The following is a 139,345-nucleotide window of genomic DNA, read 5'->3' as shown; positions in this document are numbered from 1 at the left end:
AACCTCCTCAGCAGTAGAAGGCAATAATTGTCATTATGCTGCCATGACCTTTTTTCGTGTTTGTAATTTGAACTCAATATTTGGTGATTAAACACTTACTCTTCAACTATTGTTGTAAGTCTTGCACTGGGCTTCAGCATAGCTGTATTTTTTAGTTGCCTGAACGTGATACAAGCTTATGGGACTGATGTTTGTTGATTGACTATCTATATTGCTGTATTACCATGAAAATGATCATTTGGATGCTTTGATTTGGTTGGAGGGAGCCTCAACAGGTTTAGTGCTGGTTTTTGGCCTCTTCTATTGAGAATTTAATATTAGCCAGGACGCTGTCTTTTTTGTATATTAGGGTTTATTGTTGAAACGGATTAAAAAAGAGTCTGGGGGAGGAAAATAAGGAAAAGAAAACTTACAAGGAAAAGCAGCAAAAGATGAATAAAAAAAATGATAAAACTAAAATTTGGTTGATTGCCATTGCGGTGAAAATACCAAACATAATTTTCAGAAAAAGGAATTCTCATAAATCTATTACCATTGAGGGGGTCATTGCCATTGTCATTTCTTGGTCTATGCTAAATGTCTGCTAGGCCTGCTAACATCTTCTGTTAATCTTTTGTCAAAAGGTTTCAGAATTGGATTTTAGAGTTTATATATGTCAAATCCTTGTTGTGGGAGTATATCATCATGAGTTTTCCCTAAAACCTCTAACTCTTCTCTTGAAATCCAGAATTTTGTTTAGCTTTGACTATCATTTTTCCATCAGTTAGAAAATATTCAAGAAACGTAAACGAAGCATAATATAGATCAAAGACACAGTTGAAGGGTAATCCATATTACCCTTTTCTTGGGATCTTAATCTGCTAGTTCTTTACATAAAAGGACAAGGATGGCTGGTGTCTCCATTTGTGGAAAGTAAAAGTGATAAATGTTATGCAATGACACCAGTGAAAATTTACATTTCAAAACTGCTTGCAGCAGGATGGTATTGAAATTTTGGTTAAATTAAATTTAAAGAGATCAAAAACTTTCAAAGGCTGAGACGAGGCAACCGTATAGTAGTGGACAGCATAAAGCTATCTAGCATCAGGATACCCATTGAGAATGCAACACCAGACAAAGGTAGAATAAGAATTGAAAACTAACACAATTGCTGTAAATAAATTGTATACAGCAGAGGTTGTGATACCAATTGATTTAAGGAAGATGTTTAAAAAGGAATAGGGGAGAAGAGATAAAGAGGACAAAAGTACCAAATAATAGAAGAAAATCAACTGAATACTGCAGTGTCCAAGAAAGTAAACACTGAAATTTTAATAGGTCATTGCTAACCTTAACTCTACAACGAGACAGCTCAATAAACATTTCTAACAACTAATCATTTTAACTATGTTGCTATATGCATAGATAAATTAATAGCACAGCAGGTACACTTCAAAACAGGTCTGCCTGTTCTGATTACAGTTTCCAAACGATTTGTGCCTTCTCAAAATAGTCAAAGTGCATGGGTCACTATGTCATCTATCTGTTCTTTTCTTTGTTATATTGCAGCTTTCAAAGGATGATACGCCTACTGATTTATGTTCCGAGGATGATAGCCACTACCATGTTTTATCAATTATTTGAAATGGGTTTAGAGGTTGTGTCACCAACATGACCGCACAGCAATCTCTTGCAAATTGCAATAGATTGTCTGGCAATATTTAAATTTGAAGAGAGGAGGGGTGGGGAAGTGAAGCCAAAGCTATGATCATTGGTCATTATTCGAAGATGGCTCTGAATCCTTAGGTGTTTTGTAATGGGATGCCCGTAACTTTTGTGAAGGAGATGTTCATATTGGCTATGGACGGCGTGCATTTCGATGTTCACATGAACCCTGGGTAAGCATTTACCATCATTTATCCTCATTTTTTCGTTATAAATTTGTGAAGACCAATTGCATTATAAACTTCAGGTGGTCTTCCTTTAGATTTAATGCATTATGATACAGAATTGGCCTACTTTATGAGCAAATAAATCCACACAATAATCTGGGAACTTACTCTGGGCCAAATCAGGGAATTCCTTCCAAGTTTTTAGACCTTGTTTCCTATCATTTGTCCATAGCTACAGTACACTTGTTTGACATAGACTTCTTTGACTGTAATCCTACAATTAGGGAAGATTATATGGTTACACACTAATTCCGTTCCTGATTTTCCTTTTACATTAATTAAGATTATTTTTCTGGTAGAAGATTAATTCTTTTTTCCTGATTACACGTATGGTTCTTGTTACAAATGAACTTGTTATAGACTTTGCTGCTTGTCATATACCCTTGGTAAAAAAAAAAAAAATTTCACTTTCTGTACTATTGGGGGATAGCCTTTATCAGGTATTTGGGAAGGAGGCCCATGTGGTTTACCAGAAATGAGTGGATATAAAAAGTTGAAGACAGGTCTATGGATTGTAGCCCAATTCTGGAGAATCATTTCTTCTCCCTTTTGTCAAAAATGCTGTTAATGGTGAACTACAGAACATGCATTTTACAGTACTCTAGGTTAATTTGCTGGGAGATTTCCTGAATTTTCTTTCAAGACGATGCATAGGTTAAGACGCTGGATAATCTGGTGGCTGCTTTCCAAATGTGGGTGGTCTACATTTCTAAATGGTGCATTTGTTTGTGTACTTTGCATGGTGCTGGTGCACTAGGCCTTGAAAGCAAAAAGTGTTTTTTCTAAGATGATGGAAACAATTTTTTTTTTTGTATGAAACACTTCAACTGAAAAGGAATGATGCTACATAGTGTAAAGGCATTTACACAGCACTTATTCAGTTAGTTTTCTGCCCAGTGTAATTAAATTAAGCTCATTTTTTTCCTTTTATATTTAAGAGTTTGGTTTAAATTTATAATATATGCATTTTTACAGAGTTATGTCATAATGTTTTAAAATTAAATTGACCTTTTTCTGTTATCAGTTGAACCTCAGCTGCTGACCGGACAGCAATCTCGCACAATAGATCTGTCTGCGATGAGGTATTAAAAAAAAAACACGCATAGCGGAGGTCGGTGATCATTACTTGAAGATGGTTCTGAATCCTCAGGTGCTTCCTAGCGGGATGCTGGGACCTTTCGTGAACGAGATATTCGTATTGGCGAGGGATGGCAGGAAATTCAAGGTTGAGAAGATCTCGAGGTAAGTAATTGTAGACACTAAATTTTTCTTAATTTCAACTCAATTATTTTTTATTTTTATTTTTATTTTTTATTCTTCACTTACAAAAGTGCCTAAGTAGTTACTTTAATTTTTACTTTTTGTAGGTTTGTGTAAAAAGGTGAAAAGGAAAGAAGAAAAATGGGATTTCAAAATTGGAAAAATAGTAGAGGTTTTTTGTTTTTAACCCAATCAAATTTCAACCAAAAAAAACTCAATCTTAAATCTACCCAAAATCCAACCTTAAATTTACCCAAAATCCAACCCAAAGTCTATCCAAAATCCAAAATAAAACCCAAACAAAATCCATGCAAAACCCAAGCAAAAGCCTAGAAGCAAGGAGGTCCATTGGCCCAGTTCTTTTCTCAAAAAAAAAAAATTTTCTCTATTCACGCATGCGTTCCTTCTTCATGCAAAGTACGAAACCCGAAGCAAAAATTCAGAATAGTTGGAAATTTTGGGCAGATTTTTTTTATGGATTTTTCTCCTTTTTTTCTCTCCAAGTTTTGGATAGTACATGCATAGTTCATCACTCGAATTCCTTTTCTTTCTCTCCAAGTTTTGGATAGTACTGGAATAGTTCTTCACTCGAATTTCTATCCAAAAATCAACTCAACAAGCAGATCAAAAGGGTCAAAACAAGTCACATTACCCCTTTTCAATCCAAACCCTTACTCTTAGGTTTTGGGAATTCTATTCCATTTAAATAGTGAGCAAAGAGAGATTTTAGGGTTTCTAAGAGAGGGAAACAAGTGATGGGGCGATTGCACAAGATCTATGAGTGTGGGGAGAGAGAAAAAGCAAGAAAACAAAAGCAGCTTTTTCTATAGAATTTGAAAACAAGCTGGTGGACCAGCTCTCTTTCAATTCAATTTTCTCTTTCTTTATTGATCCAGTGATTATTTTTTGGATTAATCTTTCCTACACTACACTTTCAGCGTAGAATGAAAACTATTCAGAATTTGAATTTAAAATTCAATTTTTGTACACATGTCATGAATCAAACAGTAATAGTGCATACACTGTCAGTGTATATAAGATTTACCCTTGTTTGTATGCACCTTCTAAGGATATAGAGGAATAAATTGTGTGTTGAAATATTTTGCCGATAACCATTACAAACCCCTCAAATCGAAGCCCGAAACTGCCCTCCTAAAAAAGTTTTCTGCAAAAACAGAGAACAGACTGGTCGACCAGTCGTTGATCATCATTTTCTTGCTTTTATTGAGATCTTTGTGGCGATTTCTATGTTTCTGCGTCTTCTAGGACCGTATTAGAGAAACTTTTGTGAAACAGCTTCAAGACCCTCAAATCAGAGCTTGAAGTTGCTTGCTTGGCAATTGTTGGCACCAACAGCAGCCACTGGATCTTGCTTCGTTTCGACATCTACTGGGACTTTGCAACGCTCAATAAGCATCAGAGATAACCTTTATTCATACTTTCCTTTGGATACAAGCTTAGATCTGCATTTAAATCCATTCAATGTGAGATCCCCAAAGTCTTGTCTTTGCTGTGCATGTTTCATTTTTCTCTTCTGCATGTTACATAATCTTGAACAATCTTGCCTTTGGACGTTTGAATCTTGTGTTGGTGTTTGGGATTGCATGATCTTGTACTTGTGTTTGGCCAAAAAAAATAATTTTTTTTGGTTTTTCCCTTTCATGCAAGATTGAATAGTTATTTTTGTTGTTTCATTTCAATGTTTTCTTGGCTGGTTGCACGCTTAAGTTCTTCCTTAGTTTGCTGATTCCGCATGAGTTTGGAGGATGATAATGAATATTTGTATTTTGCCCCCTCCCCGATTTTGGTTTAATTGCACTAAGGCCCAAAAGATTGTGAAAATGAATTAAATTTCTTCCCTTCAAAGTCTTGAATTCTTTTCATATGTTTATGCATGTTTTAAGTAAATTAATTTTGGTTTTTAGAGTATAGTTGGGGCTTTGAATAAAATTTATTGATTTTAGATAACTTAATTAGACAATTTTATGAATTTATGCAAATGATTTTATTTTGCCACTTAAACTTTATTTTTATTAAATTTTGACCTTTCATTTTTTGAAAATTTAAATTTTGACCCCAAAAATTTTTAAATTTTTGTAATTTAGCTCCTGACTTTTTTTATTATTTTGTTATTTCTCAATTACAATTATTTCTCTTCTTTAATTGCTAATTTTGCTATATTTAAATGCATTTAATTTGTAAATTTTTGGTTGCTTTATGTTATTTACATTTTTCACAATAAAAAAGGGAGTTTAGTATATGTTTACATTCCTTTGTAAATTTGTTAATTAAATTGGTGCATTGACCCGTTTGTTGATTTTGAAAAAATAGACAACTCAGGCTTTCCCTCATTTAGTGTCTATTTCAAAAGGGAGGTATACTTATTATCCTTTAAATTCTTTTATATGTTTTTATGTGCTCTTATGTGTTTATATTTTGTGTTTTTTTTTTCTTTCATTTATTTATTTCAAGCTTTATTTCATTTTATGCTTCTTTAATTTAAATCTTGTGATTATTTGAAGGCGTTTTAATGCCCAAATTGTAATAGATAGATAATATCATCTTATGCAAGAAATGTAATTAGATAGGCAATGTAATAGTTAGGTTTATTTTTTTGCAAGAAATGTAATTAATTAGATAAATGTAATAGGTAGGTTACATAGGTTCATTATTTTATATTTCCCCTTTTAGATTGTAATTTAGTTCCCCAATATAATAGTTAGGTCTTGTGTGCTTGTGTGTTTATGTGTTTTATTCAATTTTTATAGGGTTTTGCATCTAAATATTATGTCTAAGTGTTATGTGTTCTCCATGCTTTATGTGTTTTATGTGTTTATTTGTTTTAATTATGCTCTATATGCTTTATTTACTTATAATTCGTGCATGACATCATCACGCTAGTCCAACGCTAATTGTGATTTTTCTCCTCGATTTCTCACTAGTCCAATGCTAATGAGAATTTGTAGAGATTGATTAATCTAATATTAGACTTTCTAGGCTATTTTCGCGTTAGATTCATATTTTATGTGACATTGATTGCATTTCAAGTATTTTTTTTATGTTATTTTCATTTATATGATATATCTTTTTATTCTCTTATTCCTGTGTGCGCAAATTATATCATTTAAACTTGCATTTCATTTAGATAATTAGAGAAATAGGTTAGTCTATTTGGTTGTCTAGGTTAGAAGAACTGTTCTTCAAATATGGGAAATAGACGAGTATGGGTTTTTTTTTTTAATCTTAGCACGCTATTACCCCCCTTCATAAGAAGGAATATTGTATTACGAATTTTAATTTTCCATACTAGTAATTTTGTATTTCTTTCTTCTAGATCATGTATATATCATAATTTTCTTTTTGAGTCTTATCTTTTGCATATTTGTGATCTCTCTAAGAAATTATTTTTGAGTTTTACAATTAATGTGATTTGCACCAATTAAATTTTGAAGAAAAATTTTGTTCCTCTCAATACCCTTTTAGGTCTAATTTTTTATTCATATAAAAACATCCAAATGTGATAAGTTTTATAAGTTAAATTAAAAAAAAATTTGACTAAATTTCACAATTACCCTTGACTAGATTGAAAGAATGTTTCAAATCAAATTTTTGTCTTTTCTTTCTTTAACTGTGACTTTTGAATTCTTTTTCTCATTTTCAAAGACTTAAAGTCATTTAAAAGGGTTTTAATCATTTTTTTATTTAAAATATATTTTAGATGGCTTTGTACGTTTAAATTAGATACTAAGTGGTGATTCTCTTTTTAAAAACTTTTTTAGATTAATATTTTAAGGTCAAATCGTTGCATTATTTAAAATTTCATTTTAGGTTTTTTTTCTTTATTTTCTAAAATCAAAAAATTCATTTGTAAACATCCTTTCCCTTTTATTTCAAACAATGAGGTTCGACAATAATTACCATTACTCCTTAGTTTTTGTATTCAAAGTTTATGACACCAAGCCTAATAAGTCCCAAATAGCTCCATTTGTCAAGATGTGGCTTGTGCTATGAAGATCCTGAATTCAATGAAGGCTTTCTACGGATTTTCAAGGATTAATGTATTTCTTTCCAATATTGTTTTGCGCAAGTACATATTTATGACTACATTCACACTTAATTATTGCGTAAATATGTATGGGGCAATATGTAAATATGTACTTGTTCTTTTCACTTTTAGTTGTGGAAAGTGTGGTGGTGTATGAGCTCTATTTGCCTTACTTCCTGTTTGATAAAGTACATTGGCAATTTAGTGCTTTTACTTCATTCCAATTGTCTAAAATCTTTATTTTCCTGTTTGCCAAGTTAAGTGTGTTACAAGACTACTGAATATATTGAGTATAACTTCTACCACTCATCATTGTTTGTGTTGAAAGCAGTCTGGTAGAGGTTGTTGTCAAAGTCAAGGGTGATGTTTTTCCTGAGCTGCAGTGACAAATATTGCACATTAGCAAATACAATTGGTAGTTTTTTTTTAGGCAACGATAACATATCTATAATTTAATCTATTCTAATATAGAGGAGGTGGAATCTAAAGAGATTGTGTATAAGGGGTTAATAGATAACATATCTATAATTTAATCTATTCTAATATAGAGGAGGTGGAATCTAAAGAGATTGTGTGTAAGGGGTTAATAGATATAAAAATCTGACTAGGTCAAAAGAGTATTTTGGCACCTTCTTTGGACTTTTTCACCGCAAATGGGTTCAAACTCCCAATTTACAATTTAAAGAAGATGCAGTGGTTAATAGAATTGCAGTTGAAGAAGCCAGTTTTGGCAGGACCTTTTTCATGTGAGCTTTCACATACCCGTCAAATTCGAATTCCTGACACAAAAACCCAACTCACAGGTATTGCTTCTTTATCTTCTGCAACATGAGGAGATCGGATTGGATCCGATTTAGTATCCCATTCCAAAAATCCGATTCAGAGGTCAAACAAATTACTTCAAAAACCATGACGACCCGCATGAGGCTATTACTAGTGCCTTGAGCGTATTTGCGATCCATTTTGTTCCATTTCTTTTCTAACGGAATCAATTCGAAAATTTCTTTCAGCTTAATCTGGCCATCTATTTTTGTGTCCCAAAATGTAGGCTAGGTTTGTGATTAGAGAAGGAAATATAATTTTTAAATGAAAACATAAACTAAAATGAAGAAAAGCTTTTGCAGTGTGGGGAGATTGTTTTGGAAAAAAAAAAAGAAAAGAAAAGCAAAATTTGCGATGAACCCTTTGTTGAAAAGATCAAAATTAGTGGTGCTATTGTAAAAGGATGAAATTGATAACTAAATTTTAGTTAAGGGGTTAAAAGCACCAAAATAAAAGATAGAGGATGAAATTGGCTTTAGTTTAGAAGTTTGAGGATGATTTTGATTCTTTGGGTGCTGGTTCAATAGATTACTTCTTTTGAATGCTTGCTAATGATTTTATTAAAATCAATAAAAGCGAAAAAATTAATTATTCAAAATCAGAATTTATAATCTTATAGGCCTTATGTTGATTGCTTTAGACTTTACAAAATTTGATTATTGAAAGTGATTACAAAGAATAATTAGAATCAGCAAGAGTTATTTTTGGTTGATTATGGATTTCAGCTTTTTGGATTATTGAAAAATACAATTTGAACCAAAAAATAAATGAGAACATCACTAAAAATTAATTATCTAAAATCATAATATATAATTAGCTAAGAACAAGTCCAAATTAATCAATTGTGAAGAAACCCAATGTTTACTATGAATATATGAAAGAAAGTAGCTAAGAACAAGTCCAAAATATATGAAAGTAGTTATTTTAGCTAGACATGTTTCTCACTTTTACTTGGCATGTTAGTATTTACCGTCAAGTTTCTTTTGGGTTGACCATTTAATTGTGTCAATAACATCGCTTCTTTCCAAACTTTCAAAATAGAAATTTTAATTGGATCTATTTCTCACTCTTACTTAGCATGCCTAATTGAATACTATTTATGGATCAAGTTTTCTTTCGGATAGTCCCTTTTAATTGGTTAGTGTTAATAACATCGATTCTTTCCAAACTTTCAAAATAAATATCTCTTATCCACTTAATCACATTCAAAATAAACATATTCTATCCACTTAATCACAAATCTTTTAAAATCTTACGTTCCAAAAAAAAAATTAACCTCAACTTTCAAATTTTTCTCTTCATAATTTTCAACTTTTTTCTTTTTCTATAATTAGAATTTGTCTTATTTATAAGAGAACTAGTTTTGTACCCATTCGTTAAATGGAAATTGTCTAAAAATAATAAATTATTTAGTGTAGTTCATAAGAATATTTTCATAAAATACAAACTTATTGTATAATCTATCTTAAATACATTGTTATTCAAAAATAGTCGTATAATGTAAATTTAAACATCTAATTCAGTGATTAATAATTTGAAATGTAAAAAAAAACCGACAATACGATGACATTCAAAAACTTGAAAATAGGGAAGATCAAATCATGGCTGATCTTATGTAAACAAAAGAATGGTCAACCCGTTACCAAAACATCAAATATGGTACTTAATATAAATGACTTAAAGGTTAATGTGAAAATAAAAGAAGTTGAATGAAATATTAATAAAAGATAAGAATTCAGAATCAATCAAGTCACATGAACATAGCAACCTTCTAAATCTGTTCATGGCTAATAGAAACCAAAACGAAAACATAAGATGTATTTTGCTATTAAGTCAAAAAACATAAAAAATCTAAATAGTCTGATGTATATTGCATGACGTGAACTGCTGTATGACAATGAACTTGATGCATTGCCATTTATGTAATCAATGACACCTTTTTGTTCTTTAGAAGCTTTCTATCAAAGTCTAAAAAAAAACCATTGAAAACTGCACAAAAATTTTTTAACCCCAAAAATCTAGAAAATAAAAACATTTAATACGTTGTTGAAGACAATTAATAAATTGTCAAAGGCAATTAAAAAATCGTGTGAAAACACATAGTTTAAAATGTCACTTTTAAATCACTAACCAAAAAAATAATATGTGTTCTACTTGAATTGAAGAGTGAATCCATAAATTGAAATAACAAATTAATTACAAAAACCTTGCCAGAAATAAAAACCAAACTGTAACTTCTGAAGACTTAAAAAATTCAAATTCAATGACCTAGCTATGAAAAAGGTGTAGGAAATTACATATCACATACAGCGAGTATAAACAAAGTCTAAATGCGGTCCTTGCATTGAAGGGAATAAAAACGAAGTTCCAAATCCGGTTCTGCATTGAAAAAAAAATTTCCAAAAATATTGTGAAAAAGTGTAAACATCTGCACTGCTTGATAAAATGATAAGTAATAGATCGATAACCATATATATGAGTAAAAATATAGAGTATCTTCGATAGCGATAATCTGATAAAGATAATCTAATATTTGAATTGATATTTCGAACTTTTGACTTGTAGATGAGAGAGAGTTAAAAACATAATTCAAAATTATTTATACTAATCCCCTGAAAATTTAGGCTTGACGATTAGGGTTAAGGGAAAAAAAGGTCAGAGAATGGAAGAGATAATTATGGAAGGATTATCTAGAATTGTAAAGTCAAGAGAAAAAAGAGAGATAGAATAGCGTAAGTTATTAGAAAGTTAACTCATAGAGCGCATTGCACCTACTTACTATGTCGATAAGCCACGTAGGAAAGAGATAAACTAAAAGGATAAGGATGAGAATAAAACTTTATTATATATATATATATGATTTATTAAGAATCCTATTAGGAAACTACCTGCCGTCTCGTTAAACCACGTAGGAAAAAGAAAACATGAAAGGATAAAAATGAGAATACGACTTTATTATATATATACTAGTTTTGCACCCGTTCGTTGAACGGGAATCTTCAAAAAATAATAAACTATTTAGTCAATTTTATAAAAATGTCGATATGAAATACAAACTTAATGTATATTTTATTATAACCTTTCTTAAGTATATTACTATATGTGCATTGTAATATAAAGTATTCTTATAATATAAATTTGAACATCTAATTCAGTAAGTAATAATTCAAAAATGGAAAAAATAACATTGGACAATAACATAACATTCAAAAACTTGAAAATAAATAAAAAGTGCAATAAATAGTATCAAATAATATTCTACTATTCAGAAACTTGTTTTTGTTTTTCTTCTGTTTGAACATTCTCCTCTCGGCATTTATTGATTTTCCATTATCATTGCATGATAGTAAAGCAGGATAACTAAGTATAAAAAAATAAATGATTTTTCGCATTCAAAGTTGTGTATAACAATACGTAAAGATTATAATTTAAGAAAGTAAATAGAATATTAAATCTACATTCTCATGCAAATGTTTTTATGAGATTTCCCTTTCTCTATGATTTTTGTTGAACCCTATGATGAATGATTCATGTGAAATGTATTGAAATGTTGTTGATTAGAATCATCTGTTATACTAATTGGGATTTGGGAGGAAGATACTTCAGGTTGGTATTGGTTATCGGTTCCACCAATCTGATAATAATTTATCAAAATTAAAGGCAAAAATATTATGTGAGATATAATATGTGAAATATAAGAAAAATTTATTACTAATTCAAGATTTATTACTAATCCTATGTGTTCATAAAAAAACAAACAAAAAATAAAAATAAAAAAATAAAACTCAAAATATGTTACTAAACTTTTACAATTGAAGATCAACATGCCTTTTAAAAAAATATATGTGTTGAAAAAAGATGTACCTGATAATCAAGAGGAGTGAAAACCCAAAATCGATATTTTAATGTGCTAACCGCTTGCACTGAAATACCTAATCATGAATTTGATGTTTGAAATCAATATATTAGAGGCTATATGTAGTGTAGGCATAAGAAATAAGAATTGATAAGAATATAAAGAGATATTGATAAGAATATTAAAAGTAGGTTTATCTTGATTTAACTTGTTTAAAGTATGTAACTTTGGGTAGGAAATAAAAATTCTATAATATTAAGAATTATTATAGGAAATAAAAGTGCGTTTTCAAGACAGATTTTACCTATCTTGAAAAATAGACCACCTCAACTATATCGAGTCCTTTAAGTGCATGGACTCCTATGGTGTGGGTCTACACACTAAATACTCCCTACCATCTGAGTAGAGGTGTATTGTGAATCCTATAACCTAGTAATGAGTATAACCTGCATGTTTTGATTAATAACGAATGGGTTTATAGGAATTTACAAATCCGTGCTCAAATAAGAATTGATATTTGACCGTACAGATCAAATACATACAGTTAATTGGATTCAATTAACTTTTTCTTTTCCATAAACTTCGTGCTATGCACTGTGTCTTGATAATGCACTTAATAATAAAATTTATTAAGAATCCTATTTCCAACATCAGATATTGACTTCTGTTATTAATGGTTCCTTTTGAAATTAGTTACTTTTCTACTTCTTGTAGTGATAACAATTCTTATTTACTTCGATTCCCTATGCAGTACACAAATTATTGGCATGAATTTGGAGATATATATATATATATATAATAGAGATATTTATGTGTCTTTTATTTATATCGCATTATTTTCCAGTTCCTTTTTTAGGTAAGAAATAAGAATCATATAATATTAAGAATTCTTATAGGAAATAAGAATTGATATATATCAAAACAAAAAAGGAGCAAGCCACGTACAAAACTACTTGCCGTTTCGTTAAGCCACGTAGGAAAGAGAAAACATGAAGGGATAAGAATGAGAATGCGACTTTATTATATATATATATATATATATATGATATGATTTATCTTTTTTTTTTAACGCAAGCAGTGTCTATCTCCTTTGATCATTAATTAATAGATAAACCTATTATCTATCATCACAATTCAGATATAAAACAATCCTTACTGATAAAATTGAAAATCTTATTCTCATATCAAATTAACCCCAAAATTGAAATCCTATTGATACATTTTTATTTTTAGAATAAAAAACCATTGATCCATTTTATAACATTGAAATCGGGCAATAATAATATAGTTCCATAGCCCTAAATTGGTTGAAAAAAATAAAGAAATAGGGTGAAAGTCAAATAGGATTCTTCAAAATATATATATATTATGATTAGCAATTCGGTAAAAGAGATTTCCAGCATCTCGTAGAAAAAGTATAAACAAGCAACCGCAAGTCTAGAAATTCATTTCGGCCAAATGAACTTTCTCAAACTGTTTCTTTTTTAGAACAAAAATGAATTGTGTCAAAATAACAAATGCCAAGAAGAACAAAAGACCTTAGACACATAATGGATCTTGAAGTAGTATTTCTGCATCTCCCTAACCAAATACGCCTACATTAGCGTTACTCGTTAATGGTTGATCCAATTTGATATATTCAAGTTATGGTTCTGGAGGATAATATCAACCACTTGACGTCCATCCATATCTATTATGGTTGTGCACGTCTATCCATATCTGTTATGGTCATGCACCACCAGTGTTTCACGTTCCCAAAGGCATCTCTCTATTTTAAGAGAGTTTGCGGCATATCAAGCTCTAGTAGGGTTCTTTGCTCTGTATCGAATTAAACCGCACGCTCCACCGCTTGTGCGGGCCCATCAATTCCTTTGAATTTCATTCTTGTGAACATACTTCTCAGGCGGGATACTTAACGTGTTATCTACAGCATTACATAGGTTGATATGTACAGTACCTAGTATCCATCATTTACAGTTAAGACTATAGGGATATCTAATCCACACAGTGCCTAGTATCCATCGTTTATAGCTAGAACTACTCAGATATCTAATCCCTCCCATACTTACGACACGATTTAGTGGTGATTCTTTTGATACATCAATAGTGTTGCAACATACTTTTGCGTGGTATGTTTGTTTACTATTATGAATGCATGGTTAGTTCTTACTTTTTTTCATGCCTTTTTAATTGCTTTATTTATCGAATCTTTTTTTTTATGTAGGTTTAATATTATACCAAGAAGATTGCATTTGGACGTCTAACCTTTCCACCATTGAAATGTACAATACAGATTGCATTTATTTATTTTTTAAATTTTGCATTGATTAATTGATTATGGCGTGAAAATGGAAGCAAGATGGACTTGTATGGTAACGAATTTATCCTTCTCTTCTCCTCATTTTAACCCTATTTAATAGTTTTATATATTTTTAATTTATTAAAAGTATTAAATTTTTTCATAATAGTAAACCATATTGCACGAGTTAAAATCGAAAAGCCCAATGACCTTGTGAATTGCGGCTGTGGATTGTGAAGCCCAATTATTCCACTTGTCGAGTCCAACGATGCAATTCAGATGTGAACGATGCGGTCAAACTGCAAGTATGGGGAGGAGGTAAGAGCCGATGGCACAAACTGCTTCTACAGGGGCAGGGGGTCGGTTTCATTTTTTTGACATTTTATTTTGCTGCTTCATTAAAAAAACAAATCCGTCTCCTACGAACTCTCCCGGCACCTACGTTATTTTCTATCCTGGGTGTGTGCCTTGGAGCTCGCTTGTTCACGTCAAGAAGATAGAGTATTAGTAGATACTTATAAAAGCACGGTCGCTCAGATAGTAAGATCTAGCCATTCGACACTTGATTGTAGACTTGTTAATTGTATTGAGTTCATTCATTGATCCCGATTTCTACCGTCAATTTCGTTACAGAAGAAACAAATCTAAAACTCTAAAGTGGGAGAAACGTGGGCGGAGTAGGTTATTACCAGTTTAGTTGTAAATGGTATTATCATCATTATATATTATTACCGGGGAGGAATAGAGCGTAGAGCTAAGGCTGATAAATACAGTAGTATTATGTCCCGGGGAATTTGGAAATGGGTGAGGCTGAAAGACCGAGTGGCGGCAGCGACAACAGCTTCATCATCCGCACGGAGATGGAAGCAGAGCCAGAGCCAGCCGTGGCAAAAGCAGAACAATAGAGGTTTCGTGAATTGCCTGCACGTGGGCTCTTATCTTAAGCGTAGGGAGTCACTGATAGGGGTGCAGGAGAGGTACAAGTGGGACCGCGGGGGCGGTGGCGGTTCGGACGACTACCACACGGTTCGCAGAATTAGGGCGGAGGCCAACTGCCCTCGCTGCGCTAAGCAAATGGATATCCTCTTCACCGAGCGTCACCCCCACCTCATTCCTCCCTCTTCCACTCCCACTTTTGATGCCTTCCCTTTCGATTCAAGTTCCAATAACCATGATGGTGTTATTGATACTACTAATAACTGTGATTCAAACAACATTAGTCATCCTCATCCTAATGGCGAGTGGAGCAACAGCAGCTCCTCCTCCTCGAATAACATGATCAGTAACAACACTAGTAATGCGGACAAGAAACAAGCCACAGGCGGGCCAAATGGAGGAGTGCACCAATACCAGGCTGTTAGCCTCTGTCCCAATTGCAAGACCGCCTACTATTTCCGTCCACACCAGATGGCTCCCCTTCAAGGGAGTTTCCTGGAGGTTGGGAGAGTTAAAACTAGTAACGGTGGTGCTACCAGGATTGCCTCTGACAAGAGGTCAATGACGGAAGAAGAATGGGGAAAAAGACTTAGGGCCTCGTTTTGGGGAACCTTCAAGTCTTACGGCAGTGAGCCACCAGAGAATTTGCCTCCTCCTCCTCCCGCCAACAGAAATGGGGGAGATGGGATTGCAGTTCATACACCTCCTGGCCTACCTTTTGCTCCCGGTGTCAATGTGGTGCGGGCTGCCAGCACCCCTAACATTAAGGGTGGTGACACTAGCAACAACGGAGAGAAGAGTGGATGGGGAGGATCTAATCTGGGAAAAAATTTGCCCACGCCAAAGGAGATTTGCATGGGACTTGATAAGTTTGTCATAGGCCAGGATCATGCCAAAAAGGTTCCCTTTTTTGTACACTTTTATCTTATTCTTCTTTCCCTCTGGAAACATGTTTCAGTTGTATAGCCATGAACAATAATGCACACCTTAGTGGTATTCTAAATTCTGATCTAAGTTGCCTGATTGGTTGCATGTTGAATATAAACCTTGATGCTGTCATCTCTAGCTTGTCAAGTTTGTGTGTGGATTGCTTTCTCCAAATGTAAAGTTCATGCCGGCATTCTTTTGGAGGTGTTTAATTCTCTTCTCAATGTTGCTTGAATGCAACTCTTCTAGTCAAGTTTCTCACTTTCTTTCATGTGTGTCTTGCACAATTGCGGTATCATGTTGTATTTATGTTTCGTTGCTGCAACCATCGCACTTGTCTTGGTGTTGGTACTTAGACTATGAAATGCACAACAGAACTAGAGAAGTGGAAGCAAGTTTGAACAATAGTCCTCAGATGGCAATAGTAGTTCTCGTCAGTAGGTTTTCTACTCATGCAAAATAGTGGTCCATAGACTGTCAACATATGTAAACCCTTTTTTGTTTATTTTTTCCGGCTTTTTTTTTTGGGGGGGGGAGGGGTGGTTTACTGAAAATGCATGCATGGATTTGGGTTGCTGACCTGGAGTGGATTGGGGCACACTGTGAGTGCCAAAACAGCTAGCAATGTTTAAGATTCTCCAATTATAATTCATATGTGATTTTGGCTTCATTTTCATGCTGCAGGTGTTATCAGTGGCTGTTTATAACCACTACAAAAGGATATATCATGCCAGCTTGAAGAAGGGGTTGGTGATCATTTCCTTTTCGTCTAGTTATGCATGGCCAGGATACGATTTAACTGCAATGCTTTTTCACACAATTGGACACACTATACTTGTGCTTTCTATACTGTTTGACAGCTTGAATCCGTACTTTGATGCTAGGTCAGGAGCAGAAATAGCACCAGATGATGATGACGAAAATGTGGAATTGGAGAAGAGCAATGTGCTTTTGATGGGGCCAACAGGCTCTGGTATCTTTGTTCTTCACAATTCTTGTTTTCAATCCCTTATTTCAATAGAAGGCATTTGCTGTAAGATAAGTTGGTGGTTACGTGATCATCCTTGATGATTTGTTTTATTGAGACATGGTTCAACATGTAGAGTCTCCATATTTTAGAATGCCTTTGTAGTTCATACTTTCTTGTTAAACAGGAAAAACGCTGCTGGCAAAAACTCTAGCTCGTTTTGTGAATGTGCCCTTTGTAATTGCTGATGCAACTACTCTAACCCAGGCAAGTAATTCTTGGGTGAATCTGTTTTAGGCTGTACTCATCCATGGCTGGTATGATTATCTGGACAAGTGTCTGTTTAAAAGATTAAGTGTGCAGCTATGTAAGTATACTTGTTGATGTAATGGTGTATTTTTTTTTTTGGGGAGCAAAAAAGTGTTTTGTTGTAATCTCAACGTAATAAATCTTGTTCTTGATTGCTTAAAATCAGCTGATTTCTAGCTTTTTGCAAGGTTTAGTTCTTTGCTTATGGCTTATGCTTTTAGCTTATTAGCTGAAATATTGATTTTGAAATCTTTTCACAAAATGACTGTTTGAGTTTGTTGAGCTACTTTTTCGAGAATTACTTTACTTTTTTTTTCATCTGGTTAAAATAGTTTTTACAAAAGCGGAAAAAAACCACCGACATACTGTGCACTTGATAAAGAGACAGATGGGATTCTTCTTTGCTCTTATCACTGCTGCTTTTACTGTCTCATGCCTCGTATTCTTCTTTGGGTCTTTCAAATTTCCTATATCTGTCCAGATGACAAGAGTACTTTACTCCTGTACAGGCAGGATATGTTGGTGAGGATGTTGAATCAATACTTCACAAATTGCTTACGGTATATACTCTCAGCCTGCCAAACTCATTCAAATTAGTTTTTACAATAGTTGAATCAGTTTAAGATTTTATTGGGATGTTCATCCTCATTTTATCTGGCAGCAACCGCTGAGATTGAAATGCTTATTCCTGGACAAGAATTTGAGTAAATGTTTTGTGAATATTTGGAAGGAGTTAGATTAAATTTGATTTGACTTACCTGAATGATTTTTTCCCCTCCCTATGCAACGTGCTTGCTGATAGTAAACACATAAGAGAAACATAGGAATACCCTTGCCCTGTTGACAGTTAAGTTGGTCCATATAAAATTAAGATGTATGATTTAAGAATTTGATATATAATGACTACTCTTTTGCCTTCAAGAAATGTTCTATATATTATAATTAGTGTTATTGCATCATGTTTTACTGTTGACTGAGGCACAATCAATGGATGTACTTATAATAGCAAAGGTTAAGAAGGGGTTGAAGAAATAGTGTGGAAGGTTAAAGAACAGAGGTAACTCTGGGTTATTTGATCAGGTGAAAAGTATTTTTGGTTATGGAAACGGGATAGAATTGGGGGTTAAAGTCACAGCGGTTGAGAGTAGATATAGATTCATGTAAGAAACAGATGAAGATCCAAAACATTTATGTTTCCACGCACAAACACAGGAGGATAAGACTCATTTAGATGTAATAATTTTGCAGAAATAATTACATGATAGTTGACAAAATATTTTTACATACTATTTTGCTTTGATGAAGATCACATTAATTTTAATAAACACAGTGTATTCAAATTGGTCATGGTTATGCTTTGGGTTTAGGGGGTTTAGGTACCACAACTGTTATAGTATTGACGTGTTTGTGTGTGTGGGTTCATGGTTATGCTTTGGGTTTAGGGGTTTAGGTACCACAACTGTTATAGTATTGACATGTGTTTGTGTGTGTGGGTTTTTGTGTGTATTCAAGTTGAGAGAGAGAGAGAGAGAGACTCTTCTAGGTCAACTGGTGTAGTATATTAGAGAATAACAGCTGGTTTGGTGTCTACCAAATGGAAATGATAATGACTATCAAAAATCCTTCAATCTTATTGACTATTGGCAAAACCTTTTCAGTTATTTGGTATTCAAACTATCAAGAGTGAGTCTCCAATCTGATTTAGTCTGAACACTAGTGTATGTCAAGCATGATGCTTTGAATTGCAATTGGAGCCCCTTAGAGTCTTGCATATAACTGTATGTCCATGTATGTGTAACATTGGGTATTGTTGGAGGGTGTGGATATGAGCAAGTAAGAAGCTGATTGGTAAATCATGCTTTCGCATGTGCCATTATTGCTTGGCAGGTTCAGTTTGTTTCCATGTTGTGGACCATTATGATCGTGTGCATTATTTAGTTACGTTGCTGACCAGTAGTAATGTTAAGATATTTAGTGGATATACTGCCAAAACTCTCTGAGAGTCTTATGTTTTCAGATTTTCAGGTACTCCAAATTAAATTAGGATTTGACTCAGGAAGACAATATGCAAATTTCACTTTTAGTTGCTTTAAAGGAAGCATGACATTTTTTTAGGCTTATCTTTTGGTTTACAAGTACTCCCTCCATCCCAAAATTTCTGTCGCACTTTGGGAATCCCACTTATTTTCAACAGTGCTTAGATTTCAAACGTTGTGGGTTATGTTCCAAGAATGCCCTGCTTGAACTTGCTATGCAGCCTGACGTGTTGATTCATTCAAAGTAAGATAGAGTGGTGACAAGATTGTGGGGCCCATTCTTATGAAATGTTTTCAAGCTCTTTTGGGGAAAGTGCAATGCACGAATCCTACTGCTTCTAACGTGGCGCACACACCATCAAATGGAAATTCTGTTTTTCATAGGTGAACTTTTGGGCCTACTTAAAGATAAGAATCTGGTTGTTGGATTATAGGGCATCAATGGAAGTGGGTGAAAGGTTTTATTGTCTCTTTTGGTAAGTGGCGCTAATTTTGGGGTGAATAGAACAGGAGAGCATGACACTTTAAATGGGATGGAGGGAGTAGTATTTTTTCAAATTGTTTTGATAAATGCTAAAAACAGGGGCAGTTACATGTTCTTACGTATTCTATGAACATAAATCCAAAAGAAAAGAAATGTGGGGTTTATACTTTACGAGTTATTATGAACAATTTTGTCTTCAATCCTCGTTTTACCCAACATGTTCAATAGTTCAAATTCTTTGCTTGTTGCATATATCTTTGTTAGTGATCAAGTGTCTGAGCTTTCAATTTGGCATGAAGGTTGCTGAGTTCAATGTTCAAGCAGCACAACAAGGGATGGTGTACATTGATGAAGTTGATAAGATAACTAAAAAGGTTTTTCATTTTAATATTTTCAATATAAACATATTCAGGTTGCACCCTTTCTTTGAGACATGACTGCGTCTAACTTCTTATCAGTATATTATCTTCTCCTGTTATGTTTTGTGGTAAACTTCAAAGGCAGAGAGCTTAAACATTAGCAGAGATGTCTCTGGGGAAGGAGTGCAGCAGGCGCTACTTAAAATGCTGGAAGGAACGGTAATTGATCTATGAGTTAATTGGTTTATTTGTTTTATTCTAATTATGCAGATTAATTGGTATAGGAATATTGCTTAGTTATGTTGTAAACATTTTGTGACTAGTTAAACTGATAGTTTACATAGTAGTTATTCCATTTATTCTGTTCTATTTCTCCTCTTGATTGTTTGCATGCAATTCCTTTGGGTTTGAGTCATGAATTTGTCTTCACATGACGAAGTTGCTTGTATGGAAATATACAAGTGTGGCCGACCGATGGTGGAGGAAACTAGTCTGTTTCATGCAGATATGCTAGACTTGAGGAGCTTTTGATGGTTTGATAGGGATGATTGACTCATAAAAAAAAAAAAAATACTGGGATTACCAGAATGCATGCTGTGTCCTGGTGGACTACTTTATGCCTGCAGGACATCTTTGGCGTACCAAACTAAACACCTCCTTTTACAACTGTCAAAGTCTTTTCCAACCACTAACATTTGTGTTCTTAGCACTTTGCTGTATAACATGCACCACACCCACACAGTAACAGCTATGTGCTAGCACTTTTGTAAGGGTATTAGTGCTTTTCTGCTTTATAAACTCACACGCATCACAAAAGATCATTTCTATAGCATTCATTTCGCCATTGCTATAAATCATCTACCTTTCTGTCTCCTCCATTGCTAGCACTTTAGAAACTATTTTTCACCATTGCTATAGATTGTATACTTTTCTGTCTCCTCCATTTTCTTCATCTCTTATGCCACAGGAGCAGAAAAGTTCATTAACATTTTAGTCAATGAGAGCCCTGTAATTTTGCACAGTTTACGGTATTCGGTTTCATACTCTTTATCTCTTTCTTGTCCTTTGCTTGTTTGATGATTGCGGAACCTATTTGCATATGAAGTTTGCTTTCTGCTAAATTTTTTATGCCTTCAAATTATGCTGCAGTCCATCTGTTGCTTGTCCTTTGCTTGTTTGATGATTGCGGAACCTATTTGCATATGAAGTTTGCTTTCTGCTAAATTTTTTATGCCTTCAAATTATGCTGCAGTCCATCTGTTGCGCTTCAAATTGACTAATCAGTTGCATTGTGGTGACTGCATTTCCTAATTAGTTGCATTTATTGTGTATTTTGCTTAACCAGATAGTAAATGTTCCTGAGAAGGGGGCCAGAAAACATCCACGCGGTGACCATATCCAGGTATGTTGCGTTGCATCTAATTATCTGGTTATCCTTTGGAAACAGTATGTAGCTCTTTAGGAAATCTTATATGCTTCAGAAATGAGTGATGGGTAATCCTAATGATGTTTATGTCCCTATGTTGTTGTTTTTTACTTGATTTGTTTTATTTACTGACATATATTTTTCACTTGTTTCCTTTACTGATGCATAAAAACTTGTATTGGGCTTAGGAGATGTCACTGTGTGATTAGCTTAAGAATCTGTTTTGGCATTTTGAATTTCCAGAGTTTTAGCCCAGATCATCAGACCTATGGTCTGTTGATTATATCTTCTAAATCATCCACACTAACAATCCAACCCTCCCCTCCAAAAAGGGATTTTAGTAATAACCAAAAATGATACCTGGGCTAAAGGTCAGGTATGGTGGTGGAAGATTATGCAGAATTGGTGAGTTGTGTGCTTGTGTCAGTGCACTCCTTTCTGTGATCAGAAAAGTAACACAAGAGAGAAAGGAAATGTTTGAGGATAGAACAGACAACAAATAGAAAATCCTATTTACAATCATTTTGATTTCTCAAATCCCTTCAAGAACTTAATGATTGAACCTGTTTTCTTTCCGCTTTTGTTGACCTGAGCCCAGGTATTTCAGCACTAGTCTCCTCCCAATACCATTACTTTCATGGTAAACCATGAGAACTTTAAATTAGACCATCAACGATGCGATTGGTGGAAATTTATGCATATAGAAACTAGGATGTGGCCTGATGTCATGATGTTGGCTTCCAATCTGATAAGATGAGCTGATTTTGTGTCCAGAAAACAACCAAAAAGCGGGAAGTCAGAGGGTTCTGCGTGGATGAGATGAAGACACAAGGTTAAGATGTGAGGCACTGCTATGAGGTGCAAAGAGTGAGAGAGTGACAAAATCTTTAGTTGCATTAGCTCATCATTTGTTGCATAATGGCAACTAGGATTCCTGCCACACCATGCATCATCCCTTTCATGACATTACACATAAGTCTTGGATCTTCATTCCCATGCTCATACTAGCTGCAGGGGCAGCCTGCCTCATTCCCGAGGGCCGAGGGCTCAAATTTGACCTTGTACTTCAGACTGATACTAGTCTGGCACTATTAATCTCATATAGTTCGTAGGCATCATAAGCCTACGAGGAGGCCTTATTACCTCCCCAAGGATTCTGATGTCTTGTGGCATCAAGCTTGGAGCAAAGGCATCCTCAGCAGGCTCTGCCTGGGGATCATCTCTTGACCTCCTTCGGATAGGGAGATATTCCTATACGTCCCTTTCACTGTGCTCATTATCGATTTTCCCCCACTTTCTTAGTTTTACTCTTTTATGGCATACTTATTCCCTGCCAATACATCTCCTTTTTCCATTTTATTGTAATCAGGTGATCTCTCTGCGCATGAATGAATCACCTTTGCCTGTAGATTCATTGACGCACCAGGTGTCCTCTTTTTTGACTTCAAGTTGCCCAGCATATCCCTTCTTTATAGAAGATTCTTTTCTTCTACAGTCATCACTGAATTCATTGGCTTTTCTCTGTCTTTATAGATTGCTTTGACTTTTTTCTTAGTGCTATCTCATGCCTGTCCAACCTTGTCTAAAACACATAGTCACCCAGTTCCTCAACAGACTATAGGCTGCTAGAGGATGGTGTAACCTGTAAAGGTTTCTTGCAAAGTCTCTTCTACATAAAGGTCATTAATTTCTGGTTTGGCTGTATGCTCTATGCAAGTTGAGTTGTTATGTTTGGGCTAAAGTATGCAACTCATACAATATAAATAAGGCAAGATAGACCTGGCATTCTAGAGGATGCCTTTTTTCTGTCAGATATTGTCCTGCCATTATTGTTACTGTTGTCATGGAGTAGATTTTAAATAAGACTTCTAGTGAGATGATTCCGTGTTGTCAGTCTGCTGGTAGGAGATCTTCTTAGGTCCTTTGAAAGTGTAAAGCATGAATCTTAAATGGTTTCATTGATCTATTGGAGATATAGTCATGAATGTACAAGATTACACTCTGATCTGATAATATATACTTCCTGCAGATTGATACAAAAAACATCCTATTTATCTGTGGTGGTGCATTCATTGATTTGGAAAAGACCATCTCTGAGAGGTAAAGTTCCACTCATTGTGTTGTTCCATCTCACCCTGGAGGACTTCCTTCTCTGTTGTACTAGCTTGCTAGTTTCAAGTCTCTCTGATGGGATTCAAGTTTCTTTATGTTGTTTGCCAGACGGCAGGATTCTTCAATTGGTTTTGGTGCTCCCGTTCGTGCTAACTTGAGAACTGGTGGAATAACTAATGCCACTGTGACATCATCCTTACTGGAATCCGTGAGGCCATTGACTTTTTTGTTATTAGGACTGTTTTAATAATTGCATTGGCATTTGAGAAGTTCTGTATTTTTGCATGCTTTAAGTAGATATCATGATTTTCAGGTTGAAAGCAGTGATCTTATTGCCTATGGTCTCATACCAGAATTTGTTGGGCGGTTCCCCATTTTAGTTAATTTATCAGCTCTAACAGAGGACCAACTTGTTCAGGTAATCTTGTATGCACTTTACTAGTTCATCGTTTGTACTCTGTTTCAAACTGTATCAGCTGTGCTATTTACAGTATCTGCCTCACTATATAAAGCGGCCTTTTGGGTGTGAGCAGAGGTGTGTATCATGTGGCTTCTGCACTGTCATTTGGAATCTGTTGGTATATTGTAGTGCCTATAGTTTCCATCTTAAAAATACAGATAACGTCTATCTGTGAGAGTCTGTAGTTGTGTGGCTTTTGTGTTTTATGGTCTATTATTCTTGTACCCTTTGTTTAAAATACTTCCATGCCTCTGTGCCATTCTTTTTCCCATTTTTGTTTTACCCACTATACTTGTATGTTCATTTTCGAAATATTAATATGTGTTTAATAAAAAATACAGAACATGATTAGCTTTTGATATACAAGGAGGCTTGTTAATTTTAATATATTAATCTAAGCAAAATAGTTCAGCTTCTATGTTCAACATTCTTCTACTTGCAGTTTATACCAAGATAAATCAATTGCATATTCTATAGAAATCTGAGAGGAAATTAAATAAGAAGCATAAAATTGTTGTGTTTTCTTTTGTTTTTGTGCATGAGTTTCACTCTTCATTAGGATTCTTTGTTTCAATTGTAATCCTTAATGGACATATGCATTACATAATCCCCTTGTGCATCTATTTCTACATCTCGCTTTTGATACTTTCTTCTTTGAACTTAAATTTGACAAAGTATGGTATTGTTTCTTACTGAAGGAAGAAACTTTTTTTTTTGGTCTTTATTTCCCTTCTGTGATTTTCTCTTTTGTAAATTTATGTCCTTTTTTAGCAAAGCCTACTTCTGATTCTCCCCAAATCATCCTTTTCATCAAGGTCCTCTACTCAACTTTCGAACCCCCATCCAAGTGGCAAGTTAGCCCATCAAGATTCAAATTCTGAATCCTATGCAATCAATTCTACCCTTTGTTTTTTTATCCTTTTGTATTACCTGGTATACCATTTGCTTCCAATTTAGGCACCCTCTCAGTCATCAATCATTACCAGGCAGTCGTACTGCAATAACGTACTGAAGAATTGAATACGAAACAAATTGGTTTTAAAGCTTCAAGCTGCTACATGCAAATCAAACCATTGCTTAGTGGACTAACATACGGATTTTGGAGGCTGTAAAATGAAATGGGGGTTGTTACATAAAACTGCAGATATTCATAGGGGGCAGTCAGTTGCACGACTGAGAGGAAATTGTTGTGTTGTACTGGTGGCAGATTTTGGCATTTGTCATACTCATAGCAGCTGTATTAGAGATATTGGAGGAGACAGATATGGTAGAAAAACCTGTCTGGGCTCGGCCAATTCTGGTGGTCATAAGAGAGATGACAGGATAATTGTGTTTGGCTTTTGGAGTTTTTGGCCTAACAATGAGAAGACTCAACTTTTGACAGTAAAGAATTTGGACTAAATTTCAAATACCTGGTTCTTGGGATTGTTTTGTAAACTATTTAGAAAAAAGAGACTAATTGTTTCTGCATGAGATGGAAGGGCTGTATTTAGCCGATGCATTAGTTTTCAGGAATATGACAATAATCCTTTTATTTTTTTCTTTCAGGTCCTTGCAGAACCAAAAAATGCACTTGGAAAGCAGTACCAGAAATTGTTCAACATGAATAATGTAAGCTGCATCCTTTGTGTACCTGGATTTTCTCTGTATCTCAGCCCCTAGCCAAATGCAGACAAAATATGTACATGTATACATACATGCACATAGAATACACGTGTGTATGCATATGTACATGCATACTTATGTACATATGCATAAACTTAAGTTTAGACCCTTAGGTTTTTGTGTGCTAAGTAATAGTTAATTATGTTTCACAGGTTAAACTACATTTTACTGAGAAAGCATTAGGATTGATAGCCAAAAAAGCAATGGCTAAAAACACTGGTGCTAGAGGTTTAAGAGCCATTTTGGAGGGCATTTTGACTGATGCCATGTACGAGGTAAATCATGCTTGAGCATATCTATTCTTTGGATGATCATTAAACAAATGGTAGTGTTCTTAAAGATGTTTTGACATCATTTCTTCTTTGCTCTAGTTAAGTTGAACGCATTTACTGGTTTTCAATAGATTCCTGATATTAGGGGAGGAATGGATAGAGTAGATGCTGTTGTGGTCGATGAAGAGTCCGTGGGTACAATTGACGCTGCTGGGTGTGGTGGAAAGATACTTCGAGGAGACGGTACTTTGGAATGTTACCTAGCGAAGACCAAGTTGAAAGATCAAGTGGTATGACCTAAGCCTGGCTCCCCCCCCCCCCTTCTTCTCTTTTTATTATTGGGTTAATCACAGTTAGTCCCCTTAAAGTATAACTCATTTCTCTCACTTTACCCCCTAACCATTTTTTTTTTCTCACTTTATCCCCCATTGGACAAAGTTATCCCTCTATTATTCTAAACTCTTATTTTTCTCTTTTTTTTTTTCCTTTCCCCTTTTGTGCTCCTTTATTTTCTTTGCCTCTTCTTATTCCTTTAATTCTTCCTCTTCTCCACAAAAAATCTTCATCTTAATGATTGAAATTAAAAAAGAGAAATTGCAGAGGTCTATTTTCTCCTTAAATGATTACAAAATATTCAAATCACTTTCCTAAAATATAATTTTTTTTAGCCTTTCAATTCTTTTAATTTTGGTTTTTCCTCTTTTTCTTTCTAGTTTCCCATTTTATTCTCAAGAAAATATCATAAAATAAAATTGTGACCTGATTAATAATCATCATTTGAAAATTGTGACATGTGGCATCATACCAAAAATCAAAATTAGTTTTTGATATCTTTTAAACCTTCACCCAGAAATGCAATTACAAATTCAAAATAAAAATTTTCGTTGAGATGGATTTTTCTATTGGGAAGGATGAAAGAGAGAAGAAAGAAGAAAGAGAAAAAGAAATAAAAGAGAGGAAAAAAGATAAATGAAAAGTCAAAATAATGGAAGGGTAATTTTGTCCTATAGGGGATTAAGCAAAATTAAAGGTTATGGGGTAAAGTGAGAATTGGGGTATATTTTAAGGGGATTAATTGCGACTAACCCTTTTATTATTGGACCTCTATGATACATGCTTCACATATTGGTAGGAAAATGCTGCTGCATCTGAAGCAGACTTGCAGGGGGTTGAATCAGAGGTCTCGTCAAGAGCTATTAGCATGTAGCTACTCACAGAATCACATGAATTGTGTTTTGGAAAATGTGTTTTGCTGCAGTATGCGTAATTCCATTTATTTGTTGATGTAGTTGTCCTGATCTAGTAGTGCAGGCCGTCCTGCTCCAGTTTATCAAAAGGACGGCATGATTTAAGTGAAGGAAAAGAGTTAGTTAAAGGAAAAAGTAAAATGTGGCTATACATACTAGGCAAACACTATAAATTTGCACGAGGCGCACCCCAAGAAAAATTACGCTAAGATTATTCGGCAGTGTGTCCAAAAAGCGCTGGAAATATTACAAAAGGACAACGGCAGTTTTTGCATGCTTGCGGCCTAAGTGAATATTCCAAATCGTATGCACAAGCCGCAGAAGCTTATTTAACATTTCTTTTTGTTCACAGGATTACCATGAAATTCTTTCATATGCTGATTACTTTTTACTCGGTTCTGGCCTAAATTTGCCTTGGGCTGTTAGTTTTTACTCGATTCTGGTATGTTAAATTTGCTTGGGGTACTTCCGTTGCTCGACTTTTCTCATTGCCATTGAAGTGTCTTTTTTCTAGTTTTTTTTTTTTGGGGGTGGGGGAGGGGGGGTTTGGGTGCGCATAATATACTCACTTTTAGTTGTAGAATCATGTAGTGGTCCGAGATACAGCTGAAGTGCAAGCATGTTAACTCAGCAAAACATCAAGAAATTATCAAACATTTCTATTTCTAGTTCTAAGTACTAACAAGAAGCACTAGATTTAACGGGAGAAAGAATACTTTGATCAAAATTCCAAGCAAGGCTATATTTCCAATTCTTCTGGAATCTCTGGTTTAACTTTCTCGTAAATTTTAAGCTACTGCGAAAGTCATGATGAATGTGTAACGTGCCACATGGGCAAACGGGCATTTGGTCTTTTGGATTATAAATAATTTTGGATTAATCATTCTGAACTTGTGGTTTCAGTTTAATTTTGGATTAATCATTCTGAACTTGTGGTTTCAGTTCAAAAGGTTATTGAACCAACTTGTTGGGCGTAAGGTATTACAAATGGTATCAAAACAAATCTTACGTGATTTTTGCGCCCGCGTGAGATTGGATCTAAGTGGTTATGGTTTTGGTTTCGACTACACAAGGTGAACTTGTGGCCAAATGGTATTATGATTATAGTTTCGACTAAACAAGAAAGTGCTCAGGGTGAGGCCAGGGCCAAGTGTAGAATGAGTTTAGAGTCAAGTGTTGTTATGATTCTAATTCCGACTATGTAAGGAACTATAAGGAGTCAAGTACTATGTGGAGTAAAATGCCACATTCGATGGGAGCCACATCTAGAACCTAAGGATGGCAAAGTGGTGAGCCACCTCTAGATCGAGCTTGGAGCTCAGTGTTGTGTGGAGTAAAGTGTTACGTTCGGTGGAAGCCACCTCTAGAACCTAAGGTACGCAAAGTGGTCAACCACCTCTAAACCATGCGAGGTGAGACCAAAGTGGTATTATGATTCTGGTTTTGACTATACAAGCAAGGGTGTTACATGAGTCTAGGGCCAAGTTTTTGATATGGTTCTGGTTTCGACTATACAAGAAAGTGCAAGGAGCTAAGTACTGTGCGCAAATTGAGTTTGGAGTCAAGTGGTGTTATAGTTTTGGTTCCAACTATACAAGGAAGTATAAGGAGTTAAGTGCGGGATAAAGTGCCACGTTTAAGGAGCTAAGTACTGAGCCTAAGTGTTATACGAAACAATGTACCACATTCGATGGGGCCACATCTAGAACTTATGAAACAGTAAAATACCCCGTTCAAGGAGCCAGGTGCTGTGCGGAGTAAAGTGCCACATTCGATAGAGGGCCACCTCTAGAACTTAAGGGACTAAGTGCTATATTGGATCGCAAGTGTCATCTCTAGAGCCCATATGAGCCACTTCTAGAGCCCGCACACATGACTAATTGGACAGTTGGATTGCAACGAGTTTTGCATCACAACTAAGTGGGCAGTTGGATTGTAACGGATTTTATGAGGATGCAAAGTTCTAAAGGTGAGAAGAGTGTAATTGTAAACCCCGATGCAACCAAATACAATCAAAATACTCAACCAGACAAGTAGTCAAGTAAATACAATGACAAAGAATATAAGCAATTTTAAAGCACAAAAATAGAGTAACAATAAAGTAAAAGAAATTCAAACCAATCAAACTCCCAAACTTCTTCCAAACTTGGAGTTGAATCCACCAAATAGCTTCTTCAATTGATGGTAGTGCTAACCAACTTGTACAAGTGAAGGCTCACTCCTTCCTCACCCCAAACATACTTTGGTTGAGCAAAGGAATTTTACTACTCTCCAAGTAAACCCTCAACTAGCTACAATTGAAAGCTTACCCACTCAATTAAGAACTACTTTATACAAGTGAGGCAACCTTTATCAACGTTTTACCACTTCAAGTGATAGGTTCACCTTTACCAAAGTTTTACTCCTCCTAGAGAGTAACCTTCACTTGAGCAACCTCACAACCCAACTTTCCCAACCCCTTATACAACCAACAAAGAATATTTCTACTCAAAGATCTCACTTGTAAGCTTGTATTTAGTGTTGGCAAAAGTCTGTGTCTTCTTGTGTTTTGGGGTATTTATAGAAGGTGAGAAATGGCTCCAAAAGACTCTCCAACGGTCAAATATTAAATGCTGTCGAAACTAGCCGTTGGCCTGTCGGACGTCCGAACCATTTGCTCTGCGTCCGAACCATGCGTCCGAACCACCTATCGGACGTCCGAACCATTTGTTCTGCGTCCGAACCCTGCGTCGATAGAAGTCAGAATGTTCAACTTTCATTCTTTTTATGTCGGACGGCCGAAGCAATGAATGAGCGTCCGATCCAAGCGTCCGATCCTCTATCGAGCGTCCGATCCTCTACGTCCGAACCTTCATATTTCTTAACTTCTCTTTGATTCAAATCTTTTCGATTCTCTTTTGGATCAATGACCTGTTCTAACAAATTTTTCACATAAAAACATTAGTCCAAATCTACATTTTGGTTTGTTAATCATCAAAACCAAGGACTGATCAACCAAGGTCAACACTTCCTTATCAAGCTTGTCTAACATGGGCAATTGAATTAAAATACTAAAAAATTATTGCATATACAACTTGCAATATTACAGATTTTTTATAACCAAAAAGTAGATTGGTTAAAGAAAACATATCTATTGAAAAAGGTGTTGCAAAATAGGGAAGAAGAGTAGCTAATGTAACAACATCCGAATTAACATCTATGATAATGGCCAAGAAACCAGACTTCTCTACTAATTGACATTAATTGTGTCTTAACATCTATATATCATAACTTTGCAAATAACTGATGAGAAAGGCTTTAAGAAATTAAAAGACTTAGATGTTAATACAATTAAATGGTTAGAAGGGCTTTTATGTAATTTCACTAAAATACAAGCTGAATTCAGCTGTACCCAATGTTTAATTGGATATCAAACAATGTCACATATCAAACTTACCCCTAGTTTTAAATGTTTAAAAGGACATCCAAGTAATTACAACAAAACTAAATTAGTTATAATGACTCATATACAGTACTCTAATTGTACTTCAAATACTCTCACATTTTCAAAAAAGTCCCACCCTTGGGTTGAAATTCAAGCCTAAACTCATTCTTATATAGTATAAGGACTTGCTGAAAATTTTCAAAATGCCAAATTGCATGCCTTTTTCAACTCCTACGGGCTTAACCCAAAAACTAAAAACTACAATTAGAAAGGATGGAGACCAAAAGTTGACACTAAAATCTACAACAAGAAAGGATGGAGACCAAAAGTTGATACAACACTCTAGTCTATGTGTCTCGCTAACACAAAGTTAGATATTGTTTATCCTGTCAGCATGATTTTCAAATTCATGAATAATCCAAGTCAATTCCATCATGCTGCAACAAAATGAATTGTTAGAAATCTGCCAAGGGCTCAAAAGTTTCGGTATTGAAGAAACAGTTATCTTTAATCTCTCTCTTCTTTTTTAATACGATCCCTTTATTTTATCATGTGCATGTTATAACCAAATTCAAAGCTTGAATTTTGATGAGATTAAAAAAAGAAGTATAAACATCATAATTAAAGCACTATTGTTAAAAAAATTGAAGTTGAACAGGATACACAAATAGGGACTGAGCTAGTGAGCTGGATCAATTGTGACATGAAAACTACATCTAGATATATCTTTTGCATAAAATCCAATCTCACGTTCTTCCACAAAAGACAACTGCCTTGTCTTCAGCTGTACAGGATCTAGTTCAGCTGCTGATAGCTTGTGAAGCGTTTAGGCTTAAGAGAATTCTTGCTGATTTGAAACAAGAACAAGTTTCTCCCTCGACAATTTATTGTGAAAACATATAGTTATGTCTAAGAATATTGTATCATTATGTCATTGGTACGCAAGAAGAAATATCTTGTCTTGTGATTGGAGTAGCAAGAGCATAAAATCATGAAGACAGTGAATGATAACTCTCCCAGACACGCACGGCAAACACTTCTCTCTCTCTCTCTCTCTCTCTCTCTCTATTTGGCTTTGGACTGAGCTATGAGTGCTTGGGCGTCGGATGGCGTGGGGAGTGCCGGAATGGCTCCTTTCTGAGTCGTGCAGATTGCGCCACACGCATTTGCAAAGGTTAAAGCCTCTTTGAGTTTTCCTTCATCCTGCAATGATCATGAGGAAACATAAACTAATAGCACAACACTTGGTAACCAAAACAAAATAACTTAAAATTCAACCAGATTCTAGGATTTCGGGATGTACCTGCAAGATAGAAGGATCATTGGCAACAGAGCACAGCAGTGCTCCTACAAAAGAATCCCCAGCTCCTGTTGTGTCAATGGCGTTCACCGAGAATCCAGCCACTTTACCCTTGAAGTTCTGTCCTCATTTGGAAACAAGCCCAATTATTGAGAAACAAACGTATTATATTATTTGCTCCAAAGCTACTGACGGATTGAATAAAGAAAAACAAGTAAAGAACAGAATATTTGCCTTGGTGAAATATCTGCAACCCTTTTCGCCATCCGTAACGACAAGTAGCTTGAGATGATCATGCCATAATGACATCACCACATCTTCCTTCTGGGGATCTTTCTGGGTCAGGAACTCCACCTCATCGTCACTAACCTATAATCAGTATCCGAAACAATACATGCCGAGTGAAAACAATTATGCCATGATAAGAAAAATTAGCCTCCAGGGCCGACATGATACGCCAGACAACTCGCCAGTGAAAGGTATATGTCCATGTAGTCATCAATCGATGTAGAGAACAGAAAAATGTGTGCATGCCATGAAAAGAAGAAACGCAGCTAGTACATACCTTGATGAAGTCAGCTTCTAACCAAATGCTTTTGATGCCTTGTCTAGCAGCATCTGCAGAAGGCCAAAGTGGCAGGCGAACATTGGGATCATAGGAGAGAAGAACACCGGCTTCCTTGGCGGCTTTCATGGCTGCCATGTGGGCAGACCTGCAAGGCTCTGAAATCAAGCTTATGGATCCATAGTGAAAGATCTTGGCTTGCTTGATGAGACCCATGTTCAGCTCGGACTCCTTGAGCAGCATGTCCGCGCTGGGGTTCCTGTAGAACATGAACTCCCTCTCTCCGTTGCGTTTCAGCGTTACAAATGCCAGAGCTGTTCTTGCATGCTTGTCCAAGCACACGCCATCGCTCTTCACCCCGTTCTTTGCCAGTATATCCACCAACATCCGGCCAAACTCGTCATCTCCAACCTGCTTTAGTATTTCATGTACATTATTTCTACACTCCATCATGTATATCCATGAATTTTACTAGTTCAGTTGGTCAATTCATGCATAGCAACCAACTAATTGCTTAAGGATTGCGACTCAAAAGCAGATTCAGGAGCAATAAGGGTGGTTCAGTCAAAGTACGTAGATGAAACATGAAATCGACAGAGGACAGTAAGAACCCTGTATGCTCAGGAACAAAAATTTGACATCCCATCTGTTTTTTCTCTTTTCCTTTTCTTTCTTTTATCTCTTATTTCAAGACAATTAAGAAAATGAGATTCTTTTGTCCATCTTTTAAGGAAAAAGAAACTAAAGAAACAAGAAGAACCTTGCCAATAAAAGCAGACACGCCACCAAGCTTGGTAATAGCACAGGCAACATTAGCAGGAGCACCCCCAGGGGCTTTCAGAAAGCCCTTAGACTCGGCTAACGAAACTCCAGAAGTGTCAGGTACGAAATCAATAAGCATCTCCCCGAAACACACAATAAGTGGACTTGAAGAGTTTGTCATCTTCTCTATACTATATATATATATAAACACACACACCTAAAACCCAGATGACAACTATATAATGTATATGTACGCAGCAGCTATATATAAAGGTACACGAATTTAGAATAATTACAGAAAGAGTGATGAATTTATAAATTGTATCAACATAGGTAGTATTTCGGTAACCAAATGCGTCGGGAAATCATATATCTGGTTGTTGTTCCACAATATCTGGATTGGAACTGACTCCTCCTCTTTATCCTCATAGACAATTACGGATTAGTAGGGTTATTCTGTTCCAAGTGTAACCAAACATGTAAGTTACTCGGATTAGGATCCCCGGTCTCCGACTAATTGGGACGATCCGCCATTATATACCATCATACGTTGTTAACCTTGCACCTGCAATCAAATCCATTCACAATTAACACAGTCCACTCTTTGGTGGTACTAGTGATGATGAACACACTGGGATTTAACTCCATTAATCTTTGTCTATAAGTAGACTATGTTTTGAAATCCAGATAGAAATAAATTTGGATAATTAATGAGAGAACTGGAGGTGCACGACCCATCTTTTCTTCTATAATGATATATGATATAGTATGAAGATTTGCAATTTTACAAATTTTTGAAATATAGGAGGAGAAATTATTGCATGCATATTTATTAGGATTAATTTAACTTTTTATACATTGATAGTGTAGTGATTTTTCATACTTAGCAGCTATGAATTTATGACACATATGCATAATTTGAATTTTAAATTTGAATTCATGTTGTTATATGACATAATCTAAACCTGGAATTGAAAAAATAAAATTTGTACATTGATAGTATATAAAAGATTTGCCCCATTTATTATGATAGATTGTGGTTGTAGAATTATGAAAAACATAATCATAAATATCCTAAAATGCAAAGCTTGATACCAAAGTTTGAACACTTGGAAAATGATATTTTGATCCCTTATCTTCGGAGTCTTAACCTTCATTAGTATATATATCATCGTCTATCAATTTAGTCCATCATCTTTAAAAAATTAAATTAATGTAAGAACTCTACACATCTTTTTCAGTATACTGACTCTACAATGAACCATTGATGATTCTAGTTAACGCCGCCTATTTAGCTCTGGTTGAACCAAGTCCAAACCAACTTAATGCACCATTTCTCTTGTGAAATTACAGCTTCATTTTCGACCAGAACATCACATTAATCATGCCATGCAGAGTATAATATCCTGTGTTGATAAGTCTGCACTCATCCCAGCTTTAACTTGACCCTCCGTCGTCGTGAAGGCTCCACTCGTGGGAGGATTTGGTATTCATATCGAGATATGATTTTCAATTGGAGACACAGTCATTAGTTAAGGAACGTTGTGGATTTAGTCATCAAGTGACTCTAATCCAACCAGCGCGATCCAATTATTACTACAATTTTAGAATTATACCAAGACAAATAGAGAATTGCCAACAAACATACGAGACTCAATCATGGCGGATAATGCTGATTCCTACCACGATGTACAAACATCATTTATCTAAGTTGTAGTGCTTCTTCACAGCTTCTATGACATGCCACGTGATCTTCATTCCTTTGGGAAACTCAACCAGATCACCCGCCCCTATTTCGAAAAAGTCGTCATGGCCATCGCAGTAGACCTTCACTTTGCCCTCCAACAAGTACATAGTCTCCTTTGCAGCAAATGTCCATGGGATTTGGCTAGGATTCCCGGTCCACCTGCACATGTTGTACGATTTCAGCAAGAAATGGCCCATGGAAGAGAAGTGACCAGGAAGAAACGTAACTCCCAAAAAAAAAAAAAAATGGTAGAAACGTAACAAGGTCCCCAGGATCTAGTGAACTGTTAAGGACCTTAGCCAGGTAACTGTGAGGACAGAGTCTCCGCAACCCAGGGAAAGAAAACCAATAAAAGAATGTCAATTTACCAATCCCAAAGGCTTGTTACCAGGTACATTTTGAGAAGGCATGTGAATCAATCACTATTCTCCTCTCTAAATTCACTTTATACTTCTTTCCTCATTTCTTTTTCATTGTAGGCTATTGGCTATTAAGAATACAATAGCAGACAAATAAAAGTTGCTGCAAGTCAAGGATAATCTCTGGCTATTGATTACCGTGGGCTATGCATGATACTTTTGAAACAGTAAAGTACTCAGAAAATTCCACCATAGCATTGGTAAGTGTTCTTTAATGGGCCAACAAAATGCAGGCAGAACTCCTTAGCAACCCTAAAACCATGATAGGCATTTTTTTTGCGTAAACATTCACTATGCTAGATGAACACAAGAAAAGAAAAAATGGCAGTACAAAGAAAATGGAAAGACTTGAGAAGTATAACTAATATATGGTGAGATTATTGTTCACATGCGATAAGAAAAAAAAATGAGAGCAGAAAGCTTTTCAAGTCAAAAGGCTAGTATCCCTCACGTTGCACGTAGACATACATGGAAAAAGTGCGTTTGGTAGTGCGCGTAAACATGTATTCATATGTATGAATGTGTTTAAAAAAAAATGTCAATAGCTTTGCATATCATGAGCTGTTGAACAAACGCTACCATGAAAGACCAGAATAATGCTTAGAGTCGACCCATGCTCTTGGCTATTGAAGTGGCCTGACACACTAACTACTGCCAGGATCGCAATCTAGATGAATCAGTGCTAAAACCAAGAAAAACTTCACATACTTGACAAACTGAAACTGATTAACATGTGTTAGGGACAGCCAAAAGGTTATAGCGATTAGCTTTATAGATTGTCTAGTAATTCATTTTATTTGTTGCTTTACAATCTGTTCATGCTCTAAAGCATTGGAGTATACAAGCCTTAAAGGTCTTATATAGTCTAACATTTGTGAATAGATGACCATTAGTGGGAGAGTCTCCTTGCTCTTAGAAGCATCAATCTTGAAATAACTAGGAGAAATCTTACAAACAATTCTATTCATGAACCAGCCAAAAACCAGGTAAAGAAATAAAAACATCTGCCACCAGTACCAATATTTTGTCCCCGGCAAAGGAAGCCCTATAGGAATTAAAACCTTACAACAAATTTGTGGAGAAAGGTGCACTTATACAAACTTGCAAAAACTGATATTTTTCAACGTCCCAGAATGTTTCACGCTTTTTACCCAGACAGAAACATTTTCTGATGTCATATACCAGCAAAATGAAGAAAGCAGTTGATCATAACACATATTTTAATCATGTAGCACGATTGTCTGCATATTGAGTACTTTTTGCTCAAGCATGAAAAATTTCACAGCTCACATATAAGATATATTGTCAAACTTGGGCAAATTGTTATGTTAACCACTCAAGTAGAGCTGCATAGGAGTCGAGTCGAGTTGAGTTTTGGGCTAATTGAGTCGAGTATCGACTCAATTTTACCAAGTTTGAGCTCATGGTCAACAAGTTTTCAATGTAAAGTTCGAGCTTGATCTTAACCACAAATTCGAGCAGAGTCAAGTTCGAGTTCGAGTCTACTCGAGCTTTAAAAAATAAAAAATAACTATTTTATTTTAAAAAATGAATAAAAATATGAAGAATATATATGTAATTTCACTATTAAAATAAAAACTAAATAAACATATACTCCCTCTGTCCCATATATTTAGTCATGTTTGGGGATATGTACTTTTTATGCATAGTACACTCCACCAAAAAAATTTTTCTTTTGTTCCACTTTTGCCCTTAATTATGTGTTGGTCAAAGTAGAAAACAATCTCATCATATTTGTCTTTAAGCATCATTAATGAAGGGCATAAGAGAAATTTCATAGTATAAAGTAGTTAGAAATGTCAAACATGACAAACATTTTAGGACAACTAAAAAAGAAAAGTATGACACTTTCAATAGGATAGAGGAAATATATATATATATATATATATATATATATAATCCAGCGGCTCACGAACTAATGAGCTGAGTTTTTTTGAGCTCGAGCTCAACTTGATCAGCTCAAACTCGACTTGAGTTCAATGTTGACCGAACTCGAGTCAAGCTTTGACCAAGCCGGTTCACAAGCGGCTTGATTTGTTTACAGCTTTACACTCAAGAATGTGTCATTTAACATTAACCCATTGATGATCTCCTACCTCTAAAATAGCTAGTTAGGTTCTTTTTTGTTGCTTTTGCAGATCAATTTGCTCTACCCACTACCTTCTCCAGTGATGTCTAGGCTTATTCCTTGCAATTTGATGAACAATCCACTGCCTCTGCATATTCTATCAGCCAGTGATACAGTGGAATTAGGCAGAAGAATAGGAGCCAAGCTTAGTTGCACCAACATCGGCCGGCAAGCTTTAGTATGGTCATTAAGCAACTTATGGATTATCCTATAAGTTGCACAATAACCAATTAATACTTGCGAACTAGATAATTAATGGGTCTAGTGACACAGTTTGATATTTATCATTTTATATAACCAAAAAAATCATATGATTCTTCACCTCACTTCTTTCCCACTTTCCCTCCTGCCCCACCACATAGCATCCACCCTCTAGAAACCCAGAAGGGAAGTTTTCTTGATTTGCACCTAAACAACAATATTTCATATTTAATAGTTTCAGACATATTTTGCAAGCACAAAAGGGAATCATAAAAAAGGAAAAGAAATTCTTCCAATGCATATTCTCCACCTTCTTGATTCAAAACCAAATTACACTCACTATTCCATCTATTAGGCATAAATCTACAATTGGAGGGCATAATCATTGAAGACATATGAATGGGAGAAAGTAATCATTGAAGACGTATGAAAGAAAATCTAAAGCTCTTGAGATTGTTTGTGAATGGGTTTTGTGATTTGGAAAAATACACCACATCTGCGATGAAATTTTTTTAGAATGTATTTGCAAAACTCATGCCATTTTTGCCAAGTTCTGGTGTATATGATTTCTTATAAAGTTGCAATTTTAATAAAAATTAGTCATCTGTTCTCTGAGTTTGTAAATTATTTGTTCTAATATTTTGTTAATGTAGTGTTGTATGTGTATAAAAATCCATGGTTTTCATTTTTAGAAAAAATTAAAATACCCAAAATGACAAATTGTTGTATCAAGTGCTTGATAAATTGCTTTAGTAAACCAAGCTTTTTTAATTTTTTAAGAAAAATCATCCATGTCGAAGTAATTGCTATTAATGTAAAGAATTTCAAACTTTGATAGGTAATATTGTTGTATCCAGTTGGCAAGTTTTGGTTGGTTATTGAGCAACTTATAGGACAATCCATAAGTTGCTCTTTCTCTTTTCTTTTTTTTTTGTTGTAACGATAACATTTTTTATAACCTAATATATCCTATTCCACATATCTGACAGTCCCTTTGGTGTAATCGGTCTGTATATCTGACAGTCCCTTATACAGTCTCTTTAAACACCCCTATAGAATAGGCAAAGTTCTTTCTCAGTCATCCCCAAATTGTCAATCCCCATGCATAAATGATAAATATTCCTGATTTCTTGCATTCCATCCTACTCCACTGGCACGAACCCCATAAAGAATACCTATTTCCCCCCTAGCGGATTTGAAGCCATTTTTTTCTGCCCCATAGAAAATTTCGTCCTTACCCGTTCTTATCTGGAATTTCTTGTTCTAGAAACTATACACTATCCCATTAACATGTCATGTCTGGCGGCCTTCTCAAAGGACCTTTATATCTATTCTGATATAGGAAACAGGAAAAGTTATAACTAGTATTGCTCAAAGGCTTCCAAGTGAGATCAAATTGCTTAATGAGGCTCTTACTCTGAACTTCTGCAAAAATGTACATCAGTCTCACGCAAAACACCTGGTCGAAAAGTGAAAAATCAACACTGAGGGTGGTATGCCAAGAAGAAAGTAGAAACTCAAATGCAGACATGATAGGATGTATGTAGACAGGTTTGCTATTGGAATCGCAGTTGAACGGAGAAGTGGAATCACAAAATGTCTGTACCCGTCTGCTTTAGCTTAATTTTTATAGAAGCTCCTCCCTAATCTCTCCACACCCTACCAACAACTAAAACCAATAATACGTTACCAAAGGAACCATCTTATTGATAATAACAGCAGAAGAATAGCTCAGCACAGAAGCGCAAAACGTAAATAACAAAAGAAAAATTTTTTTTTTTTTTTTTAAATGAAAGAACCCTCACAGTTGCGAGAAATAAAAAGGGAAAATCTACGAGATTAGGTTAATTGAACTCGAATAAAAAAAAAATTCCTGACCCTTACAATCTCAATAGGGGTAGAAGCAGGACAAGTTCTTAAACTAATGTCAATAGCGGTCAATCGAGCAACTGCGTAACTGTATCTGCAGTTATGTATCTTGGAGGATTGAAGGGAATAAAGAGAGAAACGTACGTGGGCCAGGAGGTGACGCTAAGCTCATCAAGCTTGAATTGAGAAGGGTTCCTTTCGATCCTCACTCCGAATATCTCCTTCACATCCCCACCAGACCCCTCTGGGACAGTATCAAGGTCAGAAGTTGTGGTCATTGTCGCACTTTTTGCTGCTGTTACCACTGTCTCCTCAGTCTCAGGCGGCCGCTGCTGTTTTTGCTGCTCAATCTTTGCTGTATGATTAAATATCACGACGCAAACAACGAACAATAGAATTTGGGGTATCATATGCTTCGTCACACTTGCCATGGATGAACCAACCAACCCCGACAGCGCACACCGCCACCCCCAAAAGAAAAAAGGATAATTTCAGAAACCTCCCCTGAGGTTGAGGTTTTGATTTTCAACAATTTCACTCGGCACCCTTGAGATTTACATAATTACAGAAACCTCCCTTGATATGATAAAAAGACAACAATGCCCTTCATTAATTATCAACTCATTAAAAAACTCTATCAAATATTAAAACTCTCTCATTTATTATCAACCAATAATTTAAACTACCGTTTTTCCTATTTAACTATCTATTCTCTTTCTCTTACATCTCTTTCAAACTAATTTATTTATTATTACCAATCAAATGTGTACTATCATCACTAATAAAATTATCACACACACTAAAGCACCAATACTTATATATCTTGGAATCTATTCGTACTTCCCGATTTTTCATTATTATTAAATAGTTTTCCTGCATCCATTTTTGTTTCCAATTTTTGATAGGCATTAGCAAAATGAAATTGTCAAATGACAAATTGAGTGCTAATTTCATTATATATCTTGGTATCTATTCCCAATTCTCGATTTTTCAATATTATTAAATAATTTTCTTGCACCCATTTTTGTTTCCAATTTTTTATAGGCATTAGCAAATTGAAATTGTCAAATGACAAATTGAGTGCTAATTTCATTATCAAACTAAATGGAGATGAAGATAGTGACAGTGGTAAAAAAAAAAAGTAAGAACAGGAAGTGAAATATGAACTAAATATAAGTTATACTATTATGGTTGCCATGAAAAAAAGTGTTCTTGGTATATATTTATAACTGTATTGTGTTTCTATTTTTGATATACAATTATTGATGTTATTTCTATAGAGAGAATTTGATTGATTTTGACCTATGTGCTAATGAAGAATATTGGCTATTGATATTAGCAATGATGGTTTTTATTATTCTGTATTAAAAAGGTGGCCGTCATAAAATTAAAATTTAGGGATATTAATCAATATTATTATGTATTAAGTAAAATTTGATATTGATATGAGATTATAGGTAATTTTTTGGGCATCTAATGTAGCATTTTATAGTTGATATAATAGTCTGCACCAGAAATTTTTAGGTAAAAGAGGAACATTAAAACAAAAATTAGTGTTTATTTAATGGTGATTTGGATGTTGATAGGCAAGTAATAGTAATAGCTAGAAAAGATAAATAAAATAGAGACTGTAAACCATTTTTTTCTTTATGTTTTTGTTGTGAATTATAGCTCAAGGGTGTTATAGGAATTTTGAAAAAATGTATAGTTTTTTGGGCCTAAAAGGTCACTTAAATAGTAAAAATAGGGGAGGTAGGTGTAATTTTTTGAATTTGAGGGGAATTTTCTGTAATTATTAAAAACCTCAGGAGAGGTATGTGAAATTAACCCAAGAAAAAAATGTAGTAATTAATCTTTTGAATATTTATTCGCTACATGTCCTTGGCTTGGCGTTCTTTAATATACTTCCCCTGCTTTCGAAGTAGGAACACCAATTGGAAGTCAACGCGGATTCTTGTCCCTGCGCAGTTCCTGTAGTCCAAAATCAAGGTCAGAAGAACATTGAAATTTAAGACAATTTTCCCTACTTACTTTCGGTTTGGTAACAAGTAATGCATTGGGTCACAGATACGTTTTCTAATCTATTCACACCACAAAAAATACTATAATAATTATTTTAAATAATATATCAAATAATATTCTGTTCAAACAGCCCAAAATATTAGCCTTGCATGTCCTATTAACACTCTGTCTTTCCTCTTTACTTGACCTTTTGACTATTTTTTGAAATCAATTTATGGTCATTTATGCAGAGTTTTGGTGATGGATTTTGCGCATATTTACTTCATTCTATAAGGTCACAATAAAGTTGTAATGAGAGGAGAGGTGGTAATTGAGCCTAAATCCCAATGGATTATCTATGTCCATTTGGACGGGATAGGCTTAGGAGATTTAATATTGCGTATGGGATTAATCCCATGAATTCTCAAAACGTTATTGATCTTAAAAGTTACATTGTACCAAAAGTTTTTCCTTAGGTTGGATTATCTATGTCAATCCTAAGCCTGCTCCGGCCAATGCAGTAGGTACATCCGTATCCGTGTTGGTCATCACAACTCTTTCGTCTGGTGGTCTTCACTTGTGGTTGTGCATCTGGTGACCTGTTCCTGTTCTGTGCTTTTCATCATTGCCTAATTGCTCTTCTTGAAACTCCAGCCACTCTGTCTTTGCATGATCTAAGATTGACATATGATCCCTACATTTTCTTTTGAACTAGCATGCATTTCTGGCTTTCGAAATTTGTCAGATTATGTTTGCTGTCAGTGTACCTTGTGGTCTTTTCCTCGCATTTAATATACCTTCCCACCATCTCTAGAAGTTTTTCTCTATTGTAGTAACTCATCTATGATGCACAGTAAGTAGAATCTATCCTCAATTTGGAAGTCCAGGTACAAGTCCTCAGTTCGTACAGTATTCTAACATTCTCAAGGCATCATATCGGTAACTATAAAAATTCTAGATATCTTCTTTTATCCGCAGTCTGCCTTCCTTGATACAAAACCAGCGTCCAAACACTACATTCGACAAACTAGTTACACGGTATCCAGTTGCAATTTTTGCCTTTCTGGGATTAGAGATTTCATGTAATTTCAACATTTTAGTAGCATCACAACTGCAGAAGCATGCTTGACTACGTAGACAAGTAATAATCACTGTTGAATATCCATTTTGCTAGTAATCATAGGCTGGTAAAACTTGCAGAGCCTTATGCATCGAGACTGCAGTTAATCGAAGCTGTAATGCTTGTCCACAGCCTCTGAGACATCCCAAGTGCAGCTCATACCCTTTGGGAATTCAACCAAGTCACCAGCACCAATTTCCACAACTTCCTCAGATCCGTCAGGATAGACTTTAACCTTTCCCTTCAGTAGGTAGCACGTTTCCTTGGATGAGTATGTCCATGGGAATTTGCTAGGAGGACACCCCCACCTACAGAACAATAGAGCTATTAACAAGGTAGACCATTGTGTCTGTAGCCATATTGTACACAGGAAACATGTGCTATTGCTCAACAAGCAAAAGCAAAAAGACTAAGATAAATGGTTGAATTGAAATTCAAAATCACTTGGTTTCATGAATACTTGGAGACTAAAAATTTTTGCGTGGCTACAAAAGAAGCAAGACTTCCCACCTAAGAAAACATATCAGTACCACAAATGTTATTGCAACTTAATTTAGCTTATTCTTAATCTTGATAATTCAGTTATATGGATGGAACAGCACAAGGATGCTAAGAAAAGAAACAGTGGGAGTGAATTGGCGGGTGTGTATTGCACAATTTCAACTTAATTCATACAACGTATCACCCACTCTGAAACTATGAATCAGAACTTATCAGGAACATACCATTCTCTTATTCAAGCACACAGCCCCTTGTTACATTGTAAAAACTGAAGAATCAAAAACTGAAGAATCAAGAGCATGTATCATCGAAGAGAGTGGGATATGGGATATGGTCATCATGGTAGGAAAGTAGCTCTAAGAGTTTGTCTGTTCTATATATATATATATATATATATATATATATATATATATATATATTTTACAGTTACAGGTATTTAGTTAATTGAGCTATTCCACGGGAAATTCTCAGCAATTATATGTATTGACTCATAGGGTTAGGATTAAGTAATCAGATATTGGTCATGGATTTCGAAGGTCATGCATTAATAAAGCCAAAGAGGGAGCTCTTGAATGAAAATCCTACTGCCTGTCTTAAGTGAACAGGCCTCTCTCTTCCCTCCCTAGTGGGGAAATCTTTTCTATATTGATCAGGCAAGGCTCGGACATTGGTGATCAACGGTAAGTGCTACAGGGAGGAAAGAATGGCAAAAGAAAGGATTATTATTGGATGTAGTTCCATCGATCTCACTGAACTATTCGTCCCTTATTCAACTCTTTACTAGAAAACTCAGCCTTTTTCTTCCGAACTATTAGGGCTGATTGATTTCGAACAAGCAGAAGTGGGGTGTCGACCAAAATAGTTCAGTGAGACCGATTGAACCAAGCAGAACTATTAGGATTAGGCACAGTTAATTAAAGCTGAACCAAGGAAAATTTCAAACAACTGCCAAGAACAGGTATTCAAAATTTCCTGGACTCAAGAGAACAGTATATGCAAACATGGTTTACACAATAAAGACTATATGGGTTAAAATTCCTTTTTCTCTTTTCTTTATTTCCCTTTCAAATGAAGTATCACCTGAATGAGGTTTCAGTAAAGCACAACAAATGTAGTTACATTTTCCTTAAATGATGAAATGCACCCAATCACATTTAATCCGCTGTAATTTGCATTCAACAATTAGCGTTCTAGTCATTCATCTTCAAAGTATGGCAAAAGTCTACAAATTATATAGCTCAACTTCAAGCCATCACTCATACCAGGTGTCCTACTCCCATTGTGCCATAAGGGAACTCAATGAGAAGTTTCGTGCACTTGATAATTAATAGTTCCAAGGTGTTTCCTGATAGACCTACGCTCCCTCGTTGCTTTGTGAGCCCAGAAGTAAAAAAACCAAACCTTGGGCAATCTTTAATACTCGCTTTACTAATAAAGAGTCCCTCCCAACACTGTTAAGTACAGAAAAAACAAAGGAGAGAAGGGATTTGGGGCAGGGACGGTCATCAGTATGACCGTCCCTGCACGGTTGAGGGCCAAGATTGGCCCTCAAAATTTTGTGCGGCTGAGATTACACCATGTAACTCGATTTCCGCGCCAAGTGTGGGACCCACCACTATCTGTTGTGAAAAACTGAAAATACATCCTGTGAAAAAAAAGTTACACGATGTACAAAGAAAGTTACATGGTGTTGATAATGACCAAAATTGGCAGGGACGGTTGCAGGTGCAACCGTCCGTGCCCTGAGTCCGGAGAGAAGGGACATGTAATGACTATAGTTCCCTGCAAACAGTCATGGCAGATAGAAAAAGCGTCAGGAAATTTAAAGGGAGACTGAATACGGTAATATTGTTCTTCAGAAAAACAAGGGTGTCAATCCCAACTCTTAAAGGATTTCATAGTGAAAATATAAAGAAACAAAAGCTACGTTCTCGTTGGGTTAACAAAAACACCGGAGAGAAACGCGTAAAATATGACCCATAGAAGTTTAATGAAGCTCATACTAGAAAATTGTGTAACAATGCTGAGAAAATTGGAAAATGCGACAAGTGAGTTTCACTCAAGAAAAGGAAAATTCAAGGAAAAATGGAATCCTGGCAGAAGAAGAGTAATCAAATCTTGAAAAGAAAAAAAAAGGCATAAACATGGTTTATAAATCCTTCCCTCTCCTCTCATACCGAGCCAGAAGCTGGCAAGGGAAAGGCAGAGAAATTCCCAAATATTAGTAACTAGTGAGTAATAGTCAGAAAGCTGATATAGTAATTCATTTCATGTTGAAATAAAAAGGCCGAGAATTGCTTAAGAATACTACAGTAGTAATGACGAGCGATAACGAGAAGATCTGAAAATTTGTCCATGTCGTCATTTTATACACGAAAGCCAGACGAGACGGAAGACCATTCAATTATTGAAATTAAAACAAACAAAGGGATTCATTTCCTGCTAAGAGAAGGTGGGGGAAGAAAAATTAAAAATTACTAGGGAGTAGTAAAGACTCCAAAAAAGGGGATGCGTATATGGTAAGTGGGGTACGCTTACTTGGGCCAAGTTCTGACGCCGAGGTCAGAGAGCCTAGATTCAGGAGGGTTTTTAATGATCTTGATTCCGGATTTCTCGATGACGCTGGTTGCCATTGGGATTGGGGTCTCTGCTTCAGCTCTGATTACCGCTTCAGCTCTCCTCCGGTTAGCGTAGCACCTCTTTCTGCCCCTCGACGAAGACGACGAGAGCTTCGTTGGAGGATAAATACTAGCAGTACTAGTACTACTGGCGGCGGTGCTGCAGCAGCGATAATGATTGTGACGGTTTACATTTTTTACATTTATAGGATCAACGGGGGCTACTCTTACTACCATTCCAGACATCCCATACGTTATGCTACTTGCACCGGTAGCTGCAATGTTTGTACTCAACCATGCCGATGCCATTCCTAATTGCAATTTGCAATTCAATCCCGTCTATCTTTGTCCCCCAGTAAGTACTAATAATAACCACTATATACAATACTCCAAGACTCCAATTATCTAACTACGATTTCCGCTCTGATCCGTCAACTTTTCTCTCTCTACGTCTGCCAATCTCTGGACCGTTTGCTCTCATCCGCTCACTTCTTATCTTGTAGTCTGGGCCAACAATTCCCGGCTGCCATGAGCCAAGACCTACCTCTTTAGCAATGTTTTGAAACTCAGGATGTTAATTGAACCGGCCAGATGTTCGGATCGAGGTTCAACCAGTCGGATCGATTCAACTTTGATTCAATAAATTTTTTTAAAAATAATTTATATAAATATATGTACAAAGTAAGACATGCAATGGACTAATTTAAAACTTTATATGATAAAAATTTTAATATTTTTAAAGAACTTGGATTTTCACAAATAAAAATTTTAAATTATAAGTTGTAACAAAAAATAAATTTCATCTTAGTCTTAATTGTATCTACCAAAAAATAATTTAAATTCAATCCAAAAATACCACAATATTCTAAAATTATACAAAATTCACGTCCATAGGAATTAGATATTGTGAGTTTAAATTTTTGATTCATGTTTTTGGGATTTAGATATTGCAAATTTTTTTTTTAAAAAAAGAAGTTTGGAATTTGGAGAAAATCAGGAAAATAGAAAACAGAGATGCAAACTTGATAAAAGACAAAAAAATGAGAAGAAAGTGAGTGGATGTGGCATTTAATAATTAGTCTTTAGGGTTAAGGAAAACTTAATCTTTTTATTAATACATTTTTTCAATTTAATATACAAAAACAAAAAAAACTGCCGATTCAACGATTCAATCGGTTCTTACCGATTTTTAACTCCAGTCAACTCAAGGTATGAACCGAACCAAAGTTATGACCAGTTCGTGGTCTGATCGATTGAACCGCTGATCCAGATTTGACATACCAATCAATCAATCTCTTCTTATCAGTTCATCGAATTTGGTTCGCGAATTATCAAACCGAGTATGACTAATATTTTTTGTTCGGCAAAATTTTTAACTTGGCTCAAAACTTAGCTTGATTAACATTGGAACTTTGTATGTAAAATATTCAAATTATTAGAGTTCGATTTGATAAACATTGGAACTTTGCAACTAAAATATTCAAGCTATTAGAGTTGACTTGATAAAAATATTTTCAAACTCAACTTGGTATATAAACAAATCAAACTTGAACACAATTTCAAATACGATAAAATGATCAAACAAACTTGATACTAAGATATTTAATTCTGCTTATGGTGTAATAGTATAATTGAAATCAATGGATATTTTTGTTAAATGCAATTTTTTCCTCTATTCAAACATTTCGGAATCCATATTTTGCTAAAATTTAGGAGTGGAAATCATTCTCTCTATTTAGGAGTGACTTCTCATGAAAGCTGTAATAACAAAGCAGAGGCCAGTGGGTATGGGTTAGTTTAATACTACTTAGCTTTTAGGAAGTAAATCACGGATCAAGATTTGCGTGTTGCATCATTAATTGCATGTTAATTGTTTAGGTGAATAATTAAAGAAATACTTCCTATGAGAACCGAGGCAGTGACGTGCAAGTTTATATGAATTTTTTTTATAGTAGTTTGTTTCTTTAAGTTTTTATTTCGTCCCCTTAATCTGGCATTTTTTGCTCCTGTAGAATTGAACCTGTGCGGTGGGTCAAAAAGTTGCCAAAAATTGGAGGTCTTGGACCATGACTTGCTTTCACGAGTGACATGAGATCAACATTCTAATTACGAGGAAGGTAATTTTTTTCTTTTTTCTTTTTTTTTTTTTGCAAAAAGCGAGGAAAATTTTGTGCAATTTTCTTATTTTGATACTAATAAGCTATGAAAATAACAAGTGCATTATAGCTAAAAATTCATAGCTAATTCATAGTTTTTTGTCTTGAATTCATAGTTTCATATACACTAAATTCATTACAGTGCCTATCATTATCCTTTTTTTTCCAACAAACGCCTATCATTATCCACTCATACACTTTACATTCATTATTCGCATTACACTCAGAAATTGGTGTTAGCAAAAAAATTTCTCATTTTTTTTGTCTGGTCAAAAGGTAAATTTTTTAAAGTCAAATTTATGTCCTGTTTGGATTGCAATTTTCTAAAATTGTTGTACTATAACAATTTGATATATATGAAATAAAAAAATAATTAAAAAATATGTTCATGAACAGCGTAAAAATTTTGGTGAAAAATGACCTTCTAAACAAGGCCTTAGTGTTTAGTTCGCCAAAGCGCATTGGAAAGTGGAGATCGTTTACGCTTGCAATGTTTCATATCCCACGGAGTGCTGCTTAAAGCGTGGATCGACATTTGCCAGATTTATTTGTAGAAGGCTAGGGTATCAATTGGAAACCCTTGTCTATTCTACCTAAGTCTAAATAACAATGGAGACGAGGTATTAGATCTACTGAGGAAATGAATAGGGCAGGCAATCTTTGTCAGTAAGTTTTTTTTTATTTCAAAACATTTATATGAACAGGAACTTCCTCACTGTCAAATGTAATACCAATGCCACGTGGGGGTGGAGAAGTATTTTGTGGGGGAGGGACCTGCTTGAGCTGTAGTCCTCAAGTGGAGGGTGGTTACTGGTAGCGAAGAATTGGAATCCTGCCCTTTAGAAATTAGAACCCCCTAAGAGGTGGCCCTCTTTTAATCACCATCTCGATATGAAAGTTACTGATCTCGTTGAATTTTCTAGGATCTCTGGTAAGATCTCATGCAATGGATTTGAAAGATGAAAGTCGGAGTTGGTTAGAGATCCCAAGTCACCCAATAAGCTTCTTGACGGGATTCTAGGATCATTAAAAATCTGACCACCTACTTTATGCAAAGCTTTACAAGATCAATCTTCCTTCATATGCAACAAAAAACCAGTAAAAGCCTCCATTCGTCAAGAACTCTGTGCAAGCTGCTGACAGGATCAAACTGATATTAGCAGTTCCCAAAGTGACAATTCAGGCTTCCATCTTCCATCTTTCAATCATGATTTTCATGTCTTTATCTCTTTTCCTAATCTGTAAAAGCAATGCATGTTAAATAGAATAGAGCCGTTCTGTACATTATACATTTCTAAAGGTAAAATATGGTTTAACCGTGTTTTAGGAGTTCTGCCAGGAATTTGTGTTTTTCCATTTTGCAGAATCATTCGAGTTCTCATCATTTCTAGTTAAGCATGTTGAAGCTATTACCACAATTTGAGTTAACTTCTTAATCCCGTCATAGTTTTAGAAAGTTGGAACTTTTCCACTTCATCCGGACCTTCCTTTAACAACTAAATCGACCATCAATCAAGGATGCAAGATACTTCACCAAATATCTATAATGTGTATGGGGTAGAAACCTATTAAAGAACCTGGCTACTTTCACATTTTAGAGGAGTTTAAAAGCACATGTTGACCATATCCTAATCAGCAATGAGAAAGAACTCTTGCCAAGAGATATTAGGTTTTCAAATATACATCCATAGTTTTTTCTTCACTCAATTAATTGCTATATTTACAGCCTTTATTCTGTACCATATATATGCCCATGTTACAGCAGATTTAAAGTATAACCCAGAAATATCATGGAACACGGATAAAATACATTGCTTACCTCAACGAACGATTTCCTCCCACGAAGCAAAGCATCCACACTCCTTCCTGTCTAAATAATGAAATTGGAAAAAGAAAAAATTATTCCACCAAAAATATCTTGCAAAGAGAAAAACAAAGTGATAAAGTTGTTTCAATCTAGACAAGAATCCTCTAGGTTTGACATTTGAAGACATCCACCATAACCATAGTACTGTTGGACCTCCAGCTTGATCTTAAATAACTTAACTGCACTGCTGGACTACAGGCAGTCAAATCTTAGATGATCAGGCACCTATCCTCTAATTCATCGCATACACGGCCAAACAAGAAGCCAACAATAACTAAATTGGGGTCTAAGTAAATGTTATAGAGCAAACCCAGCTGGTTATTTTGTTCAATGTATGGAAGATAAGAAGTTTTAATAGAGATCATGAAAGAAACAGAAACAGCAAAGTTTTACGATAACACAAACTCAGTGCACAAGAATCCTATTTCCCACAATATATGAAGGACTAGATTTATCCGTACCAGAGAAAAAGATTACTTGCATGTATTGAACCAATGGCCGCCTTACAAACAATGCCACCACAAAAAAAAAAAAAAAGAGAAGAATACTAAGACCTCCTTCCACACAATGCAGAGCAAAATTACATAGCACCAGAGGTTGCACAAGTGAACATTGAAAATAGAAAAAAAGAATATTTAAGTAACAAAAACACCTTGAATTTGTGCAAAATTCAAGGGAAGGCCGCTAATTTTGTTAGTGTCATTATAAACTTCTTAGCTCTGTCTTTAGTAGGCATTCCCTAGGTGGACTTTCCAATTAAAGACCATACTATAAAGCATTCCACCATGAAGGATACAATTGCATGAGAAATAAACTAGACTTTTCTTGTCACTAACAATCCTAAAGCACAGATGCAAACAACCCTTTGCCATACCCCACCAAAGAAATAGGAGAGAAAAATATAGGTCAAAGAAATAGGCGAGAAAAATATAGTAAGAAAAAAATAACGAAAATAAAATTTATCAACATGGAAGACACAAGGTGTGAAATAGATCTTAATTCAGGATTTCAATGATTACTGAAAAATAAACAACTAACCCGATGTATGGCCCAATAGTCCCGCTCCCTAACCTCAACCAAAAAAGGAAATGTGGGAGAAGCCACTCTCTCAAAGATGATTTTTTTGCTATTTCTTACTCGGGCTTCTTGATCACCTAATGTTACGCTTTTCACTCCACCAATCTGAATATTCAACATTGAAAAAATCAAGATTGTGTCAAATCATTTCATTAAAAATATAAAAGAAATTATGCATGCCAATTCTGCATGACACCTAAGGATTCTGCATGCAACTTTCCCATAGCTCCTAAGGATTCTCTATAGTCTTAAGATATTCAAACCAAAGAACTTGAAATGCTTGAGCAATATGAAACTGAACTAGCGTGACAGCCACTATTGTATGTCTGTGGAACATTGTCCTCGAGATCATGCTTTATTCATCTTCTAATATGCAAATGAAAGATTTGAGGCTGATGTTGGATAGAGAAATTTTATCAACGTCAATCACTTGTTTTCATAAGATTTCGGATTACCCCTCCCCATAAAACTATACTGAATATGCTTACATCTGCACTTCTAGGTTAACATCCTATATAAGAGTACAGCAGCAAATAAGCCTAATAGCTCTATGCCTGGTTCTTGTTTTTATGACTACCTTTATAAAATCCTGTGACTATTAGTGAAAAAACAAATTTGATTATATAGTTTTGGATACCGTTTTGAAAAATGCTGAAAAAACAAGCACCAGACTCCTAAGTAAAATGAAGATGCTTTCACTTCCTCTTTAAAGGATTCAAATAACAGCATCTACTTTAAATAAATGAGGACTTGGAATGAGTTCCCACAAACAACACACTAATTGCTGTACCTCTCTCCCTTCTCCTCAGCCTTCCAACATGCTTTCTACTCCCCCTCATCCTTCTCGCAATCATACCAGCAACTTACCCACAAAACATTACAATTATCCATGTACTAAATATCGAAAAACTATGACTGTTTAAATTAATCAAAACAAGACCACAGCAATTTGTGAGTTATCAAACAACTAAGTTTTTTATGGCCCCCAGACATTCTTGACAAATTCAGCTTCGCATGATCACTTTGTATGGCAATCAATTTAGTGGAGATAACAATGACAACTAAGGATCAGGATAATTGAAGATCTCTACAAGTTGGGAAGATGCTATTGATATTGCAATATGATAAGAACAAAGGATCAAACAGATTACTTTCATATTAAGAATTTTCAGAAGGATCTAAACAAACCAGGTCCACTAGGATAGGATTCTTGACAATGTTCTCCAGCCCCTCACCATGAGCAGTGCCTACAAGCATAACTCCTCTCTCTGCAATAGTTCGACAAGCATTAACTTCAGATTCTGTGCCAATCTCATCAATTATAATCACCTCAGGCATGTGATTCTCCACTGCTTCAATCATAACTAAGTGCTGCATAGATGGCTCAGGAACCTGCAATCTTCTTGCACTTCCTATTGCAGGGTGTGGAACATCCCCATCACCTCCAATTTCATTGCTGGTGTCAACAACCACCTATTCCATTTAGGGATCTTGGTTGATCAGTTTCTTAAGTAGAGAAGAAAATATATACAAAGCTGTGATAGTGTTGGAAGTGAACTGACAAGTGATGTAATACAGAAATACTTAAACATAACAAACCACTCTCTTTTGAAGATCATGCGACAGGACGCGAGATAACTCCCGCATTACTGTAGTTTTGCCTACGCCAGGTCTGTTAAACACAAGACATTCATATCAATAAAGCATGTGAGCTACAAGAACTACAAGAAAGTAAATCAAACTTAGCAAAGCAAATAACATAATACAACTTCTGAGCAGAAATTGGAAGCAATTGAGGGTCAGATCATATGAATGGAGCAGTGTGGTTGTTTTAAGGCATTGGCGTCTCAGGATCCATACTTGTTTGGGAACAATTACATAAATGTGCTATATTTCCACTCCATCATAGTAAAGATATCAATGTAGTCTAAATCCAGAATGGTATATGTGCTCAGAAATGAAGACTAGCTAACCACAAGCTATATGATTCTAATCCAAGCACTGCACATAATAGTGCACACAGTTTGCACAGTATCACAGGTGACATGGATTAACTATTTACCACCCAAATCAACCCAGAATAAACTGAAGAAAGTTAAAATGCAAGCTTTGCACCTTATGTGTTCACGTATCCTTGTTCTGATAAGTAACTTTCATCAATTCGATCGGACTGGCATACAGTAAGTATATACCTCATCTAAATCATCCTATGAAATCCACAATAACTAGATACAAGAAGAGCAGTATATTAAAAAAAGGTGGAAAATGAAGTTGCAGTTATAAATCTACAAATGGACCCATTTTTGCTCCTTTATCTTACATTACAAGCAATCTCAGAGGCCATCTAAATGCATAAAATGAAGAATCTTTATGATCAGGTTTTTCTCCAAGTTGGAGGGGATAAGACAATAGCCGGGCCACATGGAAGAATGCCAAAGAGGATTGAAGGCATGAACAAAGTAAATATCATGTATAAGCTACGAAGGCATGGTTCCTGATAATTGGACTGATTTCCAAAGGAAATATTTGACACAAGCTTTGTAATCAAGAAAAAGAACTGAATCAATTCAAAAGAACACAACATTAATCAACCTACTGAAGGTTGAATTGAGATGTCATGTAAGTTTTATTGTGTCAATTAATCAGTCTGTAGAACTGCAATTTGATTTAGCAAATATTAGACGTGCGCATGTAAAGTTATTCACTGCAGATTTTTCTAGTGACATTAAGCCTTATAAATTTTCTTCATGGATAACTTAGCGCTTGGTCTTCTCTTTTCAGACACCAGAGAGAGCCCACGTGCTGTAAAAGAATATTATTGCCTAAAGATGATACTCCCTTCATCCCATTGAAAGTGTCATACTTTCCATTTTGGGATGTCCCAAAATGTTTGTCATGTTGAGAAAGTCAAAGCACTTTTTAATCTCTCCTTCCAATATAGTCCGTCCCTTTAATCATATGCATGTTACCATTCAAATTCAAATTTTGAATTTGTGGGGGTAAGATTGGAAAGAGAAGTACAAACATCACAATCAAACCACTATTCTTAAAAGGTTGTATTCCCAAAACATGACAAAATAATTGGGACGGAGGGAGTAGTTATTTTCATATTCTTTTTAAGTCCAGTCAGTATTTGTACCTCTCTCTTGCAATTTTATAATAGGTAGATGGGGGTTGCATGTGAATACGATAATGCTATAGCTGAGTTTCATGGAATGCTAGGTAAAGAGAAATTAGAATGAGCAATATTTGTTTGTGCAATGCCTATTAAGGTCTAAGAAGAACTACATCTGTATAGGAGATTAGTTTGCTAACTGACCTTCCAACAAACAAGATGCTCTCACTGAAGTCAAGCAAATCCCTAACCATGCTAACATGCCCCTGGATTGCCCTTCCAACTCTGCATGTCAAACCAATAACTTGACCTTTCCTGCTCCTAATTGCAGATATGCGGTGCAAGGTACCCACAATGCCAGCTCTATTATCATCTCCAAATTGCCCAATTGCATTTTGAGCATACTCTAGCTCTTCTATTGTCACCTGGTTAATCAAATGGCTTAAAATATATAGGGTAAAGTGCACCATGGCCTATTAATCTATTTTAAATTCTCATCTAGATCATTAAACCTTTTTTCGTGTCAATTGGCCCACTAAACTACTCAAACTGTGAAATTAACCCATTATGCTAGTTCTTCTGTTAACTCAGATGGCATAATGCTAACATGAAAGGCAAATGCCTTTGGCAAGGACAAAAGCGATATCTTGTCTAAAATTCATCTTCCCTAATCGACTAATCCTTCTTCTCATCAGATTAGCTTGACTAATTTCAGTTTAACATCATCTATGAGAATTCCGTTATCCTTCTTGTGTACACATTCTTTCATTCTTTGAACTTTCGACAAAGCTTTCCCATTTGTCAAGAACTATGTTGCAGAATCGTCCATCTTTTCGAGCATGGCAAACCCTGCAATTAGCCCTTTCTACTTCAATTCATCATTCTTCTTTATCCTCATCCTCATGACCCTTTGGAATGAGATGATGTCATCTTTCTTGACTTCTATATTATTATCTTATTATCTGAAGACTGTTTTGCTGCACTACCTTTGGTTCCTAGCGCTATGGGTTCATCATGGGTTGCTCTAATTGATGAGTGTTGAGCAGTGGCTCTGTGGGGAGTTGGGGTCCTCGGTGGCTGTGGTGGTTGACAATCGGGTCGTCTATAAGTTGTTTCTTGAACCTCTCTTCCTAATCTGATGACAAAAAGATTTTAATCGATAGAAGATATATCTTAATGAACTAGGGAAGGTAGGTTGAGGCAAACTGCTGTTTTAGTCCCCACTGAAAGCATCTGTCTCACAGGTGTTCTGTCTAAGTTAACTGAAAAAACTAACGGAATGGGCTGATTGCATCAGTTTGAATAGTTTAGCATGTCAATTGACACACTAACAAGTGCAATGACCGAGCTGAGAACTTGAAATAGTTTGATGGGTTACCATACACTTTACCCAGATATATAATCAGAATAATTGAATTAGACTACCGTCTAGACAGTTCATTATATTAAGTACTACCTTTCCAGATGCTCAATATGAAGTCAAATTTGTATTATCGTACCATAAACCAAGAAACCAGTAGGATATTGCAAGAGGCATGCAGATAATTCAGCAGAATTCAATAAACCAAGGAAGAATCCTATAATCTAGCGATTCACCTCAGTGTCCCTTAAAACCTGCCTCCCAAAATCACCAGCATAGCATGCTTGTGGCAACTTTCCCAGGTCCAAGATCACCTATTGGTAGAATGAAACCAGAAAGTTTAGTTGTGGGACATCATCTATAGCTAGTTATCAAAGCTAAGAAAATTAAGCCAGTTAGTTTTGTGTCGTCGAGATGATGCTGCCCTTGTAAGTTTGCCGCCAATGATAAACTTTGGGGTTGGAAAAGAATACTTTCCGCCTCGAAAGATGGCAATTCTCAAAGAAACGACCAGAAAACATCAAACGGGCCATTATTCGAAGAGAACAAAAGATGAAATAAATAAATCTGACTTTATCACTTTGCAGAATGGCATGTGCCATTTCAAGCAAGAGGGTGGACTTCTCGTTTAGAAAATACTGGATGGAAAACATCAACGGACCTCTAAGAGCTGAGATTGCTTGGAGTCATGCATAAGGATATTACGCAAATCGCAAGGAAGAATCTGCACCCAAAAAGAAAAGGCAGAAGTCATCTCAAGAATCCATTTGCAGAAAAGAAACTACTATGTCATCACTTGGTATCAACTTTTCACCACATGGCAGAAAGGGAGACCAAGTGCAATTAGCAAAGAGACTTGATTTAAGAAAAAGAAATAAAAAAAAAAAAAACAGTCAGGATCTTTATTTGTTTTTGGTGAGAAATGTTGTAGCAAAGTCGTCGAATAGTACTTAAGAAAAAAGGACATGTCAGCATCGCAGTGTGTAAGGGAGGAGAAAAAGATCCAACAATCAGTATCAGTTGTACAACTGAGGAAGATGCTAAGATTCAAGGATGAAATAAAAGTATAATAGAGAGAGTGATAAAATAAATGAAGGGGGGGGGGGTGGTTTTGAGGGGTGCAGGGGAGAAGAGAAACCTGAAACAGAGCGTGGATGTCATCGTCGTCGTCATCCCGAACAAGAACCTGGTTGAGATTCGTGGAGGCAGATGATGTAAAGGTGAAAGGCTGATATAGATGATGGTGTTGGAGTAGGGTGGTCAGGCGAGGGAAATTATTTGTAGGACTGGTATAGTGCTTTTTACCAGTAGGAGTACCCGCCGCATAACCGCCGTTGAGGAGCTTGAGTTGGAGGGGTGCAAGTGGAAGTGCGTGGGTGGTCGGATGATTCTTGTTTTTTAAGGAAGAAGCAGCTCCGACTCCAACTCCCATTCCCATTATTTCCATTTCCCTTCCCTCCGTTGTTGCCACCATTGGCTGCTATGCAGCAAGCTTCTGTAACCTCACACTGCAGCTAAGTAGTGCTTCGGTGGGATTGCCAACTACACTCCCCCGCCAAAGCCCACTCCCCCCGCCCCAACCCAGTCCTTAACGCTGAAAACCGGCCCAAATTAAAAACAAAATCCATTGATAACTGCTGTCGAAAATCTGCATTTGCCGTCTCTTTTTTTTTTTTTTTTGGGAATAATTTGGCCTCCACACGGATAGATTAGAGCAGCTCCAAAGAGATGGACAAATTTGAAAATGAGTAGTTTAAATTGAGTTTTAGGCACAAATAAATTTCAAATAAGTAACAAAATTTGTTAGGATTTTACGTGTTGTTGCTTAAATTCTATTTTATTTTTTTATTTTTGTTGTTTTAATACGTTGCCTTGGGTTACGCGGATCTGAATCCGTCCAATGTGGTACTACAGCCCAGTCCAGTCCAATGTGGTACTACAGCCCAGTCCAGTCCTCAAGATGTACCCAACGTTAAGTTAAAGAGTAGGGTGGCCTGCGGATCGGATCCAACAATTTTCCCCACCATATCGGGATAAGTATACGCAGAGTCGTCGGACAGTCCAGCAGCGGTAGTTCTAGTGTGTGTGGACGTATGTATACATTGGGGAATGCGGCAGAGTTGTAGAGAGATGAGCACCGGAGCATATGGTTTCGGGTACGGTGGGAGCGGCGGCAGAGGCAGCGGCAGAGATGATGATGAAGAAGAAGAGAAGGGCATATTGTGGAAGCTGCCAGAGGTGAAGTCAAAGCAGTTGGGTAAGATTGGCCCTGCTTTTGGTGTTGGATTTGGCTGTGGTGTCGGTTTAGCCATCGGCATCATTGGAGGTAGTATTGCCGACTCAATCGCTTGCTTCCTCTTTTTTATTCGTTTGTTCTGTATGCATTTCTGCTTTTGCTTTGCTTTTACTTCTCTATGCTTTCTCTTCTTTCTCCTGAATAAACTGTAGGTATGGGTGTCGGTCCTGGAATTCCTGGATTACAGCTGGGTTTGGGAGCCGGAGCAGGCTGCGGACTTGGCCTGGGATTTGGGTACGGAGTTGGAAGGGGTATTGCTTTTGATTACAACCGCCGATACTCCAACGTCGCCAGGTATGTATCCTTAATTTTAGCTTCAACTCTTTGTGGCGTTATCGGCATACTGCTGATCCTTGTCCCCCAAAATCATTTCATCCGCTTTTTCTTCTATTTCTCCCCAAAAACCCAAACTAAACTAGTTTTCATTTGACACGATTGTAACATGATGCAATTCATTCAATCCTTGGGGAGGAAAACAAACGGATTCTAGATTTTCGTAATTTATGAGCATGAAGACGCTGCTCCAGGGTCAACAAGTCTTTTCTTGTCTGCCTAGTGTAGCTTATATGCGAGGCTTACATTATTGGATGCTTCCTGTTTGTCAATTCTCTCAGCTTATCAAAAGTTCCAGCCCTCTTTTATGATTCGTATCTACTGATTCTGCACGGAAAAATGTTTATCACGGCTTTCCAATTGATCCTTACTGGAGAATAGATGTGTATGTTATGTCTATGTCTGTCCATATAAACACATCCAGCTTGGGCTGGTTTATAATAATGTTTCTGGCCAGCAGAAACTCATTTATGCCCATAGACTTTTTTTCTTTTTTTTTTTGGGTTGTACGGATATTTACCCATTTTTTGTTCATTTGAACTAATATGATTTGTATGCTAAACCACTCAAAAATTTCAGTTCATTTTTAATCTGCAGTACTTTAGTTGTGTCAAAGGATTTGTTTATCACAGTTTCTAGTTTTGTTGCACTATTAGTGAGTCTGCAAGGCCATAAACTGCAAAGCCATTTTTTTGTTCGTTTGAACAAATATGATTTGTAGGCTAAACCACCAAACCACTCAAAAATTTCAGTTCATTTTTAATCTGCATGGTACTTTAGTTGTGTCAAAGGATTTGTTTATTGCAGTTTCTAGTTTTGTTGCACTATTAACGAGTCTGCAAGGCCACAAACTGTTTGTCTGATGCGACTCCTTTTCCTTTCACCATACTTTGGTAGTGACTACATCCATTGAGGTTTGGACTGGAGTTAATGGAATTTTAGGCTGCTGAGTTAAGAGTATGCATACTGGTCTGGTTTTGGTATGTGTTAAGGTGATCATTAATGAGTTGTTGAGTAGTGCTCTGGTATTCCTTTAAGCTGTATTCCATATTTAGCACAATCCTTGTTTTTTTTTATTCCCCCACTATTATGCAGTGTGTCATTATGCAATATTCTTGCAATAAATGGCGATCACGGAAATCGTTTTTAAGACATCATGATTTGAAGACACGGTTTAGGTGTCTGTTCTGCTATAAGAAGATCTTCACATGTCTGGATTGCTTGTGGTTTGTGGTTCAAGATGAGTTACAATTGAGAGAATGCAATTGAAGGAACCTATTGCACCGTTCAATTCACTTGTTTTGACATATATTGGGACTGTATTTCTTTCAGTATCAAGGTTCCATATTCCATTTTCACCAATCCTTAATGGTTAGTCTTGTAAAGTCGGGAAGATATGAGTTCGACAGTAATCAGGTGAAATTATAGTCTTGCTTTGGGAAATCTCTGGAATAATCTTTTTCTTCCTGATAAGCTAAGAATCTATATGTTCTCCTCTTGTTCATGCTAGTTGTTCAGGTGCCTGAGCTCTAAAGTTTTTATAGAACAAATCGATCTTGTAACTCTTTCTTGTCAACTCCATAAGCCCAATTCATTTATTCAATCACTGCTTATTATGATGAAAATCGTGTTTTGTGGTTGATTGCATGTATTGGTCTTCATTGAATGTTCCAAGCACAAGCAGTCTTAATGGAAGTTCATATACATGTTGCTGGTCCCATTTATTTGAAGTTCCTTAGTGTCCCAACCATAGTTATTAAACCTGGCCTGGCAGTTGAACCGTTCAGCATGGTGAATTGGCCGTAACTAGGCCGGGCCGGGTTCAGTCTGACCAGTTAAGAAGTGACCTGGTCAAACTCGTTTGACCCGCTGGTTCAATCACGAACCTGGCTGGGTTTTGGGTGACATGGTGGGTCATTGGTTTTGGGCCCAAATTTATGATTTTGCCAAGGTTTGAACCTTGTCCTCAACCTAAATGTGAAGAGACTTTACCACTAGGTTAAACTTTCACTTGTTGATCAAATGTCCCTTAACTATATTTGTTTATTTTTTTATTATACAATTTATCCCCTCAACTTTCAAGCTAGAAATGTTATCATTATGTAACAATAGTTGTGTATTTAAGAATTGTTTCATTAGGCGAAAACAGATTTTACAAAGAATTAATGCTGCTACTTGTTTTGTTGCTAAATCAAATAGTTTTGTTTTATTTTTTTACTACATGACCTATATATCTAAAGTATGCAAAATGCAATTGAGTCTTCTATTAATATTTATTTGTTCAAAATAAATCTTTCTAAATATAATATTGATATATAAAAGCACTTTATTTATAGTTTTTACATTTGCTAAGATAATTAATATATTATTCGTGTTTATGAAATATTATTTTGTGGCCCACTGGTTCAACCACCTACCCACAAGTTGAACCAGTGACTCATCCACCCGGTCCTTTCCCCGGGTTCCTTGCCAGGCCGGGTTCAATGACTGGTCTCAAATCTCTTGATTTGTGACCAATTGATCGAAGAGTTTGACCTACATAATCAGAGTTGGAGCTTTCTCTTGTTTGACGTAGCTTTTGAACTACCAAATAGCAATGTGGGTACTGGAAATTGGAATGAACTTTGCAAATCCCAAAACTTTAACTGGAGAAAAATGATTATAAAAAGCAGTTTGACTTTTCTTTCAAAAACAATATCCTTAAGCTTTAAAAGTAAAAGAAAAACCAAGGGAAAAGGTGAAAGTGGATGGTACCCCATAATTGATATTTGTGAAGTCAAATAGTATGTTCCAAGGATTAATCTTTTATAAATGTCAGTGTAAGGTTATTTTTACACTAGCAGGTTTAGACGAATGCCATACAATCTTTATTCAAATTTGAAATTTAAGTTTTTGTGTGAATGAAATTTTGATGCTCAGAAAGTTATAAAACTGCAGCTGATTACCTTGAAATAAGTTCTTATCTATGGCCTCTTGATGTCAGGGATGAAATTGGTGCTCTGATCAATGAGCTTGTAATAAACACCAAAAAGCTAGTCAAAGCTACTTCCACAGAGGTGGATAAATGGAGACGACAATAAGTTTGCACAAACTCGCTGCTCTTGGTTCTTGGTTTTAGACTTTGCTCTTTTGTGAATGATCTGAACGTGTGGAGGAGATTGGGTTGTAAATCATTTGCTGGTAGCATGTGAAACTCAAAAATGGAAGAATAGGTATACAAGGGAATAGGTTGCAAAAAGAGTCTCTATACAGTCTCTGACCTCAACAATTATGCTGAAAGCCTCATAGTGCAATAAAGAAAGCCTCAAGTGAGAGATTGGGAGCAACCTTTCTATGTTAATATAATAATTGTAGTGATTATTATTATATTGAAGTAGCTTTCTTGTAAATATTGAATCAGTAGCTTGACATGCTACTGCAATGTCCTAGTGAGACTTGAATTGAGATTCTTTCTTTCAAGGGTTCTGCAGGTTCAGTTTTTCCTTCTGTGTTTCTGCTTTGAATATGGTATGGTTGTTACAACAGAAAATGTAGTTAGTGTGTGTGTGTGTGTGTTTTTTTTTTTTTTTTTTGTTGGTTACGATAACATTTTTATAACCTATACAGATCCGATTAAATCAAATGGGTGTTTTGACACCTCATTTGAAGTGGAGTTTGAACCCTTGATCTATAGTCAAAGAGGCCTTAATTCCTTTTTGGTTGCCACTGAACTAAAACTCAGTTGTTCCTGGTGCTTCAGTTTACCCAGAGTAGATCTTAGCAAATAATACTCTAACAAGCCCATGCGATTGCTAAGTTTTAGTGCTGCGAAGAAAATTTTGAGAAATATAGGCGCTGGAGTGCACTCTAGCTCTGGCGGACAAATGGGAAATTGGATTCTGGAAAGAAACGAGAAGCAACACCATTTTCTGATGATTAAGTGGTAGAGTTTGACTGTAACCGGACTAAACAAACACCTAGTAGCATCACAACCATTGTAATTTTAAAAGTTACAATACATATATAAAACTCTATACATTGTAATTGTTATGAAAATTACAAGACAATCTATGAATTTTTTTAGTCGTTGTTCACTTGGGATTTAAAAGATTCGTAATTTCCACTTAATAAATAAGGATAATGAGATAGAATCACGATTTGGCTTGTAACTTTAGTTACTGTGTTTGCAACATTTTTATCAACCTTCTTTTTTGGTCCAATCTATGCAAAGGTAACTCTTCAACAGCAGAATGGAATGGAGAGAGCCAATTAAAACAGAAACTAGTATTGGAAAAGAAAAAGAAAAGGAGTGAAATAAAATAAAATGAAGGGATGGTAATTGGATAACGGACGTTATCCAAGGTAAGGCATCCTCAATGCGGTTGAGCATGACTGCTCCACATCAGCAGCATGATCAGCCACGTGGCCAAGTTCAGCCTATCAAAATGTTGTATCAGATTGCAGCATCTTTCCCTTCTCATTGCAGACCAATCAGAGATCACAAGCAGCGGCAATCCCAGTTGGCAAGCCCACATCCACCAGAATAAGCTTTTAGTTCTCCCTCCCATAGTCCCCATTTCTCATCATCATATCACCCGTCCCGTTCCCCGGTGCTTCCCAGTTTCCAAGTTAACCCCCGCATTAGCAGTATCTGGACGGGGTATCAAATCTCAGGGCACGGTCAAATGGCTTCTCTTGCGGCCTCCACTGCTGCTGCCTCTCTGGGCGTCTCTGAAATGCTCGGAAACCCTCTGAACTTCACCAGCTCTTCAAGGTGCGCTCCTTCTCCTTCTAACACCGCCAGTTTCAAGACTGTTGCCCTTTTCTCGAAGAAGAAAGCTGCTGCAAAGCCCAAGCCTGCGGCCGACTCTTCATTGGACGACGAGCTCGCCAAGTGGTATGGTGAGTTGTCAAATTCACTTTATTAGTTCCCTCCTTCAGTTAGTTGGTTATATTCACTGATCTGATCATAAATCATGGAAATTGGAATCCATAACTCGCTAGCAACTAGTAATTTGCACCATCAAAGTGTCAATCTTTTGCTTGTAAATACTAATGCACGCACGGTTGCCTGAATTAACACTTCCTTTGATGCTCAAATATTTCAGGACCTGACAGAAGAATTTTCCTGCCCGAGGGGCTCTTAGACAGATCAGAAATCCCCGAGTACTTGACAGGAGAAGTTCCTGGAGAGTGAGTTGTTTTTTGCGTATGCTGCCTCGCATTTTACTAACCCTGAATCTGTGTCTATACGTGTCCCCTTTTCTGAGAATTTGCAACGGCAGTCACGGTTCTGACAATATCTGATTTGGTCAATATGCAGTTACGGATATGATCCTTTTGGCCTCAGCAAGAAGCCAGAAAACTTTGCCAAGTAAGTAAAGTAACCCTCGATAGCACTCTCAAGTATGTGCTTGCACTCGTACGCACATCCATCACTTTGGAATTTCCCTTTTGCGGGTGTACATGTTGACTCAGGAGGATACCATATTGTCAAACTACTACTTTAACGAACACTATTCATTCGGGGGCCATTTTGGGATTCTTGTAATGCAGATATCAAGCATATGAGCTTATTCACGGCCGCTGGGCCATGCTTGGTGCTGCTGGCTTTGTTATCCCTGAAGCCTTAAACAAATTTGGGGCCAATTGCGGCCCTGAAGCTGTTTGGTTCAAGGTACGCGAGTAGTAGTAGTTACTTCATTTCCTTGCTCCAAGCCTTCCAGATCGTATGACAGCATTGCACCTCGTTTTATCTTTTTCCTTATCGCGTTAATAGTTAACACGCAACTTGTGCAGACTGGGGCTCTACTCCTCGACGGCAACACATTGAATTACTTTGGAAAGAACATTCCCATTAATCTTGCATTTGCTGTCATTTTTGAGGTTGTTCTTGTCGGTGGTGCTGAGTACTACAGAATAACCAATGCACTGGTATGCTTGCCGAGTTTGATAACGCTCAGATTTTGAGTTGTTAATACTACAACTGTTTCTTATCCATACATCATCACTATGAGAACTTGGAGATTGACTTGTGCGAGTGTGTTACATACAGGATCTAGAGGACAAGCTGCACCCAGGGGGTCCTTTCGATCCATTGGGACTTGCCAAGGACCCTGACCAGTTTGCCCTCCTAAAGGTGAAAGAGATCAAGAACGGTAGACTGGCCATGTTTGCAATGCTTGGTTTCTTCATCCAAGCTTATGTCACTGGACAGGGTCCTGTTGAAAACCTTTCAGCTCATTTAAGCGATCCCTTCGGTAATAATTTGCTCACTGTCATAGCCGGAACTGCTGAAAGAGCTCCGACCCTGTAATTCCTTCTTTTGATTTGTCGTTCTAATCGTCCGCGAACAGAAAATCTATGAGATGTACAATTTGATGGGACATTACAAGGCAGTCAGCCATTTTCGAACCCTGTAATTGGAAACCATTTTTCAGTTTATACGGCGTGCAATCCTTGCTCCTTGGTCTACGACAATGCTTATGGGATGCTTACCTTAAAATGCTCTCTGGCTAAAAACGTTCAGTTTTTTCTGTAATACCAAACTGTTTCTTGTTTATTGTGTATTTTACAGTTATAAAAAACTCTAAAGATGGAAGATCATCATAATTAAACTAAGCTGTTGGTATAATATTGACTAAGAAACCTATAATAAGCAAAAACAAACAAATTTTTATCAATTTCAATAGTTGTAAACTTTTTTTGTTATATTTTTTTAATTATTGATAATTTTTTTGGAATTTTATTAATTGATATGACATTATATAATGAATTTAATAAGTAATATACCCTTTTGTTTTCTCATTAACTGTTTATAACCTTTTGTCTTCTTATTAATCATGATTTTCTTTTAAACCAATATATATATATATATATATATATATATATATAATATAGTTAACTTTAATTATCATGCATAACAATATAATAATTGGAGATAATTTTAACACATAACATAATGAATTGGAGATGAGGGAAATGATTGGTGAATATAGTTATAAATGGACAGTTTTTAATATTAAATACCAAAATTTTTTAGATGTAATTCATTATAACTTTTCATTTTTCTTATTAGTGTCATGATTAAAATGCAATAACTCTAATTAAAAGGCATGCAATAACTCTAGTTAAAAGAGATGAGGGTAATTTTGGCATAATAAAAACTAAATTTAAAATATGCTTACACTCTTATACTTCCTATTGCCAAGACTAGGAGTGTAATCGAGTTAAGTTGTGTTCGAGTAGTGCAGTATTGGACCTTAACTCGATTTAAAAAACTTGGATTCGATCTCGAGTTCGATCGAGTTCGAACTTATCGAACTCTTGTAAGTCAAACTCAAGTTCGAACTCGATTTTATTTTGCAGTACTTGAGTTTGAGTTCGAACTCTTGCTTGTAAGTCAAACTCAAGTTCGAACTCGATTTTATTTTGCAGTACTTGAGTTTGAGTTCGAACTCTTGCTCATTGAGGCCAATTGAACTTATTTTGAATTTAATTGAACCTAATCGAGTTTAAGAAATATAAATTTATATTTTATATAATTTTAAATAAGGGACAAAATGGACATTTCATACTAATAAATATAAAATTAGTAATTAATATATATATGTATGTGTGTGTGTACGTGTGTGCGCGCGCTCTTTCGAACTTTACATATATAAACTCGACCTTGACTAGTTAACTAGTTCGACCTACTTGAACTTGAGTTTGCAAGTTCAAGATTGAGTTTTGACCAAATAAAAACTTGTGAGCTATATATATGCATGTGTGTGCACGTGCATACGCATGCTTTCCAACTTTACATATTAAGTTTGATCTTGACTCGTCAACTAGTTCAACCAGGTTGAACTCGAGTTTATGAGTTCGAAATTGAGTTTTGATCGAACAAACTCGTGAGTTACTCAATTAAACTTTACTTGTTTAAACCCTAACCAAGACTCATCATACTTTTGATCACGATAATGATATATCATAAGTATCAATATAATATCCACAATTTGCCGTATGACTCATGTTGTATGCACGAACTCAAATCCAATTTTGAAAAAGTAATGCGAATTATATTTTAAATTAATCTTTTCCAATTTTGACAGTATAATGTCAGTGTTAGATGAATAATAATTATGTAAATTTAAAATTTAATTTATATATATATCATGAATATAGTGTATACACTGTCTGTATATATAAGATTTATTTTTATATTTTTTTGGATAAACATCGAAGCTGATCCGCAAGCTGGATGACTCACGTTGTATGCACGAATCTAAGTCCAAATTTGAAAAGTCAGGAATTATATTTTTTTGGGTAAACATCTAGAGAGAAGCCGTTCTAGAGTTGAAACGTTACCCATTTATTCGGTAAACTTCTTCAGGTAGTAATAATCCATAGACAGTTTCTTACCCAAAAAAAAAAAATCCATAGACAGTTTATGCTCTATATTTTGAGAGGATGGCAACATGCAAGAAGAGAAAGACTAATCAATGGAGTTGGACTTATGACAACTGATAATCCATAGACAGTTCTTAGAGGTTTTAGAATTCAAATCCTATGTGTGTGGCAGTTGGCGGTGAAAAGAACAGCAGGAAAGATGGGAGGATAAAAAAGAATAATAATAATAAAAAGAGGAGAAAGACAAACATAAACCCGTATTACTCAATAATCCTCTATGAGTGAGATCTAGTAATTTTTATTCTAAGTACCTCGAATGTCGTGTCTGGAACAAATTGAGGAGGTTGCTTGCACGAAGTGGAAACCAGACAGCTTAGGATTGGGTATGGGGTCTACACTGCGGGGTTCCTGCTCTGGACTTGTAAATGCTACAGTAGTATCACGGAACCAACTTTGCATATATAGCATTAAAAAGAAGCCATCATCAGAAAAGTCATACTATAAGAGAGAAAGAGGGAGAGAGAAAAATGGATGCAGTCAGAGAAGAAGAAGAGCACGAGGTTGTGATAGTTGGTGGGGGTATTGGCGGACTTGCAACGGCCCTTGCTCTTCACAGGTCCTTCTTCTCTTTCATTCGCTGTTGGTTTTGTGTATATGAATTAGTTGCAGAGGCAAGAATTGTAGTGCGTGATAAGTATTGGCTGATTAATTAACCAATCATTTGCAGGAAAGGACTCAGAAGTGTAGTTTATGAAAGATCAGAGAGTCTGCGAGCAGAGGGTTCAGCTATAGGCGTCTTCCGTAATGGGTGGCGGGCACTTGATCAGCTTGGTGTTGGAGATGTGCTCAGAGACAAGGCTATTCTTGTTCAAGGGTGCTTATCCTATTATCTATCCGTCTTTCTATTCCCAAGCTCTGTCTATCTATCTAAGTTTTTTTTTTTTTGGGAGTAATTTGCTTCTATATACCGCTTGTTGAATGGTAGTTTCATTTAATTCTCTGTTATGCTATGCTGCTACATAGGAAAAGTTCAGGATAAAAGCTTATAGCCCGTCCCCAACTCTCTCTCTTTTCTTACAAGTAGCGAGTATGATTGCAAATCAAAGGAACTTAAGTGATAATCACATTAAGGAACTTAGTGTGCATTATTTGAGTTTATATCACATAGTTTATTTATGGAACCAAGTTTTAACTAGAAAATTCGGTGCCACTTAATTGATTCAAAATTTCAAATTTTGATTATAATTGCATCTGAACATGTTAAGACCTGAATTTAAATGCTGAATTGGAGTATCAAACAGGGTCTTAGGTAGCAAAAGCAAATTTGCATCATCACTCAAAATTCAGCATCTTCGGTTCCACTCCGAGTCATCTGTACATGGTCAAGTTCTCAAAGAAATTGAACCTTAATCGCAATTTGGAAGAAGGTTCAGAAAACACAGGAGAACTTGAATCATTTTTTATAGAGCTTGCAGATAGTTTCTTTTTCTTTGTTCTTTTTTTTTTCTTGATCTTTCATGGCTATTTGCAACTTTGATGGGTTCTGGGTTCTAAAAAATAATCATTTGCTTTTAATTGTTTGACGTGTGTACTGATCAATAAAAACTTATACACAAACAAATTTTTTTTTTTTTTTTTTAAAAGGTTCCATAGGTAGGCAAGTTCTGTCTTTTACATCTCTGCTTCTGTATTTCTTGGCAAACCAGAGAATATATGCAACTTGATCCCAAAATTGATTACCTGATTTATTTGCCGACATGTACATACAGAGGACAGGACATATGGGTTGACGAAGGAAACCAGCAACAGCCAATACCATTTCCGTAAGTCAATCTTTCTTCTTTAAACTTCAATGCCAAATACATACCATGCCATGTACAGGATTTTCTACTTGATTGTACCTACGTATACATGTGCATGTATGAGCTAAACTGTTTCTGTAGGGGTGGTGAAGCTCGTTGCTTGAAAAGGAGTGATCTCATCAAGGCTCTTGCTGATGCTTTACCGCCTGAAACTGTACGATTTGGATACAAGGTTGTTGCTGTAACAATGGACCCTAAAAATATGTTTCCAACTCTCACACTCAATAATGGCAGCTCTATTAGAGCCAAGGTATCTTTTATTACCTGAATTTGGTATCATCCTAGTTAAAAGTTATTAGTAGTATCATCTTCCTTGAATAGAACATTTTGGGAAGTACTAGCATTAATTGGAATTGAATGTTTGGCTTCCAAAAATGTTTAAGAATTAGGCGTTCACATTTTAATGCGAATTAGAGGAAGAAGCTTGACTATAGTAGTGTTTCGCACCAAAGCTGCATCTAGGGGGATGAGTCAGTTACAAGTTGTTTATGCTCATTATGTCTTCGCAGGTTCTTATTGGATGTGATGGATCAAATTCCGTAGTGGCGGATTTCCTTGGCATAAAGCCTACAAGGTTATTTGCTCTTTGTGCAGTTAGAGGCTTAACGAGTTATCCAAACGGTCATGTGTTTTCTCCTGAGCTTGTGCGGATCAAGAGAGACAGAGTTATGGTGGGACGAATTCCTGTAGACAATAATTTGGTCTATTGGTTTGTTACTGTACCATTGTCTTGGTTAGGTAATTTTTTTGTTCTTTGAGTAACAAGTTAGGTAATAAAATGCTCCTTGATTCCCTTTTTTTCTCTCTCTCATTTCTTGGTTTTCCTAAAATATTTTGACAAAGCAAAGGGGCACTTCAGGAACCTCAACTGGATCTCTGACCTGAATCGGCTTTCATGCCATATTCGATGGAGTCAGTGTTCCATTGGTTAAGGAACAGTATTGCTATCATAAGCACATGAAGGATTAATTAGTCTTGCTCTCACCATCATCGTGTGCTTTAGTGCTACCGTATGATGAACATCACGCTGTTGGCATAGAATTTAAGGTCGAAGTGGTTGTCTATTTCTTGATGGTCTTCAAATTTTGCTGCAGATAGAAAATTTCCAGATGACCCAGAACTCATTAGAAAGTTAACCACGAAAATAACAGAAGGCTTTCCATCTGATGCCGTAGAGATGATAGAAGGAAGTGATCTAGACTCATTGTCCATCACACACTTGAGATACCATGCCCCGTGGGAGATGCTGGTGGGAAGGTTTCGAAGAGGACCCATTACAGTAGCTGGAGACGCAATGCATGCCATGGGACCATTCCTAGGACAGGGTGGTTCCGTAGCCTTGGAAGATGCAGTGGTTCTTGCAAGGAATCTGGGAAGGAAGATTGCTTCTCTCAGTCCATATGAAAGAGGAAAAGAAATCATGACTGACAAAATTGGGCAAGCTTTTGATCAATATGTAGAAGAGCGAAGAATGCGGATGGTGCGATTGGCAACACAAGCATACCTCACTGGTCTCATCCTGGGGAGCCCGCCAATGTCAATTACAAAGTTCATTGCTGCCATCATAATGGTTATTCTGTTCCGAGATCGAAATGAACATGCCAAATTTGATTGTGGTAATCTGTAAGACAGATTAATTAGACCGCATTGCTTTGTATCCATTTTCATCTACGACTTGAATAAATATATGTTGCTCCTTGTCTGTTGTTGTGAGAAACGTTCGTCTGTTGCCCCTCCATTATCGAGCATTTAATCGAAACAGCAATAATTACTACCAGCTTCTGCACCACGAAAAACAACATGAAACCACAATTCTGGGTTTAAACTACGTGAAATCTCACGTTCCTGGGCTTGAACAACGTAAAGCCACATTCCTGTTGTATATGTTGTGAGTGCACGGAGAAGCGAGATGCTGTTTAGGCACATGCATGGACATCTTAAGACATTTAATTGTAAGATTAAGGCTGTAGAGATTTTAAGATGACAGCTTAGGAATTAAATAACTGAATTGCGGAATATCTGTCAAGAAAGCCTGTCAAATATATGGCGATGACGATCTAATCATAATTGAATATTAAAGGAACTGATTTCCTCTCTATTTTACAGAAGTACACACACAAGGGCTGAGGAAAATGCTTTCCTACAAGATTACGACCGAAGCTAAACAATGACAAGTGGAAGAAGTTCAAGAGTCCATACCTGATAATGGAGGAATATTAATGTCTCCCATCTTATGTGATATTCACCAAATAGTACCAAGAAGAAACTAGCCAAGAACTAACTGAAATTACCTCTATTTAGTCATATGACACAATGATCTTTCAAGACTTGCCTAGCAAGATCAATTGCTCCACTTTTCTTGTAGATCAGGTGCAAATTGTAAGCTGCTTCCCGATGAAGATCACGGTAAACTGGCTTTAGATAAGCCAAACCATCTGGTTTCTCATCTGGAAGGTTCAGCATGGGGTAATCAGTTTCATGCATTGTAAGAACCTTTTCATAGTTTACAGCAGCAAGAGAAACAAGACCGACATGATGACATGGTCGAGCAATATTATACAGTGCTTCCTGACTATATCTACAAAGACATAAATTGTAGTAAAGAAACGCCAATCCTCGTGCCACTGACTGATGTTTGTTTTGAAGTCAGTGACACAAGGCCAAGTTCATCAATGCAGTTCCAACACAGAGATTGATCAAGGGAACATCTGGCATCAGCTTGTAAGCTTCCAAATATTCCCGAGCTGCTGCTTGATGCTGGCTGATCATGGTAAACTGGTGCCCAAAAACGAGAGTGAGTGGTACACAACCTTTGTGCTTGGTTCGCATGGTGTGCAAAAGCTTGTTAAGCTTCGAATATCGGCTGTCCAGTTTGAGATTACTTTGTAAGCAGAATAGCGTGCATATTCAAAGCCATGAGCAAGATGAGCAATATTGTATGCTATTTGGGCTCCCAGAGTTCCAAGCTCTTCCTTCCTTTCAACAGACAAAACATTGGAGGCCAATTTCAGAGTTAGATTGATGATTTCCAATGCTTCCCAATACTTTTTCAGGGATGACAGTGCTGTGCATAAATCTATAATGAGAAAATGATGCTCTGCATCTCTTAGAAGGCTTGGAGGAGGAAGCTTTCTTGGCGGTTGTTGAGCAGGTTCATCCTCTGAATTATCCCTTATCCACTCAATTCCAGCGGCCAAAGCAGCAGTTCTTTTAGATTCCTTCTTTTTTAGTAACTTTTAGATCTGATGCTGAAGCGACAGGTCTAAATCCACGAAACACAGTATCAGTCCTAACATGGTCAAGTATTTTTATCCGTTCAGAAAGAACACTTTTTGATAGCTCCTTCCTTGGCCTGACCTTTTGTTGTATGGTCTCAAGAAACAATGTCTCACGAACTACAGGAAAAATTACATCACAAATGCCTCCAGCAATCCTCTAGCTTTATAGATTTGAGAAAGCTTCAACTTTATCTTCCCATTAAGCCACCATGGTTTTGCTGCATTTAGGTTCAAGTTAAATTGTGACTCTGATTCTTTAGCAGGACAGAGAACAGAAATGGCTTCATCATCTTTATTTTCTTCAAGAAGAAGTAATGACAAAGCCAAGCAAGCATCAACACTATTCTCAAGTTTATCTAAAGCTTTATAGAAGTAATCAATTGATTGCAATCGTTTCCCCAGACAACTGCAACACTTGGCAATTTTCAGATACAGGCAGCCATGGTTCTTAACTACATCTCCTACCAACATCATATAGTAGTCTAGTGCAGATTCGTAATGCTCGTGATTCATTAGTGAATCTCCGATCTTAATAATTGACTGGGGATGGTCATGTAAATTCTCATGTCTCAAAACATTCAAAAAAGCTTCTGCTTTTACCAAGTTTCCATGGTGAATGTGACATATTCCAGCTTTTGTACGTAGAACATAATGGCATCTCTTTCCCAGAGCAGTAAGCATGTAGATTTTAAACAGCTCAGATCCTCCGCTTTCTATAAATGACATTCAATATTGGGCAAATTACATTTCACCCCACTATGGTTTAGTGTTTTTTTGTACATAACCCCTTATAGTTTCAAGAACTATACATGATCCCCTCATAATTTGGATTAAAGTGTCAAAATGATGGAAATGATCATTCATAATGGAATTTTTAAAAATGTCGAAATTATCCTTAATTAAAAATTAAAATTGCTGAAGTGACCAACATATATAAATATAATATACATAACACATTAACCCCATATGGTTTTATATTTTATCATATAACCCCCTTATGATTTAATGCTTTACTATATATAACTCACTTATAATTTTCAAAATATACACATAACCCCCCTGTGGTTAATAAATAATTTTTAACTTTATATAGGGGTATTTTTGATATTTTAGGTGACTCCGTTATGGATTGTAAATTTCGTTATTTTAACACTTTAATCCAAACCATGAGAATATTATGTATAGCTTTTTGAAACCATAGGAGGATTATATACAGAAACACTGAACCACATGGGGTAAAATGTAATTTGTCCTTCAATATTAATAACTTAATTTCTTAATAAAGATAAGATCCTAATAACTTTCTTTAATAAAGTTAAGTTAATACTAATAACATCTATAATATAAAAATATGCAAACATATCCGTGTGTTGGACCTGTTGGTCATTAAGCTCATTATTGTTTATTGGTCATAATGCGCATGGCTTATATGCAATAGACCGAGCTCTCTAAGGCTCAATCAAGAATTACTTGAGACCGTGGTTACTCTCCAGTCGATAGTTACATAGTTACGTGTATATAACATTTCTATTTTCCGAATTACTTTAAGATAGGAATTACTTTCTATTTGATAGTTACAAAGTCACGGTATTTATAACCTTTCTATCTTCCTAATCAAGAATTACTTTAAGATCGGGGTTACCTTTCATATATATATATATATATTTCAAGGAAAAGAGACTTCCTATTTGACAGCGTCACACAACAAGAAGATGCTACTAGAAGCACAGGAAAAGTAGCACAGTGACATTAAATGGAAATAATGATTCTGTTCAATGTTTTTTACATGGTTGCACCTCATGAATTTGTTCGAAGGACCTCTGATACACAGGTTAATATAAATTACTTTCTATTTCTGACTGATTAATTACCTAAATCTTGAATCAATGGGTAGTGTACACCATATGCTTAAACTACTTGCCGTAACCCCAAAAATCCATCTCACCACGCAGTGAGAGTTGACTAACGTGATTCATTGAATTAGATGGATTATTAGGTTCCCCAACCTCAAACCTTGCACCTTTGGAGGAGTCATGTGCATGTCCAAGTTGAGGATCAATCATTCCCCATTCGTTCAGATTCTGATCGTCTCCGGTAGTAATCATACTTTGATGCTGAGAAGGTTCACAAGAATTGGTTCCCACCTCCAAACCGGATTCACATGCTTGCTGGTAAGTGCGAAGACTGGTGTTATTCTGGTCGCTTTCTCCGCTGTCACAGTCCCTAGCATTTGCCATGAGTTGCTTGACCTGCATCATGGGTACTACTATTGACTCTGAAGCGGCCGAAGAGAAAGCTGAGAGATCATATCCCACGGCGTCCAACTGGGGCTTATGCGTGGGTATGAAGTTCTGTGCTTGAATCTGTTGGGCCGAGTATTGCTGCTGATGAGGCATGGAGGGCAGTGGGATCATGTGAGAATAGCCAGCTAGGACATGGGGGTGGTGTTGCTGGTGAAACAAGTACTGATTCTCCCTTTGCATGAAGCCACGAGGTTGATTAATATTGGTGGAAGCAGTAGCATTGAGATGGTCTGAGGCAGCCGCGCCACTGCCGCCACCGGTCCCTCCTCCTTCATTTCCAACTTTGAATAAATTCTTCTTCTTGAAAACCCGACAAACAACCCATCCATCCTCCTGCAGTACATACAGTACAGATAACAAGTGTTTCCATGCTTTCGTATATAACTAACTAAGACCACATGCATTCATGCTGGAATTGTTATTTGGACATGATTTAATGCATCCATTCAAGAAACCAGGCCTCCACGGGACGAATATGTGTGAAGGAGGTCAATGTGACAGCAGGCAGCTAGCTAGGGGGCCTTTGATTAAATTAAGTGTGTGACTTCAAAATCCATTCATGGGATTCGTCGTTACTTAATTACCTCTGAGTATGTGCTGCGTTGTTGACTAATTAATTAGCTAGCCTGATAATTAATTTTGCTACAATCTATTGACCAAGAGAAAGTGAATAATTGATAATTTTGCATATATATATATATATATATATATATACACACACACTAGCTACATCTTGCGTTGGGAGACTTACGTTGGGATTGGCTTCGGGATCATCACCGTCTTCCAGTCGGTACTCATGCATGATCCAGTCGGTCTTTTGGCCATGAGGGGCTCTGCCTCGGTAGAAAACTAGGGTTTTTCTCATTCCAATCTTCTGGAAGCTGTTCCTTATGCATTTGTCCCTCCCTGTGGCCTTCCAGAAACCGGCATTGGTGGCTCTATTTGTCCTTGAACCTGTCGGGTACTTCCGGTCCTTGTGGCTGAAAAAGTACCACTCATTTTGGGGGGTGGACCCAATCTTGCATCTTTCTGTGAATGGAGGGGAACAAAAATAAGGGTGAATTTAATATCCATTTCTGGATTTCAAATACTACTACTAGTGCATATTTATATACTGCTAGTATGTGGAATCTGTTGGGGTACTGTATGGAGTACAGTTTTTATCTATGTTAGTTTACTGGCTTAGATCGATATGTTGGTGATCTTAGCACTTGTCTACTCGGATACGAAATCATTTGTACTTTGAAATGACCTGATATTTTGTAATTGAAAAAAAAAAAAGAAGAATTTTAGTAGCATGTCACGCAAGGCTAAATTCAGGAGATGCTTATAAAAAGGTTCGTTTCTCTTTCGTTTGGTCTGGTAGATAAACGGAGAAAAGAGGGGAATCAAATGGGTTATTGGCAAATGCATGAAATAGAGGGAGTTTGGTCCAGTTTGGCGGGAAGTACAGTAAAATGAAATAGGTAGGTAGGTACAAAGTACCTTGCAACTCCCAGGGCTCAATCTTGTTCAAATCCACCTCTCTAACGACTTCCATGTCGAACTTCTGGAAGGAGACCTTCTTCCTGAGGTAGTAGTGCAGAAGCTCTTCATCCGTGGGGTGAAACCGGAAACCAGGTGGTACGCCGCCATTTGATGAAGCCATGAGTATATATATATATACACCAAATTAAGAAACTAGAGCAGCATGCAGATTGAAGATGGCAATGAAGGCCTCAAAATCTATGAAGCCAGCGAGCCTCTCTCTCTACATGTACATGCGCATGCGTGCTGTCAAAATTAACACTCCACCTATTTATATATGTGCATATGCGATGATGTGCCTGCTGAGGTTTTTTTCAATTTGTCAACCCTCTCAAATTACCTAGCTAGCTACGAGGGGCGTGTGTGATATTGTGAGAAAGTTGACGGCCGGTGACGCCGCCGCCGGGATTGCTAAAAGCTAACGTACAAGCCAAGTCATAGGAATGACTGAGACGGCGACTAAAGGGAAACGCCATGCAATATGCCCCAGCGACAACTCATGCATTTCCTCCTCCTCATCATGCTAGCTGCTACTTAATTGGACGCGCATACGATCCCTTTTCCATTGCCACACGCTCTCTTCACTTCATCCATCAAGTTAGTAGAATGCACTTGCCTTAACCTCGCGTCTGGTATCCATCATTGTTTTCGGCTTGGTTATGATTCAAAAGCATTTTCTTGGGAAAAAAAAATAGTTGTTAGACGATCCCGAGATTGAAATACGTACGGGATCCAGAATATGATTGATTAGGGGATATTTGATTGCTCCCGAAGCAATGCTATCCTTCCTTTGAACAGCTACATTAGTGTACTCCTCGAGATTCTCTCAACCTCCATTTGGACGGCCGATATTATTTGAAATCCAACACTAATGTAGTTCCGGAGGATTTATATTCAGTTTATAATTTAATACCAAAAAGCACATATATAATACTGGTGTAGAGAGGGTTTGTGAACTCTCCGGCCAGTTCGATCAATGGAGACGCAGTCGCCATGGCTTGGGCTTTGCACATGTGCGGGGGGGCGCAGATTAATTTGCTTGATTCCATTCTACGCATTCTCTCTTCTTCCTTGCATCTTGTTTACGTTTGTATTCATGGTCACAACATCTTTCAGCTCATTTCCATATACACCCTTTTCATGCATATAACTCTACCCTTTTCATGCTCCTCAAGTACCATACATACAACTATCCCTTTATTTGTCTATCGGAGAGCTTAAAGGACATATGATCCACTACAAACGCGAACATGTTTCTGTACATGACAGATGGATATTTCTTGTCCTAAGTTTCTTACTGTAGCATCACACGTCTGTGGGTTCTTCTTCTTCCTTTTTTTTTTTTTTTTTTAAAAAAAAAAAGAGAGAATGAATTAGAGGTGTAGACATAAGGGTGTAGGCAAGAGCAGCTTCCAGGAGTGAGAATCGGATATGAAATCGGCAATTCAGTGCTAAGATTGAGGATCACCTTGAGAGCATATAATTAAGAGGTTGAACAGTCCTTAGAGTTGAAGAAGAACTTCTGAAACTATCAAGAACATGTCCTTCGATATTAAATGCAAATTCAGAAGCAATAGTAGAGACAGGAACAGCCAATACATCATAAACTATTTTTTAAAAGGATTGGAAATCTGATACTATTAGCCTTCCATCATGCCAAAATTAATATCAAATTTATCAACATCATCCAATTCATAATCCTCATTTATGAACTTATCCAACTAAAATTTGTTGTCCCTACCTCAAAGTTCAATTTTCCTTTTCTTAAACTCCATTTTGTACCTGTCATTGAATTTTTTTTTTTTTGTAGCACCCACAGTAACTAAACATTGACCACAGACTCACTAGAAAGTGAATTGAAGAATATGAGAAATAAGAGGTATTAACTGGCAAAGGAAAGTTCATCCTCTTGTATTAATTTATGGAACAAATCAAACATGACATGTTTTGCCTTCCTAGCCACAACCTTACTGTTAGTATCCCCATACATTTTCATAAAAACAAGTCCTAGGATCAAGCGTAGCAGCAATAAAAATCAAAATGTTCATCTTTTCAATTCTCCCTCAATATTTGTCATATTATCCTTCATAGATTTTGCCACTACATTCAATTCAACATTTTCACATTTTATCATCTTCTTCAAGATTACATTTATGTGACCGGTATCATTTAAAAAGTTAGTAGAAGTCACATATTTGGTACCAAAAATTTTTACAATTAGATCGTATATATTTCATAACTTTGATATGATGAAAGGCATCATATCTATTTGAATCTTCAAAATCTGGTCCAACTGACACTCTTGGCAACATGTTATTCTTTCTGAGTTATTTATTATTTACCTTAGTGTTCATTTCTATAGTGGGAAATTTGATAGTTAGATCACAGAAATTAGGAATCTAGCCTTCTTTCAATTTGACTTTGTTGGTAATAATTGTAGCTCCTGAACCATATAGGGATCCTGCTCCTCAAACCATTCAAGGTTCTCTCAAATCTTTGGGCAGTGCATGTCTAACATGAGATATGTTGAGTTCCACCTAGTAGCAACATCTAGGTTTAACAGTTTCTTACACTTTAATTTTTTCAATTTTAGCACATTCATTGAATTTTCTAACCTAGACTGTAACTGTATTGAACAACAAGATCATTAGAGCTAGCATTGTCTAGAGGAACACTAATTAAAAACATCATCAATCTCTCGTTCAAGCAAGCATTTTTCAACAGCCTTTCCAACTTCAGTTTCTTTATGACTAGTAATTGGACAAAAGTTTATTATTTTCTTGTCCAATTTCTAGTCATTATTAATAATATGTGCAATCAAACACATATAATTATTTCTCTGTATACAGGTCTAAGAATCAGTTGTGAGCTAGATATACTTTTAAGAAAACTTTTTAACTTTGCCTTCTTATCTAAATAGAGTTGATAACAATCTCTAGAAATAGTCCACCTAGAGGGAATCCCAAATGAAGGATAGGTAGTACGCATAACATGTTGAAATCCTTTCATTATACTTAGATAAATGATTAAGTAAGGGAGTTGTACCATGACACTTAGGATTAGCAGCAATTTTTTTTTTGTTTTTTATAGTAATTGCCCTTGCTTGATGCCAGTCATCTATTCTAAAGCAAAATGAGAGTATACCTTTGACCTTAGTTTGTATGGTTCTCGCTTATTTGAACCTTCTCTAGTGATCTCATCAACAGAGGCATTATGGTTCCCACAAGGTTCTACTTAAACTAATTAACAGACGCGTTCACAGCTCAAAAAACACCACATATATCACCAAACCCAGGCAACCTCGCGCGCTGCGCTGAGGTCCACATTAACTAGTAATACTACAACAGTACGCAAAGGACATGATCCAACATATAACAGAAAATCATGAGAGGATCCGTATTCAAACTTATAATATAATCCGTATTTGGGCTATATATATATATATATTCCTTTATACATCTGAATTTGATTCGACCTAGGAATATTATTGCGTTAACTTGCATTCACATATATTAACACAAAAAAAAAAAGAAAAAAAAAAACTAGCATTCGCATCTGATGGGATATTGGAGTGGTTATGCTCTCTCACACACACACACATATATGTGGTGGGACACTTGAGTTGCGTTCTCCATATTAGACGGGCAACCTGGGGAGAAGTATTGGCAGAAGCTAGGATATGAGTGGGTTTGTTGAAACATGAAAATCACATGATTAAACTGCCCTCCCATAATTAGTCCCTTTTCCCCCGCTCCCTCTCCAGCTACTGGCTGCTTCCCATGCATGATGGAACAGCACACACACCAATTAACCCTCAATATATATCGATTAGCTTCCAAGCCAAATGGGCACACTAGCTACCTACCTACCTACCTACGTCTCTAGCTACATATCTCTTCCATACAACAATTCAAGCTCCGACCATTTCTTATATATATATATATATATTGATAATCATTACTATCAATTTTTTCCACTTTCCCAAGTCCATCCAGACATCTGCGTTTTGGTCCATGCATGTTCAAGAACTTCGGCAACAAAGCGCTCGGCAGCTACAGCCCACCACAACACATGAGGTAAAGCTGCTGCTGAGTGCTGACAGAAAAGATTCCGACCGTTGTTGGATTGCGGTGGCATTTGTTGTTGAACTCAGGGCCACGAGCCTGGCAACTTGACCTCCCCCCCCCCCCCTCCTTCCTCTCTTCAAAAAAAGTTAATAAATTAAGAGAATGCGGGCTGGGAAATCATCAGTGCTTTCTGGGAAAGCCATACTTCTGCTATGTGTTGCCAGCTTCCTGGCAGGATCACTTGTTTTTAGCAGCCGGGGCACAAAGTCGTCCACTACCACCGCCCTGATCACAGCTACTAGTCGCCCTGCCCCGAAAACTCAAAGTATAGGACGTCGTGCCATTTCCAGCATCCCCACCACTCATCATCATGGGGAAAAGCTCAGCACCCAGCAGCTGGTTACAAATGGATGTGATCATCAGAGACGGGTAATTAAACTTCGTACCAATTTAAGTACTTGAGCTATGATTTTCTTGAAACTCTTCCTTCATACGTAAAATGAATTAAAACTAGTTAATGATTGCCTGTATATATATTTGTCCATGTGCTCCAGAAGAAATTGACGGAAATGGGCTCTGGAGACGTTATGGAAGAAGTGAGAAAGACACATCAAGCGATCCAGTAAGACAGCATATAGTACAAGATGCCTGATTTTCCTTGTTGACTATTTAATCACTCTTCTGCTGTTTGAGTTATAAGCCTGCAGTCCCCTCAGCTTAATTGCTAGGATCACGATCAACAATGCATGTTTCCCTTTAATTATACTTATATAACAAAAAATATTGCTGCTTGCTTGCATGCGTAATGATTTTATTTTTCGTTTGTTAATGATCTCTAATTAATTAAACAGGTCATTAGACAAAACGATATCAACATTGGAGATGGAATTGTCAGCAGCTCGGACTAGGAGTAGTCGGAAAACCCAGCAGCAGCAGTACTACTCCTCACTTGATCATGATCTACGCAAAAACTCCTCAAATTCCACCTCCAGTACTAGTAGCCTGCTGCAGAAGAAGGCCTTTGTTGTTATTGGAATTAATACAGCTTTCAGCAGCAAGAGACGGCGTGAATCCCTCAGAGAGACTTGGCTGCTCAAAGGTAGGTTAATTAATACTAATGATCTTTATTTATAAGAGACGCCAGGTGCGGTACCTATATTTTGTATCTTTCTTGGGTATTAATAAAATGTTACCTACCCAAAAAAAGAAAAGAAAAGTGCATTACCTATACCTCCCTCTGATTTTTATAAAGAATGATGATCATGATTATGTGCTACTAATCCACTCTATATAATGATCATGTATAGGAAATATGTTGAAGAAATTGGAGAAGGAGAAAGGAATAGTGATCCGATTTGTGATAGGGCACAGTGCAACACCGGGAGGAGTTCTGGATCGAGCCATTGATGCTGAGGATGCGGAGTACGGGGACATCCTCAGACTGGATCACGTTGAAGGATACCACCAACTCTCCTCCAAAACTCGACTCTACTTCTCCACTGCAGTCTCAATTTGGGATGCCCACTTCTATGTCAAGGTGGACGATGATGTCCATGTCAATTTGGGTACGTACTGCTCCTCTCTGCTGCTTCTTAGTTACGTACCAATTATACATACAGCTGCAAATTAATAATCACATCATATAATTAGCCTAATTTGCACTGGTCATGTATATATATATATATGTTGTAGGTATGCTTGTAAACACTCTTGCCCGCTACAAATCACAACCCAGGACCTATATTGGGTGCATGAAGTCTGGACCTGTTCTCTCTCAGAAGTGAGTAGAATTCACGAGTAACATTTGTTTCTACCTAGTAGCTAGTGTTTTTTTTTTTTTCTGTGTAATACTTCAAATATTACATGTACATACACATCTATATGCAGCACCATGCACCATATATATATATATATATTCTTGAGTCAGTACGTACTAGTCTTGCTTAACACTTACTTATAATTAATGGGTTGCTGGTTTTCCCTTGAAATTAATCATGGCATGGCAGGGGAGTCAAGTATTACGAGCCAGAGTTCTGGAAATTTGGGGAAGAAGGCAACAAGTACTTTAGGCATGCCACCGGTCAAATATATGCCATCTCTAAGGACCTTGCCACCTATATCTCCATCAACTCGTAAGATACTGATTGGTTTAATTATCAAATATATATGCACATGCTTGCCTATACATACATACATATATATATATATATATATATATGACCACAGTCAAAGTTAACTAAGATGCTGATTTGCTGATGGATGATTCCATCTGCAAATATATGTACGTGTGCTCCATCGGTACTCCTCCTATTATATATGCATGCATGGTATGGTGTAGGGGGATCTTGCATCGGTATGCTAATGAGGACGTGTCGCTGGGGTCGTGGTTCATTGGCTTGGAAGTGCAACACGTGGACGATCGCTCCATGTGTTGTGGAACCCCTCCTGGTACGTAACAATAATTAATTAATGAATGTACAATGCTATGAGTACTATATTTATTTATATTATTGGTAGGACTTAATTTAATTTAATTTTTTTTTGGGGCAGACTGTGAGTGGAAAAGGGAAGGAGGGAAGACATGCATTGCGTCATTTGATTGGTCATGCAGCGGGATATGCAACTCAGTGCAGAGGATGAAAGCTGTGCACAGCGCTTGCGGCGAAGGAGACGGGGCTGTTTGGAGTAATATTGTTGATGCCGATTTCTAAATACTCTCATTCCCATCATTAATTCCTTCCTTGCATTCATCCATGGCCGCCGGCAATCAATCTCAAGTTGGAGGCTACCGTTCGATCATCGATCATTTCAAACCAGAACCCGAATTCAGCTAGCTAGCCCAGAGTTTTAACTCTTTAATTTTGTCGTTGAACAAGTCTTACTCTTTTAACTTTTATTCAATTCTCACTTCGGATCTTAAATTTCAATGTATTGCACCTTAAATTTTAAGATCTGCCTGATTTAAATCCAATCTTAAATTTCAATGTATTCCATTCTCACAAGTTTTACAAATCTATCCTAGCTATTCGAGTCCAAGCGTTAGTATTGTAAGCAAAGCTAAAGGAAGTATGGAGATCTCCATATTCTGTCGCTGGGAAATCGCAATATTACTCATTCATTCCTTGACTTTGTTAACAAAAAAAAACATTAAGAATAAATACACATTAAATGATAAATACCAAAAGCATATTACTATAATTTTCCAACCGGAAGTTTCTGTTCTTCAACTGTAATTTTAGCTATATCATCATCCCTTTTACCTATTAGTGGCGTATCGAGACATAACTCAATAAGTACTTATTATATTGAATAATATGTAATGTATAGTTTATAATATAGGATAAAAGGATTAGATTTAATGTTTTATTTTTTAAATTACAAAATTTACTATAAAAGCACTAAAATTTGAGTTTTTTTTTTTTTTTTTTCAAAAAGTGCTTTCAACACTAAAAGCTTCACTTTTAAATTTATGGAATGATTTTCATCAAATGTCTTAAAAATACTTTTAACACTTAAAAGTGCTTCTTTTTTTTAAAAAAAAATTAAAAGTACTGCAACTCTAAACGAGGCCTAGGCCTTGTTTGGATTGCCGGTTTCCGTCAAAAAATTACATCGTTTTCCGTAATCACATTTCCCTATTACCTTTTTCCCTCACATACATCAAATCGCTACAGTAATTTTTCCATGAAAAATCACGGAAAATGCAATCCAAACACAACCTTAGTCTTTAGCATATCTTAAGAATTTTCTTGTAAGATTAAACTTGGATTTGTCCATCCTCAATAAATTCCAGTTGAAACCCATATTTTCCTTTTTTTTTTTTTGGGTCATTGGCTTCCTTTTGCATTATCCGGTAATTTGATAAAAGCATAAAAAAATAATTTTCTTTTATTTTCTTAATTCATTTAGTTGTGTGCACACTTCTTTCTTCTATGTCAAGATTAGACTCAAATGGGACGGATTACATTACATGAGTTTAAACCATTTTTGGTAACGTTTGGACGTAAATGGGACACATATGAGAGTTTTAGAGTGGATGCAATGTGCTCAAACTTGGAAGTTTCAGATGCCACTCAAGAATCAATTACTAGTTAAAGGGTGCAAAATAGAAGTCCGTCGTCAGGTACTTGCTATTCTGTACTGCTGGAGGTTTTTTTTTTTTTTTTTTTCAATTTAAAAGGGTATCTTGGAATCACCAGACGACTGAGCAGAGGTCGCCCCAAAAGCGCCAGCAACGATAACCTGGAACCTTAGACAGACCGCCAGTCCCAGCTTGGAGGCTATTTTCATTTCAGTAATATTCCGGAACTCGGTGGCAGTGAAATGGTGTACATGACCCTGAAAAACTTGTACCTTGCTCGGTAAATGGTAACTAACAACGTCCTCCCTCCCTGGAGAAAACTCCTATTAATCGGTGGCATGGATCTGGCGTATTAAATTCATTCCAAACACAGCTTTGTTGTCGTGTTGTTACTTGTGTAATGTGTATTACTAGTAGCCTACTACTCCTCCGTTGCATCAATCAGTTGTAGCGATCTGATATTTATCTTTGAGTTGGGGATGGCTTCTTCTGCTTCTGCAGCCGCCGCGGCCGCCGAGGTTGATTCTAACAAATTACAATTGGCGAAGGGAAACAATAATGATGATGATGAGCATGAAAATGGGGGCCAGAAGATGATTCATCCAGTTGTTTCGGATTTGGAATCCTATGTGGGGGACTTGACTGGCGGAGGCGGCGACGATGATGATGCCAGGTTTGGAAATTTCTTCCTCCAAACATATTCGATTTACTTCTCCTTTTTTGCATTTGTTTGTGGGTAGTTAGATTTATCGAACCGTAAAAAGAAAAAAAAACTTATTTTTTTTTGTGTTGATCAGAATGAATATTTAGTTGATATATCATGGTTATTGTTGATTTGCGAGTTGAAAAAAAGCTTTTATCTCCTACTATTAGTTTGATGAAAATGAATTTGATTCAAATTTTCTTCGAATGATTGGGTTTGGGATCTAATTGGTCTGTTTCTTCATCAGTCTGATGTCTTGGATTATCAATTATCTTTTTTTTTTAATCTAAAATAAATAAAAAGGGGGTTAGACTTCTTGCTTGGGAGGCTTGGGCTTCTTCTTCATCCTCATCGATTCACTATCCAATTTCTTTGAGATTTGATATATTTAAGATCTCAAGTTAGTAGGATTAGTGTTCCACTGTGGGTTTCTATTCTTCTCCTCCCGCACCTATTCTGCTGATTCTTTTTTGGGATATATAATGGTGTTGTTTTTTTTGATAGTGAGGATATATCACTTGAAGGGCTAGAGCAAGAGCTTCAAGAATGCAAGCATGATCAAGTATGTCCTTTTCTTTTGTTTTTTTTTTTTTTCACTTTCTTCATTTCCCATTTTCAAGTAATGAAAAGCTGTCTACTTTTCCTTGTTGTCTGTATGTTGTTTTTCTTGCATACAACATTTTCGCCTCTTGCCTTATGTTTTCTGCTGTGCTCTTTGAAAGGTAGTGGCAAACATCTTGTCTAAGGGAACAAAGCTTCGAGAGTACACAAAGGGTGTTGAGAGCAATGTACGCCAAGTTGAATTGGAATCCATTGAGGTAGGTTGGTCTCACTATACTTCTCCTCCTTCCAAATTTGTCTATTGTTGGATTATATGTCTGCAATTTCTTGTAAGCTAGAGCATGCTTGTAGCGAGACTTTCATGTTGTCAAGCTGCTTATCCTTTAGGCAGTCCAAAAGCTCGCCTTGTGAATTTTAGAACTTTGTACTCATGGGGAAATGTCTTAAGAGTGTTGTTTCTGTTCATGGTTGACAGGCTATTGACATTGTCATGCTATATATGTCTGGTAAAGATTTTACTTTATTTTCTCTAACATGATAGCTATCCCTTGTGTCCCTTTAGGATTACATTAAGGAAAGTGACAACTTGGTCTCCCTTCATGATCAAATACGTGATTGTGACATTATACTCTCACAAATGGAGACCCTACTTAGTGGATTCCAGGTACTGCATTCCATCATTGTTGCTCAATTTTTCATATTGATGCAATCAAGATACCATTCATTTTGAACTTTCGTCGTCAATGGAATTGGAAACTTCTAAAGCATGGACTCATTTATACTTTTCTAATTTTACTGCTGTTTTTAATTCCATCAAGCAATCATGGCCCTAGTTTATGTCTGTATATTGCATCAATGGAGAGGGAAGGCTGTTCCATTTATAATTTTTATGTCTCTTTTTAGGTTGATTTACAGATGATAACCTCCATTGTTACCTCTTGTGCGTTTAACCCAATGTGCTTTGACTGCAGCAAGTTAAACTGAATGCTGAACAGAATGCTTTGTGCTTTTGTACCATCTACTAGTGATTGAGCTGAAATAGGTACAAATGCCAAGAGTCCTACCTTACTTGACAACTAGGAGGAGCTACACATGTTACTGTAGAGAATTAAACTAGGGGCTGAGTTAGTTGAGAAGGCAGAATAGCAAGCAATTCCCAGTCTAATACTTTATATTTCGTGGAATCCATAGATTAAGAAGATCACAGTTTTGAATTCTGGCAGTTCTTGTTATCAAGATTTGTGCTTGTGGAATTCCTCATACTTTCCACTTTGATCTGTTTGTACAGAAGTAACTGAACTGGGATGAATTTTTATGTCAGAGCATTACTCGTGCAGGATAAATTTCTTAATATTAGTAGGTTAAGGTTAACTCCTATCAGATTGGAAAGATAAGGACAGGGAAGAATGAGATTAAGATGGTGAGAATTAGAGTGATAAGGACAGTGTTCAGGTTTTGCATGTGTAATTCAGATTTTGACATCTAATGAAAGTGTATCATTTCTTCTTGGTTCTTCAGGTAAACTATTAAGGTTGGGTGCTGAATTAGCCCCATAATCAAGGTTTTCTGTTGGTTTATCCTAAAAACCAAACCTGTATCATGGATTAAAGTGACTTTTCTTTTTCTCGTGCTCCTGCCTGCATCAACTATCTACTTTGTTTGGGTCTTTGAATGTTTTGCTGTTAGAATGTCAGAAAGTGCATTTTGGCTGTACATCTGTCTAATCGGTTTCTGCAGATCCTTTCTCTTTTCTATTGTTTATCTTTCAGTTTTTTATTCTGGATGTCGTCCGATGTTCTTATTATACTTCTCGTAACTTTTGCCATAGGCTGAGATAGGTTCTATAAGTTCAGATATAAAAATTCTTCAAGAGAAGTCCATGGATATGGGGTTGAAGCTGAAAAATCGCAAGGTATGAATTTTACTTTGTTCCTATTGGGTGGAGTACTCTTGTAATTGTAAACTCTCTAGTCAGTATCTAGCACAAAAGGCTCGGTGGCATTTTTCTGCCTTTTATAACTGCTTATGTTCTTTGACAGGTTGCGGAATCAAAGTTGGCAAAATTTGTTGAAGATATTATTGTGCCACCAAGGATGATAGACATAATTGTTGATGGAGAGGTATTCTGAATTCTGTTTTTTATTACCCATTTCCAGTTTTATCCTTTACCTCCTTCAGTTTGGTAGCTTATTTGACACAAGTACATTTTTAGTCTCTCTTTCATAGTGTTATGACTGTTGTCTATTGACTATCTTATTGTCCCTTAACTTCAAGTTGATACTACTGATTGATTAGCTTTCTGTCTCTTGTACATCTAATGAGTTGCAAAGGTTACAAGAGAAAACAGTTGGGTAAATCCTAAAGTGGGGCTGTTACAAATACCTTAGCTTTGTAAAGCATCCGAGAATAGTCAGTCTTAAAAATGATCTTTTACAATGGTAAAGAGGTAGCAAAAACTGTTTGACAGGCAAAAGATGTAATTAAAATGCGCATCAAATGTCCTTTTCAGAAATAACTTTCTTTTTCATTTGATTAGAAAAGGGGAAAGTTAGGCGCGAAATTGAGAACTGAAAATAGCTTCAAGTTGCAGATAATGTTGGGATGAGATACTGATAGACATACTAGAATATATACCTCCGCAGAAACGCAAGTAGGTTAAGCATGGCTACATTCTAATTTGCACTTTGGAACTTGTCATATGACTCTAAACCTTTCTTGTGGATAATATGGTTTCCATTCACATTTAGGGTTTAGAATTTTGTGAGTGATGCCAAATGTCTCTGTTGATTGATTCCTTTGGCCTTTTATTGCCATCATAAGATCTGAAGGTTTAATTAACACATTATCTCGTTGACCAGTTCATATTTCGTTTCATAGTACTTAGCCTTTTCTGTTTTTGCTAATTGCATGCTCATGTTAAAAACAGGCTAATTTTTTTTTTAAGTTGTTTTGAGTTAGCATTAAACTCAGTTTGAGGTCTTTCTGAGGCCTATAAATCATATGGAAGATGCTGGAGTATCAAGGAAAAAAGACATCAGTTGAGTATCAAATGCCTTTTTGAAAAAATATTCGCAGGATAACAAACCCCGCAATGATGCTTGTTCCACCGAAATTCAATATTCAGAAATTGCATGGAGAGATTTCATTAAATTACGCACACCATACTCTTCTCCTTCATTGAAAGACTAGGCAACACAGAAAGCATAAGAGCTGGCATTATAGGGCAACTACCAAGTAATGAGAAGAATTGGAATTAAAAGGTTATTGACAGGTAGAATAAATAATTGTTGTGTTTGCTTGCTGAAAAGTACCTTGACAAATACAATGATTAGTAAATTGTATTGCAATTTGCCCAGTTACTGAACTGGCTGAGTTGGCTTCCACTTGCTATTTGTCTCATATACTCTTTGGACTGGCTTTGAATTGATCTTGCTTGAGTTTGTCCCCTCCCCCCTTTTGGTTGCTTGTCCATAGTTGTCTGTTTGAGATGTTGTTGGCATTCCAGTCCCTGCTATCCCAATCCCTTAAAGTGTGTTGATGGGCTTGCCAGGCCACTATGCATCTTTGCTTTTGACTTCTCATATTTCATGGTCAGTAAATTGTCTTTATACTTGCACACAGGTTAATGATGAGTATTTGAGGACTCTAGAGATTTTGAGCAAAAAGCTGGACTTTGTTAAGGTGGATCCTATGGTTAAAACTTCGAAAGCATTAAAAGATGTTCAACCTGAATTAGAGAGGCTTCGGCAGAAAGCAGTTTCAAAGGTAAGATGCACGTTTCAACATGCTATGGCAAATTATTTAGATGCTTGTTGACTCTTGAGTCTATCCTGTAAGAATGAAATACATGTTTTATCAGTCTGAATTGTTCATCACAGGAGGTTAATAATTTGTTTGTGAAATTTATCGATCTAAGTTCTATTCAATGTTTCTTGGAATCTATGAAGTTAGTCATGTAATGATAAATCATTTTCCCTCTTCATATAGGTTTTTGACTTCATGGTTCAAAAGCTATATGCATTGCGGAAACCAAAAACTAATATCCAGATTCTTCAACAGAGTGTTCTTTTGAAATACAAGTAAGTTGCATCTCTGTCATATTATACTGCTTCTCATATAGTCAATTTAAAAGCTTCTTATTATGATTACTTCAGGTTAACTTACTCAACAACCATTCATTGTTATGGTCTTGCTTATATCCTTTTTTAATTCATTTAATTCTCTCTTCTTGGAATGCTTAACTTAATTTTATATTATCAATGACTTGAACAGTCTGCATCTGTTCAGTTTTTGAATATAATTCCTTCATAGGTGGATATAATTCGTTTATGTCTCCCTGTCACTCTACCTCAAAACACACCCGGAATCACTCTCTTACACACGTGCAGACTTTCAGAGACTTGCACTGTTCGCAATAATTTCATTACTACAGCCATTTTAGCAAAATATAACCCATTCTTCCATAGCTCTCTCTTTTTAGAGAATCTGGTCAATCCTTTTCATATCATGGATATGTTTATATATAATAATTTGATGGACTTAAATCAAGAAGTGGAGAAGTTAAATATGAACGTAAGGGCTTATAAAGAGTCTCATTATATGAGACCAATTTCGATTAAAGGCCTTTCTCAGATGTCAGATTCTAAGTACCAGATAGTTTATATAAGACTAAAAGACAGGCTTTGGATAAAAAGAAAAAGGAGATATTGGAGTCGTATTATAATTGTATGCATACTGTATGTGTAAGCCCTTTTAACGAGCAAAATAATCCTGAAGTATTGAATTTAGATTCTAAGTGGGAAAGGTTTAGAATTGATATTGATAAATGGAATCCTGAAGAGCATTATTGTAGTTTGCATTTATAATGACTAATATGTGATATATGTCTACTATCATGGCAGAAGATGTATTCTGGGGTAATTTGAGTTTCTTATTAAATAAAATTGATAAAGAAGATTTGTTGCCAAAAGTGATGGTAAAATCAATACTTTTGACTTTTTTGTCTGCAAAATAAAAATTGTCAGAAAGTTACTTGGTCCTCCTTGTGCATATCTACTCTGAGAGAGAAAATCAGCAACCTTTCCACTTTTGATGAGCTTTAGTTATTTACGACTTGTTCTTGGTTGCTCAAAACTAGCCACTTGTGCCTTTGTTTATTAAATAAGGAGAAAAGCCAAAAGCTGTTTTCCTTCTCCTTTCACATGTGAGGCACATTTCCATTAGCCAGGAAATAGGGGCAAAAAGGCTGTATAAGTATCTTAAAGATCTTGGGAGCTAGAGTTAGGCTTTTCGTTAATATGTCATAACTGAAGACTCCTACTCTTCATTCTTGGAGCTTGTGGTTATGGATCTTTTACACCATTGAATTTAGTATTTATTTTTAACAACCTGTTACCTGCTTCAGAATCTTTCTTGCCTTTATAAGTTCTTAGTTTTGGGGCTCCGCAGAATTCTAATGTGTCTGATCCTTGTCATATTGAAGAACGGAAGATATAAGTTGGTTTATACAGTATTAGACTTATATATTTGGTCTTCAAACTTAATTTTATTACTCTTTTTCTTTAAATACCATAATGGATCCAATGCAAGATCTGAAATATTCTGTTGAACATGCAGGTATATTATTTCCTTTCTCAAGGAACATGGAAAGGAGATATATGTGGAAATTCGTGCAGCATATATTGACACAATGAACAAGGTAATTGCCTTTAGGCTAGTCAAGGAGCGTTATCAATGATTTGAGAATTTAGTTATCAAAAACTATTCAATTATGCTGTGAATGCTTTAGCTCCATAATCAAATGGCATAAAGGAATTAAACTGATAGATATGAATTATGATGGAAAAGGTTAGAAGTAGGGTTTTGGGGAATAGTGATAGAAGGAATATTCAAGGATATAATTTCAAATATAAGAGGTAGAAACCAAAATAGGTAGATGCTATTAGAGCAGTGACAATTACCAGCCACTTAATTGTACCCCCTTCTGATTGTGGGAGCAGTTTTTGTCGGTAGTTGCTGACTGAAAGGGTTTGGGTTGGGGCTTTGATACCTGGTAACCAAACCGAGGCATATTTGTGAGTTAATTTTTCAAATACATGTCATTTTTGCATATTCCGTAACTGCACAGCACTAAACTAGGTATAGTCCTGCAACTTTGCATACTCTGAATTTACTCTATATTTTGTCCATGAATAAATTTTGTGTTTCTATCTCTATGAACTTTTGCATTTTAATTCTCTTGATGGTGATGGTGTATTTAACTTCAAAAGAGCTTATACAGAAGATATATAGATTATACAGTTTATTTGTTGGTGATGCCTCCATCAAAAGATTAATAGTTGCAGAGTTATTGGCTTTTGAAACAAGATTATCTAGGTGGAGAAATTTAGAGATTCGAGGAAATAGCGAGTGCAAGTGTTCTATTTGACATTCAATGGATTTCTTGGGGAAAATTTCATGCTTCTGAGCCCAGCTTTTGAATGACCTTGGTGCAAGCATTTAATCTTATCTGGTGGAGAGCTTTAATTTTTATAATCTGTACTTACAAGATTGGAGGGGTGGGTGACTCTGGATTAAACTGATAGTTACAATATGGCAGAGTAGGTAATACTTGACAGTTTCTCATCAGAATAACTCCTTGGAAGAAAGGATTTTGTGTGCAAAGTAGACTATGGTGTAGGCCTGAGCTATACAGAGAGCAACATGGAATCATTAGCCAAAAGTACAGAACCATGTCAAACACATTTCCTGATGTTGGACCTGTTATGCTAGGTGCATGATAGAACGTCTCAAGGACAAAAGCTCCCACCAGACTTGGAATTCCTTTTATTGCAGAGTTTCTCCTTCTGTTGAGCAGGAAATGCAAGTGGTGACTTGATACCTAGTTGAGCTGTAATACATGCTAGTTATGCAATGTCTTTGCAGTATGGCAGACAGCTTGGGGATTTGTTGTGTGAAACCTATGGTTTCCTGTGGACTGTAAGAGATAGCTGGTTTTGGTTTTTGTGATAAAGGGGAAGATCTAAACTGAAGTTCTTCAATGCTTTTTGCCTTTTCTTCTCAGCATTAGTGTACCATGGGGTCCATCTCTTTTTTGTTAAAGTGCTGCAAAAGTTATCTGTACAAGTACTACTACTATGTTACTCAAACTTATTTGGTATTACTACTTTGGTAACATATAACAAAAGAGACAAGCTATGTTAAATATTCGCTGTTTACCTCTTTGACTTTATGGTACTTTCATAACCTGGTAATCCATGTGGAAAGGTGATGTCCCTGTGGTTAATCAGTTAATCCAGTGGCGCAATTACCATCAAAATGATTGTCATTGTAGTTTGGAATGGGAATTATGTACCACTCTGGCTTGAAGTTCGGTACTGCATTTGTTGGATTTCGCAAGCCTATTGTTTGACCAAGAAGGGGCAAATTGCACCATTGAAGACAAGATCCACTTTATCAAATCTTATAGTGAAGCAGAGGTGTTGCTTGTCATTGTTAGCATTAAGCTTTAATTCATTTGATGTTCGATTGTTTTATATTATTTAGGTTCACCATGTCTATAGAACGAGCTTACGAATCTACATGGCTGCTTGAAGTGGTAGATGGGCTTGCTGACAGATAATCTAGTGGTTGCCCTCTGCCCTTTTGTTGAATTTAGTGCTTTATTATCCACAATAGTGACATGCTTGAATTTTTAGTTTTGCCTTATCTCAGGTTGTATCATGCGTGGAAGGTTGGATACGCCTAATTTGCTTGACACTATATCAACAACCAAATCTCCCCCACCCTCTGGCAGCAAAGGAAGGGGTTTTAAAATGTCAAAACTTTTAGAATTTCACGTCGAAGAAATGTCCTTGATCCTTTACCAACAGATTTAATTCATAAGGCTCAACCTTTTGATTATTTGCTAGGTCTGGCTTGGGCTAAAACGTGATACAAGCTACTCAATTGTGGTCTGTCTTATATTCTTCACCATCATGAAAACATGGAAGTAGAGAAACTGCATATGGGGTTAGCCTAGTTCTGTGTCAATCAGTATAGATGAGTTTTATATTTTGGGCAGCTGTACCATATACCTACTGCCTCGCCAAAGCTGATGTTACATTTCATCATCAATACTTACCATTCTTTTATCTTTGATTCTAAGCTAAATGTGCATTCCATCTTTCATCTTGCTGCTACTTGTTTGCCATCATTTTTTATGTATTTGTACTTTCATTAGTAGTTGTTTGTTCAAATAATATATTGGGACTGCACCCTTAAGTTCCAAACAAATGCCACTTATTTAATTCTTCATATTCTACTTTCTTCTTTTGAAGGTTCTAAGTGCACATTTCCGGGCTTATATTCAAGCACTGGAGAAATTACAGCTGGATATAGCAACATCGAGTGACCTAATTGGTGTTGAGGCAAGAAGCAGTAGTCTGTTCTCCAGAGGAAGGGAACCCCTGAAGAATCGATCCGCTGTTTTTGCTTTAGGAGAGAGGATAAACATTCTCAAGGTTTGACACTGTGGTCACCTGGACTATTTTTATTACCTTTAGTTCCAAGTGTTTTTACTATTTTCAATGGTTGTGTTGATCATTTTGTTTGTTTGGTGAATTTTTGGGGTTGTTCTCTATATGTCATCTAGAAATAGAAATGTAGCATCTTCATTTTAAGTTCTCCCCCTGCCCACCTTCTGAACACCATATGTTATGGATTTTGTTAATGTTTCGCATGGAATTCATGTGAATTGAATTTTTTGATTCGAAATCAAATTGTTTTAAAGCACGTTGAAACTTAATTTCTCAATTGGTCTGAGCTGAGAACTGATAGGTATCAAACAGCCTATTGAAACGTCAAGGTTGAAATCTATGAACTAAAGAAGACTAATTGGTTGAAGGAAAATCTAGATAATAAAATTTTTTATAGTACAATGAATCACTAATCAAAATAGAGTTATGAACAAAATTTCCATTTCACTATCTTGCTGTAGGAAACTATTGTGGACTAACCTCCCCTGAACTTAAAAAGTTGGAAAATTGGATTGTTTTTCTTCCAAAAGAATTTATTCATAGGTACCTATTTTACTGGAAAGACTTTATTCATAGGTTACCTATTTTACAGGAAATAGATGAACCTGCATTGATACCTCATATAGCTGAAGCTAGCTCCAAAAAGTATCCTTATGAAGTCCTTTTCAGGAGCTTGCACAAACTGCTTATGGATACTGCAACCTCTGAGTACTACATATTTTTCTCTCTGATATTCTTTATGGAATATAAGGTGATACTTTCCTTCAATTGAATGTTTCTTATGTTTTTGTTTTTTCCCTCTTTCAGGTACCTTTTCTGTGATGATTTCTTTGGAGAAGAATCCATTTTTAATGATATATTTGCAGGTACATTGTTTATTCACTATTCTATGGGGATGAATATTTTAGGACGTCATTATAGCAGTTCTTTGATGACTTCCAATTTGATCATCTAACTTCACAGTTGCTGCTAATGAGAATGTATTACTTTGGTAGCTCATTCCCTGATAAGAATGTATTATTCTCTTATATTGATCACCTCTTAGGAGATTTAAAAACTTGTTGAATAGCAATAGAAACATGGTAGTTTGTTAGTGAATTTAGAACTGCTGAATTCATTTTTGAATACCGGCCATTTGGTCATGCTTTTTTTTTTTTTTTTCAGTCTTGGTGTTAATTTAGCAAGTATTCAGATTCTTATGGTATGAAATGGGTCAAATTGAAACTGTAGGTCCCTTTGCTGTAATTGATGAACACTTCAACTCGATCCTGCCAAATTGTTTTGATGCTATTGGCTCGATGCTTATGATCCGCATCATACACCAGCACCAGGTAATGCACAACTTCTAACTTCTTGTAGCTCATTTGATGTGACTGACTTTATGTTCTTCTTTCCCTTCCAATTGACATAATATATCAGAACTTAGATGGTCATTCAATGTGTAGAATCCGGAATAGAGAACTTTGAAAGCTTTTGGAAAACCGTGTAATCTTGAAACAAGGATACCATTTATTTAAGTATTTCATTGGATGTTTTATATGCTATAACATTCCCATCGATAACTCCAATGTTATGTTAACTTTGTTAGTACATTGTGGAATTAGTGCATTACTCTCTAATCTCCTCTCTTTCTTGGTAATATGCATGAAACAGAGTTTGTTACCTACCCAGTTTGTCTAGATTGAAGTGAAAAGGCTCTACGAACCTTGTCTTTTGAAACTAGCGCTATAATCATGTCTGCTATGTGTTGTTATTCTTGTATCTTTAATGGTGTGCATTCTAGAATCTGCAATTGATGTCTGACCAACTCACTATGTAACTGACTCTTTTTTCCACTTTTAGTGATCACAATACATTCTTGTTCATAGGACATCTATGTTGAGCTGTCTTTTTGGTCTTATGGCGCTTATGTCATGATTGTCAATTTTCTTTTTGAATATGGATTTGTGTTTATGTCATGATTGTCAATTTCTTATGGCACCAGATTAGGTAATCGTTTAGTCATGCTGAAAAAGAATTGCATTTGCCTGTCCTAAGTTCAGTTTGCAAGGTTAGCTTTTTCATATGATTTTCATTTTCTTTTGGATCTAAGAGGTGTCTATTATGGCAAAATTCTTGTTTTGAGTTATTGTTTTGATTGGAAATTTTCTTAAGTTATCTATATTCTGTTGAGGGAATTTTAGTTGCCTGTAGTTGGATTAAGTATCTGATCTATTTTCTTCTAGATGGTTATGATTCATTGTTTATCTTCATGTTGTTTCAGTTTCCTGTTTCTGATTGGTCCAAAAAAAAAATACTCAAAATATCTTATAGATTCAAAAGGTAGGCTGTGATACCATGACAAAATTTGAGTAAATTGACTGGAATGAGATCCGGTTCCTCTTCCTGGTCCTTTCTATTAAATAAGAATTCCTGTACAATCTATTTTTGGTAAACCCCTATATATACTTGATTGATTGACCTAATATACAGCTATGGTAACTGATTTTCTATTCTAGGTAAGAAATATATACAGATTTTAGCCATAATGTCTGTCATAATCTGCCATAATCTTTCCCATAACCTCTGCCATATAATCTGCCATAATCTTTCCCATAACCTCTGCCACAATCTCTGCCATTGATACCATTGATAGCTGCTATTAGACATTCCAATTCCACCATTACTAAACACTTAAATGATGAACTTTTTGGCTTTCTATCCTCTCTCATGTCAATTACAAGAGTAACTTTGGTGTGCAAACCCATAAAATTGAATTTCTGAAAATCATGCTCAACCCTAAAGCGAGAAAAACAAGCAGAATCATGGGAGTACATGTTAAATCAACTTTGTGAAAGTAGTTGGATCTGCAATTAAGGTCATAGAATGACAAAATCAACGTACTTGAAATTTGTTTTTCCCACAGCTCCTATTGCAAACTATGTTTCAATACAGTGGAGAAACACAGTTTGAAAACTTTAAGATTGCAGCCTACTCTACTCAGCTATGTCAATAACACATAGTGACATCTTGTACGGGGCACTCTTTACCTATTTTGCACTTCAGGTTTGAAAAGGACATTAGATTATGGCTTATAATAATTAAAATTTTTAGTTTAGAAAATTACACTATATAAGTTTTTAGCATCGTTTTCTGTATGAAATGTAAGAATTTTACTTCTATGGTTAAGTTTGGCATATGCTACAATTAATGTTAGCAACCATGGGTCAAGTTAAAACAAGGAGCCTGGCAAATTATCTCAATAATTCTCAAAATGTTAAAGGCTCAAATGTCTAGAAGTGCTCAAGGTTCATCATGTCTAGTACTTTAGCTTTTTCATAGTTTTTGGTTAGTATATTTGCAGCCATTTGCAGTTACAACCATCGAGTATGGGACTCTTTAGAGAAATTCAGGCTTTGGTAAGTGAGGAAAATTGTAGATCTCCTATAAAAGAGCACCATCAACTTTCAAAACTAGAAGGCCTTCTGGAAATGATTTATATATTTCCACAAGTATTGGAGAACCACTATCATTTGAGAATATTTTTACAATATCAAGCTAATGGTTAGAATCCTTTTTGTTTGAGCTCTGTAAATATAATTACTGAAATTTTGGATGGAATTTTTATTCCTTATTAGTTGACTCTGAATTTTATTTTTGCACCAGATTATGTACTGCTTCCTCCTCTAATATGGATAGGAGTTTTTTGAGCAGTTTTCCTTCGGCTTATATTAGCTTTTTTTTTATTATTAAGAGTAAATGTTTACGCCTTTCGACTTTTCAGTTGTGATTTGTGTGCCTGTAATTGCAAATGAAACGGGTTGTACAAATCTCATTAATACCTGATAACACGAAGTTTTTGAACAAGGGGAAAAAAGGATTTGTAATTGCACTGAAGCTTCATAGTTGAATTGCATTTTGACTATATTTTGCTGATATTGTTTAAATGTGTTTTGCATTCAGAAAAACTTCAAGTTTACTAAGAGTAGAATGAGTTTGATTAGTTTGACAAAGTTGTTGTGATTCTTACAGTAAGCTTCTTTTATCTTTTCGTCAGCTCATAATGTCACGCCGCCGAATACCATGTCTCGATTCTTACTTGGATAAGGTAAATCCCAAGATAGTTTCATGTATCATCTTTATCAACTTTTGTCATTGCTAAATGTCATGAAGCTTTCTTTTCTTCTTCTATTGTACGAAGTTGGTGTTATGTGTAAATCCCAAGATAGTTTCTGTTATATAAATTTTTTTTCCTAGGAATGAACTCAGAATGGTTTTATTTTTTTTTCTAGATGGGACTGTCGTAAAAGAACCTTTCCACTAAGCAATATGACTTAGGATACTGCAAAAGTAAGCCTATTGCATGAATCACCAGAAATAGAAATTTAGTCTGAAATGAAAATGCAAATTACTGATGGTTATAAGATAGTCAGTTATATGTTCTCTTTTCACAGCACGGTTGAGAATCGTATTGTCCACTTAAAAAGAGAAAGAAATTGTATCAGCGGTGTTGGATAATTCTCTCCTTATTTCACTGCAGTTAGTATAACCCAGATCTCTGATTATAACTATGATTCAGATTCTAAAAAAGCTTAATGTGTGATTGGAAAACTAAATTCTAATGCAACAATTTACTATGTTAAAAACAGGTATAATTGGGTGTGCTATCGTTTTTCTCGCCTAGTCTAACGGAAAGTTTTGTTGCAACTATCCAGTATTAACACATTTCCAAAGAAATCAAGCTGACCTTGGTAATGAAATGTGCTGAGGAAAATATAGTAGCCAAACCATATAGATTTAAGGATGTTTTGAAACTGCGAGTTTACCCACCAGTGCCGCAGTTTGATTGATGGTGAGCTATGGATCTAAGGTGACTGACGGCTCAGTGAGGATTAATTCCCAAAAAAGGGCTTTTCTGTGATGTTGCAAATTAGATTCGAAAGTTTGAAAACAATGTCCTTGGGTCATCATTGATTCATTGTGTGGCATACATTCTATTGAAGCTTACTGGAATGAATACGAGCAGGTCAATATTGCTTTATGGCCTCGTTTCAAGATGGTGTTTGACATGCACCTCAACAGCCTGCGAAATGCCAATGTCAGAAGTTTGTGGGAAGATGATGTTCACCCTCATTATGTCATGAGGCGCTATGCAGAGTTCACGGCTTCACTGATCCACCTAAATGTGGAATATGGAGATGGGCAGGTATAATATGCTGGAAGGTTCTCTGTATTTGAATTGGAACTGGCATTCACGTTAATTGCTAATCTCGCTTGATGTGATTTTCCAGCTTGAACTTAACCTGGAAAGACTGAGAATGGCTGTTGATGACTTGCTTATCAAACTGTCAAAAACATTCTCAAAAGCAAAGTTGCAGACTGTATTCCTGATTAACAACTATGACATGACAATTTCTGTACTGAAGGTATAGTTACATTATATAACTTTATAACCAAATAATGTCTAGTTGTTTGTGTATGAAACTGTGATCTTACTCAATGATTTTAATCACAATCAGCTACTTTTGTCTACTGTGGAAACTGTTAGATGAGTAGTCATGGTCTAAATCTTTTTTTAAATGGGTTGAATCATGAGATTGTGAGCTCTGAAACATGATTTTTACATGTATCAGGAAGCTGGGCCAGAGGGTGGGAAAATCCAATTGTACTTTGAAGATCTGCTGAAGAACAATACTGCTGTTTTTGTGGTGAGCATATGACTTATGGATTCAATGCATGCGTTTTTGACTTTCTGGATACGGTCCTTTCTTTTCTCTCTGCTCTTGGATCTAAATGGAAGCATTTTGGAAACACTATACTTGATAAGTTTTTTTTTAGAGATCTGTCTTTTAAAAATATAGCAAGGTAAAAATCTGGTGGAATGTTACTTTTATAGTCTTTTAAGTTGTGGTGCTAAATGTAATCTTTGCTCTTGTTCTGCAATTCCAGCTTTTAAGATGGTTGCATAGTTATTCATAGATATTGTGTTATTTTATATATTGATCTTGTTTAACATCAAACTAAATTGTTCCCTATCCCTTGATGTAGTGGAACGATCTAATAAAGATATAAAAGTTTACATATTTTGCTTTTCAACTAGGTGATTGGATTCCTGGCAGGAACATCTCTTTCAGAAATTTTTGGGCCATCGGAAGTTAAACTGAAGCTTTTGAGTTAATTTAGATTGTAGCTTGTTCTTTCTGGTAATTAAGACAACGGATAGTAGTTTATAAAATAGCGTTTCTTCCCATCCCTTGATTTATTAGAATTCCAAAGGAAGATGAAATAGTTTGCGTACTTTGCATTTCAACTAGACAGTTAAAACTCCTTATTGCTTTTGAAGGAATCTGCCTCTCAGAAATTGTTGGAAGTTGAACTGAAGTTTTTGAGTTAATCTCAGCTACAGCTTGTTCTCTTTGGTAATAGGACACCCTGTCATTTTTCTTTGCAGGAAGAGTTACTCTTGGAGCATTTCAGTGACCTCATCAAGTTTGTGAAGACCAGAGCCTGTAAGTATGACTATTATGTCTTATAGATCAACTATAAGTTGTTCAAGGTTCCTAATATGCTTATGTGAAATTTACTGTCAGCTGAGGACTCAAAAGCTGTGTCAGAGAAGCCTATATCTGTAGCTGAAATCGAGCCTCTTGTGAAGGACTTTGCAAGTAGATGGAAAGCTGCGATAGAATTGATGCATACCGATGTCATCAAATCATTCAGCAACTTCCTCTGCGGCATGGAGATATTGAGAGCTGCTTTGACTCAGCTGCTTCTCTACTACACTAGACTTTTGGATTGCATAAAAGAGATTCCTGGTGGATCTGCACTAAACAAAGATCTTGTTTCCATACCATCAATAATGTATGAAATCAAAAAGTATTCAAGGACTTTCTGAGTTAACTTACCAGTAATGTACACGTCACTTTGTAAGTTTTACCTTCGAAAGTTACAGTTGGTGCATAGAATTCTTTGCCTCCGAATGCATTGATACACGGTCCATACCCCCTTCCAACAGGATAGGTGAATCATGAATTTAAGGCATTTGATCTTCAAAAGAGAATTTTGGTTTTGGGATTATTTCGGATTATGTATCATATATCTAACGGTGAAAGTGTATACACTGTCAGTGTGTAGAAGATTAATCCTATATCTATATACGCATGTATTTTTTGTTGGACCATCTATCAATTATGTCTCAAGATCCAGAAAATCCCCGCCATTATGATTGCTCTCTGCCACCCCAAACCCTTTGCAACAGAAGCAACGCAATTGATAGAACGTATTAGTAGTTCATGTTTATTAAAAATGTAAAGCGATATTCCTGGTGAGAAGGTATGGACTTGAAAATAACCAGAAAGATACGAAGAACTCTGTCAGACAAGTCCGTGTATCGCGACCTCTTTGGGCTCAAAATCTGCATGTTAATGTGTACTTGGAATGCCCAGCATCATTAATGATCAAACTCATATGCTTTATTTATTTCCCCTTTGCTAAGTAAATAGATGCGGACACGGATTAAGATAGATTCTATCATCTTCCTTCTTTGAAAAAAATTCATTAAAATTAAGTAAGATTGTTCTATATTATCTCTTGATAAATAGTAGGGCGAAAAGGGACGACTATTTTAGCAAATCCCTCGTAAAAATGATTTCGAGACCATTATTGAGTATTCAATTTAAACAATTGCTACTTGACCAGGAAAGAATAGCCCTGTAACTACGGCCATGCTACCAAAGTGCAGCTGACCTACTTATTACCAAAGTGCAATTGAATCAAGATCTTCTCCACAAGGTCATCTGGTTTACACAATTATTCAATTGCGCAGGTTTGTACCATAACCTTATTATATTCCTTACAGTTGTGAATAAAACATCCAAGCATTATTCTCTTACAACTTTCACTTGCAACCATAAAAAAAAAAAAGGCAGAAATAAAATTGGTAGACAATAATGCTAGAGCAACAATCTTTTTGAGAAAATTATTTTTTACTCGAGCGAAAATGATACAAATTGTCCTTCACATATTGACTTTGTACCTTTTACATCCTTCGCATATGAAATGATGATTTTCCATCGCTCACATCTTATTTATTTTTATATTTTTTATGTCATATATGAAATGATGATTTTTCATCCCTCACAAATAAAAAACGCATATTTTTAGTCCCTTGACTCATTTCTACTAATATTCTTATTAGAAAAAAATCACGTGCAACTCCTACCTCACAAATATTCTTTATGTCAATGACTATTTATTTGATTTTCTCTTTACTCAAACATTAAAATTATTATCAATCAGTCAAATCCGTATCTTCTTATTGATTTCTCTATTATCCATTACACACTAATTACTCCTCTTTTCTCTCTCTAAGTAAGTTTTTTTCTGCTAGACTCTCTCACTCTCGTCCTCTATAATTCCCGTCTTCTTCTTCTATATCTGTTTTCCTTACACTAATTGATCTATTATTTTTATGATTTACTAGCCTTGTTTTGGCCTTAATCTTTTTTGATATACTAATTCTTTTGCTTCAACATGCTTTTTTCTTATTCTAAAACCTTAATTTAAAAAGTTATTTTTTCTTTTTGTGCATACAACGTACAATGAATTTTGATTTAATATAATTATGTTTATGATGCTGTTATAACTTAATTCTTTAGCATACTTAATATTTCTTTGACATGCAATATGCTTTATTGCTTTGAGTTCTATTTGTTTATCATACCTTTGTGTAGTTGATATTGTTAAAACCTTTACCATCTTTTTCACTTTTGTACTCTTGTAGGCCTTGACTTCTATGAGGTATTTATATTTTCAAAAATAATGAGATGCAAGCATTATATTGTATACCCCATGAATATTCAAAGGAAAATGAGGCTATTCTTTTCTTGCTAGACTCTCTTTCTTGATAGATTAGTGTGTGTATGTACGTGTGTGAGAGAGAGAGAATAAGTATTTCAAGCTCAATAGAACAATCAAACAAGTTTCATCGTTAGGTGCTTGATTTGATTAGCCTCTTTCACACTCTAACCCTGCAAGTCCTCAGGGCTTGTCATCTACTAGAATATTACCGGATGAACGACATCCCTGCGCACCATAATTCGCGGATGACAACCAAGGAGCATTGCAGGAAGAAAAAGAAAACCAAAAGAAAAAGGAAATACGTATTACAGAAAAAATAAATAATGTAGGCAAAGTAGCGTTTGATTTGCATAAACAAATTAAAGTAGCGAGTTAAGTAACTGTTCTCAATCGACATCGATGAAAAGCAGCAGTCTTCCTAGTTACTAGTATATTACAAACCATAGGCTTATCCATAACAGACAATAGCAAGTTCCAGCTCAAATTATGAGAGAGAGAGAGAGAGAGATGGCGACGAGGAGCAGAACTTAGGAGTAGTAGAAGAGAGATGACGACCTGAGTTCTAACCATGGTTGTTGTGTCAGAAAAGAAGAACCCAAAGGGACACAAAAACCTCCCGATGGGTAACTTCCTGATGCATTTGAACTCCACGCACTGTTCCATTCAGTACTGGAGTTCTTCAAAGGTTGATGCAATGTAAAATCTACCCAGTGAAAAATTACAAAAAAGAGAGTTACCTAAAACTTTATCCATCCTATGTATAGCTTACTACAAGAAAGAAGGCTAGAACTTCCAAACGTTCAGCCACAATGAGTTTACCAACTCAAGGAAAACATCAACATCTACCGACAACCACTCACCCTCACCCTAAGGACAGCATGATTGTCTGCTTATTTTAACGAGACACGGCTTTTGTGATTGTTGGAACAAGAAATTTCAAAATGGTAAAAAGAAAAAAGGTGAAATTTTGAAAATAAACATGACTAGTCACAGTTTTAAAAGATTAAGACTAGTTGACATTAACAAAAACTCAAAGGAAATCTATCATCCCTTAGAGTCCTAATGATACTAACTACCACTCTGTAGATAAGCCTGCATTAATGGCAAACACTGACAAGGGTCTTAGCTATTGCCTAATCCATTACAAGATTATTAACATTAATACCTGATCATTACAACCAAAAAAAAAAAAATTCTACTAAACATTAAAAGGATCCATTTGAATTGCCTTTTGGGCTAATTTCAAAATAGCTTTTTACTCAGCCTGTCCCTGGCCAAGTTTTTGAACATATGATGATGACCAACGCCCAACAACTAAGCTCTTCAAATGGCTCGAGTTGGTTTGGTGACGAATATGATGATGACAATGCACATGCATGCATGCAATGCAATTGCTTTCTTTCTCCAGTAGGATCCTTTCCTGCCAAGAGAAGCAAAGGGCGGGAGATCAGAACACATTTCCCGATCTCCACATTTTGATGTGGTGACCCCTATGGGGGGTTACTCAAAATGCATTTGGCAAGACCCCAATTCATCCACTTGATGGGATTACAAATAGGGTCTTCCACATATGAGGGATAGGAGGAAGGCAGAGCAAGAGGATAAAGAACCATGGTTAGGCCAGAGGTAGCTTCTGATGGGAGTATAAAGCAGGAGCAGCTTGGAATTCGTCTATTTAGGACCATTAGACTGATTGTTCTGTTTAACGATGAGGGATCGTTGCATGCAGAGCCATGGTCACGCCTGCGGCACAGCAAAACAAACTGTCAAGGATATTAGTATCCCATGATTCCAGAATAGTCTGATAACGTTTAAGAAGATAATTAACAGTTAATTATAACCAAGTATGTATGTATGACAGGAAATTAAACACTTCTCTGCTGTCTCCTATCCCAGCATGTCATGTTTCTTGGCTGACCAAATGAAGCATAGCGAACAAGTTCTTGTCCATATCATGTATGTTTTATCCCTTGTTTTCTGTCTGTTCTTTTCTCTAATGGTAGCCTTTAGAAACCAAACAAACAGTTGAAGTGGACGAATTATAAGTTCACGTTGATTTGAAAAAGGGAATTGATCTTTAAATTTAATTAAGTAATGGCAATTGATGAGGCTGAAGACATATTTGATGCCACATGTAGTGTTATCAGGATCATTGTGATATACTTTTTAGGAAAAAGCTTCACTGTTAGTAGTTGTATGGTTTTTCTATTGAAACGGATGCAAAGGTGAATGGTCACTGACTCTCTGTGACAACGTATCAACTACCAGCCCACTTCCGACAGTGTGAATGCTACCGTCCAACAAAGCCACACATCAAAACCTCTTGACAATTCAACAAAGCGGAAGTCGCCAGCATGCTGCTAGTCGTTTGATCTATTATTTGTCTCATTTTAATAATAGAGCCGTCAATTTCTCCAATATAATTTCACATGATTGTGATGAACATGAGGGAAACTCGATTATAGCGTGGACTTTTGATACCCTGTTATGTTAATTAAATCAAAGAAGATTAGCAGTTGGAGCCCAAGAAATGTTATGTTAACCTATTTATCAAGGAAAGCAAAGCTGCTAGCTATTGTAACCTGAAACTAAAAATGATAGTAGTATAAAGGTGCTAACCAATCAAAGCCACGGGGGAAATGAATCCGGGTGTTAAGTGCAACGTACAAACCTGATTGCAGTGGCGGGGTGGGGGGCGCAAGGGAGATGGGGGTACCCGCAGCAGCACCATAGTGTTGGGTATAAGCTCCAGCAGCGGAATTAAGGGCGGCAGAGTACTGGAAGAGATGATGATTGGGGTATTGAACGCCTGCATAGCCGTGGCTGGAAGTGTAGGCGGCAGCGGTAGCTCCTCCCCCGCTGCCATCCGCGAAATTCAGATATGGGTAGAAGGCGGCTGCAGCGGCGGCGGCTGCTGCTGCTGCTCCTCCTCCTCCGGTTATCATGGACATCCCCCCAGCAGCTCCAGTTCCATATACTGGATATTGAGCAGTTGTTGTCCCACCGTATATGCTGTAGTAACTCTGGAATCGACCCACAGACCCAAGAGAAAAAAAGAAAAAGTTGTAACGACGTCAAAACTAGTAGTAGTAAATCAAAACACTAACTACTGATTTTACACATTTTAATTAACAAAGGGAATTCCAAGTAGCCACTACATTATTATTATTTCTAGCTATATGGGCATTACCTGAATAATGTGAAGAAGATTCCGTAGGGGTATGTTTGCATAAAAGGAATTTTGAATTAGACAATTATATTATTGCTTGTAGTGAAGATTCCTCTTATTCAGTTTAGTATTTGGCAAAAGCGACAAAAAGAAAAGGATGAAATTGTTGACGACTCAGATTGTTGGTCAAAACAGAAAAGTAGATAGAGGTGGTAACTTTTTTTGGTCAAAGGGTGAAACGGCGGCATTCCATCTCACATCGCAATTCATATGAGAGGGAGTTGGAGACAGATTAAGCTTAATAAACCCCCCAGCTTTTGCTGGTTTTTTTTTTTTTTCTGCTAATTTTTTTTGGCCTTTGGAATCCTTCACTTAATATATTATTAGAGAAGGTTGGTTCTAAAAAAAAAAAAAAACTTAACGATTGAACAATGAGAGTCAACGTCAAATTTCGACGGCACATCTTGTTGACTGACTGTTGTACAAAATCATTCCATTCCATTCAGTAGCTACGAATTCCAATTTTAAAATTAATAAAAACATATGGATGGGACTGCCGACAAGCTTCAAATTTGGATAATGATTGTACGTACGTAATAGATAGAGAGACAGTACTCGATGCGGCACCATGAATGAATATTTCCCATATTTATTTAAGGTGTCATGATAACTTTTTTCTTTTTACCTTAACCTTTTGGAGGAGCAATAAGCTTTGAGAAGCTCGATTTAAACATATATATTATGTCATTTTGTTTAATCGTTTTAAAGAAAAAGTCGTGTCATCGCTTCCAAAATAAAAGAGAAAGATCAGAATGAAAAAGGAGAGAAGTTTGTTTTTAATTACCGTTGGATATGTGTAATCTGCTGAGTATGGAGAGTACCTGAAATATAGCATGCAAAGAAAACAAAAAAGATTCAGGTAGCAGTTGGAGACGTGGTTGCAATATTGCAGTAGTAGTAATAGTAGAAGAGAAGTATGAATGATGTGAAAAAGGAGGAGAAAGCGAAGCAATGCATAAAATAGCAAATGCGCTAGCTAGCTCTTCGCTGCTGAGGATGATGATGATGATGGTGATAGTGACAGTACTTTTTTTCTGGTAATTGTTGAAATGAAAGAAAGAAACAAGGAAATTAAGAAATGTGGGAGGAAGCAGTGAAGCTGGCTACTGTTTTAACTGCAGCGTAATCCTAAAAGAGGACAAAAACATGCAAATGGGTTCGATATCATTCATGTTCTGGGAAAAAGTATGTATGGAAATGGTCCTGCTGTGCTTCCACATTCCCATTCATTCATTTCACCACCTCTATCTACAGCGACTGGTGCACTAGCGTGTGTGTTGGTGTCAGAGAGAGAGAGAGAGAGCAAACAGAACAGAATGATGATTTTTGGGCATGCAGAAAGGAGAGCCTATGCAATTACTCCCTTGATTTCTATTCTACAACAACATTTTCCTTCATTCTTACGGAGGTATCTTTCTGTCTACCTGAGAGAGTGTGTGTGTGTGTGTGTGTGTGTGAGCGAGAGAGAGAGAGAGAGAGAGAGTAAGATCCAAGAAAAGCATTATACTAGCGCTAGTACATGACAACATACCCGTATAGATTATAAGGAATTCCTTGTTGTATGGCATAATGAGGGAAAGTTGCCGAAGGGAAAGCTGTGCCAACCCCGCCTTGATATCCCCCTCCTCCTCCTCCTCCTCCAGCGGCCGCCTGGAATGCGCTCATTACCCTAAAGTTCCTTCCTCCACCTCCTACTAGCCGCCAATCATCAAATTGATTTCATTTATAGATCGAGTGCTTGGAATTCGGTTTATATAGCAGATTAATAATTAATGAGCATGCATGATGAGTCATCAGGGCAACAAATGGTATATGGGTAGGTAGATCATCCACAGATTAAGTTGTTGTATCACATTACTAGGCTAAGAAACTCAATATTGTGATAGCGGTAACTCTTATGCATATATAATTGAGGCTGGAAGTTTGTTTTATGGGTAAATCAATGCCGCGCGCCCTTAATCTTTAGGACTGCATCATTAATGAAAAATAAGTAAAATTTTGACAAAGATTTAGGGCGCTTCCACATGATGAGATGAGATGAGGTCCAAGAAAAGTAAAGAAAGAATAAAAAGGAAAAAAAAAATATTTTTTTTACTAGTCGGCAAAAGCAAAAGCAGTACTGGTAGCAGAATGAGCTGTCATGACCCATGCTTGCTTTTCGAAAAAACAAAAACTCATCATTCCTTCTTTCCTAGCTTGCACATACAGTACTTGTGTGAGTATTATGAAAATGTACTGGACTACGTATATAAGTCGAGCTGTACATGTATGTGTGTGGTGGCCAGCGCCAACCAATTCATTTGGGTGCGTTCTTATAATTAGTTGGGACACCCGCCTCCAACTCAGGAATATATCAGGAACACAACACTTTATTCTGCTGCAATGGGGAGATTGAATGAATATTCATGGCGTATCAAGATGTGGATGGAGTACTTTGCTTCAAATTAATGCCACAGTAAAAATACTACTATTGACAACCTTCAACATGTGAGATGCCTGACCAGAGTGAACCCCACCCCAAATGGCGATGCTGATTGCATATGAGGAGAAGGAACCAAACAAAAATCAGGAGTACGTTTCTTTCTTTCTCAACATGCAATTCATGCAATCTTTGAGATTAATCAAATTGCCATCCCTCCCGCTGCTTAACCCTCAAACAGTATGTTATGGACACCCAAAAAGCAAAAAAGAGATGAATTGAAAACCAAAAAAAGATGGTACTACCTTGCTTTGGGGTGGAAGGCTTAGATCTTTGAACACCTAAGGAGGCAAGATTGCAGTTGGCCCTCCTCCCGTCAATCACAGGAGCAGCATCAGCACAAGCTCTCATGGCTGCGTCTGGCTCGCGAAAGGTTACCTGACATTTATATATACACAAATTTTTGGAAACAACTTTCTTTGACCTCCCGATCGAGGTTTGAGAGCGTCCACAAACAAGAAAAGAAAAGAGTAAACAACATGTGAAATTTGCTAGCTAGATCTGTTATGGGGTCCGGTTGTTTGATGAAGACAAACATAATTTGGAACTTACGATAAGTTTATATATATATATATATCTATATAGAGAGAGATAGAGAGAGAGAGATCACGATGTGAATGTAGGTAGTATCAAATGTGATACCTGCGTAGAGATGAGAAATATATAGAACTAGTATTAAGAGTAGAGGGGGGCTGCAGGAGGGGGAGGAAGATACATACAAATCCATAGCCCTTGGATCTTCCGGTAGTCTTATCAGTAATGACCACAGCCTCCAAGATCTCACCGAACTGTTCAAAGTACTTCTTCATGGTTTCCTTCTGAGTCTCCCAAGCTAATCCCCCAACAAACACTTTCGTATAAGTGGTGTCGCCAAACTGCCCTGCCAAGTTAGCTGGAGTCATCTTCTGACTTCTGAGCTCAGTTCCCTCTACTAGTCTAGCACAATTCTTCCGCTCTTCGATCTGTGTTTATGTAGACCAACAGCTAGCACCCCAATTAACAAGCTCTCTGCATGTGACAAATGAATGATACCCTAGTAGTTTATGCGAAGGGCAGAGAGGGATCTATGTACTGGGATCAAGATCAACAGAAGATGGGAAATCCCTCAAGAGGAAGAGGAGGATATTTTCTGTTTTGTTTTTGGATAAAAGTTGTGGTGAAGATGAGGTAGGGTTAGTGGTGGTGTTGATGAAGGGAAGAGACAATTAGGTCAGAGATCCAGAGGGAGGGAAAAAGATTGGAGAGAGAGAGAGAGAGAGAGAGGGAAATGGGAGGGAAGGGAAAAGCAAAAGAAAAAAGGAAGTCTCGTAATAATACGGACACGAATTATATACGCCGCAGCCCCCACCCCACTCTTCCTTTTTACACTTTGCCACCCATAATCTTTACGCGCTTAATGTTATGTTGTGCTTACTGCTTACTACTACTCTAAACCTCATCCACCATTTACACTTCCCATTCAGTTGTTTTCTTTTTTTTTTTTAAGTAGAAAATTTTAAATCAAATGCTTCCTACTTACAGTTTCTCACCTTTCACTTGTTACTTGTATCGTATTATTATTTTTTACTAGTATTAATGCTCGTCCTGCTTGTTTAGAGTTTTAAAAGTAAATACACAAATGAAAAAGATATTCAATATAAAGTTAAAAATTGTCTTACAAAACATCCAGTTTTCGAATATGAATTGTCAAAGAAATTGGATGAAAACGGAGTAGCAGATATGGTGGTTCATATATAGTTCAAAGTGTATTTCACGAGTAAAAACGTATTAGTCAAAAAAACTTAGTTTGTCTATTCTTATTTTGATCATATATACAGACGAAAACTCTAAACAGATCTTAATTATATATGTTTGGGGGAATAATTATTAGGCTTTAGGGGGGGAAATTATTAGTAATCAATTCATAAAGATGTTGCATTCTAAAAATAGCGAACTTAAGGCTATCATTATAATAGTTAGGTATTAATCCTTTAAAAATTTTAAATAAAAGTGGCAAGTTGCAGCTCTGTTAAACATCTCTATACATATTATCTCTCAAAGATAAATATATTTGAAGCATAAGATATCAAATTATCTTTAAAGAAATATACTATATGTCACTTGAACTTTCAGCTAAAAGATAAACATACAAGATCATATCTATGACCAAAATTTTTTAGTCAAGAAAAAAAATGCTCCCTACAATCAGGTTATAATTTGATCAATAATCTCTATATTGAGAGAAAACCATGCAAAGTCATTACATTTGATTATATATATATATATATATATATATAGATGCAATCTCTACCACTAAAGCTTTAAAAACTTATGAACTTGCTTTTGTTTTTATGCTAGAGATAGGAGGTTCGAAACCAATGGGGAGATTCCTGAATTTAGTATCTATAACTGTACACAAGTACAAATAAGTAAGAGAGAGAGACGGTGAATGTTCGGAAGCATGAACGTGCGTGTACATACGCGCGCTGATAGGAGAATGGGGGAGTTGGTAAGAGGGTAGAGACTAGAGAGTAGAATTATTATTGTGTCCCTCCGAATGGCAGTCCTCATGGCTGGCTGTGGCTGTTGAGTGTTGGCTTTGATTCTATTCATTTATTTTTTTATTTTTATTTTTTTTTAATAAATGACAGGTATGTGCCCACAGTATTATTGGGGCTTCGACTTTGCAGTATTTACGGAGTAATGCCCAGAGGAGGGGACTAAGACTGCACTTTGCAAGAGGAGATCGTCGCATGATTTGATGGCAAAAACGGTACGGCCGGGAGGCGGTTCGTGGTTACGATGATTCGCCTGCGCATCATCCTTCCTCAATAAGTACTCCAGTAGACAGTAGAATTAAGGTGACTAGACAACACTAGATCACCGTACCGTTGGGAGTTTTTTAAGTCCTGAAAATGAGGTAGGAAGGAATGTTGTAGCTGCGGAAAATGAATAGCTAGCATCCGAATTAAGTATTTACGCACTAACTATAACTATAACGATCTGTTTGGCTGTGTGATTTTTTTTTTTTTTTGTCGACACAGGGGTGTACGGGTCAATCCTTACGGGGCCCGATTAATTCTCTGTGGCCCGGGCTTTGGCGCCCCAACCCGACCCAAGCACGGTAAGTGCGCGGAGGAATCCAGCAGCGCAGGGATTCGAACCTGGGACCTAGAGATTCACCACGGGGAGGTGCCGCCAGTGAACCATTCACACGAGACGTTTGGCTGTGTGATTGAATGAATCCATCCATCCATCCATCCATCCATCCATCCCCGTAAAGTTCCACACACAGACACGGTCTGGTTTCTTTATTGTAGTTATAAATAGTACCGCTGAAGGCTGAAGCTGCTGCCTACCAATAATAGGATAATGTTAAAAGTTTGCAGTAGCCAGGGCTGAAGGCTGAAGGCTGCAGGCTGGCTGGAGCTCATTTCATTTCATTTTTTTTCTCAGCTATAAACCCTAGTAGGGAGAACCGCCCCATGCATTCCTTGATTTTCCTACTAACTAATGGAGTATGCTGTATCCTATCCTAATGAAGGGGGTAGCTCATCATCAGCTGGTGGTTTGCGGGATGGACGGACGGATGGAGTATATCATCATGTTTGTGACAAGGCAGAAAAAATTAATAAAATCTTAAAGCATGCATGCTGATGCTGATGCTGATGCTGCTGCAGCTGGACATTATATTGGTAGCTATACAGTAACCGCGAAGAATCTTTGTCCCTCGCTTAGACGGATAATTGAAACATGAGAAAGAAAGAATTGACGTGTCGTGGGTAGTAAAATAATACTTACTACTACTTTACTTACTGACTAGTAGTAGTATATCTTATATTAATATAATATAGATATGACTAGTGTATATCAGTGCAAACTGCAGGGACAGCCGTACAGCGTCAAACCAACCGTAACTCTCTATCTCCCTCTACGTTCCAACAACAATATGCTAGTACTGGAAGTAGAGTTGAGCGAGCAAATTCGGTGCGTATCGAATTCATAATCGATAATTTGAAATTGAACATTTGGAAGTGAAATAAATTTAGATATACTCAATTTGAAACTGAAAGCGATTTAAATTTTTACAAGTTTAATAATCGAATTCAATGAACTGAAATATTGATTTTGCACCGAATGCTGACCACTAATTGGGAGCACATTTTATTGTGTCAACATTGCAAGTGTAATTTTTAACTGTTTTTTTTTTCTTTTGGGGGAGGGGGGACTTTTTCCCTTTTTTTAAACAAACATGTGATAGAGATATTCGATACCAACGGGTCGAGAGTCTTTCTTTTTTTTTTTTTTTTAAAAAAAAAAAGAAGGAAAGCTATGAAACTGTTCAGGTCATAATTAACAAGGACAGGAAGGACTTGGTTGGAAAAAGGGTAAAAGATAAAAAGTTGTATGTATATACTTAAGAATCCAATCCTTCAAATCGATAAATAAATAAAAATCGAAAAACATGAGTACATAGTAGTAGTGTGTCCCCATATACAATATACACTAGTTAGCTAGCTAGTTAGTAGCAGATTGCCCATATTTATTTTAGGGTTGATGGAGGATGGGAAGGGTGGTTATTCAATTAAGCCGTAGAAATGAAATTGGCAGATAAGAGTATAATGTAGATAGAGCCTAGAGGAGCGAAATGAAGCAGCTACCACTTCTTAGAACTTAGAAGAATATATATATACATGGAAGTGGAAGTGAGAAATCGTACGTGTGAAAACGAATTGTGAATTTGTCCACCTTGACACCGTCTTGAACAAGAGGATGAACCTTTTTTTTCTGGTAGTGCTGGGAGGGGGCCTCCCAAGATTCGAACCTGTTCCCTTTACGGTCTTTGAGTTGGAATGCCGGTGGACATGTAGCTAAGGTTGGCGGTCATGGGTAAGTACAACATGTGTCGCTGTCGTCCACACCAGATGTAATAGATTATAGTAGTGGTGTAATAATTGTTGGAGTTGATGTTTAGAGCGAGTAGTGCTAGACGCGTTATACTAATAAGGGAGTCCCTATAAGTTTACTATAAGTGGAGAGGAGAGCTGGAGAGGCCCCTCAACTCATCTCATATATATCGTATCGTATCGTATCGTATAGAGAGAGAGACTACAGTTACGCATGCATGTGATGGACAGATGTCGGATAAGCTTATATGCGACTGCATTCTGCCTACTTATGGGATTCTCTCTCTCTCTCTCTTCTTTTTTTTTTTTCTTTTTTAAGGCAATGCTGCAGCAGAATGCAGAGACACGCACAAGCACACACACACACGTGCGCGCTGAGGAGTGTTCGAAGGGTCCGTGGGTGGCCGAGCCTGATGTTGTGTGTCTGCATAGAATGTATAGATGCGATGGAGAGAATAGTGGAGTAGAGCTGGCCTCCGCCCAGTTGCGGGTGGGTCGGTGGATCCGGACTCGACGACTCGGACTGCCCTTTTCCAGCTGTAAGACAAGTAGTAATTAGTAGCAAGCAGCTGTTTAATCAACAACTAATACTACTACTACTACACTGCTATTCGCCTATTCCTATCCCCCCCTCTCTCTCTCTCTCTCTCTATATGTATATATATATAGGGTTAATTCCACTTTGTCCCCCCAAACTTTAGACGATTACCCACTTTAGTCCTTAAACTTCAAAATGGGACACTTCAGTCCCTAAACTTATAAATACCTCTCAATTAAGGAAAATTGTTAACAGAATCATGAATGCCATGGTAGTTGAAGTGTTTCATTTTATAAGGGTTGAGGGATTTAAGTGTCCCATTTTATAAGTTTTGGGACTTAAGTGTCCCAATTTATAAGTTTTAGGGACTTAAGTGTCCTATTTTGAAGTTTAGGGACTAAAGTGGGTAATCGTCCAAAATTTGGGAGGACAAAGTGGAATTAACCCATATATATATATAGGAGGGGAGTACTAGTCTATATGTCATTCCGTCCCTCCTACTCCACTTTCCAATTCTTTCTACTTTCCCACTTTCTCTAATAATAAATGTACTACTAATATCTATTATCCAACATTTGCTTTTTATAGCATCCCAAAACTCATTTCTTCCGTCAATTCCATCTCCATCGCATCTACTGGAAATCCATATTTTTCTTTGCATGTGGGCTGCCCTCAACATCAAGACTTAACCCAACCTAATTTGATTGCAACTCCCCCCTTTTACTTCTCAATCATCATGCAACTTCCAACTGTTCTTCTTCTTCTAACTCAGCTTTAGCACACAGGAGACATATCTAAACAATAAGAATACCCCCACCACCACCACCACCCCACCCCCCCCACCCCCAAAAAAAAAAAACCAAAACAAACCAATAATATATATTGAGTATCAAAGAAGGTACCCGCCGATATTCGACAATTTATGCAAAGAAATATAGTAGATGGGAACTCAATTTTTGCGCTCCTAAGGAACCCAAATCCCCTCGACCCATTTCTATTCAATTTCACCTAATTTGTGGTCCAAACCAAATTTGGTTGAGCTGATATGTCGTTGCAAAAATTCTTCTAATTGCTGAATTATCAAGAAACAAGTTTTAAAAAAAAAAAATCTAAGCTCTGGCTTACAAAAGAAAAAAAAAAAAAAGAGAGACTTTTAAGTTGGTCAATTCGCGCGACCGGACATTTTAGCATTATCATTTGCAATAAGCTTTTCGGGATGCAAATGGGCACTGCATATTCTTCTGGACCCAAGTTCCTCGCCCTCCAAGCTCAATATGGCTGGAGCACAGGCGAGAAGACTCGCCTTTTCCCCACAAAAGCACCACCCCGGGTATCTATAATATAGCAGTAAACAAATAGTAGTAGGTTTGGGAAAATTGAATTCAACCACTATTTGTTGTTATACTGCTTGAGAAAGTTGCAGATGATCATGTCACAATTCTTTTTTTTTTTTTTTTTTTGCGAAAGACAAAAAATCACATCCCAATCTTAGAATAGCAAAAGCGGTGGTGGGGCAGGCAACATTCTAAACAAGTTTATCATCCCACGCTATGTCAATTATGTCATCTCCAGTGTCCAAAAGTCATTTCAAGAAACACAGGGAGGATTTCATTGCAAAGGCCAGCTCTATATACAAGAAGAAAAGAATAGGCAGAGATCAACCGCATTCAAGATGTGCAGGTGGCCGCTCACAGCGCGTCCTCGTGATAAAGATGAAGCCCCAGCCCAAAGCGAGCACATGCTCGACGAAATGCCATTGCTTCTGCCTTCTGCACTGCATCCCCATAACCCGGTTCACCTACAGACGCAGTTCCTGTTGACTCCCGATATATCTAACCAACATTACAAGTTTGACGAGCATTAGACAGACGGGAAAAAAAAGGTTTGCACACCTTTTCATACACTGGCACTGTTAATGGAGGATTAATTTTGGAAAAAGTTCCCAAGTGGAAGAGCAACACTATACAATACTGCTTTTTTACTTTTCGGTCAAGTCAGCAGAAATAAAATACTGCTGGCTAGCTACCAAAGAATCACAACAATTTTCAATTTTCTGCACCTTTTGTGAAGCCAGGAACCTGGGAAAGGGAGAGCAATTTCTACTATAAAATATACTGAACACATCTGATTCAGATTTTTTTTGAGTTATCTGGTCAATGAATTCTCATCAACTCATTCAGCATGTTGTAGGGCTTGCATGTGACAGATTCAACAGAAACAATTAACATGATCATTCTCGTGCTGAATTCAGCTAAATATCACTATCCCCTATGGGATAGTCACCAAAAACCCCTTATCCCAAACTAAAATTCAACCAATGCCCACCAAGAGCAACAAGATGTACTCAACACATGTTACTCGCAGAATCATATGAACTGGACAAATATCATGAAGGTCGCCAAATTACAACGCATTAAATACCCCCCCAAAGAGATTTAATATCAGTGCAGCACCGCTATTTTGAGAAGACTGGTCATCAAACAACTTGAATTCTTTCTGTTTCAAAGACCCTAGCTCTTCCAAGGATCAGTAGCCATTAACAACTCAGCTACTGCCTACAGGGTAACATCTTGGACTTTTCAGGAGTAAACTTTAGTAAGAATGGAAGTTTGATTTCGGCTGTTTGAAGTAAAAGGTTAAAACACGATACTGGTCTGGCATACAACTTTGTAAGCCCAAAAGCAAAAAGGGAGAAGATTGTCAATGATAGTTTCTCTGCTTTTGGGTTCTGTGAGTTAAAATTAAGATGATTACATCAAATCCCTTCCTTATTCCCTTATTTGCATCTTCGTTCACTCAAAATCCTCACATCAAATTGATTACTCTTCTTGGCAGCTTTCTCCATTTCAGAATCCGCAAAATTCAAAAAGTATCCAAGGATTAACCACTTCCTTCTCCAATTTCCCTTTAAGGTCAAATCAGGCTATGCTGTATGAAAATGCCACATTGACAAACCAGCAAATTTTGCTCGCTATATCTTACTTTCCATCATTACCTCCACCCTTTCTCTCTCCCTCTCCCCAACCCCTCAAAGAAAGAATAAAAAGAAAGGTGAATAAAAATAACAAGAAGTCAAATTCATTACCTACACTGACAGGTTGTTTTGGCCTCTTCCCTTCAAGAGTAATGGTATGCAGCAATTGACACTTTTTAAGATCCCCATAACAACTACCAGTCCCAACGCATGTTACGCCACCAGAGAACAGATATGTGGTTCTTTCAGACCAAGACAAGAGAGGAATTTGGATACACATGGATGGAAGGACTAATTGTTTTTTCTAAATAAGTGATGCTCCAAAACTGACCAGTATCTTACACTTACCAGGCATGTATCAAACACTTAAAGTTACAGCTATTTACATATATCCACTTTCTAGCACTAGTCTCATTTTATCAGAATGAAAATAACAAGTTTTGAGAGCAGATGAACCATCAAAGTCCCCTGAGCAGACTGAAATTTTTAGGACCTAGACAAGCATGCTCAAAAATGGAAAGCAAAAGTAGTACCTCTGCATCAGTTCCATACAATGTTACACGATAAATGACAGAAACTGACTTCCCATCAGCTGAATAAGTGATGCTCCGAACTTCACCAGACCACTCTAGAACAGGTAAAGAATTAGGATGCTTTCTGAATGAAGCTTAAAAGGAAAATTGATCACTTCAGAAACAAGAGATGTACATAAAATGTCCAATACCTGGAGCATGCAAGTTCAAAATCCGATTGACTATGTGCCTTGTAGAAGGAGGGGGAAAAAGGAGATAAAAGTTAATAAGTCACAAATCACAATATTAAGGGAACAATAAGACTATAAACTTAACTCCAACGCACAAGGTGCCTCGCATACTGAGACATTGACAGACAATCTCCATTGAACATACCATGTAATTGCTAAAGCACCGTAGCAACTTTGCAAGTCCGGAATAAGAAGGTATTGTTAACTTTAAACTTGACCAAGCATTAAACAGGCCATGAAAGTGGAAACTACCTTAGGAATGCATAGCAAGTCTTTTTTCTTTTGTTTTCTTTTTTTTTTTTAAGGAAGCTGGATAATAGCAATATATACTCGAAGATTGATTACAGGCAGTGGCTTGGAGAAATACCAATCTTGGTGTTACAAATAAAAGACACTGATCAATTGGTGGTAGAAAGCTCAAATTTTTGGGGAGTCACTGAGAGAGTCCATCAAGCAGAGGCTGCATGAGAAAAAGATATTGCTTTGTTGGCAAAAAGTGACCCATTCAACTGCATCTAGGTAGTCGTTTGAAATTAAAACTGAAGATGGCATGAACACTAAAAAGGTTCCATTTTAAATAAAAGACTGTGCTTGCAAGGCAGACTTGAGATGAATGGGAAGTGAGTGCTTGATAGTGAGACTAAGTTGGGGTGAATATCTATCAAAGCATTTCAATGCTCCTCCTCTGGTTAAAGGGGTTTTTTTGGTTTTTAGGGGGGAGGGAATTATGTAGTCATTGTAGCTGCATTCATAGTCTAATCCAACTCTGCCACCATAATGGAACACTAAAACATTGTGAGAGACGTGGGAAGCAAAAGTTTTCAGTTTTTACAGAAAACAATGGTGCAAAGTAGTACACTTACTACTAGTAAGTTTAATTCCAGTAGACACAAACCATTAAGCAGAAAAGTGGGAGAGGAAAAAAAAACCATATATATATATATATATATATATATATCGAAGTGGTGGGAGTAGGAAAACCAGGGGATGTATTTGACGGAGAAGCCATTGGGTTCGGTGCGGGCACTGATGAGAGAATCTGGTACTTTCTTGTTGAGCTCTTTCAAGATTTCCGAAAGGGGTCTGCTTATTCCTGAAGTGGGCACCCCACCGGAATCGACGGCGTCGTGGTGGTGGTGGTGGGGGAAATCAGATTGCTTTGGATAAGCAGCATCAGCATCAGCTGATGATGATGAATCAGTATGAGCAACAGCAGCAGTGTCAAAAGTTTTAGGTTTGGCAGCGATGGAGCGCTGCTGCTGCTGCCTACTGCCAAGCAGTTTACTGAAGCAGTCGCTGCCTCTGCCTCCTTTAAGTAGAGAATTTATTGCAGTTGTTTGCAAACGCCCCCCCGCCATCTCCCTTCCTTCCTCCCTACTGCTTCTACTTTCCCTGGTGGGCTTATTTTGTCTCTCTGTTTTCTCTGTAATACTACTACTATTTAATTTCTGATTAGCTGGGGACACCGCCGATACCGCTGTCGCTGTTCTGTTTTGGGTCCTATTAGGTTATCAGGTGAAATTACAGTCGACCCATTAGCTGTAAATGAGGTTGACGGTCAATGCACTTGTATCGGATCAAGCACCTTCACAATTAGTAATAACCTCTAGTGTATCCACTAACCAAATAATGATAATAATAATTTAACCTAGCAAATGTAGATGTTGATACAGTTACAAACAAAAGACATAATAAAATTTTCAATTGTTGAATATTTTTATAAAACAGAAGCCAATATTAATTGTGAATCACAAACTATTATATTTGATCAATTACACGAGTTGTTTCATAACTTGTGCATCATAAATATCTGTACATATCTAACTGATTCAAGTTCAAAATTGACGTTAAAATCTGATAAGAAAATCTAAGAAATTCTAAATTTAACGTGTAAATCCAAAAAAACTCTTAGATCTGAAAAAATATAAAACAAAATTAAACAAAACTCTCACTAGAATAACCTTCACTAATAAATACAAAGAGAAAGAAAACTTTCACTAAAATATCCTAAAAGAGATTTTATTATTAAATATAAAATAAAAACAAAGGATGAGGAAGAGATATCTACACTTGAAGCTAAGATCTCTCTCTTGTGGAGGAAAGAAGGTTAAGAAAATTACTAGTATTTCTAAATTAGACGCATCAATTGTTGAAATTTGTATCCATATTTATGGCTCACTTACAATTCGCCCAAGTCAGCCTCCCTCACACATTTTGATGGTTTCACTCTAGTGCGGTACCGTAAACCTGGATTTTAGGTTTTAATATAGGTAAAACTTACTCAAATTCGTCACGAACGGCACCTGATTTTCATTACCAAGTAAAAGCCTAATTTTATGAACTTTCTTCTTTCTGTATCCTTATCAAATCCTATAGTGGTGAAGGTCATTTGGGAGAAAAATGACAATCTTTTAAGGTCCATGACAGATATGCCTACTTTAAAAGATGCATCGATTCTCAATTGTTTTTGCAATTGATGGGAAACCCCAGGGGGGGTTGGGAGGGTGATAGTGTAGTCTTTCTTTATATATATAAAAGCAAATTTCACTTACGAATTGGTAAAAATCGTTCAACATAATTTGATTTACAATACTACTCTATGGCAGATTAAAGATGCATTAGACAATATTGTCATAATGATAAATTAAAGATGCACTAGAAATTTTAGATATGTAATTCAATAAATACAATACCTATAAAACATTATGAAAGTTATGAACTAATTTGAAAAGTGTAAAAAATTTCAAAATTGCCTTCTAATAAGATAAATCACTACAACTTCCTCCAACGGATGTTGGAAGAGATAGATCTACTAATAAACAGTTTTAAACTTCAATAATGATGATTAGATGTGTTGAAATAGATACACGATCCAACAAAATTTCAAATCTAACAAAATAAGAAAAATACAAAATTTTTCATAGGAATCCCCTAGGCGAAAGTGACTAGAAATTCTTAGAAGAAACATAAAACTCTAAGAAAACTTAGGAGAAAATGGCTTCCACCCTGGGAGGGAAGGTCTTTGAGAAGTGAATATATATAATATATATTTATATAGAGAGAGGGAGAGAGGGAGAGAGAGAGAGAGAAGTTGGAGTAGAGAGAGATAGAGAGGAAAAAGAAAGTATTCAATTAAAAGTTTAGTGCAAACCATCTAAATTCTATGTGATTTTGGGGGATGGTACAGTCTAATTACAAAAAAATAGTCAAAAGTAGGGATAATTTCACAAACCTCCCCTGAGGTTTTTAACAATTATAGATAGCTTCCCTTAGGTTTTAAAAATTACATATACCTCCCTATTTTTACTTTTTAGTAACAATATAGGTCCAACAACCTAAATTTTCTCTCAAAAATCCTAAATTGCCCTTTTATACAAAACTAAGAATCATTTTCTTCTACACTTTACACAAATCAATAAGTCTAATTACTAACAACCATCCAAACATAAGTTTTAAAATCAAATAACTGTCCAAAAGATTCTAAATTGCGGATATAATATCAATACTTGTCATGCAAAAAATAAAAAACACACACAAACCCCATTGACAACCAATTTTATACCTCAAATTAAATATTAGTGCTCAAATACTTTTTCAATACAGTTAATATGACCTAAAACCACCATTACAACGCTCTTATGGTTTTAAAAATATTAATATCTTAAAATTAGAGAATAAATTCTGCCTCCACAATAAAATCATAATAAAAAATTTCCTAATCCAATGAAAGAAATCCTTATGTAATTATTGACATTTTATAAAAGTTTTTTTTACGACAAATAAAATATAACAAATTTCACATCTTTAGTTCTTTTTCCTATTTCAACTATCAATTTCATTATTTATTTCTTTACCACTGTGAGTCTCTTCATTTGCTTTTACTTTGACACATAATCTACTCCCTCTGTTGATTTTGTAATTTCAATTTGTTAATATCAACAAAACTAAAAATAATAAAAATAGGTAATACTCCCTCTGTCCCGATAAATTTGTCGTACTTGGGGAGTTGTGATTTTTATCAACAGTGCACTGAATCTTGCAAATTTTGTTTCAATTTCCACCTTTGCCCTCTAACGTGTAATGCTAACAAAGAAAGTTATGTTGGGAATCTGTTGTTGTAAGACTTATCTATTTTAGTTAGCTCAAAAATGCATGACCAAAGATCACGTATCAATAACGCATGACACATTTGGGGGTGTCTTTCAAACACCAAATTGTGGTGCTTCCGTTTTACTTTGACTTTTGAGTTAAAGTTGTAGGACCCATATTTTAAGAGGGTAAATGTTGAAATTGGATGTAAACAAATTTTTTATTTTGAATATGTGACAATTACTTTGGGACAGATAAAAAAGGAAAGTATAACAACTTCAATGGAATGGACGAAGTTTTAATTATAAAAGAGAGAAGCAAAAATAGACAAGGGACAGAAAAATAAAAATTTTTTAGGTTTTGAAAATTTGTTGCCTTAAATTTAAAATTTTCTACCAAGTGGAGGGCATTTTAGGTATTTTACTATGTCAAGGGAGGTAAGTGTAATTTCTTAAACCTGAGGGGAGCCATGTGAAATTGTCAGAAACCTCAAGGGAGGTTTCTGAAATTATCCCTTAAAAGTATTTCGGCACGACCTCGAATTTCAGTAATATTTGTGGAAGTTTGGATGCTTGAAGGTTTCATTGCTTTGTTTGGCTTTGTTAAAAAGATTCATTGATAAATCATAAACTGAAGCAGGTTTACATTCCTAAACTTTCGTTGGGTGATGCAGTGAAAAATGATATGGATTCTTCGCCTGATCCTATAGGGAAACCGGTCTTGCAGCTGTCGCCCGCCTATTGTCAATTAGAATTTGGGTTAAGGTGATTGTTCGAATTGTTTGATTCAGTTGACTTCTCCTAATTCTGCATTGTTGCAGCAACAGCATGATGAGAGTGCTACTTTTGATCCAAATTTGGCTGATTCTAGTTTCGTGTTTGATTCTTTTATAGTTGGATCTACTACTATCCATCCTGATGTAATTCAGGATCGTTTTGATCCTCTTTTGCTGGCCTATGCTCAGGCCAAGTCTATTGATAATTAAGAGCATTCGTTGCAGCAAAATTCAGCTGCTGTGGGTTTTGGTGGAGTAATACATTTTTTTGGCTATGGGTAGAAATTTTTCTTTCAAGAAATCACTGGAATAAACCTTTGATTGCTCCATCAATGCCATATATGTTGCACGATAAGTTCATAACTAGCTAGCCACAAAGCAATCACTTCAGACATGCAATGAGATGAGAGAAGAGAGAAAAACAATTCCATATATGATTGTTTGCCACACGCCTGCGCCTCTAGCTGGTTAATTAACATAGATCAGCAGTGCGATAGACAAAATCCGAAATAACATTCAGTATAAAGTAGCGTGTGCTTCAGAAGTTAATGAGAGCCAGTTGTTGGACGCTGATGGGGTGACAATCGGAAGGTGGACCGGAATAGGCCCTCCGTGCGAGGATGGCATCAACGTCTTGAGTTGGATGGAATGCATCCCAAAACACGTATTGCTTTCGATCTGAGCATGGAGTCACAAATGGCAGACAAGTTATCTGCCCCTGATTCCTGCCTATCCCACAGCAACCTCTATCCCAAACGCTAAAACCTGCATGCGTGCGTGCATATATATTCCATATCATCAAATCTTATTTCATATGTTTATATATGAAACAAAATATTATATATATATATATATAGTTTGATGATTGTAAGTATATATTTTAAATTTACCGTATCTGGGAGGATTGTTAATGATGTCGCCAATGGCGGCGTAGGAATTTCCGTACACAAACATTGCACCGGGGTGGGTGCCGTTGTTCATAATGTCAACAAGCCTTCGGAGTCCTTCGTTGAAAGAACCAAGGATTTGGTTGACGTAGTCGACGCACCTGCCGGGAGCTGCTCGACCGGTCGCCAGCTGATTGGGGATGCATCCCAGGGGGCCAATGCCAGCCAGAAAAAACTTTCTGAGCCCGGCGCTGTAGAGGGCCACCAGCTGGCGGGCGTAGTGATTGAGGAGAAGGTTGGCGAACTGGGAAGGGGTGTAGTTGTAGCTGGAAGTGTAAAGGGATGGCATCAGATAGTTGTTGATGTAGTCATTGCTCCCAAGCACCATTACTGCTAAGGCTCTGGACAGGTATCGGGTGAGGTCTGGACCGGACATCATGTTTCTCAACTGACTCAAGTTGCTCTCGAAATTGATCACCTGTTGGCTCAGGGGATACCGATCTCCCTGCAGTTAAAATTAAATTAGTGCACCCAGAACCAGGAATACTTCAAATATGCATCCATATGCATGCATAATTCTTCAAAATAATTTCAATTCACACTGGTACTGCTTGCAGCTATATATATATATATATATATATAGCATTCCTTTCGTTACAACATTATATTATAAGCAGTAACTTACTACTATATATATATATATATATATATATATATGTTATGACATGATAGAGTGGTAACTACTCGTACGTAGTGGCGGCCGGATTCATCCAGGATACCGGCAGCTGCGGAAGCATAGTTAACTCCCCCAACAAGTCTTGCCCCTGACGTGCCTGGGTCTGCGAATGGCGGTGGAGCTACTGCCACACCCAATAGTTCTCCTGATCATCATCAACTTCAAAATTTTATTAGCTATATCAAGGTAGCGCCTAGCAATACAAAATATACGATAAGACCGCATCAGGAATTCATCACCCTTATTCAATTAATTCTCACAAATCAGTCTTAAATGACACACACACGCACATATATATATGCAAGTTACTCAGATATGAAGCTTAATATACCGGCCGGCAGAGGAGGTTACCTAGAACATCAGCAAAAGTTTTGCCATTAGAAAATCTTCCGTTGGGGCCTTTGTCGTAATCGCAGCCATAAGGGTAATAGTTGGATTTTGCTAGGGAGTTGATGAAATTGTTGTTGCCATTGTCAACCAATGAATCTCCAAACACAAACATGGCCGAAACCTGCGGCGGCGAAGCAGCTTTGACACCATTTGGATATTCAGCAATTAACAACACCAAACACGTTAGTTTGATCACGACAGACAACAACAGCATTCCCCTATCAGGTGCCACTACGTTAACCATTTCTTCCTGCTCACTTGTTTCTTTGTCGTGTGCCAATAATGCTAGTCAGTCTCTTGCTAGATCAGGAAACATGCATATAAAGAAAAAGTTGGCGATTCGAAGTCTATCCCCTGAAACGGCTTCCCATGTAGTATTATGTAAGCAAACTCATGAATTGTGGCTTCTGCAGGTGGCTTTTTCCTAGTTTTAGTATGCCCTTTGCAACGGCCAGTTTGTTTTGCTTTTTAATTGCCTCCCTCTTGTCGTTTGTTTCGATCGTAGAAGAAGCAATCATGTGAAAGCTTTTTAATTTTTCTCGTTTTTCTTTTCTCTTAACTAGTGCATGCTCATCCCACCAGTTCTTTAAGACGGATTTTTCTAAATGCACTAGCTAAAAGTACATACTTTGCCATCCATCATGCACATCCTCACATATACTACCCCTATTGCATTTGGAGACTTTCCCAATTTAATTTAATTTTCACCAAAAAAAAAAACCCAAAAGAAATTCCTAGAACCCCACTGCCATTGCCCTCGGATTGGTATGACAAATTCTTTTACTATTTATAACTTTTAAAACCCAAATTTATCACTTAAATTAGGAGGGTGGTAATTAATAAATAATCACTGTATTTAAGCGTACAATATTCATTCCCATAATAAAATTGTTTTTCCTCTTTTTATTCTAGCTAGAGAGTAAAGACAAATATTTGGTGTTGTTTTTTCCCAAACGATCACATTAAAAGTTATCTAATTAACCAACGTCATGATGAAGAATGTGCAATCAAAATACCATTTGTTTGTCATGAGATTTGTACTGTCTGAGATGCATCATGTTTGTGGCGACTATTTCCAGACATCGTATTGTTTATCCTAATAGATTTTAATAGCCTTTCACATGCTATATCCTATCCATCTAACATCATAATTTCCTAGGGATGGTGAGGAGTACAAAAAAATGCAAGATAGGGGCGAGAATGTGCTCTGGACACCCTCACTGTTAAAAATTTAGAAGATAAGAAACTCAACATAATACTTTCTTGCAGAGTGCGCTTTTGTCATTGCAGTACTCAGATTAATTTGCTTTGGACACCCTCACTCATAGAGGGAAACCGATCAAATCACATGCTTCGTTCCAAAATTTGGTCAACCCTCAAGAGAGCCAAATGTAATATTATGATTAACCATTATTTCTTTGTAAAATTTACATACATGCAGTTGCATGTTATGTCGTGAGCCTTTACCCGTCCACTGGTAAGGAGCATTGATCAACGGTTGCCTCGAGACAAGGCGACAAGATTAACTATAACAAAAGCCCGCAGCATTAAGAGAAGACAAAAATTATAATACTAGTTAAATTAAACGGTTAATGTTGATGTTCCCTACAATCACATCGTGCATGATAATTTTTTTTTCTCCTTTCGTATAAGTAGGTGTAGCTACTAGATTCATACATAACACGTAGGTACAAAAAGAAATTTCAAATATAGATAGAGATTGCGGTGAATCTAAATCTACCTGTCTGTATAAACAAAATTTTTAAGAAATAGTGTAGACAATAATGTTAACCTTAAATTAAAGCTTTGTGTAATGAAGAATGACCAGTCCACTCCTACTACTACTGTACGAATAGCATTTGCTGCTGCGGTTTGAGCAGCAAATGGTGTCCCTCTGAATCCACAAGTACCGGCGGAGGACCAAGAAACCATTCAGATTTGTAGACCAAAATTAAGAAACAATAGCATTCACGTAACACACACACATATGTCCACAGATACGATGGATAAAGATGAGCAGGGATATTTAAGTCGGTCTCTATGTGGACTTGGAAGAGACACTTGGATTACAGTGGCAAGGTTTGGTTCCATATATATATATATATATAATCAAAGCATTTTGCCCAAAGAAAGATCAACCTACGACTACGAGGGAGGACCTCTCTTTTGTTGTGGTTCACTAAAGTTTCCCAATTAATCATGGAGTAATTAACCAACATGTTATATATGCTACGCAAAGGCATTAATATGATGGCTTTTGGAAACAAAAAAAAAAAAATGGTGTTCGAGTTTAATTTGTTTGAAAGTGCTAAGCTTGTGCCCACAAGTCTCAAAACGAATGGAGAAAAGCATTGGAAAAGGGGAGTTGGTGGTGTAATTAAATCAACAGCAACGCATGCATTGATAAACCCAAGTAGTAATTTTTGCTGCTTCATCTGAGGTGCTGATGTCTTTTCTTAATTTCTTATATAAAAATCCAACAAGGAGCATCATTTACTCGTACAATAGTCAGTGTTGGAAAGATATGGTGATCACTTGGTGCTCTGCGTGCGAAGTATATATATATATATATGGAGAGGGGTTTGGCTGCCTTTTTGGTTGGGGGCTACAAACAAGAGTTTCGTGTGTACGTTTTGCCTGCACTCCGCACCCGTTTATCAATTTCCTTCAGATATATGAGACGAGACGCCGTCGCCTGTCTGTGTATTGAAACCTGAAATTAAGCATTTCGAAATGCAGTAGTTGAGGGACTTTGGTGGAGTTGACTTTGTGAACAGAATCAATTGGTCATCATGCTCGCCTTTTATGCTCCCTGGCTCTGGCTTCATCAATTACTTCACCGAATTTATAAGATATTAATTGTTATAACAGATGCAACGGAACAGAAGAACAAACAAGAATAGACAAAAACAACTTGGGGAAAATCAGATTTTATTAAGGTTGTAATCGGAATAGTTTACAACGAGACCCCGAACAACTCAGCGAAGGTCGAAAATCTAATTCAAGACATCTCAACATTAATAATAATAGGGATCCAGTATATATATATATATATATATATATTCCACAAGTTCTTTCTCAATGTCAAACCTTACCACTTACTCGTCTTCATTATGATGCTTGCTTTTCTTCAGTGCTAGCTAGTTAAAAAAGGTAGTCTGCATATATTTATCGTCGTGGTCGACTGACTCAGACACTTGAGTCCTTACCCTGTATATACATACCGTATCATGGCGAAGAATATACGTACGTACAGCCCGGCCGGGTTAGGTAAGGTTATACCACAAAGCTTCTGTTTCTAAAGAGAACTTCATAAGCATGTACTCCTACGTACCACTCCCTATCTAAGAACCATTGCCAAAAGCAGAAAGAGCTCGAGTTTCAATTGTTTTAACACTTTTTACGTGATCCTGTGTATTTCAATTCTAGGCTTTAATTGGGGCTCCGATACCTGTCCAAGCTAGCTATTGGAACCAAACCTTTCTAAAGTAATATCATAAGTTATTCATGCATTCCCTGCTTATTTGCTACGATCGGTTTCCGAGAGTCTTTTTTTTTTTTTTGGGTGTTTCCGAAGGTTATATTGTCGGTAAACAAAATCAGGAATGCTTACACCTGATCGTGGGAACTTTGGCCGTAGTTCTTGTACCCCAAAAAAGCTAATACCTGTTATCCCCTCTTCAGATTAAGAACTTTTTATTCTTTTTATGTCTTTTAAAGTTCTGAACAAGAAGAAAAACTTATGAAATGTCTTCCTGATTTGTATTGTTCATCAGTTCTTTTTTTTTTTTCCTTTTCCTGTGACAAGAAATCGTATAAGATTTGGGTACCTTTCTTTGGATGTTTTACACATCGAGACTTGCCGGTAGATTAATTATGCATCGAATCTTGTGTATGAAATTTATCTTTCCACTATGAATCGATGGATCAAGCAAGGCCAACAAATCTTCAATGGCTTTGGGCACAGTAGCTGTCTCACTAAAGGCAGACACCAAACAAACAGATTTAATCAGCTCTTGTGCTCATCACTTAAAAAGTATTTCTTAATCCTAATCGGCGGAGGTTACCATTAATTTCAAACGCACGAACGATTTAAAGTTTGAGTTGGCCATAAAAGTGCTGAATATGGGCGTCATGTGCCTTGTCGGGTGTAAGATACAGGACGTTGCATTATCGAATTGCTTTTATCTTCAAGTGACGCACCTCGCTGCATATTGTTTCAGGAAAGGCCAAAAAGGGCTAATAAAAAATATCGAAGACAAGAAATTTGGTACGATGTTAAGACACAAATAAATATTCTTAATATCAATAAATATGGACAATGTTTTTTGGATGAATTATTTGATTCATGTTGCTAGAAAGTGTGAGTCTTGATAGATAGGGGAGGAATGAATTGGATGGTACGAAAAGAGAGTGTAAGTGAGACGTCTTGGATTCAAGATCTCTCACTTACACTTTCAAAAAAAAATCTTGATAGATACTGTTGTCAATATAACCTCATTTTTGGTACATCAAAATGCCCAAAATGAAAAGATCTTTTCATCCAAGATGCCTTTACACTCAAAATAATCTAATTTTTTAAAATTATTTTAGGATGTGTTTGATAAAATTGAAGTATAAAATCTGAAATTTAAAATCCAAATATATTAAGTTACTAAATTCTTAAGTACTGAAAACGTGTTCTACATTAACTGATAAAGTGAACAGCTTATCACTTAGGATCTGTTTGACAAGGTGAAAAGTTACTAAAGTTGAATCTTTTCAAAGATGTAGGAGTTTTGGTTCTTTGATAAACGAAACTTATCTACTAAAATTTTAAATGGTTTTGAACTTGTGTGTATTTTTTCAGCAGAAAGAATTTACTTCAACTATTTTATTTTATTTATCAAATCTATACTTATTTGTTAACCATGTTTAGAATCTTTCTCCAATTAAATGAGCCGGTGCTTTTAGCCTAGTGGCTTTTCCACTACTTCTTTCTTTCTTTCTCCCTTTTTTTTTTTCTCTATCTAATGACTTTCAACTTGTTCTTGATTTCTCTCACACATTTTTATTCTTTTAACTAGTTAGTTTACTCCTTAATGTTGCTTCTATTTTTTTCCTCCCTCTCACTTTTTTTTTATCACCTGCTACTTACCCGATATTCTCAAATTATTTTTTTTCTCCTCTTTAGTAAGAGTACTAATATTGCTTACTTGTTGCTTTTTTATGTTTCTTTTTTTTTTTTGTTTATTGTCTTTAGTATATTATGCTATATAGGTCTATCAATATGCAATGCAGGTATGATATCAGAATATTCTATCAGGAAAGATTCAAAAGTATTCGGGCTATTCATAGAATTATACTTGATTGAAGCATGTTCCAATAATTATAGTGGAAGTTGCTTGAAAAAAGAATGTTGGGAACTAATTAGATCAACTTTGAAAGATGAATATAAGGATTACTTTATGCAAAGACAATTGAAGAATGAATGGGATCATTTGAAACAAAAATACATATTTTGGATAAAACTCATTGGTAATAAGATACAAGAAATATTACAAATAACCAATTTTGACTTTCTTAGGTCAAGTTTAGATGTTAGATGAATTATTGGATTGTAATGTTTCTTTTAATGTTTTCCATGATACATTTCATCTTTTATATTTATTTGATTTAAAAATAATTTTTCTCTTTTTCATACCTAACAATTTCAAGCTAATTACATCACATGTTCGTTTTTTTTCTTTGAATGAAAAGATAGCAAAGCAAAATTGTACAATTTAGCTTATTAAGCATTATATTTTAGATATTTATCAAACACTATAGATAGATTCAGTATTAACGTTCAGACATTATATATTTATTTTTAGTGCTTAAAATTTAGCAAATTAATTGTTTCCATGTTTAGAATTTAGAACTCAGAATTTAGGTTTAGTTTTATCAAATGGGACTTTATTGTTTTGAGTAAGTTCTGACTAAACAATTTAGAGCCACTTAATTAATTAAGACATTCTATTTTTTGTTATCAAACATGTTTGAATGTATTAAGGTTTGAACGTACTATGTTTAAGTGCTAAATTGAATTATTAATGGAAGCCTTAGTGTCTAGTAACTCCAAATGGAATGTTCATTAATCTGTTTTTAATGTTTAGTGTAATAATTTTTAGATGTCAAAATGGAATGAAATCTATACAAATTTGACTTAATTACCCTAAAATATATCTAAGATATTGCATCTTTTACATTTTGTTTTATATATATATTTGTGCTTTGTTAGTTATTTAACTTATATAGGAAATTTTGACTTTCTTTGTTTTAAATTTAACAACAAATTATGTATTTATTGAAATAATTCAATTATTCTATTTTATTAATTTTGAAATGTGAATCTTTATTTTAACCTTTTGTTCTCATCGATCGGTAGTAAAATCACTAGTTTATAAAACAAAACTAAATGACATGAAATCAAGCATTCATATTCTCTCTTTGTTACATTTTGATTGTCTATATCAAGTGTAAAAAGAAAAGAATCGTTGTACATTCGCATAAAATTTAGAAAAATAATATCATAAAATAAATAAAAATCATTCGTTATAATAGATTATGGTCAATTATGGATAAAACTAACAAATAACCTATTATATGATAATAGAATAAGCAGAAATATATGAGATTAGAGTTAACTTTAGAATAAAGATGTAAAGAGATTTCTTTAGAATTTTATGACAAATGAGGCTTTCAAAAAAGTAAAAAATTAAATAAAAATGAGCTTTATAAGGAGAAAGGGCTTTCAAACTTAAAAAGGTCTAAACCAAATATGAAATGGAACGGAGAAAGTCTTGGATACCAAACAAGGGCTTGTATATTCACATGTGGAGGATAATTAGGGACGTTGGCCTCTCTAGATCCTCCACTCCAAATTGGCGATTTTTGATGGCTGGTAAAGCGAGGTTCACGGAGCCACACCGGACACCACCCTCTATTTTCGCCACTATATCTGCTTGACCTAACACGCCGCCCGCCCAATACATATATATATATATATATATATATTTGGTATATATATATATATATATATATATGCACACACATATACTCAATTTGTATCAATTAAGTGTGGGAAGGGAAGAAGCCCCTTTTGCGATTTCAGGCCTCCTCATTTTTTATGTAACTGCATTGTTGGATACTTATAATGTCTCTTTTTTCTTGTTTTGTTTTCCGCCCTTCTTTCTTGGTTTCAAGTACACAAGTGCTGTCGGACGGGATTATGCATATATTTTTGAGGCAGCCTAAGATTATGAATTCTTCACCCAATTACCATTACATTATTAGCTGGTCTTGTGAGTGCTACGTAAAATGAGATTACCTTCCATACGACCCTTGATAGACTTTTGTGCTCAATAAAAAGGCAGAGTTTAGAACTTAAATATAGAAAGTGAGAGGAGGAGGGATTCAAATGCATATACTCATGAATCGCGATATAATAATTAACCAGCAATTTATTGAAATGCTTACCACTCAAAGCCGGCAATGAATTACATGCAATAAATTTACTCTCCAATACTGATTCACATGAGGGAAATGGTGTTTAAGAAAGTTGTAACATCATATTCTGCGTCTAATCTCTTTGATTAGACATCACAAACTAAACTGCAGGATCATATATCTTTGAAAAAACAAAAAGAGAAATCAAGTTTCTATTGAAATTTACGAGCCGTATATTAATCATTGAACTATTGACGTTTCAAAATCATGAAACTGATTGAATATTTTCCCATGCTATTTTTAATCTATCCTACATAAAGCTAAGCTATTAAACTTAAAACTTGAAGAATGTGGCAAGAAAGAACTGATCAGGACGAAAGTTGCATGGTCCAAGGCTAACTCCAACGCCAAAAACACAGATATACGATTAAATAGATTGAAACTGAGTGAAAACTAAATTTCCTATTCGTTTTGCGTACCTTGAAAACAAGAAAACATTTGACTCTCCTACAATCAAACACAATCTCCACATTACGAAAGTTTGGGATAAAAATAAATAAAAACTGTACTCTTTGCTAAAGCTAAACCACTTACCATTATGGCCGTGACCAAGAGAGGGAAAAAAATCATGAAGATCGAAGATTTTGTTGGCCACTTTGGGTGAGGGAATCAAGTAATTTCAAAACTTCTAAATCCCATTATGTAATCCAAAAATATCCTAGATGCCACATGAATCATGAACGGGCAATATAATAGGGTTTGATCCTTTTGGTCAACGAATATGGGGCACCGAGCCACTTCTCCTTATACTCCTCTGAGTGAGTGACGACCCATACAGAAGTAGCAGCCACAAATCCAAAATCATACGTCTGAGATCAAATTGTGCATTATTTATTTGCATGATATATATATATATACATACATCAGCTATGCATATATATATATATATATAACTGTATGGTATGGATTGATAATTATGATGAAAAATCTTACTAGCAAGCATAGAGTACTATGTATGGGTGGTCGACATTTTAAGTTTGCGGTGAGGAGACAAAAGTAATCAATAACTTACTGTGTATTAGTAGTATTCAACAAAATTGTTTGCGCGCAGTCAAAGTGTGGAAGTAGAAGAATAATACGTACTAATTAATAATAAAAAGAAAAGTTGCTTTCATTTGCTGGCAATTGGAAACTGCAGGGCTCGTTCACTTTCCACCCTAGGCGGAATACTAGCAGTCGATCGTCACTCACCATTTCACCAAGAAAGACAACAATAATAGAGATGGAGGGAGGGAGGCACAAGGAAGAACAAAATGTTCTTCATGGATATATAGCTTGGGACTATTAATAGCAGGTTAGCAAGTCTCTGACTAGCTTAGAGGGCTTACAAACTATATTAATATTATCCCCAACACAAAGTTTACTTAATCAATGAAAAGATCACTAGTGATCGTATGTACTCCTTTATTATCATTATTATTGGTTTCCTACATAGATATAATAATAAGGACGCCTGGCTAAAAGGAAAGAAATTATTGTCAAGGTTCATTGTTCTGCTGATGATGCCATGCATGCTAGCTAGCTAGCTAGCTATTCGCTTAATTATATATATTCCATGGCTTGGTGCGGTGTGTATATATATATATGTGTGCGCGCGCGTATAAAATGGTGGATGGAGTTGGTGACGGCCCGCCGGTCGACGCGCAATTGCCACAAAACATTAACCAAATTGGTAATTAATTAGGAAGCAGCAGTAGTAATAGTAGTAAATCATCACGAGTAAAGTAGTAGTAGTAATTAATTAGGAGGAAACTGTTGGTTGAAATTAAAAGTTGGTTTGTGATTCATCCATCCATTTAATCATGCATGCTCCATTAATACAAATTATCATCACAAATGGCTTTTGCCTCCCGGCCCGCCCCTCACCAATCGCGATGCCGAGAGAGGACGTACAAAAACCACAACCGAGTACGTACCCGTATGAGTATGAGGCGCCGCCGGGTGGATATTATTGATAAATGTATATATCTTCTGCATGCTTCTAACATTATTGTTGTATTTTGGGGTGGAAATTTTACTTTTGTCAGAAAAGAATATCCATTTCTTGTGGTGGTAAGTAACCTGTACGTAGACCGTAGAACACTTTTAATGCTAGGCTGCTAGCCGCACGAAATTCCCGATCGATTACACATGCGGGTAACACCAAGACTATTCCCTCTATCCCACATCGATTGAGAGTGGTGTGTGTACTATTTAAGGTCCTCAGTGTGGCATGAAAGTCAGCATGCCTTTTGGATTGAGATGTGGGTTTCCCTTAGGTAGTGTGTGCTTGTGTTTATTCCCGGTTGTTGAGGTGGATATGAAAAAATAAAGAGTGGTAAAAGCCGTTGGTGAGCCTTTGGTAAAAGCTGGTTGTTGAGGGGGGGGAGGGATTACATATGCGGGTTGGGTCGGGTCGAATGATGGACCATCCTGACTGAATGAGTCCTTCCCTTTCCTTAATAATTTTTTTTTTTTTTTATCGATACGATAGATTATCCTATACTAAACGGAGGGAAAGACCTGAAGAGATTCAAAAATAATTCAGAGGAAACTGAATCACTATCGAATTAGACCGATGTACAACACATCTACCTGAATTTTCTAAGCAGAGTCACTTTAACTTGACGAATTGGCTCTCTTCCCTTCGTATCATCTTTTTTTTTTGTCAAAGTCAGCAGACTTTTGGACGCTTTTTTACTAACCTGAACCTCGTGAGAACCCACAAAAGCCGGCAACTTTTGAGGGTCTCACAGGAGGCTAATGTACTAACCACCCAAACCCCCCAACCCCGACGTGGGATATCAACCTCCATAAGGGAGCCAGTTAAACCTAAAGAGGATCCATACTTCTTCAGGACGAGACTGATGTCTTTTTTTATCAAAGTCAACAGACTTTTAAACACTTTTTTATTAACCTGAACCCCGTGAGAACCCACAAAAGCCGGCAACTTTTGAGAGCCTCACAGGAGACTAATATACTAACCACCCAAACCCCCCACCCCGATCTGGGATATCAACCTCCACAAGAGCCTTCCCTTCGTATCATCGTATGGCGCTGAATTGAAAACTTGGTGCCTCGTGGGGCCACGCCACAATTGCACAAAAGTCAACTGCAGTGCGTTACTCACTCACTGCAAAGCTGGGATTGGGGAGCAAAGCAAAATGATACTGCTACTAACCCTGAAAAGTAAAATAATACTAATAATAATAATAATGAGATGAATGTGAGGATCGATCATTATTCATTACTGCAATGACCAAGTGCTGCTGTGGAAGCAAAAAAACAAAAAAAAAAATTATAAATGCAATTTGTCTCTGAGTAACTTTAAGGACAAAAAGAATGCTTTTTTTTTTAAAAAAACAAATTAAGTGATCAAACACTACAAATAAAAGCTAATTTTGCTTCTTTTTACGCACCACTCTATTAATACTCCACTACAAGTAAGTATTCATTTCTCACGTAGGAGTGTATGCCTAGAGTTTTGTATCTTAATTTTTTTTTTTTTTTTTTGGTAACAGTCAAAGATCCTTGATTCTTCTAGCAGCATCGATTGAAATTGAAACAGAGCATGAGAGACTAATTTTCTCTTCGCCCCTTACTATGCATGTGTATATATATACACGACCTGGACTCACTCAACGAAGGGGAAGGAATTAATAAGAAATTACTAGCTTATAAGGCCGCGCAGGAAATTCAGAGGGTCGATGGCGGGTAACAAGGTGGAGACAGCTGCGGGAGAGAATTTCAAAGAAGAAGCTGGTGTGTCCCATGATCGACGACATGAGTCGCCATGTAGTTTTGAGGAGATTTTAGTTGATTGGAGAGGCAGACCTACTTGCCAACCTAACCAACATGGCGGAATGACTGCTGCTGCTTTTGTACTAGGTCTTTCTACTCCTCCACTCTTCTCACTCATCATCTCAACTCATCACTTTTACTTGCAACATCTTCTCCTCACCCTATCATCTTAGTATGTTCAAGCATCATCATCATCATCCATGCATAACTTATGTTAAACGCTTCTTCCGGCCGGTTACTAATCTTCCAGTCTTTTTTCGACCGTAATCTTCAGCTGCTTGCTAATTTATACATACTCCAGCATATCATCGTCATCGTATGCTGGTTGGACCGGTTGCTAGGATGGAAGCTAGTACTACGTACATGTATCTATGTGAAGCATTAGCAACGATGCCTTTTCTAATCAATAGTGCTTTCTCATTTTGCACCTGTCCCCAACCTTTAGCATTCTGCAGCTCTTGACACGTTTCCTTTCACATTTTTGTCGTCGAATCATTCTGCAGGCCTTCAAGCTTTCGAAATGATGGCAATTGCTGCTGTTGGGAACAATCTGATTACCTATGTATTCAACGAGATGCACTTCCCTCTGTCCAAGTCGGCTAACATCGTAACAAACTTCGTAGGAACTGTTTTCCTGTTGTCCCTTTTCGGAGGATACCTGTCTGATTCTTATCTTGGGAGTTTTAGGACCATGTTAATTTTCGGCGTCGTAGAGCTTTCTGTAAGTTCCCCGGCCAATATCAACGTATCCAAAAAAAAAAAAAAATTATATATCGTACACACATATGCATATCTTGGGGGCCTGATAAGGGCATGCATGATTTTCCGTTGCTACTTGTATTATGTGCTGGTTTTGAATTTGATTTGTTTTGGTGCAGGGGTTCATCTTATTAGCCGTCCAAGCCCATCTACCGCAACTGCGTCCACCCAAATGTGACATGATGGCATCCACTGCTGGAGGCCATCACTGTTTGGGAGCAAAAGGCTTCGAGACCTGGATATTCTTCTTGGCTCTCCACCTGGTAGCCTTAGGAAGCGGTTGTCTAAAGCCAAACATCATATCCCATGGAGCTGACCAGTTCAGCAAGAACGATTCCAAGCAATTCAGGAGGCTGTCGACTTATTTCAACTGTGCATATTTCGCCTTTTGCTCCGGGGAGCTTGTTGCCCTGACAGTTCTAGTTTGGGTTCAGACGCATTCAGGGATGGATGTAGGCTTTGGAGTTTCTGCAGCTGTTATGGCCGTGGGATTGCTTTGCTTGATTTCTGGGTCTGCTTTTTACGTGAACAAGCCACCCCGTGGAAGCATTTTCACTTCTATTGCCCAGGTAATTTAATTGATCCTCGTCTAGTAATTACGTCCTTGGTTCTATTTAATGCAGGAGTAGTTTCTTTGGCAGCTTCCATTTTTCTGGCCTGTTACTTATCAGTTTCGTTGAGCACATTAGATTTGTATTTTCGAGATCATTTTTTTTTTGATGCAGTTTAACATTGATCCAACACGAAAGTACGGGGTACCGTTGGTTTTTCAGTTTTTCATCAGCATACCTCATATGACCTATAAAATCTTCTTACGTCACCACGCCTTGATTTCTGGTGCTGGTGTTTCATGAATGGATAGATTCTCAGGCTTGTCTCTAGATTGTAGTCAATCTTGTGACAAGATGGTTATGACTAGTTAGGGCCGGAAATTTATACAAGGAAAGAATTACAACTTATATAATGGTCACTTTCGACAGCGGTTTCGATGGATCTGTACTCATGGTGCTCTCTCTCTCTCATGTTCTTTAAGGTTCTTGTTGCTGCAATCACAAAGAGAAAACAAATTTGCCCTTCCCAGTTAGAGATGTCCCATGGAAGCCAAGACACAGGGCCCCAAGGCTTTTCTAGCCCGTCAGCAAGCGCCATCGGTCTCCGGCATACAGAAAAGCTCAGGTATAATATAATGTTTAATTGATCAAATGCAATGTTCTGCCCGAAAGAAAAAAGATAAAACAAAGTTGGAAAATCAGTCTGATTAGTGCTAATGAATTAGTTTATGCTTTAAGGGCTCTTAGTGGTTAATATAATATAATCCATGTACAGTTCTGAATAAAAAAGTGAATAGAGTATTGTGTCACTCTCCCTGCTTGGTTATTCTGAACAATGAATAGATTTGCAACCAATCTGCTGAAAATGTTGAACACAGAGTTAGCCAGTGTAATTCGACTTTATGAAGGTATCTTCGCACATATTGTTCTAGTCGTTAGTGCACTCGAAGTTACAGATTCTTGAGCGAGCTTTCTTTTAACATAAAATAAAGTGATTTGGACTAAATAAGCATGGCTGTTTGTTGAAAATGGCTGCATCAGGAATATACAGAATAGAACTGGGACGAGTGAAAGTCGATGGAGATTATGCAGTGCTTCACAAGCGGAGCAAGTGAAGATACTTATCTCTGTTGTCCCCATATTTGCGTGCACGATCATCTTTAACACCATATTAGCTCAGCTCCAAACATTCTCCGTCCAACAAGGAACTACAATGAATACGCGCATCGCCAAGAATTTCAGGATCCCTCCAGCATCTCTTCAGTCTATTCCTTATATCATGCTCATATTTGTGGTTCCCCTCTATGAGACTGCATTCGTCCCGATAGCCCGAAAAGTTACAGGAAAGGAATCAGGAATATCCCCTCTGCAAAGGGTTGGCATCGGCCTCTTTATTGCATCTTTCTCAATGGTTTCAGCTGCAATAATTGAGAACAAAAGAAGAAACTTTGCCTTAGAATTCAACAAAAGCCTCTCAATTTTCTGGATAGCTCCGCAGTTCCTGATATTTGGGCTGTCAGAGATGTTCACTGCTGTGGGGCTGGTTGAGTTCTTCTACAAACAGTCTTTGGAAGGGATGCAATCCTTTCTTACCGCAATGACTTACTGTTCATATTCATTTGGGTTCTATTTGAGTTCCCTCTTAGTTTCGTCAGTAAACAAAATTACCTCGTCTGGTCCTTCGGGAGGGGGCTGGCTCAGTGATAATGACCTCAACAAAGATAGACTAGACCTGTTTTATTGGCTCCTAGCTGCTCTTAGCCTCGTCAACTTCTTCAACTATCTTTTCTGGTCAAATTGGTATTCATATAGTCCATCTTTACCCCCAACTGCGGCTCCTCCACTGCAGGAGAATCAGAGACGGGACGATGTTGATGACAAGAACAACGACGGCCGGCACCGTACATTCGTATGACTTCACTTCCATTTTGGTTTTGACCCTCCTGTACCTAATTAAGCTATACTAGCTAGTAGAAGAAGTTACTTTGGTAGAATAATAATAAGAATAATAATAATTTCATTTCCTCCAACTTTGAGCAATGCGAGCAACAAAAAGTTCGGTGGTAAACTAATACTAGTACTGCTATCATATTGTTTCCATTTGGAATTTCATTAATCCTGTAAAGTTGTGCCCCAAAAGATCAAAGAAGAGATTGGATCCAATCCAGGATCTGTAGTAGGTTATAGGCCTAAAAGTGAAGTGTCAATAAAGCTAAAGATCATTCAATGTACCTTCTAGACAGACTTGAAATGTTGGGCATGATTCTGGGACCTAGCCTCCTCCTCAATTTTCCTTTTTGGGTGGAAAGAAGAAACTAAGTGGTGGGGCTCTCGATTGTTTATCTTTTTTTATTAAGAGTAACCTTCAATTGTTCCCTTCTTCTTCTTTTTTCCCCCCTACTTAGCCTTGAACAAATTTTGAAACGCCCACTAGACTTAGAAATGGAACATGAATGGGCCAGATAATGCGAAAATGTCCCCTTAATCTTGTTCAGTCACTAGCTTTTTCTTATCTTTAACAGTGAAACATGTCTTAAACATGTTTTTGGTTGGGTGAGATGGTTGCCATTGCTTATGCCG

At 36.5% G+C, this 139,345-nt stretch overlaps 16 protein-coding genes and 1 pseudogene across 22 annotated transcripts in view; 8 read left to right on the top strand and 9 right to left on the bottom strand.

The window, feature by feature from the left end:
- The window catches only part of LOC113749757, a 6,811-nt gene extending 3,479 nt beyond the window's left edge, over window positions 1-3,332 (top strand). The window contains exons 3-5 of the mRNA XM_027293592.1: window positions 1,549-1,877; window positions 2,956-3,173; window positions 3,299-3,332. Coding sequence (XP_027149393.1) covers window positions 1,549-1,623 — 75 coding nt within the window. The 3' untranslated portion in view covers window positions 1,624-1,877; window positions 2,956-3,173; window positions 3,299-3,332. The remainder of the gene's footprint in view (window positions 1-1,548; window positions 1,878-2,955; window positions 3,174-3,298) is intronic.
- An 11,246-nt stretch (window positions 3,333-14,578) lies between these two features.
- LOC113750084 (CLP protease regulatory subunit CLPX1, mitochondrial) lies at window positions 14,579-27,838 on the top strand. Of its 2 annotated transcripts, XM_027294014.1 has the most exons (15): window positions 14,579-16,049; window positions 16,761-16,822; window positions 16,961-17,049; window positions 17,231-17,310; window positions 17,862-17,912; window positions 20,172-20,246; window positions 20,373-20,450; window positions 21,577-21,633; window positions 23,687-23,757; window positions 23,878-23,977; window positions 24,083-24,187; window positions 25,778-25,840; window positions 26,047-26,169; window positions 26,298-26,456; window positions 27,299-27,838. In XM_027294014.1, the coding sequence occupies exons 1-15, from the start codon at window positions 14,994-14,996 to the stop codon at window positions 27,371-27,373; spliced, it is 2,244 nt and encodes a 747-aa protein (XP_027149815.1). In that variant the 5' UTR covers window positions 14,579-14,993; the 3' UTR covers window positions 27,374-27,838. The 2 variants fall into 2 exon arrangements, with proteins under 2 accessions (XP_027149815.1, XP_027149816.1); XM_027294015.1 differs by lacking the exon at window positions 27,299-27,838 and having other exon boundaries at window positions 26,266-26,357.
- Window positions 27,839-31,548: 3,710 nt separating this feature from the next.
- On the bottom strand, window positions 31,549-33,645 carry LOC113749989 (probable fructokinase-5). Its single transcript, XM_027293885.1, has 5 exons — window positions 33,463-33,645; window positions 32,703-33,113; window positions 32,372-32,506; window positions 32,141-32,257; window positions 31,549-32,040 (listed from the first exon to the last, which is right to left on the bottom strand). The coding sequence occupies exons 1-5, from the start codon at window positions 33,643-33,645 to the stop codon at window positions 31,903-31,905; spliced, it is 984 nt and encodes a 327-aa protein (XP_027149686.1). The 3' UTR covers window positions 31,549-31,902.
- A 1,275-nt stretch (window positions 33,646-34,920) lies between these two features.
- On the bottom strand, window positions 34,921-40,324 carry LOC113749669. Its single transcript, XM_027293493.1, has 2 exons — window positions 39,994-40,324; window positions 34,921-35,370 (listed from the first exon to the last, which is right to left on the bottom strand). The coding sequence occupies exons 1-2, from the start codon at window positions 40,278-40,280 to the stop codon at window positions 35,163-35,165; spliced, it is 495 nt and encodes a 164-aa protein (XP_027149294.1). The 5' UTR covers window positions 40,281-40,324; the 3' UTR covers window positions 34,921-35,162.
- A 2,373-nt stretch (window positions 40,325-42,697) lies between these two features.
- On the bottom strand, window positions 42,698-46,556 carry LOC113748879. The gene is made up of 2 exons (XM_027292459.1): window positions 46,010-46,556; window positions 42,698-43,278 (listed from the first exon to the last, which is right to left on the bottom strand). The coding sequence occupies exons 1-2, from the start codon at window positions 46,396-46,398 to the stop codon at window positions 43,074-43,076; spliced, it is 594 nt and encodes a 197-aa protein (XP_027148260.1). The 5' UTR covers window positions 46,399-46,556; the 3' UTR covers window positions 42,698-43,073.
- A 2,579-nt stretch (window positions 46,557-49,135) lies between these two features.
- On the bottom strand, window positions 49,136-57,171 carry LOC113750223 (uncharacterized protein ycf45). 2 transcript variants are annotated; one of them, XM_027294202.1, is made up of 9 exons: window positions 56,803-57,169; window positions 56,326-56,388; window positions 55,901-55,978; window positions 54,509-54,729; window positions 52,789-52,861; window positions 52,378-52,662; window positions 51,151-51,294; window positions 50,065-50,115; window positions 49,136-49,484 (listed from the first exon to the last, which is right to left on the bottom strand). In XM_027294202.1, exons 1-9 carry the CDS (start codon window positions 57,136-57,138, stop codon window positions 49,425-49,427), a joined length of 1,311 nt encoding a protein of 436 aa, XP_027150003.1. In that variant the 5' UTR covers window positions 57,139-57,169; the 3' UTR covers window positions 49,136-49,424. The 2 variants fall into 2 exon arrangements, with proteins under 2 accessions (XP_027150003.1, XP_027150004.1); XM_027294203.1 differs by lacking the exon at window positions 51,151-51,294 and having other exon boundaries at window positions 56,803-57,171.
- A 456-nt stretch (window positions 57,172-57,627) lies between these two features.
- On the top strand, window positions 57,628-61,785 carry LOC113750864 (glycine-rich cell wall structural protein 2). Its single transcript, XM_027294797.1, has 3 exons — window positions 57,628-57,990; window positions 58,113-58,254; window positions 61,277-61,785. Exons 1-3 carry the CDS (start codon window positions 57,774-57,776, stop codon window positions 61,371-61,373), a joined length of 456 nt encoding a protein of 151 aa, XP_027150598.1. The 5' UTR covers window positions 57,628-57,773; the 3' UTR covers window positions 61,374-61,785.
- A 1,048-nt stretch (window positions 61,786-62,833) lies between these two features.
- On the top strand, window positions 62,834-64,746 carry LOC113748608 (chlorophyll a-b binding protein CP26, chloroplastic). Its single transcript, XM_027292080.1, has 6 exons — window positions 62,834-63,174; window positions 63,381-63,465; window positions 63,596-63,646; window positions 63,829-63,949; window positions 64,072-64,206; window positions 64,328-64,746. The coding sequence occupies exons 1-6, from the start codon at window positions 62,958-62,960 to the stop codon at window positions 64,586-64,588; spliced, it is 870 nt and encodes a 289-aa protein (XP_027147881.1). The 5' UTR covers window positions 62,834-62,957; the 3' UTR covers window positions 64,589-64,746.
- Window positions 64,747-67,183: 2,437 nt separating this feature from the next.
- Window positions 67,184-70,226, top strand: LOC113749575 (monooxygenase 1-like). The gene is made up of 6 exons (XM_027293359.1): window positions 67,184-67,282; window positions 67,394-67,540; window positions 68,436-68,489; window positions 68,610-68,778; window positions 69,038-69,266; window positions 69,623-70,226. Exons 1-6 carry the CDS (start codon window positions 67,194-67,196, stop codon window positions 70,153-70,155), a joined length of 1,221 nt encoding a protein of 406 aa, XP_027149160.1. The 5' UTR covers window positions 67,184-67,193; the 3' UTR covers window positions 70,156-70,226.
- Window positions 70,227-70,829: 603 nt separating this feature from the next.
- LOC113750723 lies at window positions 70,830-72,532 on the bottom strand (annotated as a pseudogene).
- Window positions 72,533-73,719: 1,187 nt separating this feature from the next.
- Window positions 73,720-75,757, bottom strand: LOC113750722 (protein BEARSKIN2-like). Its single transcript, XM_027294669.1, has 3 exons — window positions 75,595-75,757; window positions 74,861-75,138; window positions 73,720-74,442 (listed from the first exon to the last, which is right to left on the bottom strand). Exons 1-3 carry the CDS (start codon window positions 75,755-75,757, stop codon window positions 73,720-73,722), a joined length of 1,164 nt encoding a protein of 387 aa, XP_027150470.1.
- Window positions 75,758-79,865: 4,108 nt separating this feature from the next.
- Window positions 79,866-82,414, top strand: LOC113750721 (probable beta-1,3-galactosyltransferase 8). Its single transcript, XM_027294668.1, has 8 exons — window positions 79,866-80,132; window positions 80,258-80,325; window positions 80,555-80,802; window positions 81,011-81,268; window positions 81,396-81,483; window positions 81,710-81,835; window positions 82,042-82,151; window positions 82,254-82,414. Exons 1-8 carry the CDS (start codon window positions 79,866-79,868, stop codon window positions 82,412-82,414), a joined length of 1,326 nt encoding a protein of 441 aa, XP_027150469.1.
- Window positions 82,415-83,879: 1,465 nt separating this feature from the next.
- LOC113749449 (vacuolar protein sorting-associated protein 52 A-like) lies at window positions 83,880-100,731 on the top strand. Its single transcript, XM_027293198.1, has 19 exons — window positions 83,880-84,457; window positions 84,992-85,049; window positions 85,210-85,305; window positions 85,611-85,712; window positions 86,877-86,960; window positions 87,088-87,168; window positions 88,670-88,813; window positions 89,036-89,127; window positions 90,665-90,746; window positions 93,367-93,549; window positions 94,157-94,272; window positions 94,372-94,430; window positions 94,795-94,895; window positions 97,601-97,651; window positions 98,570-98,749; window positions 98,835-98,969; window positions 99,177-99,251; window positions 99,995-100,052; window positions 100,134-100,731. The coding sequence occupies exons 1-19, from the start codon at window positions 84,264-84,266 to the stop codon at window positions 100,436-100,438; spliced, it is 2,196 nt and encodes a 731-aa protein (XP_027148999.1). The 5' UTR covers window positions 83,880-84,263; the 3' UTR covers window positions 100,439-100,731.
- A 1,997-nt stretch (window positions 100,732-102,728) lies between these two features.
- Window positions 102,729-109,373, bottom strand: LOC113749084 (RNA-binding protein 38-like). 4 transcript variants are annotated; one of them, XM_027292739.1, is made up of 6 exons: window positions 108,830-109,373; window positions 108,356-108,488; window positions 107,163-107,325; window positions 106,416-106,452; window positions 105,074-105,425; window positions 102,729-104,165 (listed from the first exon to the last, which is right to left on the bottom strand). In XM_027292739.1, exons 1-6 carry the CDS (start codon window positions 109,010-109,012, stop codon window positions 104,140-104,142), a joined length of 894 nt encoding a protein of 297 aa, XP_027148540.1. In that variant the 5' UTR covers window positions 109,013-109,373; the 3' UTR covers window positions 102,729-104,139. The 4 variants fall into 4 exon arrangements, with proteins under 4 accessions (XP_027148540.1, XP_027148537.1, XP_027148538.1 ...); XM_027292736.1 differs by having other exon boundaries at window positions 102,729-104,145; XM_027292737.1 differs by having other exon boundaries at window positions 102,729-104,145; window positions 107,163-107,322.
- Window positions 109,374-114,975: 5,602 nt separating this feature from the next.
- On the bottom strand, window positions 114,976-118,716 carry LOC113748665 (DNA repair RAD52-like protein 1, mitochondrial). The gene is made up of 4 exons (XM_027292180.1): window positions 118,253-118,716; window positions 117,233-117,270; window positions 117,042-117,136; window positions 114,976-115,366 (listed from the first exon to the last, which is right to left on the bottom strand). Exons 1-4 carry the CDS (start codon window positions 118,627-118,629, stop codon window positions 115,223-115,225), a joined length of 654 nt encoding a protein of 217 aa, XP_027147981.1. The 5' UTR covers window positions 118,630-118,716; the 3' UTR covers window positions 114,976-115,222.
- A 3,850-nt stretch (window positions 118,717-122,566) lies between these two features.
- LOC113750125 (GDSL esterase/lipase At1g71250) lies at window positions 122,567-124,410 on the bottom strand. 2 transcript variants are annotated; one of them, XM_027294066.1, is made up of 4 exons: window positions 124,110-124,410; window positions 123,767-123,903; window positions 123,026-123,527; window positions 122,567-122,900 (listed from the first exon to the last, which is right to left on the bottom strand). In XM_027294066.1, the coding sequence occupies exons 1-4, from the start codon at window positions 124,390-124,392 to the stop codon at window positions 122,674-122,676; spliced, it is 1,149 nt and encodes a 382-aa protein (XP_027149867.1). In that variant the 5' UTR covers window positions 124,393-124,410; the 3' UTR covers window positions 122,567-122,673. The 2 variants fall into 2 exon arrangements, with proteins under 2 accessions (XP_027149867.1, XP_027149868.1); XM_027294067.1 differs by having other exon boundaries at window positions 123,773-123,903.
- Window positions 124,411-135,361: 10,951 nt separating this feature from the next.
- Window positions 135,362-138,741, top strand: LOC113750720 (protein NRT1/ PTR FAMILY 4.4-like). Its single transcript, XM_027294666.1, has 5 exons — window positions 135,362-135,542; window positions 135,959-136,176; window positions 136,334-136,783; window positions 137,248-137,390; window positions 137,807-138,741. Exons 1-5 carry the CDS (start codon window positions 135,362-135,364, stop codon window positions 138,678-138,680), a joined length of 1,866 nt encoding a protein of 621 aa, XP_027150467.1. The 3' UTR covers window positions 138,681-138,741.
- Window positions 138,742-139,345: the final 604 nt, after the last annotated feature.

This window comes from Coffea eugenioides, chromosome 10, assembly GCF_003713205.1.
Source record: "Coffea eugenioides isolate CCC68of chromosome 10, Ceug_1.0, whole genome shotgun sequence".
Classification (NCBI taxonomy): domain Eukaryota; kingdom Viridiplantae; phylum Streptophyta; class Magnoliopsida; order Gentianales; family Rubiaceae; genus Coffea; species Coffea eugenioides.
Note: the sequence above shows the minus strand (reverse complement) of the source record. Positions and strands in the feature narration are given on the sequence as shown.

Excerpts from the sequence above, each read along its gene's own strand:
- LOC113749575 (XM_027293359.1), top strand. The coding sequence starts at position 67,194 with ATGGATGCAGTCAGAGAAGAAGAAGAGCACGAGGTTGTGATAGTTGGT. Across the intron at positions 68,490-68,609 it reads CAACAGCCAATACCATTTCC|GGGTGGTGAAGCTCGTTGCT; the intron begins GTAAGTCAATCT and ends CTGTTTCTGTAG. Across the intron at positions 68,779-69,037 it reads GCAGCTCTATTAGAGCCAAG|GTTCTTATTGGATGTGATGG; the intron begins GTATCTTTTATT and ends ATGTCTTCGCAG.
- LOC113749669 (XM_027293493.1), bottom strand. The coding sequence starts at position 40,280 with ATGGCAAGTGTGACGAAGCATATGATACCCCAAATTCTATTGTTCGTT. Across the intron at positions 35,371-39,993 it reads AGCGTCACCTCCTGGCCCAC|GTGGACCGGGAATCCTAGCC; the intron begins GTACGTTTCTCT and ends CAACATGTGCAG.
- LOC113750223 (XM_027294202.1), bottom strand. The coding sequence starts at position 57,138 with ATGGTGGCAACAACGGAGGGAAGGGAAATGGAAATAATGGGAATGGGA. Across the intron at positions 55,979-56,325 it reads AGCAATCTCAGCTCTTAGAG|GTGATCTTGGACCTGGGAAA; the intron begins GTCCGTTGATGT and ends TTCTACCAATAG. Across the intron at positions 51,295-52,377 it reads ATCCTATCCTAGTGGACCTG|ATTGGTGGAGTGAAAAGCGT; the intron begins GTTTGTTTAGAT and ends TTGAATATTCAG.
- LOC113749084 (XM_027292736.1), bottom strand. The coding sequence starts at position 109,012 with ATGACTCCAGCTAACTTGGCAGGGCAGTTTGGCGACACCACTTATACG. Across the intron at positions 107,326-108,355 it reads GCCTTCCACCCCAAAGCAAG|TAGGAGGTGGAGGAAGGAAC; the intron begins GTAGTACCATCT and ends ATTGGCGGCTAG. Across the intron at positions 104,146-105,073 it reads CACCCCGCCACTGCAATCAG|GCGTGACCATGGCTCTGCAT; the intron begins GTTTGTACGTTG and ends GCTGTGCCGCAG.
- LOC113748608 (XM_027292080.1), top strand. The coding sequence starts at position 62,958 with ATGGCTTCTCTTGCGGCCTCCACTGCTGCTGCCTCTCTGGGCGTCTCT. Across the intron at positions 63,175-63,380 it reads CGAGCTCGCCAAGTGGTATG|GACCTGACAGAAGAATTTTC; the intron begins GTGAGTTGTCAA and ends CAAATATTTCAG. Across the intron at positions 63,466-63,595 it reads ACAGGAGAAGTTCCTGGAGA|TTACGGATATGATCCTTTTG; the intron begins GTGAGTTGTTTT and ends GTCAATATGCAG.
- LOC113750125 (XM_027294066.1), bottom strand. The coding sequence starts at position 124,392 with ATGGTTAACGTAGTGGCACCTGATAGGGGAATGCTGTTGTTGTCTGTC. Across the intron at positions 123,904-124,109 it reads AACTTTTGCTGATGTTCTAG|GAGAACTATTGGGTGTGGCA; the intron begins GTAACCTCCTCT and ends GATGATGATCAG. Across the intron at positions 123,528-123,766 it reads CCGGCCGCCACTACGTACGA|GGAGATCGGTATCCCCTGAG; the intron begins GTAGTTACCACT and ends TTTTAACTGCAG.
- LOC113750720 (XM_027294666.1), top strand. The coding sequence starts at position 135,362 with ATGGCGGGTAACAAGGTGGAGACAGCTGCGGGAGAGAATTTCAAAGAA. Across the intron at positions 135,543-135,958 it reads TGCTGCTGCTTTTGTACTAG|GCCTTCAAGCTTTCGAAATG; the intron begins GTCTTTCTACTC and ends ATCATTCTGCAG. Across the intron at positions 136,177-136,333 it reads TCGGCGTCGTAGAGCTTTCT|GGGTTCATCTTATTAGCCGT; the intron begins GTAAGTTCCCCG and ends GTTTTGGTGCAG.
- LOC113748665 (XM_027292180.1), bottom strand. The coding sequence starts at position 118,629 with ATGGCGGGGGGGCGTTTGCAAACAACTGCAATAAATTCTCTACTTAAA. Across the intron at positions 117,271-118,252 it reads TCCGTCAAATACATCCCCTG|GCACATAGTCAATCGGATTT; the intron begins GTTTTCCTACTC and ends TCCTTCTACAAG. Across the intron at positions 117,137-117,232 it reads TTTGAACTTGCATGCTCCAG|AGTGGTCTGGTGAAGTTCGG; the intron begins GTATTGGACATT and ends TACCTGTTCTAG.
- LOC113750864 (XM_027294797.1), top strand. The coding sequence starts at position 57,774 with ATGCGGCAGAGTTGTAGAGAGATGAGCACCGGAGCATATGGTTTCGGG. Across the intron at positions 57,991-58,112 it reads AGCCATCGGCATCATTGGAG|GTATGGGTGTCGGTCCTGGA; the intron begins GTAGTATTGCCG and ends AATAAACTGTAG. Across the intron at positions 58,255-61,276 it reads CGATACTCCAACGTCGCCAG|GGATGAAATTGGTGCTCTGA; the intron begins GTATGTATCCTT and ends TCTTGATGTCAG.
- LOC113750722 (XM_027294669.1), bottom strand. The coding sequence starts at position 75,757 with ATGGCTTCATCAAATGGCGGCGTACCACCTGGTTTCCGGTTTCACCCC. Across the intron at positions 75,139-75,594 it reads TGAGCCCTGGGAGTTGCAAG|AAAGATGCAAGATTGGGTCC; the intron begins GTACTTTGTACC and ends CTCCATTCACAG. Across the intron at positions 74,443-74,860 it reads ATCCCGAAGCCAATCCCAAC|GAGGATGGATGGGTTGTTTG; the intron begins GTAAGTCTCCCA and ends TATGTACTGCAG.
- LOC113749989 (XM_027293885.1), bottom strand. The coding sequence starts at position 33,645 with ATGACAAACTCTTCAAGTCCACTTATTGTGTGTTTCGGGGAGATGCTT. Across the intron at positions 32,258-32,371 it reads GTTGCAGATATTTCACCAAG|AACTTCAAGGGTAAAGTGGC; the intron begins GCAAATATTCTG and ends AAATGAGGACAG. Across the intron at positions 32,041-32,140 it reads ATGATCCTTCTATCTTGCAG|GATGAAGGAAAACTCAAAGA; the intron begins GTACATCCCGAA and ends TGATCATTGCAG.
- LOC113749449 (XM_027293198.1), top strand. The coding sequence starts at position 84,264 with ATGGCTTCTTCTGCTTCTGCAGCCGCCGCGGCCGCCGAGGTTGATTCT. Across the intron at positions 90,747-93,366 it reads ATATTGACACAATGAACAAG|GTTCTAAGTGCACATTTCCG; the intron begins GTAATTGCCTTT and ends CTTCTTTTGAAG. Across the intron at positions 94,896-97,600 it reads GCATCATACACCAGCACCAG|CTCATAATGTCACGCCGCCG; the intron begins GTAATGCACAAC and ends TCTTTTCGTCAG.
- LOC113748879 (XM_027292459.1), bottom strand. The coding sequence starts at position 46,398 with ATGGCATCGGCATGGTTGAGTACAAACATTGCAGCTACCGGTGCAAGT. Across the intron at positions 43,279-46,009 it reads GGCGTCAGAACTTGGCCCAA|GTGGGGGTGTCCTCCTAGCA; the intron begins GTAAGCGTACCC and ends ATTGTTCTGTAG.
- LOC113750084 (XM_027294014.1), top strand. The coding sequence starts at position 14,994 with ATGTCCCGGGGAATTTGGAAATGGGTGAGGCTGAAAGACCGAGTGGCG. Across the intron at positions 23,978-24,082 it reads CATCATCCTTACTGGAATCC|GTTGAAAGCAGTGATCTTAT; the intron begins GTGAGGCCATTG and ends CATGATTTTCAG. Across the intron at positions 26,457-27,298 it reads CCAAGTTGAAAGATCAAGTG|GAAAATGCTGCTGCATCTGA; the intron begins GTATGACCTAAG and ends ACATATTGGTAG.
- LOC113750721 (XM_027294668.1), top strand. The coding sequence starts at position 79,866 with ATGCGGGCTGGGAAATCATCAGTGCTTTCTGGGAAAGCCATACTTCTG. Across the intron at positions 80,133-80,257 it reads GATGTGATCATCAGAGACGG|AAGAAATTGACGGAAATGGG; the intron begins GTAATTAAACTT and ends CATGTGCTCCAG. Across the intron at positions 82,152-82,253 it reads GTGTTGTGGAACCCCTCCTG|ACTGTGAGTGGAAAAGGGAA; the intron begins GTACGTAACAAT and ends TTTTTGGGGCAG.